General features: G+C 42.2%; 3 protein-coding genes and 1 long non-coding RNA gene across 10 annotated transcripts in view; 2 read left to right on the top strand and 2 right to left on the bottom strand.

Moving 5' to 3' along the window:
- Window positions 1-35,151, top strand: part of TMEM209 (transmembrane protein 209) — a 47,382-nt gene extending 12,231 nt beyond the window's left edge. For 4 of the 7 annotated variants that reach the window (XM_058426684.1, XM_032761734.2, XM_058426691.1 and 1 more), the window contains 10 exons: window positions 2,921-3,122; window positions 10,333-10,508; window positions 11,440-11,511; window positions 13,963-14,059; window positions 18,856-18,981; window positions 21,754-21,851; window positions 23,433-23,547; window positions 23,643-23,740; window positions 26,015-26,088; window positions 29,989-33,306. In XM_058426684.1, the coding sequence (XP_058282667.1) occupies window positions 2,921-3,122; window positions 10,333-10,508; window positions 11,440-11,511; window positions 13,963-14,059; window positions 18,856-18,981; window positions 21,754-21,851; window positions 23,433-23,547; window positions 23,643-23,740; window positions 26,015-26,088; window positions 29,989-30,043 (1,113 nt within the window). In that variant the 3' untranslated portion in view covers window positions 30,044-33,306. Of the gene's footprint in view, window positions 1-2,920; window positions 3,123-10,332; window positions 10,509-11,439; window positions 11,512-13,962; window positions 14,060-18,855; window positions 18,982-21,753; window positions 21,852-23,432; window positions 23,548-23,642; window positions 23,742-26,014; window positions 26,089-29,988 lie in introns of those variants that run through there. The other 3 variants (XM_058426695.1, XM_058426692.1, XM_058426703.1) reach the window with 3 other exon arrangements.
- A 17,699-nt stretch (window positions 35,152-52,850) lies between these two features.
- Window positions 52,851-53,953, bottom strand: LOC116811474 (uncharacterized). The gene is made up of 2 exons (XM_032756542.1): window positions 53,698-53,953; window positions 52,851-53,314 (listed from the first exon to the last, which is right to left on the bottom strand). Exons 1-2 carry the CDS (start codon window positions 53,951-53,953, stop codon window positions 53,064-53,066), a joined length of 507 nt encoding a protein of 168 aa, XP_032612433.1. The 3' UTR covers window positions 52,851-53,063.
- Window positions 53,954-60,075: 6,122 nt separating this feature from the next.
- Window positions 60,076-125,681, bottom strand: KLHDC10 (kelch domain containing 10). Its single transcript, XM_032761732.2, has 10 exons — window positions 125,406-125,681; window positions 100,261-100,347; window positions 80,048-80,269; window positions 75,832-75,986; window positions 74,494-74,642; window positions 72,187-72,271; window positions 70,782-70,848; window positions 69,268-69,315; window positions 66,199-66,338; window positions 60,076-65,246 (listed from the first exon to the last, which is right to left on the bottom strand). The coding sequence occupies exons 1-10, from the start codon at window positions 125,569-125,571 to the stop codon at window positions 65,037-65,039; spliced, it is 1,329 nt and encodes a 442-aa protein (XP_032617623.1). The 5' UTR covers window positions 125,572-125,681; the 3' UTR covers window positions 60,076-65,036.
- Window positions 92,468-103,627, top strand: LOC131380996 (uncharacterized). Its single transcript, XR_009209383.1, has 4 exons — window positions 92,468-93,145; window positions 94,975-95,034; window positions 97,901-98,113; window positions 103,394-103,627. It is a non-coding gene; the product is annotated as an uncharacterized LOC131380996 (long non-coding RNA).
- Window positions 125,682-144,179: the final 18,498 nt, after the last annotated feature.

Raw genomic sequence — 144,179 nt, 5'->3', positions numbered from 1 at the left:
ACTGAAAAAACTTAAAAACAAATAGGACAATGTGAAAGCTGTAAATTAAATAATGGTTCGAATTCACAGAAATTAAGAACTTTTTTTTTTTTTCAAAATAACTTTTAAAGAATAATTGATGACCAGGTAAAATTTATCCTAGCAATGCAAGAAATCTATTAATACATTATATTTAAGAGTTCGTTTAAAATCTAAAGTTTGAAAAGCTGTTTCCTAAAAACATCCATTTTAATATTAAAAACTTTGGTTAAGTGGCTGGATACATGGTAAATATCCAAAATCAATAGCTCACAGTCATATATATGCCAGCATTATTCAATTAGATCCAATAGGGGTTTCAAAATTCCTTTCATAATTGATTTAAAAACATAAGATTCCAAGATTGAGCTTTAGAAGTAAAGTGGGGCCAAAATATTGCCAAGAAATAATAAGAGATGCTAGATGAAGAGGGATGAAATGTTCTTGGATAAAAAGATATTGTTGTAAAGATTTTCTCCCTACATGCTAATATATAAGATGTATGCAATTCTAATCAGTCCCAGTCTACCATTTTTAAAAAATAGATTTATGCAAGTTACTCATTGATTTTAAAGTTAATAAAGAAAAACAAATGAGCCAAGAAAATTTTGAGTAACAGGATACTTCCCCATAGACATTAAAACTTAATAAGTAAAATATTATGGCCCGTAAGCAAAAATAGGCCAATTAATGCAATAATAGCCCAGATACAGTGTATATAATGATGTAATATGTTAATTTTAAAAATAAAAGAGAAGTCTGTGTGGAAGAGGATTAACCTTTTTATTTTCAAACAGAATTTAACAATTACAAGACTGGTTAATCTTTAACTTATTGCAAACTAATATGAAGTGATAATAAGACCCCAATAGAAAAATATTATAAATGTATTTGAGTAAACATTTAAATAAAATAAGTAATCCAAGTGACCAGTAATTGTATTTTTTAAGTGTTCAATGTCATAAATATAGGGAAATGCAAATTAAATGTCCAGTTTTTAAAATTCTTGTATATCAAGTAAATGTTAATATGCTTTCACTAAATAATTTCAGTTTTAGGAATCTGTTAAAGAAGCCATCAGAAATTCAATCAAAGATTTATGTACAGCTATCTTCATCGTAACATTGACAAAGCTATGTATATTTTAGAGATTTTAAAATACATAAAATATGAAAAAGGATTATATTATCTCTGGGTGGCAAAGTTACAGATGTTTATACTTTCTATTTTTAAAAATATGCATGTGTTTTTTTTTAGGAGATAGGGTCTTGCTCTATCACACAGGCTGGAATGCAGTGGCACGGTCATGGCTCACTGTAGCCTCTAACTCCTGGGCTCCATGAGTTACTTTTTTTTTTTTTTTTTTGGATGGACTTTATTTTTTAGAGCAGTTTTAGGTTCACAGCAAAATCAAGAGATCTCATGTACATCCCCTGTCCTAACATGCATAGCCTCCCCCACAATCAGTATACCCCCTCACAGTGGTATATTTCTTTTCTTTTCTTTTTTTTTTTTTTTTTTTGAGACGGAGTCTCTCTCTGTCACCCAGGCTGGAGTGCGGTGGCGCGATCTCAGCTGACTGCAAGCTCTGCCTCCCGGATTCACACCATTCTCCTGCTTCAGCCTCCCGAGTAGCTGGGACTACAGGTGCCCGCCACCACACCCGGCTAATTTTTTTGTATTTTTAGTAGAGACGGGGTTTCACCATGTTAGCCAGGATGGTCTCGATCTCCTGACCTCGTGATTTGCCCACCTTGACCTCCCAAAGTGCTGGGACTACAGGCGTAAGCCACCGCGCCTGGCCTCACAGTGGTATATTTCTTACAGCTGATGAACCTGCATTGACACGTCATTATCACCCAAAATGCATAGTTTACATTAGGGTTCACTCTTTGTGTTGTACATTCTATGGGTTTGGACAAATGTGTAATGACGTGTTAACAATTATAGTATCATACAGAATAAAAAATCTGCACCATTTATTCATTCTTCTTTTCCTCCAAATTCCTGTTAACCACTTTTTTTTTTTAATTGCCGCCATAGTTTTGCCTTTTCTAGAATGTCATGTACTTAGAATCATACCTGTGTAGCTTTTCGGATTGGCTTCTTTCACTTAACAATATGCATTTAAGATTGCTTTGTGTCTTTTCGTAGCTTGATAGCTCACTTTTTTTTTTTTTTTTTTTTCCTTTTGAGACGGAGTTTTGCTCTTGTTGTCCAGGCTGGAGTGCAATCGCGCGGTCTTGGCTCACCACAACCTCCGCCTCCCGGATTTAAGCGATTCTCCTGCCTCAGCCTCCCGAGTAGCTGGGATTATAGGCATGCGCCACCACGCCCAGCTAATTTTGTATTTTCAGTAGACACAGGGTTTCTCCATGTTGGTCAGGCTGGTCACCGACCTCAGGTGATCCACCCACGTCAGCCTCCAAAAGTGCTGGGATTACAGGTGTGAGCCACCGTGCCCAGCGATAGCTCACTTCTTTTTAGTGCTAATACTCCATTACCTAATTTTGCCAGTTTATTTACTCATTCACCTAGTGAAGGGCATCTTGATTGCTTCCAAGTTTTGGCCATTAGGAATAAAGCTGCCATAAACATACAGGTTTATGTGTGGATGTTAGTTTTCAACTCCTTGGGTAATACTAAGCACAATTACTAGTTCGTATGGTAAGATAATATTTACTTTTGTGAGAAACTGCCAGACTGTGTTTCAAAGTGGCTGTATCATTTTGCATTCCCACCAGCAAAGAATGAAAGATTCTGTTGTTTCTCAACTTCATCAGCATTTGATGTTGTCAGCATTGTGGATTTTTGCCATTCTACTAGGTGTTTTACTTAAATCAAAAACCAAAATGAATTTCAATTAAAGAAAAATAAAGTAAAGATCTTTTATTTTGTATAGTTGGCGAGTTTTAGCCCCTCTCCTCCTTCTCCATACCCTACCACTGTTGGACCAGTGGAGAGCAGTGGATTGAGATCTCGCTACCGTTCTTCACCTACCGTCTACAACTCACCTACTGACAAAGAAGACTACATGACCGACCTACGAACTTTGGATACTTTTCTTAGAAGTGAAGAGGAGAAACAGCATAGGGTTAAGCTGGGTACATATATATCTTCTTTATATCTACTATACATATTTTTGGTGTCAATCCTTAACCTACTATTTTCATTATTTTAATATCCATACTAACATACTTTATTAGCTTAGCACGTTTTGTTTTACTTTATATGTAACATTATTTTATGCAGTTAGAATTAAGTTCACTAAATTTAAAAGTGAAATATAGCTAAACTAAGAAATCTTGAACCTACAATAAGATTGAAAGCTTTTTCATATAATGTAAGTTACAATTTCTATTTTAAGTTGAGGCTACAAAATAATGTTTTGAAGCAGTGCGTAGTGAACTTACTCAAATTATAGCTGTCTTTTTTCAAGTAGTGTTTTGGAAGGTTGGGGTGGCAGAGCAGGCTGAAAGAGCATGTATTTACTCGAGAAGCGCTGCTGTTTTTCAGGACATTTTAAAACTTGCGTTTTAGTATTTCCTGAAAGCCTATAGTTTACCTTGGGAAAGAGTGTTAGCAAATCTTAATCTGTTTGGGGTGGATTTGATTATCACAGAGTCAATTATTTGAAACCAAATTAGGTTATTGAACTGAGTAATGATTTTTCCCTGTCAGGAACTTTCACGGAAAGCATATTAGGTGCTAATACTCAGCTGTGGCGAGGAAGCCGGTTATTGGACCATGGCTCTTTGTGTCGCTTGAAGTCTCACCAGTGATTTTTAATTTCATTTTGCCTGAAAGTGCCACAGATGTTACAGAAACCAGTCAATATTGTCTTCTTATTTTTGATACATGCTTTTTAAAAAAATTTTGAAATATTCTGAGTCTACTGAAACTTTAATACCGAGTATAATACAAAGAACCTATGTATCCTTGGCACATCTTTGTAATACCCAGATATTTTCTGACTTCACTTGTATTCTTTAGCCCAGTAGGAGCTATTTAGAAGTAATATTATTATTTGGAAGTGTTATTGGTGTTGCTTTAATTTTCAAGCCTGAAAAGGCTTAGTTACCTTTTTTTCTCCTAAGTTAATTTTACTGTGGTTAGAGAATCTGATCTGTACCTATCAATTTTGTGTTTGCTTGAGACTTGCTTTTAGGTCTACTATGTGATCACTTTTCTGTAAATGGCTTTGGTATATTGAACAGAATGCAGAGTCTCTAAATTTGGGGCTCTATGTTTGTTCACTGTCACACTTCTTGATGGTATTCTTAAATACTTTATCTTACCAATTTTTATCTGCTTTATCTATTAGTTATTAAGAAAGTGTGCCAAAAGCTCCCATTGATTGTCTTCCATTAAATGTTTTCTCGCAGTTCTGTCAGATTTGCTAAGTATACATACGAGATTATGTTAGATGCATGTAAATTCAGAATTGTGAATATCATTCTGGTGAATTATGCCACTTTATCTCTTAGGCTTTTTGCCTTAAAGTCTATTTTGTCTGACATTGACACATCTATATTAATTTCTTTTTGGTTAGTATTTGGCTGGTATATCTATCTCTATCCCTATACTTTTAGCCCTTCTGTACCCATGGGTTTTCGAAAATTAAGCATTTTGTGCAAATTAATAAATGATTAATAAGTATTTTATGGGAAGCTACTTATCTAAAACTATGTAGATACTTGGTCCCCATCAAACTTTTTTTTTTTTTTTTTTTGACAGTAGGTCTCACTCTGTTGCAGTGGTGCAATCTTGGCTCACTGCAGCCTTGAATTCAGGGCTCAGGTGCCTCTCTCACCTCAGCCTCCTGAGTAGCTGGGACTACAGATGCATGCCACCGTGCCATGCTAATTTTTGTGTTTTTAGTAGAGACAGGGTTTTGCTGTGTTGCCCAGGCTGGTCTCGAACTCCTGAGCTCACACAATCCACCCACTTTGGCCTCCAAAAGTGCTGGGATTATAGGCGTAAGCCACTGTGCCTGACCCCATCAAACTTTGACTTACTAGTTCTAATATCCTTTTAAGATTATTCTTCAAATTATTACTATGTTGGTTGTCATGGAGCTTTCCAATTTCATCATTTCTTCTATGTTTATTCCTTTAACATTTTTCCTTTTTTTTTTTTACTGTAATACAGTATACATAAAATTTACAACATTAGCCTTTTTTTTTCTTTTTTTGAGATGGAGTCTTGCTCTGTTGCCCAGGCTGGAGTGCAGTGGTGTGATCTCGACTCACTGCAACCTCTGCCTCCCAGGTTCAAGCGATTCTCCTGCCTCAGCTTCCCAGGTAGCTGGGATTACAGGCATCTGCCACCATGCCTGGCTAATTTTTGTATTTTTAGTAGAGACGGGGTTTCACCATGTTGGCCAGGCTGGTCTCAAACTCCTGACCTCGGGTGATCTGCCCACCTCGACCTCCAAAGTGCTGGGAATTACAGCCATGAGCCACCACGCCTGGCCCAATATTAGCCATTTTAAGTGTTTAATTAAGTGGTGGTAAGTACATTTACATTATTGTGCAGCTACCTTTTACATTTATTTGTTGAATATTCTGTAAGATAAAGGTCACTTATGTTGGCGATTTGATTGTCTCAGATTGGGCTAGTGGGATCCTCTGTAAGCTGACTTCTCTGTTCTTTTGACATGACACTATCATTCTTTGAGCTAATCCCCCTGCCCCCACCACCTTTCTAGCACCACAGAATATGTCAGGCTCATTTTGTGTTTTCCCTGGCTAGCTCCAGAGTCAGTCTGTTTCTCTAAGAGCCCTGATTCCTTTTAATGGAGAATGATACTTAGAAATTAATATCTGGGCACTGGGCACACTGTTGTTATTGAGGTATCATTACTCCAGGTCCTCTAGGAAATATTTGTATAGACACATACACAGATATATGTACACACACACATCTATATGTGTTATTCTATGTTTTTAAAAAACCATGAGTTTATAATGTTACTTCCAATTCCAGTCCAGCTATACAGTTTATTCTGTCCTCCTCACTTTCATATTTGTAACTTTCTCCAGTAGTGAAAAACCAGGCCCTCATATTCTGTCTCTCATGCATACTTTTTTGCTGAATCATTTGAAAGGAAGTTGCAGCCATCATGCCACTTCATTCCTGAATATTTCACATGCATCTCCTAAGAACAAGACATTTTCCTTTATAACCACAATATGGGCTGGGGGCAGTGGCTCACGCTTGTAATCCCAGCACTTTGGGAGGCCGAGGCGGGTGGATCACGAGGTCAGGATTTCGAGACCAGCCTGACCAACATGGTGAAACCCCGCCTCTACTAAAAAATTAGCCGGGCCTGGTGACGCGAGCCTATAATCCCAGCCACTCTGGAGGCTGGGGCAGGAGAATCACTTGAACCCAGGAAGCGGAGGTTGCAGTGAACCGAGATCACACCACTGCACTCCAGCCTGGGTGACAGAGCAAGACTCCATCTCAAAGAAAAAATAAATAATAAATAACTACAGTATGATTGTCATGCTTAAGATACTACGAGTGTTCATATTCACATTTCCCCAGTTGACCCAATACTGACCCTTGTCGTGCTTTTTTTTTTCTTTTATTGATGCAAGATCCAATCAGTATCACATATTGCATTTACTTGTGCTTCTGTTGTCTCCTTAAATCTAAACCATTTGAATAGTTTGGGTTTTGTGGGGTTTTTTTGTTTTGTTTTATGACATTTACATTTTGAAGAGATGAGGCTATTGTTTTGAAAATTCAGATCTGTTTGATCATTTTGTTACTATTAGATTCCGTTTAAATATTATTTTCTGGCAAGAATACAACATAGGTGGTGGCATTTTCAGTGTATCACATCAGGAGATGCATGATGCTGCTTTGTCTCTTTGTCGGTAATGTATAATAAAATTGGATCACTTGGTTAAGGTGATAGCAACTGGATTTCTTCATGATTTTCCCTTTATGTCCTGTTTCCCTAACAGCCTTTTACCCAGTGATTTTAGCATCTATTGATGATCCTTGCCCTTGATAAAGTGGTGATTATAAAGTGGAGATTTTCTTTCTTTTTTTTTTTGAGACGGAGTCTCGCTCTGTCACCCCTGCTGGAGTGCAATGGCGCTATCTTGGCTCACTGCCAGCTCCGCCTCCCGGGTTCACACCATTCTCCTGCCTCAGCCTCCTGAGTAGCTGGGACTACAAGCGCCTGCCACCACGCCTGGCTAATTTTTTGTATTTTTAGTAGAGACGGGGTTTCACCATGTTAGCCAGGATGGTCTCAATCTTCTGACCTCGTGATCCACCTGCCTTGGCTTCCCAAAGTGCTGGGATTACAAGTGTGAGTCACTGCGCCCAGCCAAAGTGGAGATTTTCTAATTATTTATTTCTACATTTCATAGTTTGGCATTCTTCTCTAAGAAGAGCATTCTGTTTTACCCCCACCCCAGCTTTTTTGGTTTAGTCACTGTGGACTCATCAGCTCTTTCTTTAGTAATATCTAAACTGTTATTTAACTAATTCATTGAGTTTTTTAATTTCAGCCACTTGTTCTCATTTTATAGTTTTATTTGGTCCTTTTCAAATATGCCAGGTTTTTGTAGAATATTTTTTATTCTTATGTTTTCAGTTCCTTTTTCTATCTCAGTTGCTTAAACACACTTTTTAATGTTATTTGTCCAATAGTTCAATTATCTAAAGTTCTTGGAGGTTAAATACTGACCATTTTTGTCTTGTTGGTTGTTATGACTGGAGTCTTGTTTCCTTGTGATTGATGTAATTTCTGTTTGTTTCTGGTAAGCTTATCTTGGCTGGATGGAAGCCTTGTCTCTTCCTAGCTGTTTTATATTTGCCTCTGTCAGGTAGGTGCCTTAGGAGTATTATTGACTTTGAGCTAACTTAAGTAATTTCTAAGCTTGGAGATTCCTGGACCTCACAGGTAATATAAATGGGCACTCTAAACCCATGTGAAATTGTGTCTATAATTTTTAAATTTCGGGGTGTTGGTTTTCTTTTTTTTTTTTTTTTAAGTCTCCCAACAACTTATGGCAGACAAGCTTTCATTATCTCCTGGTCCCATTGAACAGATTTTCTTCTTACCTACTCAGAACGTGGCCCTTTGAGATTCCTGGTCCTCTACCAGGAGCAGGGACTAGGGGTAGGAGAAAGGTGTCAGCTCAACTCTCTACCTCTTATGGGCCCAAATCCTTATCTCCGTTTCCCACTTGGGCAATGAATTCCAAGCTGATAGATTTCTCAAGGCCTACAAAATTCTCTAGAGCACCCACAGCAGCCTCTTACAGGCTATTTTTATTTTTAATTCTCTTTTCATTTTTAACCACTGGCTATTCATAGCCTTTTTTGCAAGCTCCATTATTCATCTTAATAATGTTTTGTTTGTTTTGTTTTTGAGACCGAGTTTTTTTTTTTGTTTTTGAGATGGAGTCTAGCTCTGTTGCTCAGGCTGGAGTGCAGTTGGGTGATCTCGGCTCACTGAAACCTCTGCCTCCCGGGTTCAAGCAATTCTCCTGCCTTAGCCTCCTGAGTAGCTGGGATTACAGGCATGAGCCACCACACCTGGCTAATCTTTATATTTTTAGTAGAGACAGGGTTTCACCATGTTGGCCAGGCTTGTCTCGAACTCCTGACCTCAAGTGATCTGCCCACCTCGGCCTCCCAAAGTGCTGGGATTACAGGCGTGAACCACCGCGCACTGGCCTAAAGAATGTATTTTATTTAATAAGTGTTTTTAGATATTTATGTTGGGAGATGTTTTAGGTTGTCTGGTTTCCTGTGTTGCCAGATTTCCAAATCTCCATGTGCTTTGACTCTTAGGTCTTTGAGGTTCTCCAGCTATAGATTGTGTGCTGTTGTGGTGGTGGTGGTGTTCATCATGGAAAGGCCCTATTTTGTCATTACTTGCTATGTACATTTTTTCTTTGCTTTGACTAATGCCCAGAGGTACTAGAATTTCCTATTTCTATTCATTGTCTAAAGCCAGTCCTCAATGAAATTTTTCTCAAATACAAGTTTTTTCATAGAAAACTTAGGTTTCTTAAAGTTAATAATCGCAATGATTAATCAAAATAGGATAACTTTATGCTCTGTTATGACCATGTTTTTACTTTCCATTTCTGTTCTCTATTAAATCATTTGTGTTGGTTGACAACTGCTTTTCTTGACATTAATTCATCACTAAAGTCAGTTTTGCAAGAATCTCATACAAAGTGTGATGTTTCTTTACTGTATATAACTTTTTATGCCAGCATGAAACGTTCACCAACGCTCCTAACAAGACTAGCTAACCTTCAAAATTTTGATGAATTGAAATATTGCTACATATCTGTTTGATAATTTCTAATTCTTTGTACCCATAAACATAAGGAAAATGAGTTTTACTATTTTCTAGTCATTCCTTTTAGAATTCTGCTAAGATTAAAAAAAAATTGTTTCTATTTATAAGTTTTTTTCATAAAAAACTTATAGTTTGTTTGAGGGTATAAAGTACCAATTGATATTTTTTATATCAGTTAAACTCTGAAAATATAAGCCCTTCATAAATACCATATAGTTGTTGTCGAAAACTTGCTTATTTATTTAGGCACTATGCTAGATGCTAGGAAAAAAAAAAAAATGCTCCTTGCTTTCAAGGAGCTCAAATTCTATTTGGGAACACAGACAAAAACTATAACCCTGAAGTGGGATGAGTATCCTGGTTCAGAGGCCTCTGTAGGAGTACATTCCTAAATAGAACTTTTTTTTACATTTCTTAAAAGTAAATTTATAAATTTAGAAGGATAACCATCAGATAGTCTTTTAGTACAACTCAGGAATTACCACAGGCTGTTAAATAAAACACAGTAAAGTACAGGGACAAATAAGTTTAGCCTGTTACCAAGAGAGTAATCTTTTAGTAGGAGGCTATAGTTATCCCATTCAGAAAGAGCTTCTAGAAATTTCAAATAAAGAACTTGCTTAGCCTATTTATTTCCTAAAGAAATGTCTTTTGTTTGTTTCTTACTAAATGATTTAAAAGTCTTAGAGAATGAAACGAGCTTAACTTTTCAACAAAACTAGACAGATGCCTTTGGCTGCTTATTGTTCTTATGACTCTTAAATTAATATGACTCAGAAAATACTATTTTAAATTTTTAATCACAAGCAGACTGTGTTCTTTAAAGAGAAAATTATGTTGGGGAGAAGAGAATCTCCTTGAGGGTTGGTCTTCTGATTCCTGGATTGCCATTGCCTAGATACAAGTGTTAACTTTAGATGTCAGAATTGCTACAACACACTGATACTGTTTATCTTAACAATTAATTGTAGGGAGCCCAGATTCTACCTCTCCTTCTAGCAGTCCTACTTTCTGGAACTACAGTCGTTCTATGGGGGATTATGCACAAACTTTAAAGAAGTTTCAGTATCAGCTTGCCTGTAGGTCTCAGGCCCCATGTGCTAACAAAGATGAAGCCGATCTCAGCTCTAAACAAGCCGCAGAAGAGGTAAGTGGAAAATAAAAGTGATTTAATATTTATGATTTATGCATTGCTAGAGAGTCTTCTACTTTTGGAACATTTTTTCTGTAATCTTCCATTCTGTTGGACAGAAATATAAATCTGGCACACATTAGGCAGTGGGAAAGCTCCTGTCTTACTTTGTGTACCCAAAACTAAAAACTAAATTATATCATACATTTTACTCTAACACACAGTTCACCTTAGTGCCCTGCCTGAAACATATTTTTACATTGATTATAAAAAGGCTCTCAGGTATATAATTGTACTTATCACATACAGAAGTCTTGCTTTTAACGTATATTTGGATTAGAAGATTTGTCAGTAATTTCGTCACTTTAATGCCAAATATGGAATGTTTATTTTGTTCTTAAAAGCAAGAAAAATGGGCTGGGCACAGTGGCTCACGCCTGTAATCCCAGCACTTTGGGAGGCAGAGGCGGGTGGATCACGAGGTCAGGAGATTGAGACCATCTGGCCAACATGGTGAAACCCTGTCTCTACTAAAAATACAAAAATTAGCCTGGCATGGTGGCATGCGCCTGTGGTCCCAGGTCCTCAGGAGGCTGAGGCAGGAGGATTGCTTGAACCTGGGAGGCAGAGGTTGCAGTGAGCTGAGATTGCGTCACTGTGTTCCAGCCTAGACAACAGATCGAGACTCCATCTCAAAAAAAAAAAAAGCAAGAAAAATGTTCTTTACACATACCAATGTAAGGAACTTTTAAAGATAAATCTGTGTGTGAACAGCATTTATAAGTGAGTAATAAGAAAATTACTGAATATTAATTAGATGAATATTGATGTTTGAGAAATTTTTTTTCAAAGTTCATTAAATATTTTTTAGGATGGGAGAAAGAATGATGATTTCTAGCAAGATTTTTCCTCACTGATTGTTCATTTTAAACATGAATTTTTATAGGTTTGGGCAAGAGTGGCTATGAATAGACAACTTCTTGATCATATGGATTCATGGACAGCTAAATTTAGAAATGTAAGTTCTGACATTACTCTTTGGACAATATTAGTGCCTCTTAATATGCAAAGCATGTTATTAGAATATCATTTAGAGTTCATTATAAATTAGAATATTAGTTATAAAGGTACAGTATGAATGATACATATATAAGGATAAACATGACTGTTACTATATGGTATTTATTTTCATGAGATTTTTTTCTTCCTCCATATTAAGTGAATTGATATGTTTTGAGAAGATAAAGGAATAATATGTTTAGTTATTGAGATCCTCCCTTTTCCAGTTGTCAATTTTATTTTCCAAAGAGCTTTTCTATTGGAGCCTTTTATGTACCTAGAATTGTGAGGGGAAACAAAAATGAGGTCCTTGCCCTCAGAAAACTTAAAGAGTTAGAGAGATAAGACAACATATGCTTGAAGCTATTTCAAAGTAGATTATGATTTCTGTTTTTCTAGAGAAGAACCTTCTAATCTTGGGCCAACTTTTCCATATACAGAGTGAGTTAGTTCCCTATTTCCAACCCCACGTCTTCCTCCCACCTTCTCTAGTACCTGTGTGTTCTGGGTTCTGTTAGGCATATGGACTTCCCCTTCCACTATACGGAGCTCCACTTAGCTCTGAAGGGGCTACTACTTCTGTTGTTTCATCCTTCAACACTCATCCATCCACTCTGCATCTTCTAGAACTATTTTGAAATCACTTGTGCTCATTTTTTATCCTTTTACTGTTATTTAAATAGGGCATCAAAATAGAGGGGAAAAAATGGTAGCCTACTTTCTTGAACCAGAAACCTGGATGGCATTTTACAGATAATTCCTGAATGCAATCCTAGGCTTACTCAATTAGAATTTGTAAGGGTGGGGCCTAGACCTCTCTCTGGGACACGTTAGATGATTTTGTTACAGCCAAAGAGTACAGCTGTACTCTTTTGTACCATTTGTCACAGCTGGCAAATTAAGATGCATGTAGTAAATGTTGGAAGGATGAATGAGTCAAATCATCTCCTGAAACTGGAGTTTGTTGTAGTTTCTGTTATAGGCTAGTCTAAAAATGCCAACATGTTTAAAATATGAAGTCTTAGTCAGATGGAGTATTAGCTACTTAGAAGAAATACAAATACATTTCCTCATCTGAAGTCCCTAGGTGACCATGTGCTATAAAATTTAGTTTTTGGATTTTTTTTTAAGCAATACATGTATACCTGTACCGTATAATTTATAACACCAGAGTCTAGTTAACACCCAGTAATCAACCACATTAATACTTCTGCAGAAAAACATGTGAATAGTCACACTCAGTGGGATAAAGCCTATAAATAGCTTCATGTGAATTCAGTTCAAGTCTTGCCAGTATATCAAAATTTGCTTCCTTACATGGATTATAAGAAATCTTTTAAGTTCCCAGAAGGTTTTTGTTTCAGTTGTTTATAATATTGTATTTCATTGGAAGCATTTGTTCATCCTTTTATTTTATGGATAAACAAAAGCATGGAAACAGTAGTGGTAATTGAAGTTGATACAAACACATACACAAAATAACACACAAACCAGATGGGATGTATCCTTAGACAGTCTTTTCACGTCCCAGCATTAGTTTTATATTAGCCATGGAAAAGGCATTTGAAAGTCCCAGTCCTAAAGTAATATTGTAATATTCAAAAGCCAGTTTCAAATGTAATAAGTCTCTGTTTTTCCACATGGTTAGGGAATTGGGTGAGCCTGCTGAGAGTTAAGCAGTTATATTAGTTTGAAAAACTATCTTACTGATTGCAAACCAATATAAACACTACATTAATAAATGTGTGAATAGCTACCCTACAGATGTAAACTGAAGATTATCCTTTTAGCTAAACATAATAATCAGAAAATTTTAAGAAAGATTTAACATATAGCTAAAAGTTTTATATTTTTTTCAGGAAAAAAAAACATTTAAGAATGTAATTTAGTTGCCAGGCGCAGTGGCTCATGCCTGTAATCCCAACACTTTGGGAGGCTGAGGCGGGCGGATCACCTGAGGTCAGGAGTTCAAGAGCAGCCTGGCCAACATGGTGAAACCCCGTCTCTACTAAAAATACAAAAAATTAACTGGATGTGGTGGCAGGTGCCTGTAATCCCAGCTACTCAGGAGGCTGAGGCAGGAGAATCCCTTGAACCCGGGAAGTGGAGGTTGCAGTGAGCTGAGATCGCGCCATTGCGCTCCAGCCTGGGCAACAAGAGTGAAACTCCGTCTCGAAAAAAAAGGAATGTAAGTTAGTTAATTTACACTCCAGTGGCATACTTACTTAGCCATCTCTTGATTTCAGGTAGCTATTACTTTCATTCTCTTTCACTATACTTTATGATTCTTTTAATATTCAACTGTAAGATAGTAAAAAAAAATTCTTAGAGTTGCTTGTAAAAAAGAAAGGAATTATTTGACAGCTACTTGGGAATTATTTATCCAAAACCTGTACCTTATTTCTTCTAGTGGATCAATGAGACAATATTAGTGCCACTTGTTCAAGAGATTGAGTCTGTCAGCACACAGATGAGACGAATGGGTTGTCCGGAGCTGCAGATAGGAGGTATGTGGAAACAGAGCCCAGTGTTGGATTTCTATTAGTAAATCTACCAAGTGGAAAACTTCTTCTTGTAATGGACGGCTTAACTTATTTTGTTACCTTGGGGTGAAAAACCCCAAATGTCTGCAATCTAGTTTGTTTTTTTAACATGACAGCTTTATCAAGATGTAATTTAGCTACCATATAATTTACCCATTTAAAATGTACAGTCCAAAGTCTTGGGTTATGCAGCCATCACCATAGTCAGTTTTAAAACATTTCATCACCTGAAAAAGAAACCCTCCACCTTTTATCAGTCACCCCCCATTCTATACATTTCTCCCAGCCCTTTGCAGGTGCCAGTCTATTTTCTGTCTCTATAGATAGGCCTGTTGTGGATATTTCATATGAATGGAATCACAGCATATGAACATGACTTTGTGACTGGCTTCTTTCACTGAGCATAATGCTTTCAAGGTTTGTCCATGTTGTAGAATTTATCATTACATCATTTTCTTTATTGCTGAATAATATTCAAAATAGATCTACATTTTGCTTTTTCATTCATCAGTTGATTGACATTTAGGTGGTTTTCACTTTTTGGCTATTATGAATAATGCTGTGAACAGTCACGTACAAGTGTTTATATTGGACCTATGTTTTCATTTCTCCTGGGTATATACCTAGGGGTGGAATTGCTGAGCTGTATGGTAACTCTGACTAACCTTTTGAGGCACTGCCAGACTCTTCTAAAGCAGCTAGCTGCACCATTTCACATTCCCACCAGCATGTATGGGGTTCTGCTTTCTCCACATCCTTGCAACACTTGTCATATGTTTTATAGTCATCCTGTAGTAGGCGTGAAATGGTGTCTCATTTTGGTTTCGATTTGCATTTCCATGATGACTACTGATGTTGAACATCTCATGTGTTTATCAGTCATTTGTATATCTTCTTAGAAATGTCTTTTTTGGCCGGCCGCGGTGGCTCAACGCCTATAATCCCAGCACTTTGGGAGGCGAAGGTGGGCGGATCACCTGAGGTCAGGAGTTCGAGACCAGCCTGGCCAACATGGTGAAACCCCATCTCTACTAAAAATACAAAATTAAGTGGGCATGATGGCAGGTGCCTGTAATCCCAGCTACTCGGGAGGCTGAGGCAGGAGAATCGCTTGAACCCTGGAGGCGGAGGTTGCAGTGAGCTGAGATCGCGCCATTGCACTGCAGCCTGGGGGACAAGAGTGAGACTTCAAGTTTGAGACCTTGTCTCAAAAAAAAAAAAAGAGGAATGTCTTTTTGGTTCCTTTACCCGTTTTTAAATTCGGTTATTTGTCTTTTTGTTGAGTGGTAGATGTTTTCTTTATATATTCTAGATATAAGACCAAGACTCTTAGCAGATATTAATCACAAAGTTGTATAAAGCGTAAAGACTATGTAATAATAGTAATTTTCTATCACTTATTTTCAACTCTCTTATCTGCTAAAGGTAAAATTTTAGGGTGCCATATAAATTACCTAAAATATATATACTATAACTTTGTTATTAAGTAATTACCTTTACCAGTAATGCTACAGTGCATATCCTCTTACCTAAATCTTTGTATACATTTGTAATTATTTCTTTAGGATAATTTCTTAGAAGTAGAGTTGTGTGTCAATAGGTATGAATATTTTAAGATTTTTGTTGTTGTTGTTGTTTTCTAGATAGAGTCTCGCTCTTTTGCCCAAGAGGGAATACAGTGGTGCTATTATGGCTCACTACAGCCTCAGCCTCCTGGGCTCAAGAGATCTTCCCACCTCAGCCACATCCGAGTAGCTGGGACTACAGGCATACACCACCACACCTGGCTGATTTTTGTATTTTTATAGAGACGGGGTGTCCAGGCTGGTCTTGTACTCCTGAGCTCAAGTAGTCCCTCCACTTTGGCCTCTCAAAGAGCTAGGATTACAGACATGAGCCAATGCATCTGGATATATTTTAAGACTTAGAAGATACACATCTCTCCAAAAAACTTTTACCAGTTTGTACTCTAGCAACCATGACACATATGAGAATGCTTTTCCTAACATTGGATATTGCTAGTAAGGTTGGATATTTTGAAATTTTTAATTGCTTTTTACATTTCTCTGCATAGTTATCTTGCAGGATATGATGAGACTCCATCTCAAACAAACAAACAAAATGAATTAAAGACTTAATCTAAGACACCAGACTATGAAACTTTTACAAGAAAACACTAGGGAACATCTCTAGGACACTGGTCTGGACAAAAATTCCTGAGTAGTATCCCACAAGCATAGGCAACCAACGCAAAAATAGACAAGAGGGATCACATCAAGTTAAAAAGCTTCTGCACTGCCGGGCGCGGTGGCTCACGCTTGTAATCCCAGCACTTTGGGAGGCCGAGGCGGGCGGATCACGAGGTCAGGAGATCGAGACCACGGTGAAACCCCGTCTCTACTAAAAATACAAAAAAAATTAGCCGGGCGTAGTGGCGGGCGCCTGTAGTCCCAGCTACTCGGAAAGGCTGAGGCAGGAGAATGGCGTGAACCCGGGAGGCGGAGCTTGCAGTGAGCCGAGAGCGCGCCACTGCACTCCAGCCTGGGCGACAGAGCGAGACTCCGTCTCAAAAAAAAAAAAAAAAAAAGCTTCTGCACAACAAAAGAAACAATCAACATAGTGAAACGACAAGTCACATAATGGGGGACAATATTTGCAAACTGCCTATCTGACAAGGGATTGATAACCAGAATATATAAAAAGATCAAACAAATTCATAGGACAAAATATAATAATCTGATCAAAAAATGGGCAAACCATCTGAATAGATATTTCTCAAAAGAAGACAGAGAGATGGCAAACAGGCATGTGAAAATTTGCTCAACATCAAAGATCATCATAGAAATGCAAATCACAGCTACAATGAGATATCATCTCACCCCAGTTAGAAGGGCTTATATCCAAAAGACAGGCCATGACAAATGCTGGTAAAGATGTGGAGAAAAGGGAACCATTGTACACTGTTGGTGAGAATGTAAATTACTACAACCACTATGGAGAAGCATTTGGAGGTTCCTCCAAAAACTAAAAGTAGAGCTACCATATGATCCAGCAACCCCACTGCTGGGTATATACCCAAAAGAAAGGAAATCAGCATATTGAAGAGATATCTGCACTCCCGTGTTTGTTGTGGCACTGTTTACAATAGCCAAGATTTAGAAGCAACCTAAGTGTCCAGCTACAGAATGAATAAAGAAACTATGGTACATATACAAATGGAGTAATATTCAGCCATAAAAAGAATGAGATCCTGTAATTTGCAACAACATGAATGGAACTGGAGATCATTGTGTTAAGTAAAATAAGCCAGGTACAGAAAGAAAAACATTGCATGTTCTCACTTATTTGTGGGATCTGAAAATCAAAACAATTGAACTCATGGACACAGAGAGTAGAGGGATGGTTACCAGAGGCTAGGAAGGGTATTGGGGTGTGGGGTGGGAGATAGGTGGGAGTGGATAATGGGTGGAAAAAAAATAGAAGGAATGAATAAGACCTACCATTTGATAGCACAACAGTGACTATAGTTAATAATAACTTAATTGTATATTTTAAAATCACTAAAAGAGTATAATTGGATAGTTTGTAACACAAAGGATAAACGCTTGAGGGGATATGCCGTTCTCCATGATGTAATTATTATGGATTGCATGCCTGTATCACAACATTTCATGTATCCCATACATATATACACCTTGTGTGTGTGTGTGTGTGTGTGTGTGTGTGTATATCTACTGTGTAGCCACAAAAATTAAAAACTAACAACAACAACAAAAAAAAGTCACTACCATAAAAAGCTTCTGCTTGTCCTGGCATAATGAGCAATTTCTAATTCAACTTATTTTGAAAACAATTGTGTGTCTTTTTATACATGTCTTACACAAATTTTCTGTATATTAGTTGTTTACAGATTTGCCAAAATCGATTTGGCTGCTTCTCTGGGGAAGGGGAGGAGGGGGTGTTGCATGTGTAAATCTGGCTATCTTGCTGAGAATGGTTCTAGGTAATGTAGATCGTGCAAATTAAGATGCTTTCTTTCATTTATTCCTTCGACATTGAGTGCCTAGTCTGTTCCAGGTGTTAATACTATTCTAGGCATTGGGGGATACGGCAGTGAGCAAAATGGCCAAAGTCCCTGCCTTCATTAAGCTTTCATTCTAGTAGATGAGATAGACAATAAAAAAGATAAAGTACTTTGGGCCAGGCACGATGGCTCACACCTGTGATCTCAACACTTGGGGAGTCTAGCGTTGGTGGATTGCTTGATCCCAGGAGTTTGAGACCAGCCTAGGCAATATAGTGAGACCTTGTCTCTACTAAATAGAAAAAAAGTCAACCAGGTGTGATGGCATGTGCCTGGAGTCCCAGCTGCTTAGGAGGCTGAGGTGAGGCTAAGGTGGGAGGAGGATTGCTTGAGCCCAGTAGATTGAGGCTGCAGTGAGTGGTGACTGTGCCACTATACTCCAGCCTGGGTGACAGAGCAAGACACTGTCTCAAAAAACAAAAAGAGAAAAAGAAAAAAAGTACATTGGACAGTGGTTAGTGCTAAGGAGAAAAAAAGCACAGGAGGGTAGTGTTACTAATGTTTAGAGAGCAGGGGTGAAATTTGAGGTATGGTGGTCAAGGGAGACGTCATTGACTTGTATGAAGACCTGAAGGCAGTGAGGAACCAGCTATATGAACACATGAGAAGAGCATTTAAGTTCTTTTGGAAACTCACTTTTAGAATAATCAGTGTTCTCTGTGTTTTATTTTAACAGAGGCTAGTATTACTAGCTTGAAACAAGCCGCCCTGGTTAAAGCGCCTCTCATTCCGACTTTGAACACAATCGTTCAGTACCTAGACCTTACTCCAAATCAGGAATACTTGTTTGAAAGGATCAAAGGTAATTATTGATTTGAAGAGGAAAAAATGAGAGCTTTTTTACTCTGCTGGAATTGTATCAGTAAAGATTAACAAGGAAAAACTGTTTTAATTAAAAGTATAACCTATGTCTTATAAATACCTATTAATTATAGCTTAATAATTTTATTTTGTGTAGGAAACTTAAATATGAGCTAAGTGGGCTCCAGTGACTATTTCACTCATTTCCTACTTTTAGACTCATAAGAATGGGTGCCACTATGACATTTTTTATAGTTCCAGTGTGCTGAGCCTTATTTCTCTTAATTTTTATAATTCCTATTTAATAAGTTGCTTCCTTATATTTCTGTTATAGTCTTCTTATTTGGTGGAAGATGTGCTCTTCTGAGGAGACTGACTTGAGAATCAGGAAATGTAGGCTCCCTGACACCCCCATACACCCTCTATGCCTCTCTAGTTACAGAGCAATTCATAAAGTTAGAATTTTTTAAAATTTGGATAAACTGTTTAAAAGGTTCTCATCACTAAGACAAGTTTTAGAAATAGTATTCAAATTTATCATAAATCTTAATTTGAAAATATTATAGTGTTCTCCCTTTCCCGTAAGATTAGAGCAGGGTTCAGGAATAAACATTTTTCATGACTTTTTAAAACATTTTATATAAGGTGAATTTCAAACATACACAAAACTAGAAAAAATAGTATACACACTCCTCTTGTACACATCACCCAGCCTCAACAATCACTAGTCCCTGGCCAGCCCCTGCCCTTTCCATACCCCATCCACTTTCTTCCTGTGTTATTTGAAGCAAGCCCTCATGGCATTATCAGTTCATCTGTAAATATTTCTTTGTATATCACTAAAAGATAAGCCTCCTGCAACCCCCTGCTTTTGAGACAGGGTCTTGCTATGTTGCCTAGGCTGGTCTCCAACTCCTAGGCTCAAGCAGTCCTCCCACCTCAGCCTCCCCAAGTGCCGGGATTATAGACATGAGCCACCGTGCCCAGCTAAGCCTTTAGAAAACTAATACAACCATACATAACCAGAATACAATTATCATTCTTTTTTTTTTTTTTTTTTTGAGACAGTCTCTCTGTCGCCAGGCTGGAGTGCAGTGGCGCAATCTTGGCTCACTGCAACCTCCACCTCCCGGGTTCAAGCGATTCTCCTGCCTCAGCCTCCTGAGTAGCTGGGATTACAGGCACACACCACCACGCCCAGCTAATTTTTGTATTTTTAGTAGAGATGGGGTTTCACCATGTTGGTCAGGCTGGTCTCGAACTCCTGACCTGGTGATCCACCCACCTCAGCCTCCCAAAGTGCTGGGATTACAGGCGTGAGTCACCGCGCCTGGCCACAATTATCATTCTTAATATTATTATTTTTTGTCTTTTTTTTTTTTTTTGAGACAGGGTTCGCTCCGTCACCCAGGCTGGAGTGCAGTAATGGCACTAGTGCAGGAGTGTATAGCTCCTTGCAGCCTTGAACTCCTGGCTATGGCAATCTTCCCTCCTCAGCCTCCCAAAGTGCTGGGATTACAGGATTGAGCCACCATGCTGCCTGGCCCTAATATTTCCTGTGTTACAAGATATTAAGTCTGTGTTCAAATTTCCAGCTATCTGAAAAAAATACATAATTTTTTGGCAATGTTTGTTTGAATTGGGATTCAAATATCGTAATACATTGAAATTGGTTATTTCAGTTTATTTTAAGCTATATGCTTCCCATCCACCTTTTTTTTTCCTTTGCAATTTCTTTGTCAGAAGAACTGGATTGTTTGTCTTTAGAGGTTCCCATAGTGTGGGTTTTGCTGAATGCATCCCTATGGTGTAGTTTTACATAACCCCTTCTCTTTCCCATAAATTCATGTTTGAGTTTTTTGGCAAGATTGCCTTGTAGTTAGCAGGGTATTTGTACATCCAAAAAAAGAAAAGTGTCTGTGTATGTACACATGTATACAAAGTATATAAAGGTTTTATATCAAATATACAAAAAAGCTTAAAAGAATACAGTGGGCCAGGCACGGTGGATCACGAGGTCAGGAGATTGAGACCATCCTGGCTAACATGGTGAAACCCCATCTCTACTAAAAATACAAAAAAAAAAAAAAAAAAAAATTAGCCGGGCGTGGTGGTGGTCACCTGTAGTCCCAGCTACTTGGGAGGCTGAGGCAGGAGAATGGCAGGAACCCGGGAGGTGGAGCTTGCAGTGAGCTGAGATCACACTACTGCACTCCAACCTGAGTGACAGAGCAAGACTCTGTCTCAAAAAAAAAAAAAAAAAAAAAAATACAGTGAACACTGTCCTGTTCTAGATTGGATAGTTAGAAACCTTTTGACATATTTGATTCTTTCTTTCTACATATATATACACACACACTTCTTTTTTCTTGCTGTGCCATTTGAAAGTACATTGCAGACGTCATTACTTTTTAGCATGCATTCTCCTAAAAGTAAGAACATTCTCCTACCTAACCATAATACAATTATACCTTTAAAAAATAATAATTTTCTGATATTTAATATATTGTCCATATTCAAATTTTCCCTACCCATCGACTTTTTTTTTAAGAAGCCAGAATAGTAGTCAGATAAATCTAAAATCCCACATTTTGGATTTATCTGATGTCTTCAGGGACGTGTTTAACTTTTATCTTTTATATCTTGGATTTCTTTAGGTTTGGGTGTTTTGATCAAGTTAAAATGATTTGCTTCCCTTATTATATTCCCTTAGCCTTTTTTTTTTCTTTTTTGCATACTCTTAGCTTTTAAAAATTTCACCTTGTTGCCACAGAACTCTCTCAAGGAGGTTGTATGAGCTCATTTCGATGGAACAGAGGTGGCGACTTCAAAGGACGAAAGTGGGATACAGACCTGCCCACTGATTCTGCTGTAAGCCCCTAGATTCATTCATTCATTCATTTATTTATTTACTGTTGATTGACTGACTGACACAGGGTCTCACTCTGTCACCCAGGCTGTAGTGCAGTGGCACAGTCCTGTCTCACTGCAGCTTTGATCTCCCAGGGCTCAAGTGCTCGTCCCAGCTCAGCCTCCCAAGTAGCTGGAACTAGGCCCGAGCCGCCACACCCAGCTAGTTTTTTTTATTTTTTGTAGAGATAGGGTCTCACTTTTTTGCCCAGGCTGGTCTCGAAGTCCTGGGTTCCAGTGATCCCCTTGCCTCAGCTTCCCAAAGTGCTGGGTTTACAGACATGAGCTACTGTGCCTGACCCTTAGATTTATTTTGTTTTTTCAGTTCAATGTTTCCATTACTGGATTTGTGTGTTTTGGTTTGCCTATCATAAGAATAAGTATTAAAAATAATTTAGAAAATAAGGTATTTATAATAGTATCAGCATGATCACCCAACCACTGTTAATATTTTCGTGTATGTTTCCCTTTACTTGGTTGCTACTATTTTTTAATGTTTTTGTCATATTTGTAATTCTCCTGTATGTAAAATTATGTATTCTGCTTTTTTTCCACTTCTGTAATATTTAGGGCTTTTTTTACTTCAGCCTCCTCCTACCTAGATATTTTTTCATTATTACACACTGTCATTTAACTATTCTCCTATAGTGGACCTAAAAGTTTGAGACACTTGTGGTAGAGAAGGATTTTTACTTGTTTTTTGATCTTAAGTAATGCAGCATGCAAATAGTGTGATGCGCATTGCTTGCTTTCTTGGGATTGTCACTTTAAGAGAGACTCCTAGAATTATATTTAGGAGATCAAAGAACATAAATGTTTTTGTGTGCTTACGAGTTTTTCAAAATTATGTTCTCTTTTTTTTTTATAGTGACTGTTATGGGTGAAAATTAAGTTTTATGTTGAGATTCAGATTGAGAATTGAATGTATTTTATCTTGGTTTTGCTATTAACTGTGTTGGTATGAATGATCCACTTAGCAAAAAACTAAGAATGCCCTGCTTTTCTAGGGTTGCTATGGAAAACTAAAAATGAAGATCAAATATGTAGGGAATGGGAGTCTGGTGTTTAAGCCCCACCCTCCACCCCTACCCTCAACAGATAATGGTAACTTTGTAGGCTGGAGTATTTAAACTTTTTCAATTTGAAAAGGAAACCTTCCCATCAAAATATAGACTGATTTGATGACAAATATCTTTTTCTATTTTAAATTTTGAGTAGATTATTTGAATTAAGCCTAGCTTCATGTCTTAAACACACTGAATTCCTTTATGATTTAAGAGGAATTATTGAATTCCTTATCTTTATAGGAAATAATACTTTCAATTAAAAGAATAGGTTTGCTACCTGAACTATGTGTTTTTATCTTTTTATTCTACAGATTTTATCTTGTAAATCTAACAATTTGACAGCATTTTTCTAATTCACTCTTTAGAGAAAAATTTTTTAATTGGAATCATTATAAATACAGATGTTTCTAAAGGGCTGTACATCCATGCTAGATTTTCATGCTGACTTAAAAAAAAAAAATTTCTTCATCCTTAGATCATCATGCATGTATTTTGCACCTACCTTGATTCCAGATTACCTCCACATCCGAAGTATCCCGATGGAAAAACTTTTACTTCTCAGCACTTTGTTCAGACACCAAATAAACCAGGTATAAACCTCTCCTAAAAGAATGTGTTGAGATTTTCACACAAAATATCTCTGGGAGTTTGGTTTTTTAATGCAGCATATTGCCTTCCTTTACAGATGTTACAAATGAGAATGTTTTTTGCATTTATCAGAGTGCCATCAACCCTCCCCATTATGAGCTCATCTACCAGCGTCATGTATACAACCTGCCAAAGGTATTTCTATATAGAGAAGATGCTGTTACAGAATGTCTTGGGTGATTTGCTTGGATAATGTTTTTAAAATTATAATCTCATGTTGATAGAAGAAATAAATTTTTTAAATTAGGGGAAATGTGTTTCATACATATATATTTCTGACTATAAAAGTAATACGTGCTTAATTTGGGAAAGTATAAAGAAAAAGAAGGAAAATCACTCATTCCATCACCTGAGACAGCCATTGTTGATTTTTTGATTGGTATATTGCCTTTTGGTAAATTTCATTTTGGTCTTATGTCTCTTTTTAGAGGCAGAGTCTAGCTCTGTCACCCAGGCTGGAGTGCAGTCGCATGAACATAGCTCATTATAGCCTCGAACTCATGGGCTCAAGAAGTCCTTCCACCTCAGCCTCTCAAGTAGCTAGGACTACAAGCACGTACTAGTATACCTGGCCAATTTATTTTTTGTAGAGACAGAGTTTCTCCATGTTACTCAGGCTGGTCCTGTACCCCTGGCCTTAAGCAGTCCTCCCACATCAGCCTCTCAAAGTGCTGGAATTACAGGCATGAGCCACTGCACCTGGCCCTTTCTTTATATTTTTTATGGGCTAAAATTATTTATGTAGTTTTATATCTGTTTTAAAATATTAGCTTTATAACATAATTTTCCATACTATTAAAAATCTTCATTAAAATTCTTTTTTTTTTTTTTTTTTTTTTTTTTGAGATAGAGTCTCACTGTTACCCAGGCTGGAGTGCAATGGCGCAATCTCGGCTCACTGCAACCTCTGCCTCCCAGGTTCAAGGGATTCTCCTGCCTCAGCCTCCTGAGTAGCTGGGACTACAGGCGTGTGCCACCACGCTTGGCTAATTGTTTTTGTATTTTTAGTAAGAGACGGGGATTTTACCGTGTTAGCCAGGATGGTCTTGATCTGACCTCGTGATCCACCTGCCTTGCCCTCCCAAAGTGCTGGGATGATAACAGATGTGAGCCACCACACCCGGCCTGGTTTTTTATTCTTAATTGCAAGCGTCAGTTCTGTTGATAACCTTTGCAATTATTTTTGTTACCAGCATCTTTACTAAGAAATTTTACATTGGCTATAATAATAAATTGTGCTCTCTCAGATTCTCAGGAAGAGTTTTTAATTTCATTTCTTTCAAGTTTAATATTTTAGCTTTGTATGTAAATACTTTGGGCCATTGAAGTTCTTGTGAATATCCATGCCAATCTTTGTTTTTTAACAACTGTCTGTTTTTTTTTCCTTTTTCTCACAGTGTAAACATTATCTTTTAAAAATCATACATTCTCTCAGATTCTTGAGTTAAAAACACATTAAGTCAGAGTAAGTGGGGAAAAGTTAATCTGTAAATTGAAAATCTAAATTAGGAGCTGTTTTTACAGACCAAAAATTACATACAATAGTTTGATTTTAGAGCTAGCAATATGCTGCCTAGTATTCCCTTGCAGATAAAATAAATTTATATTTAATGTTATTTATATGCTAAAGTATATTCTGATATATTTTAAAGTACGACTAAAAGCTTTTTTTTATCCCAACATTTGTTTATGCCATTATAGAGCATTTTTGTGTGTGTAGTGCACAGGGGCACCAACCTCAGGATAGCTCTCCAGGCTCTTCCAGGCCTTAGTTAAGTGTTTCTCCCCATGTGTGAAACACAGTCCCCAGCCGCCCGCCCCCCCCGCCCAGTATGTTACCTTTCTTTAAGCTCATCTTTCAGGTTGCAGCTTAAAATACAAAAAAAAAAAAATTACCCGGGTGTGGCGGTGGGTGCCTGTGGTCCCAGCTACTTGGGATGCTGAGGCAGGAGAATGACGTGAACCCAGGAGATGGAGGTTGCGGTGAGCTGAGATCACACCACTGCACTCCAGCCTGGGTCTCAAAACAAAACAAAACAAAACAAAAAAAATCTTTCCCTCAGGGAGACATTCTGTTGCTAACCAGTCTAAATCAGACACTGCATCTTCATATGTTCCTATGGCACCTCCTCTCATAGCATTCCTCAGGCTTTGTTGTGATTCTTAGTTTACTGTCTGCCTTTCCCACTGGCCCTTATGTCCTTGACATGTATCCTTTCTGTCTTACTCACTGCAGTATTCCCACTTCCTAGCACAAAGCGTAGGTACTTTGTTTAATGAATAAATGAAAGTCTGAATTATATGGAATTCTGAGTTTAGTAGGATATGAATTGATAAGATATATATTTACCTACCAGATTGAATCTTCTTGGTTTGGTTTAAATCTTGTCTTTTTTGTCCTTGTTCCAGGGCAGAAATAATATGTTTCATACATTGTTGATGTTTCTCTACATCATAAAGACCAAAGAGTCAGGAATGCTTGGGTAGGTACTTATGCTTTAAAAACATAAGTAGTTATTTACTGATTTTCTTCCTACGTTAAGATTCTGCAGAAGGCAGCAGCATGTAACTGAAGGTTTATGGATTGAACAATAGATAATGGCTTCAGCCCTGTCACAAACTACTTCTGCTATTTTGGGCAATCCATTAGCTGACTCCTCAGAACGCATTGGTAAAAGGCAAGTAGACTACATCATTAGCATTATAGTCGTGTTCCCTGGAGGAATAATTCATAGATAGGTAAAAATTAGACTCTTGCCGTTTAAAAACATTTTTTTAAATCTGGAGTCTGTTTTTTTCCCAGCCATTTCATTTCAGACACAAAGTATTCTGCAAAGTGTTTACACTTCCAGAGAGACTGAGTCGGTACCTATTCCATAATATCATTAACTGGAATGGAAAAGTAGTCAGTTGAAATTGTTTACATACTTGGTAACAAAGCTCACATACTGCAAGAAATTCAAAATTTTAGTAGTCATTTTGATGATTAGAAATTTTAGTGTATCAAATGACATATGAAATAAGTAGACCCCAGCTAAAGCTAGGGATATTTGTAGTGCCTGATCTGGGAGTCGGAAAACCTGGGTTGTGGGTCCAGCTCTGCCATACTAAGTAACCTAAGGCTAGCAAAAAAAAAAAAAAAAAAAGGGTGAGGGAGATGGGCTTGGAGCAGAAGGGATTGTGGTCATTTCCACTTTGGATATGCATGCGTCTTGAAGTTTTAGATAGCAGCCTATTTGTAATTTAGAGTTTATACGTGTCCTAGAACTGTGCTGTCCAGCACAGTAGCCAGCAGCCCCATGTGGCACTGAACACTTGAAGCAGGACTAGACCAAACTGAGGTGCGCTAAAGTGTAAAATGTGTAACAGATTTCAAAGACATAGCCCCCAAAAAGTAAGATAACTCCTTAAAAATTGTATATATTTGTTACATATTGAAATACTAGCTTGGATAGATTTAGTTAAGTGGAATATGTTCTTAAAATTAATTTCACCTGTTTATTAGGTAGCTACTAGAAAATTTAAAATTATGTGGCTTACATTTGCAGTTCATATCGTATTGTATTTTTATTGGACAGCACTGCTCTAGAGAAAGCAAGGCTCCTGTCTTTAAATATATTAGATGTAAAGATTAAAACAGACATGAACAAAAATTTGTAAACAAATATGAACATTTATTAACTTTTTTTTTTTTTTGAGGTGGAGTCTTGCTCTGTCGCCCAGGCCGGAGTACAGTGGCGCCATCTCAGCTCACTGCAACCTCTGCCTCCCAAGTGGCTGGAACTATAGATGCCCACCACCATGCCGGCTATTTTTTATATTGTTGGTAGAGACGGGGTTTCTCCATGTTGGCCAGGCTGGTCTCAAACTCCTGACCTCAGGTGATCCGCCTGCCTGGCCTCCCAAAGTGCTGTAATTACAGGCGTGAGCCACCACGCCCAGCTATTAGCTTCTTTTATCATATATTTTTTAATGTAAGAAAGATTAGGAAACTCACTTTTGTGAGGCATCTAAACTAACAGGGTTTTTTATTTTTAAATTATGAAAATAATGCATACTCAGTAGACAAGTATTTAAATAACACAGGAGTGTATAAACTAGAACGAATTTCTAATTATGTGTAGAGACAGTATCTCACTATATTGCCCAGGCTGTGATCCACCTGCCTTGGCCTTCTAACGTGCTGGGATTACAAGCATAAGCCACTCCACCTGGCTTTATTTTTCTTTCTTTTGCTTAAAAATGTATTGTATCCAAACATAGTACTTCATGATCTAATTTTTAGTCTTATGGTATATCTTGGACATTCTCCCATGTCAAATTTCCCCTAAAACGTCTAGGAATGTTTGGTTATAAATATACTTACATATATATATTAGACGGAATATGGAATTTGATATAAATATGTTGTTAATACAGGTCAAGTATTCTTTATCTGAAATGCTTGGAACCAGGAGTGTTTCGGATTTGATTTTCTCCGATTTTGGAATATTTGCAGTAATTACTGAGCATCCCTAATCTAAAAATCCCCAGAATGCTACAGTGAGCATTTCCTTTGAGCATCGTGATGTCACTCAAAAAGTTTTGGGTTTTGGAGCATTTCGGATTTTCAGATTGTAGGTGCTTAACCTGTATAATATAAATAAGCAATTAATTTTTGGTTTTAATTGAAAATGTATCTTTTCCTCTGTGGATCCAAATTGATATTTTGATGCATTAATGGTTTGTCATGATAGCATGAGGTTTGAGTGCCATATACGGTCTGTCATATGCATTAAAATGAAAAAGTGCTTAGTGGAGCAGCACTTTTTCATTTACTGAAATGTAATGAAATTTTCTGAAAGGCCAAAAGAAATTGATACAATTTTTAAAGCACTATCTTCTCTTAATGAGCAACTTATATATGGAAAATTAAGCATTTTAGACTAAAACTAGTGTTTTTAAACTCGGGGAAAAGCTTGGAAATTATTAACCTTTCGAACATGAATAATTTTTTAAATACATCCTAAAACAAATAGTTAAAAACTTTCCTATAACTTAAAAGAAATAAGTGAGTAGCTCAAATATAGTCCATATGGATTTATGACCATAAACCCACAGATTGATCCAAATACATTATCAATTTAATGCCAGGTATTTGTGCAGTAACAGGAATCAGATGAATGTTCTACTTGCAAAAGGAAAAAAAAAAAATCTAGACAGAATTGACTGCACAGTGACTTAAATGTTCTGTTCAGGAAAAGGCACTATAAAGTTTAAAGTTAAATGACAAACTGAAGCAAAGCATTATTCTGCTATAATATGAGCAGTAGTAATTGGGTTTGCAAATATAGCAAATCCAAGCTTATATTTGTTATATATAAAGAACATATATGATTTTATTAGAAAAATGGACAAAGGTATGAAAGATTTCTTCATAAAGTGTGCAAACAGCTCCTAAACACAAAAAGATACTTAGACTCATGTACAAACAAGTCAAAATTAACTTTTCTTTCTGTCAGATTTGATATTTATCATTTGTAGTGTCGGTGCGGGTATGAAGAAATGGAAAATACAGTTGATAAAAATTACCTGTTTTGAAAGGCATTTTTGGCAGCTTTTTACCAGTTAATACATTCTTATAATTTTAAAAGTCATAGAGGGCTAAAAGTTCATGACAGAAACGAGCAATTCCCTGTATTCCCCAAGTCTGCTTCCCAAAGTAGACTGTATTCCCCAAGTGGCTTTTTCTTCTGTTATTACTCTCATAGTTCCAAATAATAGAGGTATACAGCTCTCTTGATTCTTCAGTTTCAGATATTATCTGTTGATTTATTTTGTTAGGTGAGTAATTTCTTTCTCTTATAGCCCTCTTATTCCCTCAGACTTTGAATACAGTCATTACTCTCTGGAAGAGAAGTATATGTATTTTTTTGTTGTTGTTATATGCAGTAGGATTTAATGTATTAATAATACACATATGCAAACTCAGTAAAGTATCCCCAGTAGTTAGTAAATTCCTAATTCAAATCAAGTAATACAGTTCTCTGAGAGGCTAGCATCTCCATATCTTCCATCTTTTAAATATAATTGATACTTTTACTTTAATCTTGCTTGTTAAAATTATTCTGTTAGCTATTACCTGGTGTAATAGTTCTTGTTTACTGAAAAACTAACTCTCAACACTCCATAAATCTATTTATTATAAATTTGGGTTTAAGCATAGTTAAGAAAGTAATTACTGTTACTGGAATTCACCTGATAAACCATGTATAACATAATTCATTGCAGAATCACATTAAATATCAATTAAACATGTATTAATCATAAAGATTTTTGTTATTAGAAAAAGACCTTAAATGCTTGGCAACCAATTCTAATAAAAATTTTTTTTCTCTTTATAGGAGAGTTAATCTTGGTCTATCTGGTGTGAATATATTGTGGATCTTTGGCAAGTAGCAAGTCATATATTTAATTCCGGCATTTGGACTATTTCACTGAACCGGAAGTCGAAACTAAACATTTCTGAGCCACTGACTCTTCAGAAATAAAATACACATGGGTGTATGTTACAGACTCTTTAGATTTAACAAAAAATGTAGCTGTTATGAAATGTAATTGTAAAAATATGTCCTGTATCTTCTATATCGAGACATTGCTTTTAATTTTATATCACTTTTCAGAAATTTCAGTTGACTACAAAACTGCAACCCTTCAGATTTTTATTGACTCAAAATAGTGCCATTCCCCTTAATGAAATAGATTTTGAGTCTTTTTTTCATTATAACCCCCAAATGAGAATCATCTACCTGATTCTTGTACTACAAAAACATTTTTTTCAGTCTTTTTTTTTTTTTTTTTTTTTTTTTGAGAGAGAGGGTCTCTGTCACACAGACTGGAGTGCAGTGGCACGATCTTGGCTCACTGCAACTTCGGCCTCCCAGGCTCAAGCAGTTCTCCTGCCTCAGCCTCCTGAGTAGCTGGGATTACAGGCACGCACCACCACGCCCAGCTAATTTTTGTATTTTTAGTAGAGATGGGGTTTCACCATGTTGGCCAGGCTGGTCCCGAACTCCTGACCTCAGGTGATCCACCCACCTCGGCCTCCCAAAGTGCTGGGATTAGAGGCATGAGCCACTGCGCCCAGCCTCAGTTACTTTAATAGTATACTTAGAAAGTAAGAAAATTGCTGATTTAGTTCTTTTTCTTAATGTTTCCCCAGCATTCTGCAAGTTAGGCCAAAGCCCACATTCAAAGAAATGAGATTAACTCTTAAGTAATGTATTATGTTTATGTATATTTTAAAATATTATTAAAGGAGGTTTGGAAGTATTGACATTTAAAAAGTCAATACTTGGATTAAATTTAGCTGGTAGTTTTAATTTGGGTTTTAGTTAAGAGTGTGAGAGCCGGGCGCGGTGGCTCAAGCCTGTAATCCCAGCACTTTGGGAGGCCGAGGCGGGTGGATCACGAGGTCAGGAGATCGAGACCATCCTGGCTAACACGGTGAAACCCCGTCTCTACTAAAAATACAAAAAATTAGCCGGGCGTGTTGGCGGGCGCCTGTAGTCCCAGCTACTCAGGAGTTTGAGGCAGGAGAATGGCGTGAACCCGGGAGGCAGAGCTTGCAGTGAGCCGAGATTGCGCCACTGCACTCCAGCCTGGGGGACAGAGCAAGACTCCGTCTCAAAAAAAAAAAAAAAACAAAACAAAACAAAAAAGAGTGTGAGGACATCAAGAAAACTGTTTACCACTTTGGTTTTAGCAACTCAGTTTTACTATTCCATAATGTGTTATTTTTAAAGTTCTCTTTTTAAGATCACAGTGGTATCCTATCTGTTTAAATTTTTTAAATATGTTCAAAATATCTGGAGGGTGAGAAGTTACCAAGTTTGTATGTTTTGTTTGACTCACCATCTTTATTTTCTGTATATATATATAGTAGCTGGCAATTGCATATATTTTCTTGATTAACATATTAGAGACTGCTTCCATCATCTTCTGTAAACCTGGAAACAGCTGAAACTAGTCTTTTCTGAAGAACTGTGTATCAGTATTAGATGTGCATCCCATTTTGTCATTCCCTCAGACTTTGAATACAGTCATTACTCTCTGGAAGAGAAGTGTAAGTATCTTTTTTTTGTTATCTGCAGTATGGTTTAAGATGTATTAATAATACACATATGCAGACTCACTAAAGTATCCCTGGTAATTAGTAAATTCCAAATTTAAGTCAGTACAGTTCTGTCTTTGTAAATTCTGTCTTTTAAAAAGTTGTACGTGTTTTTAAAAGTTGATGTCCAAAGGAAAGGAGCTTCTTACCTTTTAAGTACTTTTGGTGTGTGTTAAATATTTATTTGCTATGATATTCTAGAAGAAAATATCAAACATGTTAAATATAAGAACATGTTAAAATTTAAATTCGCTATTTCAAAAGTTACTGAAGATGTCTTGGAATAACAATTGTTATGCTGTTAAACTATATAGTTGCATATACTTTATTAAAAGCACTGTGGAGAAAAATTTTAACAATACATAAGACAAAATGTCTTTTTTTCTTTATAGGACTTAGATAGCTTTTAGTCTAAAAATTCAAAGCTCTAATATTTTTAAAGTGACTATCAAAAAACTACAGTCTACAGTAAATATATACATAGGGATACACACTTAAAAAGATGTTTTGTTTGCATGCTATTAATAAGTCTAGTGTGGATTACTGTACTCTGGGTAGCTTTCCTATATTAGCTTTTCTTCCCAAATATTTGAGCCAGTTTGTACTTAAATATAGCTTTTATTAAAAATACTTTGGTAGATTCATTTGAATTCACCCCTCAGGAAGACAGTGCACTGCAAATAAGGCAATTTTTTTAGTCCTTGTGTTAAAATGAATAAATGTCTACTAATATCTCTGATCAAATGTTATTTACAGGATATATGTCACAAGTTTTTCTTTGATTGCTTGACTTCTTGTGGGATCAGATCCACTAATCTTCTAGATTACATTCACTTCATCATTTATCCTTTTCTTTGTCTATAAATATCATCCTTAAGCCAGATTTCTTTTAGAGGCATATTAGGTGTTTATAATTTAGTTTCTACTGAGACATACAAATGTTATGTTGTGTGGCTTTCTCAAACTAAAATATTCTTGACACTGATATTTTGTATTTTAACAGTAAAGACATGCAGCATGTGGGGTGGCACTTGCTTTTTTTTTTTTTTTTTTTTTTTTTTGAGATGGGGTTTCACTCTTATTGCCCAGGCTGGAGTGCAGTGGCGCGATCTCAGCTCACTACACTCAGCTCACTGCAACCTCTGCCTTCTGGTTTCAAGCAATTCTCCTGCTTCAGCCTCCCGAGTAGCTGGGATTCAGGCACCTGCCACCACGCCCGGCAAATTTTTGTATTTTTAGTAGAGACGGGGTTTCACCATGTTGGCCAGGCTGGTCTTGAACTCCTGACCTCATGATCCGCCCATCTTGGCCTCCCAAAGCGCTGGGATTACAGGCATGAGCCACTGCGCCCAGCCCTTTCTAGACAGCTTTGTAATAGAAATGCGCACATTGAAATGCACACATTCCTCAAAGGTCAGTCTTCGGTCCTCTGATTGACTGTATATGCTTTTCCTTAGAGATCTCATTCATTCCACTTCATTTATCACCTCTCTGCCTTTGACTCCCAAATTCATCATCAAGCATAATGTCTCTCCTGAGGTGTAGTGTTGATTTCCATCCACCTGTCAGACATTTCCCCTTGGATATTCTGTGAACTCCGTGTCTGGAACTGAGTTCACATCTGCTCAAATCAGCTTCCTCTACTTACATCCCTTTTTCTGTTCATTGTACTACCAGTTACCCATGCTCAAAATTCTGGTGTTATCTTTTGATTCCTGGAGCTCCCTGGGTCCCCAATCCAATCAGGCAGCAAACCTCATCCATTCTTTCTTAACAATGTCTCTTGCAGCTGTACTTTTTCCATTTCTGCCACCACTATGCTCATTTACACCCTTATCAACCCACACAGGACTACTGCAACAGCCTAATTAATCTCACAGCCTTCGAATTGTTGCCATGCTTCCAGATTTTCCAATTCATCCTGCACATTCTCTTCAAATTCATCTTCCTAGAACACCTGTTTGATCATTTCATCCCCCTGATAAATTCCTTAGCCTGACATTTAAAGCTCCACACAATCTGGCCCCAACCTGGCCTCATACACCTAAACCCTTGGCTCCAGCCAGTGCAGGCTGCTCACTGCTTGCTGGGTTCTCTCTATGCTACCTTCTCCTCATCCTGATCACTCTCTGGGGATGCCCCCTCCCAATCTACTGTCTTCCCCTGCATTGAGACTTCACTCTAATTAAACCTGCTATTTGGAGCTAGTCCTGACCACTCCAGATGGCAGTCATTTCTCCCCTTGAGTGATTAGATCTGTGCCCCTCCTTTGGCACTCAACAGCTACATGAATGGATTTAGTCGAACAGTAGGTCCTCATGTCTTGTCTTATCCTTGCACAAGAACTGAGTTTCTTACTAGTCTGAGCTGTGCTGCTGTTCAAGTATACTTGTCAATGGCTAAAACTGCCTTTTGGGAAAGCCTCACGTTCTCCTCCAAAGGACACCTTTTGATCCTTCCAAGCACACTGGCTTTCCTTTTGTGGCTAGACCTAAGAAGGAGGAAGCACTCCTGGGCCTGGACAGCTGCAGCAGGGGGACTGCTTGAAAAGTAAAGGTGTTAGGAAAATGATGAAACTCATTCCAGTGCTTCTGGGGGTCTTCCTTAGTAAGCTGAGGGTGAGGGCACTGCACTTATGTGCAGCAGCACAACATTGTCCCAAATGCTGCAAGGACCAGTGGTGGGGACCGGCAGGGGCTGGCTGGCCTACCTGTCCTTCTGGGTGGCTTTAGTCACAGCTGTCCCTGGACCGTGGATGAGGTCAAAAGTCTTCAAGGATAAGCAGCACACAGCTGGGCTCTCTGGCAGGAAGGCTTCAGGGAAGGACCCATGTGAGGCTTTGTCTGCCCAGTTAGAATGAGAGGGCTTTGTACAATCAGCACCTATGCCTCTTGGACCCCAGTGACACTGCCGTATCTCACTGGGTATGCCAGTAGCTTTCTGCTGGGTGTGCAGGATTGTTAGGTGTTAGCTCTGAGCCACATTATAATTTGATCCCTGGATGTTCATCAATAATAATGTTTTCACACTGAACTGCATTGACCTGGGATGGGACAGGTTATGGATTCTACAGAGGCGGCACCTCAGTGGGAGTTAGGAAGGAGAGTCTAACAGCAGGATGGGTGTGGAGAACAGCACCACAGCCCTGCCGCCCCACAGGGGACAGCAGCGACCCTGAGGATATTTCTTAGCAAACTTGCATGCAAGCAGTCCCAGGCACTACTGTGGATGAGATTTGTATGTAAATCCTTTTGTGCCCCAAACCAAAATGAGTATTTCAAAATCAATCTGGCTAGAACAGCCACTGGCCTCAGTGCACTGAGCATTCAGTGGGAGGACTAAGCTCTGTCATTAATTGGGGCGGAACAACTAGTCTCTCACACTGATTTTTTTTTTTTTTTTTTTTTGAGACGGAGTCTCGCTCTGTCACCCAGGCTGGAGTGCAGTGGTGTGATCTCATCTCACTGCAACCTCTGCCTCCCAGGTTCAAGCAATTCTCATGCCTCGGCCTCCCAAGTAGCTGGGATTACAGATGCCTGCCACCACATCCATCTAATTTTGTATTTTTTAATAGAGATGGGGTTTCACCATGTTGGCCAGGCTGGTCTCGAACTCCTAACCTCAAGCGATCCACGTGCTGGGATTATAAGCATGGGCCACCACACCCAGCCCTACACTGATTTCTGAAAAAATAAGATGGGCTGGATGCTGTGGTTCACGCCTGTAATCCCAGCACTTTGGGAGGCCAAGGCAGGAGGATCACTTAAGATCAGGTGTTGGAGACCAGCCTGGGCAACATAGTGAGACCCTGTCTCTTAAAAAAAATAGTAAGTGATAAGATACCCTTCATACCTAGAGGTAATTGAGAAGCTCAAAGTGAAAATAATGAATGGACTGCTTTTAGGTGAAGGAAAAAAGCAAATTAGTATAAAAGTAGGAAGTGGCCCCTTTGGCACTGTAAAGCAACTGTCTCTTCCTTGGATCACACTGAGCTACAGATCTTCATGGCCTTGACACCCACCCACCCCAACTGTGCTAGCCCAGCTTTGTCCCTCCTGCTCCCTCTGTCCTTCCCTTCCTGAGACCTGGCCATTCATTCCCCAGTCATAGACAGTAGCACCCTTGTAGCCTGAAGACTGGGCTTTCTGGTATACCAAGAAAACACAGTCTCTTTCCTTTCCCATTTCTAAACTTGAAGGAAAAAATAACAATCCCGAATCAGACTCTGCTTTCATGCACTGCATCCCATAGGAGGAAAGTTAGAAGGTGGTGATCAGCTCCATTGGGGGCAAAACTTGTTTTCTCAGGAGCAGCAGCCAGGCATGATTCTTTCTCAAACACATGGTGTGGAGACTGGAATCAGGCAGCTCTGTGATAGTTTTGGCCCAGAATACAGGCACCAGCTTAATGAGCTCCACCTCCAAAGAAAGGCCCCTTGTGTTCCTAGTGGGGAGGAGTGTCATCCACGGTACAGCCTGAGGAGTCCCCTGACTCGGGAAAGACTTGGCAGACGGAAATCTGAACCTAAGCTGCCAGGCCCCAAACCTGGCGGTTTGAGAAGGTGTGTTACGTGGCTTCCATCTCAAAATTAAATTCAGTATGACACTCTGCTTCCAGTTGAATGGTCTGCGTGAATTCTTTAAACAAAGCACCCCAAAACCACAATAACCATTTAGTACCTCTCTCCGTGGGCCAGAAATTCAGACAGGACCCAGTGGGGACAGCTCCTGTCTGCTCCACAATGTCTGCAGGTTCACATGTCTGGCAGTTGATGCAAGCTACTGACTGGGAGCCTAACTGGAGATATTGGTGGAACACCCACACTTGGCCTCCACACAGGGCCTGGGCTTCCTCATAACATGGTGGCTGAGTTCTTAGGGCCAGTGTCCTGAGAAAGTGAGAGAGAGAGAGGCAGAAGCATATTGCCTTTTATTTGTAACTTAGCTTTGGAAGTACCATGTTTCTTCACTGCATTCTGTTGGTCAAGGCAGCTACAAAGAACTGCTCAATGTCAAGGGGAAAGAACACAGACCCCTACCACTCAGTGGAGGAGTGTGCCACATCACAGCACGTCAGATGGAATATTTATTGGTGTGACCATTTTTGGAAAATACAATCTGCCATAATGTACAGTGTCAAAAAAAAATTAATGCTCTTTGTCTCATTGATCTCAGGAAAATTTACCTTAGGAAAATATTCAACAGAAAAAAATAGTTATGCCTAAAGGTGTCTGTCGTGAGTGCTTATTCATTTATTTACCCATACATCCAATGTTTTTTTCTTTTTGAGACAGAGTCTTGCTCCGTTGCCCAGACTGGAGTGCAGTGGCACAGTCTCTGCTCACTGCAACCTCCGCCTCCTCGGTTCAAGCGATTCTCCTGTCTCAGCCTCCTGAATAGCTGGGATTACAGATGTCCACCACCACGCCCAGTCAATCCAATAAATACTGATTGAAGTATTTTGCCAGATGCTAGGAATACAAGGAAAACGTAAGATCTATCCTTTCTTTCAAATAGCTTCCAGTCTATGATAGCTAAAAATAAAACCCATCCAAATGTCCAGTAATAAGAGGGTTTAATAAATTCTATGTAGGCCAGGCGGGGTGGCTCAAACCTGTAATCCCAGCACTTTCGGAGGCCGAGGCAGGTGGATCACCTGAGGTCAGGAGTTCGAGACCAGCCTGGCTAATATGGTGAAACCCCATCTCTACTAAAAATACAAAAATTAGCTGGGTGTGGTGGTGCACGCCTGTAATCCCAGCTACTCGGGAAGCTGAGGCAGGAGAATCGCTTGAACCCAGGAGGCAAACGTTGCAGTGAGCCAAGATCACACCATTGCACTCCAGCCTGGACAACAAGAGTGAAACTCCATCTCAAAAAAATAATAATAAATTATATGTAAACTCTAGGAGATACGATCTTGAGATGTTATAATCACTTAAGGATTTTTATTTTGACCTCTTTTTAAAACTCTCTGCAGCTCTGAAAAGACTATGTGGAAAGATGGGGAAATGTTGGATAGAAGTGAAAACAAATCAAAGTTGTATGTCTACTGTGATTACAATTATGTAAAAATATGCATGCATATCACCAAGGACTAGGAGAGAATATCCAAATGTGAACTCACTTGTTGAAGTGGGAATATGCATGATTGTCCTTACGTTTTCTTTTCTTTTCTTTTTGAAGTACTTTTCAATGTTATATATCTTTTATAATTGAAAAGCTCCAGAAAAAATATTGTGGTGCAAATTATAGGTCAAAGGGAGAGAAGGTGCTGCTGGGTGGGAAGCTGACAGGAGAGACTTCATTAAAAAGGTGACATTTGGGCCAGGTGCAGTGGTGACAAACACCTGTAATCCCAGCACTTTGGGAGGCCTGAAGTTAGGAGTTTGAGACCAGCCTGGCCAGCCAATATGGTGAAATCCTGTCTCTACTAAAAAGACAAAAAAATTAGCTGGGCATGGTGGCTCACATCTGTAGTCACAACTACTCAGGAGGCTGGGGCAGGAGAATCTATTGAACTCAGGAGGCGGAGGCTGCAGTGAGCTGAGATCATGCCACTGCACTCCAGCCTGGGTGACAGAGTGAGACTCCATCTCAAAAATAAAAAGGTGATATTTGGATTTCAGTAGGAGGAAGAAGCAGGCTCAAGACAGGAAAGGAAGAGATGTCTTTAGAAAACTGCAAAGAATCCAAACTGAGATGGGTTTAGAGGAGCATAGGCAGATAGCACTGGAAGGAAGAGGGGGCCTCAGGTGCTGGACTCAGGATTTCTGACTTTACTCCAAGAGACTCTGGAGCTTTTTGAGCACAGCATTAACTGAAAGAGTGCTGAAGGGAGATGACCGACTGCAGTCCTGAAGAAGAGCAGAGCTGGAGCAGTTGGGGAGTTGGAGGCAGAGCTGGAGCAGCTGGGGAGACCCATGAGGAGGCCCCTGCAGTCATCCAGGGCCTGGACTGCAGAGGTGGCAAAAAAAAAAAAGACTGGAGAGCATTTGTGGAAGACAAATGGTCACAACTTGGGAGCTCAGTGCATGTATCTAGGTGACTAGGAAGAGGGTGGCACAAATACCAGCAATAGAGCAATGAGGAAGAGGAACCGGTTTGCAGCAGAAGAGAAATTTTAAATGGGTTGCATTTGAGCGGCTTTGGAACATCCACGTGGAGATAACAGAGAGTTGGAAATGTGAGTCTGAACCTTAAGGAGGAAAGCTTTACTTTTGGCAGAAGAACTGGAACGTATCCCCTCTTCCTGGAGTGCCTTTCCCTCAGCTGTCTCCTCTCCGGTCCTCAGTAAGGTCTCTGCTCAAGTACCTCTTTATGCCCTTTCCTGCCACCCTACAGTGGTGCCCCTGTCACACACACACACACACACCACCACCACCCTCGCTCTGCTCAGTTCTTCCTCTCTGCACCTACCTGAGATTTTGCTTATTACCTGCTCCCCTCCTCGAGCATCACCTTTAGAGTTGGGACACTAGTCTCAACTTCCCGTTTGAAAAACTGAACATTAAAAGGCAACCATGTCAAGAATATTCAGAATGAAGGCCGGGCACGGTGGCTCAGGCCTGTAATCCCAACACTTGGAGGTGGAGGCAGGCAGATCATTTGCACCTAGGAATTCGAAACCAGCCTGGGCAACATGGCAAGAAGACCCTGTTGGGGAGGTGCATGCCTGTAGTCCCAGCTACCAGGGAGGCTGAGGTGGGAGGATCACTTGAGCCTGGGAGGTCAAGGCTGCAGTGAGCTGTGATGGTGCCACTGCACTCCAGCCTGGGTGACAGAGCAAGACTCTGTCCCAAAAAGAAAAAGAAAAGAAAAGAATATTCAGGATTAAAAAACAAAAAAGTAAAAAGCAACCAGTTCACTCAACGAAAATTTCTACTGTGAATTGATACAACAAATAACATGTTTTTCTGACTCCTTTAGTCTTAAGGGTTTAAAACTTTCCTGCTAAGTTATAGATCAAAAATACAACTCAGAAGGAAGGATGTAAACCAGCTCTTTGTTTAAAAAAACAAAAATTTGGCCAGGCGCAGTGGTTCACACCTGTAATCCCAATACTTTGGGAGGCCGATGCAAGCAGATTGCCCGAAGTCAGGAGTTCAAGACCAGCCTGGCCAACATGGTGAAACCCCGTCACTACTAAAAATACAAAAATTAGCCGGGCATGGTGGTGGGCACCTGTAATCCCAGCTACTCGGGAGGGTGAGGCATGAGAATTGCTTGAACCCGAGAGGTGGAGGTTGCAGTGAGCCAAGATCGCACCACTGCACTCCTCCTGGGCAACAAGAGCGAAATTCCATCTCAAAAAAAAAATTAATTAAATTTAAATTTTATATTTTGTTTTTTGAGACAAGGTCTCATTCTGTCACCCAGGCTGGAGTGCAGTGGCACAATCACGGCTGACTGCAAACCTCGACCTCCTGAGCTCAGGTGATGCTCCTGCCTCAGCCTCTGGAGTAGATGGGACCACAGGCACATGCCACCATGTCCGGCTAATTTTTGTATTTTTTGTAAAGATGGGGTTCTTGCTTTATTGCCCAGGCTGGTCTTGAACTCCCAGGCTCAAATAATCCTCCTGCCTCAGCCTCCCAAAGTGTTTGGATTACAGGTGTGAGCCACTGCACCAGGCCCACACCAGCTGTTTCTGAAGGAAGGTTCCTGAGTGGTGGCAGATGCTTCCACGTACATCCCGTGTGGCCAGCACTTGATCACGTGAACACTTGTAGCTGCAAGGGAACCTGGGCAAAGTAATTTTGGTTCTCTGTGGCCGTGTCCAGCTAAGAATCTAACACAAAGGAAGAAGAGGATGGCTATGAATCAAAAGCAGCAGTCCAACCCTGCAGGAGATGTCTAAATAAGCCCACAGAGCCTTGGCTACACCTGACTCTGGGGATGGTCACTGCTGCAGATGGAGGACTCATCAATTCCCTTGAAACTTCTTACTGTCACCAAGCACTTCCTTAAGTGGTTCATCTTTTTTTTTTTTTTTTTTTTTAGACAGAGTCTCGCTGTTTCCCAGGCTGGACTGCAGTAGAGCGATCTCGGCTCACTACAACCTCTGCCTCCCAGGTTCAAGCGATTCTCCTGCCTCAGCCTCCCGAGTAGCTGGGACTACAGGCACACGCCACCATGCCCAACTAATTTTTGTATTTTTAGTAGAGACGAGGTTTCACTATGTTGGTCAGGCTGGTCTCAAACTCCTGACCTCATGATCTGCCCACCTCGACCTCCCAAAGTGCTGGGATTACAGGCGTGAGCCACCGCGCCCAGCCAATTGATTCATCTTCTGTCCCTTCCCCAGGCACTGGAAATGAAATGTTCAATAAATCCTGCAGAGCAAAAACATTGTAGACGTGTCCACAGTGCTTCTGGAGGAAGATTCCAAGTATTTTTAGCCAGCGCCAACTACATCATTTGCGAGAGAACCAGAGCAAAATGAAAATGTGGGGCCCTCTGTTCAAGAATTTCAAGGCAGCCACAGCAGGGCATTACACCCAGCACAGGGCCCTCCTGAGGGCCCATGAGAGTGCAGTCTGCAGGCCTGTGAAGCCAGCTCTGTGGCCCGCCCCACACACAGGTGTGGTTTATAATATGAAGCACCCCATGCCAGTAGCGTTGGCTTTTCCAGCTCCTTCAGGTTTTCGGTGAGATTTTGTCTGTGTCACAGCTCAGAAAAACTTAGAAGTGGTCTTGGAGATCAAACAATTGGACTGTCTTGTTTTACAGATGGCCCAGAAGCCCAGAGTGGGCCTGTGAGTGCCCGGGCCCTGCTGGTGCTGGCGTCCAAGGCCTTTCTAGAAGTGTGGCCTCAGGACACTGCTGCAACAGGAGGCCCCCTGGCAGCGCTGCTGGGGGGCTTGTTTCCTCCTGGCTTCCCCCTCAGGCTGGCTCCTCTAACCCTCCCTGCACCTCCTGTTCCCTGCTTGAGTCAGACTCTTCTTCCAGCCTCTGGTCAAAGTGGAGACAAGAGTTCACACCATTGGGAGGGTCACAGGAAGGCCTGATGGTGGCCTGACAAGGGAGAGCTGGGCCCCTGCACTCTGATAATCCCCTCCACGGCCACCTCCATGCTGAGGGCTGTGCTCCTTGGCACCGAGATGCATGGAGAGCTTACAGGAGGACTTCCTGGCTGGGCACAGCCTGCCAGCCAGGTACCAAGGACACCCTGATGGGTGCACAGTATAGTCCTAGCGGAGGCTGGAGCAGGAGGCAACGGGCTGGGGCGTGGGGGTTGCACGGAGCAGAGGCAGCAGCGAGGCCAGATGGCCTGGTCCCGGGGAATGGGCAGGCGCTGAGGTGTCAGATGGGCACGCTTGTCCCTGAGGACAGGCAGGTGGCGCGAAGCCAGGCGGAGGAGAGAGGCAGGATGAGCACGTGGCCAGCCAGTCACGCATGTGGTCCCCAGGCAGCTGCAGGTGCTGCGGGCCCTCCTGGGCCCAGACTCCGGGCTGGGCTGCACAGCTGGCACTGGGAAATGTGCCAGGGCTCCTGCGGGGCCCTTTTGAGGAGGGGCAGGGAGCCTGGCTCCTCATGGCCACCTGCTCCTGGCTGGAGCCCACAGCCAGCTGGTGTCAGCCTCGGGCCTGGCTCGCCTCCTGGCTTCTGACCAGGCCTGGCCCTCCCCGCCACCCCCCACACCCCTGCCCGCCACCCCCCCCCACGCCGTCCCCACCACACACTAAGGGGTTCTGGCTCCTGAGGTGCTGAGAGCTGTGAGCAAAGCAGAAGCAGTCGGGCCCCGTGTCCCCTTCACACCCTGGCAGCACTGGCCCAGCCTGGGACAGCCCCCAGGTGGAGCACACAGCCCAGGCCAAACCCACTCCCGTGGAGAACCTGGAAGCCCAGGCGTGAGAAGGCACCTTTTTCTGTCTCACCTTGAAGCTCTGTGGCCCTGCTAGGGTCGCCCCAAAGGCTCCAGGGCCACACTAACACAGCTGTCCCTTCCTCACCGAGGACATGGAGGCGGATGACCACTAGTTTCCTGTAACATGGGGAGTTGTGGGTAAAAAAAATGCAACTGTTTCTCACCTGCTCCCGTGGGCTCGAGAGCTGTGAGGTGTTTGCCAAGCGGCCAGAGACCCTCAGCCCACGGTGCCTGGGTGCCCACAGACCTTGACCGGCGGACTCTGTGGCCCCTTTCTAGAAGATGCTTTGCAGAATTGACTGCCCCTCTCCTTCCTCCCCCACGGCATCTCCCTGAGCTCTGGAGACAGGACCTGACAGGGCTCAGGTGGAGGGAGGCAGGGTGGCCGTGGGCAGAGAGAGGGCCTGGGACCGGCGAGAAGATGGCAGGCCGAGGCCGGCGCCTCCCTGGAGCTGAGGGAGACCCGCGGGCCTGCAAGGCTTGTGATATGTGTGGCTTGTGGTATGTGTGGCTTGTGGTGTGTGTGATGTGTGTGTGGCTTGTGTGTGGTTTGTGGTCTGCGGTGTGTGTATGTGGTGTGTGTGAGATGTGTGTGTGGCTTGTGGTGTGTGTGTGTGATGTGTGTGTGATATGTGTGTATGGCTTGTGTGATGTGTGTGTGGGGCTTGTGTGTGTGGCTTGTGTGTGTGATGTGTGAGTGTGGTTGTGATTTGGTGGGGTGTTGGTTGTGGTGTGATGTGTTTTGTGTGATGGTGCGGGCTGTGGGTTGTGTGTTGTGTGTGTGGCCTGTGGTGTGTGTGGCCTGTGGCGTGTGTGATGTGGTTTGTGTGGCCTGTGGCGTGTTTGTGTGATATGATGCAATGCAGCTTGTGCCTCTACTGCCCTGGAGCGGAGTTCCCCAAGAGAAACCTGATGTGCAGTACTTCCTGGGGCTGCTGCAGGGAAGGGCCGTGGTGCCTTCCTAAGAACAACTAAGAGCAAGTTTCTTAGAAGTGTGGTTTCGAGGCCGGGCGTGGTGACTCTCGCCTGTAATCCTACCAATTTGGGATGCCGAGGTGGGCAGATCACCTGAGGTCAGGAGTTCGAGACCAGCCTGGCCAACATGGTGAAACCTCATCTCTACTAAAAATACAAAAATTAGGCTGGGCGCAGTGGCTCACACTTGTTTTCCCAGCACTTTGGGAGGCCGAGGCGGGCGGATCATGAGGTCAGGAGATCGAGATCACGGTGAAACCCCGTCTCTACTAAAAATATTTTTAAAAATTAGCAGGGCGTGGTGGCGGGCACCTGCAGTCCCAGCTACTCGGAGAGGCTGAGGCAGGAGAATGGCTGAACCCGGGAGGCGGAGCTTGCAGTGAGCTAAGATCGCGCCACTGCACTCCAGCCTGGGCGACAGAGCGAGATTCCGTCTCAAAAAAAAATACAAAAATTAGCCCGGTGTGGTGGCATGCGCCTATAATCCCAGCTACTAGGGAGGCTGAGAGAGGAGACTCACTTCAACCCAGAGGTTGCAGTGAGCAGAGGTTGCATTGAGCCAAGATCGTGCCATTACACTCCAGCCTGGGTGACGAGAGTGAAACTGTCTCAACAAAAAAAAAAAAAAAAAAAGAAAGAAAGAAAAGAAGAAGAAGTATGGTTTCGGCTGAGCACGGTGGCTCACGCCTGTAATCCTAGCCCTGTGGGAGGCCGAGGCAGGTAGATCACTTGAGGCCAGGAGTTCGAGACCAGCCAGGCAAACATGGTGAAACCTCATCTCTACTAAAAATACAAAATTAGCCGCATGGTGGTGGGCACCTGTTATCCCAGCTACTTGGCAGACTGAGGCACGAGAATCACTTGAAACCGGGAAGCAGAGGCTGCAGTGAGCCGAGATCACGCCACTGCACTCCAGCCTGGGCGACAGAGCGAGACTCAAAACAAAAAAGCGTGGTTTCAGCCCCTCCTACAGCACAGCCACCTGTGGCCCTTCCTTAAAATGCAGGTCTGGGCCCACGCTGATTTACTGAATCAGAACCTGTAGGCCTGGGGCCTCCTAACCTGCCCTTTTTAACAAGCTTTCCTGGTAACTGCAGCTGGTGAGTTCACACAGCGCGACCTCAGGGAGCTGTGGCCTGGTCTTCCTTAGTACCTGCTGATGCGCATTTCCGGGGTGGTGGGGCCCCGCAGTATACTTGGTAGCAAATGTCTCCCTGGGTCACAGTTGTTCTTGCATGCTAGTGTTCTTGAACATTTAATGTCTCCTCTGATTAGCCCCCTCAGCCCCACTGCACTGTGCCCATTCGAAGCCTTCTGGTTTAAGTAGCGTGAATATCACGGCCACTGGGTGTGTTTTGTTCTCAGGCCATTTCGTGGGTAGATTTGTGTTTTCTCACCATTTTATTTATTTTATTTATTTATTTATTTTTTTGAGATGGAGTCTCGCTCTGTCTCCCAGGCTGGAGTGCAGTGGCACGATCTCGGCTCACAGCAAGCTCCACCTCCCGGGTTCATGCCATTCTCCTGCCTCAACCTCCCAAGTAGCTGGGACTACAGGCGCCTGCCACCACACCTGTCTAATTTTTTTAAAAAATATTTTTAGTAGAGATGAGGTTTCACTGTGTTAGCCAGGATGGTCTCGATCTACTGACCTCATGATCTGCCTGCCTCGGCCTCCCAAAGTGCTGGGATTACAGGCGTGAGCCACCACGCCCGGCCTCTCACCATTTTAATAATATCCTTGAGAGCAGACACATTTCTTGTTTTTGTTTCCTTTTTGCTCCCCAGGGTCTAATGTGTGTTCCGTACACAGCCCATGCCCAACTGCAGGCGGAAGTGAAATGGCGACAACCTGGAGAGACTCTTAACAGCCCGTGGGAGTTCCTGGAGTCAGGGCAGGGCCCCTCGCTGCAATGGCCTCACACCTGCGGCTGCTTCTTCTGCACCCACACCTGCTTGGGTTGACCGCCTACCCCCGCCTCACTAGATGAACATGAGGATGAGGGCTGAGCTCCTGCTGGCAGACCCAGAGCAGAAACGGGCACAGCCGAGGCCACAGGGCAGGTGGCTGCAGTGGGCAGAGCACCCACCTCTCCATCTGCTTGGCTGACAGTGAGGTGGGACAGGTGCCAGCCTGAGCCCAGTCACCTCCCTCAGTCACCTTGCCAGGTCCCTCTCTGTGCCCAGCCCTTTGCAGCCCACCACCCCCCGTGGCTTCCTCCTCCAACCCAGCAAGACTGAGAGTGCCCTTCTGCAGGAAGAGGGCCTCACTGCTGGTCCCCAGGCAGCAGGATCTGGAAAGAGGACAGCACATCTTCAATGCTGCTCTCCACATTCGTGTGCCCAGCCGCCCCTGGGGGAACAGGAGACTTTGAGGACTTGCAGGATCAAACGTCTTCACAAGGCTTTAGTCTCTCCACCCACAAGCTGAGTCCAATTTTAATTGAAGCCTATGAAGTGCACGGTCCTACAGAAACCATTACAAGAATCTTCTGGAAAAACAGAGGCAATACTCCCTGTAGGAAGGAGGATGAAAGTACTCACGGCTTGCCAAGCCCTCTGGGCAATAGGTCCCAGGGTACCCAGCAGACAGCTTCACCATCTCAGGTCTCTCCAAGGTATCTCCCAAACCTGGTCTCATTAAAAGAAAACCAAAAGGGCCATATTATTTGGCTCCCATCTGGCCTCTCGAAATTTCAAAACTTTAATCAATAGAACGTTAAAAAAAAATATTAGGCCAGGCTCAGTGGCTCACGCCTGTAATCCCAACACTTTGGGAGGCCAAGGCAGGTGGATCACCTGAGGTCAGGAGTTCAAGACCAGCCTGGCCAACATGGTGAAACCCCTTCTCTACTAAAAATACAAAAATTAGCCAGGCACACTGGTACGTGCCTGTAATCTCAGCTACTTGGGAGGCTGAGGCAGGAGAATTGCTTAAACCCAGGAGACGGAGGTTGCAGTGAGCTAAGATCATGCCACTGCACTGCAGCCTGGCGACAGAGCGAAGCTCCTTTTCAAAAAAAAAAATAAATTAATTAAATAACCTTTATAATAACAAGGAAGCCACCAGCTGGCCCTTCCTATGATCTTGCCAGACTGGATGGGAAATGGATGACACCATCTGGACCTGACTTTCCTCCCAGGGAAGAGTGAGCAATTCCACCATTCGAGGACCCAAGTTTAAAAAAAAAAAAAAAAAAAAAGACTTTCCAAATGAGGAAGAGTTATGCCCCTAAGCAGCTTAGGTTTAAAATACCGTTTGCTTCCTGCATCCCACTGCCGCCGCCCCAAGCCAGCCCTCTGTTCCCTATTCTAGGCCAAACGTTACGACGCAGCATCTTCAGGAAGGGCTGGCAGGTCAAGGTACCCCAGGAGGCCCCCTGTGCAGAAATGTGCAGAAGTGTGGGAGCAGGAAATAAATTGTGCTAGTGGAAAAGACAAAAAAAAAAAAAAAAAGTTCTAATTCTTCCTACAAGCCCAAGTCTATGATTTACACTTCTTCTTCTGGAGCCACCTTGCTCTCACCAGGGACAGCCTGAACCTAAGTCTATGGTGGAAAGGCGGGGAAGAGGCACACTGCCCACAGTGACATTCAAGCAGAGGAGAGAGCTTTGGGGGCTCGTGCTGGCTGTCCCTTTTTCAAGGAGCCACTGCAAGGGAGCCTGGGCTTCTGGAGCCGGGAGGGCAGTGCCTCCGTGGAAGCTTCCCAGACGTTCTCCTCTGGCAATGGTGGAGTGGCCCCTGCCCCATTTGGTGTGGCCCTGTGAAAAAGAGGCCAAGGCAGGCGGGAAGACTGGACGGGGCGGCAGAGTGGAAACCACAGCTGGGGCTTGGGCTCCACTCTTGGATGCACAGCGAGGGAGCAGCTGGGCTCTTCTTCCCCAAGAGGGCTGTTGAGGAGGAGGCTGTTGGAGGTAGATCTCCCCACTGAAGGGCTTGCTAGCAGCCTTGAGCCAACTAGGCTGGCTCCCCTTACGCCCCGCTGCCCGCCTCAGACTCCTATGGAAGCTCCTCAGCCGTGGAAGCTTCACCCTGGGTACGGGTTGGGTGTCACACGCAGACCCCAGGGGTCATCAGCCTCTTGGGCACCAGTGCCCTTCCTGAAGGGACTCACCGTCATCCTCCCAGGGAGCACTCCAGACTACAAAGACAGGGGAGGGCAAACTGGTGGGAAGAGGTGGCGTTGAGGAGACAGCCTGCTCCCCGAAGGGTGAGAAGAGCACCCTGGGAAAAGCCTCCTGTAACGGCAGCGAGGGCTGGAGGCACCCGGGTGGGTGGTGCCGCTCAGGAAGCTGGCACCACGGCTCCTTTCAGGCTGTTAAATGTAGCATCGGTGGCTCCTGGGGTATCTAATCAAACACCTACCATTGGTCTGGCACTCTCCTGGTTACCCTGACTTTATCCTTGTGCTTGATTAGCACAACCTTTTGAGTGTGGATTTTCTCTTTGGCAAGGAGGTAGGCAAAGACCAAAATATATATATTTTTTTTTCTTTTTTTTTGAGACAGGGTTTCACTCTGCTGCCCATGCTGAAGTGCAGTGGTGCCATCTCGGCTCACCGCAGCCTCTGCCTCCCAGGGTGAAGCAATCCTCCTGCCTCAGCCCCCTAGCAGCTGGGAGTACAGGAGCGTACCACTGCACCCAGCTAATTTTTATATATTTTTTTTTTGTAGAGATGGGTTTTTGCCATGTTGCCCAGGCTGCTCTTGAACTCCTGGGCTCAAGTGATCCGCCTGCCTCAGCCTCCCAAAGTGCTGGGATTATAGGAGTGAGTCACCGCACCAGGCCAGAATATGATATTCTAAGCAGAATTGCTGAGACCCAAAACCATGTACTGTTTAAAGCCAAGGAGGCTTTTCTGCAGAGCTTGTGCAGCTAAAACACCTGGCCAAGTGTGTGGATCCAGGTACGCATGTGTCGCCAGAATCCACTCTGCCTTGCTGGCTTGTTCTCTTTAGGGCAGGCTGTCCCCGGGCAGAGGTCACAGGGCTCCTGTCAGCTCCAGGCTCAGAGCCTTAGGTCAGCAACCCCAGGAGAAAGAATCTGAGTCTTTTTTCTTTAGGTCTCGCTCATGTCACCCAGGCTGGAGTGCAGTGGAGTGATCTTGGCTCACTGCAGCCTTGACCTCTCAGGCTCCAGTGATTCTCCCACCTCAGCCTCCCAAGCCCAGCAAACTCTTTTGTATTTTTTTTATGGAGATGGGGTATCGCCATTTTACCCAGGCTGGCTTCGAACTCCTGGGCTCAAGTGATCCACCAGCATGTCTCCCTAAGTGCTGAGTGTGAGCCACCGCACCCTCTTTTAGTTCTTTAGGAAAAAGTATAGTGGGCAGGGTGCAGTGGCTCATGTCTGTAATCCCTGCACTTTGGGAGGCCGATTTGGGCAGATTACCAGAGATCAGGAGTTCAAGATCAGCTTGGGCAACATGGTGAAATCCCGTCTCTACTAAAAATACAAAAAAAAAAAAAAAAAAAATTTAGCCAGCATGGTGGCAGACACCTGTAATCCCAGCTACTCAGGAGGCTGAGGCAGGAGAATCGCTTGAACCCAGGAAGGGGAGGTTGCAGTGAGCCGAGACTGCACCACAGCACTCCATCCTGGGTGACAGAGCAAGACTCTGTCTCAATAAAAACAAAAAAAAAAGAAAAAGAAAAAAGAAAAGAAAAGAAAGAAAAAGAAATAGTGATTAACGTAGAGAATACGCTTGCACCTACTGAGATGTATCATATCTTCACATTCTGCCCCAAGCCTGTGTATAAAAAAAGTTTAGAGAAACATAGGAACGTTAAGAACAAAGACGCTCAAGTCGACCCTTTCCATGAGGCCCCACTGTGTGAGTTCCCTAGGGCTACAAAAACAAAGTATCGCACCCTGAGTGGCTCAACCAAGAGAGATGTATTGTTTCACAGTTCTGGGGCCTGGCCGTTGAGGTAAAGGTGCCAGCAGAGTCAGCTTCCTCTGAGGGCTGTGAGGGAGAATCTGCCATGCTTCTCTCCTGGCTCTGGTGGTCTAGTGGCAAGCCTTGGTATTTCTCGGCTTATAGACAGACCTGTCAGCCAGATCTTGCCTTCATCTTCACATGGTATTCTGCGTGTGTCTTGGTTCAAATTTCCCCTTGTCATACCAGTCGTATTAGATACCAGTCGTATTAGATTACCCCATTCTAATAACCTCATTTTGTTTTTGTTTTTTTGAGACAGAGCCTTGCTCTGTTGCCCAGGCTGGAGTGCAGTGGCACAATCTCAGCTCACTGCAACCTCTGCCTCCTGGGTTCAAGCGATTCTCCTGCCTCAGCCTCCCAAGTGGCAGGGATTACAGGCGCACACCACCAGGCCCAGCTAATTTTTGTATTTTCAGTAGAAACGGGTTTTTGCCATGTTGGCCAGGTTGGTCTCGAACTCCTGACCTCAGGTGATCCGCCCACCTTGGTCTCCCAAAGTGCGGGGATTATAGGCAGAACCTCATTTTAATTTACCTCTGCAGAGACCCTATTTCCAAATAAGGCTACATTCTGAAGTTCTGTAGGCTAGGATTCCAACATATATATTTTTTGGGGGGATGAGGGGGACACAATTCAATCCATAGCATCCACTAAGGACACAGCCCTGCCCTGCCATGTGGCAGCTGTTAGGAGTGGTGCTGCTATGAAACAGGGAGGGCTGTGTTTATAACTAGCCCAGGCATTGATTGTATTCCACCTTGGAGCACCCATGGGTAATTTCACAAGCGGGCTGCAATTCACACCTGGATCCCCCATTAGAGCAACCTGTCAGTGGCTTGCTTGGTTAGACACATTTTCCAGGTGACACAGGACAATTCAACACGTGGCAGGTCAGCTTTCGCTCTGTGGGTACAGACAAGCCCCCAGCAGTCACGTCCCAAGGCTCTCCAGGAGACCTGGGCGTACCAAGAGCTTTTCACTTTCTGGTTTTTGTCTCTGTGCCAATGAGCCCACGTCTGACATTCCACCGGTGTAATTCCAAGAAGAATTCTCTCAAGATCGATTGCCCAAAACATACTTACTGTCTGACACAGCCATTTGTATTCCTTTTAGAGGCCTTTCTTGCATTGCTGACTTCAAGAAAGCAAATTAATTATTTGAGACACCGCTATTAAATTGACATAGTGATTAATCTGATAATCCTTTTTATGAAATTACCTCTGAAATGCTAACTTTTCATCTTTTGAAACTCACTGTGTAAATTACTCTGAAGATTACATTGTACCAGCTTTCGGCTCTGTAAATCTTAATGGCAGTTTTTCGCCAAAAGCAATAAAAGCTGTCCTGAATTTATCAGGTCAATCAGGAAAGAGGCAGGTGGGCAGGAAATTGAAGGTGACTTCCTCTGCAAGTGGGGGTTTCGACGGATGGACTGTGAAACCTGTTGTTGCTGGTTACACACAGCGAGGAACAGGAAGCAGAAAGGCGCATGGAGCCCCCAGTGCAGGTGTCAGGGCTGCATGTCTGAGAGAAGGGCTAGTGTGGTTCTAAGAGGGTCTTCTCCCTTCTTTCCTCTCCCCCAACCCCTCCCAATGCGCTGCCAGGCTGAGCCCATCAATAGTGGTGGAGGCCTCCAGCACATCCCGCTTGGGCTGAACCCACAGAGAGCTGCCTCATTGCCACTGCCCCTGCACAATCCCCAAAAGTCCTTGGTGTGGGGTAGGGGCAGGGAGCACACCTGGGCTATTGCCCTCCACCCTGCTTTTCCCAGCAAGCAGAGTCTTGGCCTCAGGATGAATTTAATTTCTCCAATTGTGCTAGCAGCAGTTGTCATGTAGAAGGACTCTTTTTTTTTTTTTTTTCTATTTGAGACAGAGTCTCGCTCTGTCACCCAGTCTGAAGTGCAGTGGCCCGATCTCGGCTCACTGCAACCTCCACCTCCCTCCCGGGTTCAAGCAATTCTCCTGCCTCAGCCTCCCAAGTATCTGGAATTACAGGCACGTGCCACCACGCCTGGCTAATTTTTTTTTGTAGTTTTGGTAGAGATAGGGTTTTTTCATGTTGGCCAGGCTGGTCTTGAACCCCTGACCTCAAGTAATCTGCCCACCTCGGCCTCCCAAAGTGCTGGGATTACAGGCCTGAGCCACCTCACCTGGTAGACGTAGAAGGACTCTTAAAGCCTGGCTGGGGCTACTGGGCCTGGTAGAAGTAACAGCATCTGCCTTCATTATTTTTTTTAAGGCCAGTCTGTTTTTCTTTTTAGTTGTAACCTCTGTGCCTCACATTGTGTGCTTCACCAGGAGTGTGTTACGCCACTCTGCCAGCCTCTTCTAAGGCCGCAGCACACTTTCCACTTGTTGGAAGGGGAACTGGGGAAGGACACAGCCTACTGACCCCATGGCCCCATTTATCCCTCCATCCACCCCTCCACCTGACAGTGTACACTGAGCACCTACTATGTGCTAGGCTCTGAAGAATACAGACAGAACAAGAACAAGGCAGAGACGATTCCAGTCCTCATGGCACTTCCATTCTAATGGAGAAAGTCCGGCAATAAACAAGGTATGTACTAAACAAGATGGTGCTCCATTCTTTGGGAAGAGGACAGGGAGTGGAGAGTCCTGAGCGGAGGGGAGAGTATACAGTTTTAACCAGAGAGGGCAGGAAAGCCCTTGCTGCCTCACTCGCCTCACCCTAGCCCTGGCTCTGCCTCAGTGAGAAGACCACATTAAAAAACTGAAGGAGGCCAGGCCTAGAGCCATGTGGATACTGGAGGAGGAGACCTCCAGAAAGAGGCAGCATGCCTGACCGCTCAAGGAGCAGCAAGGAAGCCGCCGTGGCTGCTCGAGAGTGAGCAAAGGCACAGTGGTAGGAGTTGAGGCCAGAGAAGTTTGGACTGTGCGGGCCCTGGAGAGAGCTGGGTAAATGGGACATTCGGGGTGTTCCGCAGGTGAAAGCAGGCCCTCCCACCCTCAGTTCTGTTCTGTCTCCGGGCAGTCCACAAGCACCTGAGGGCCCACGTGAGGAGAAGAGGCCTGGGTTTTCTGGGCCTGGAAGCTCCACTGCCAGAAGCATTCGCCCCCTGGCCCAGAGAAACCAAGGTCAGAGGGCACCTCCACCCAGGTTCCCACAGGCGTCCCTGCTGCTGCTTCACTGGGCTAAAACTACCCACGTTCACTCAGCTTTGCCAGGGCGGGACGCTTACTCCCTACAACCTCCCCCTGCCGTTTTTCTCCTATCCCTGGGCACGCAGGTGAAAGCTAAATGAGGAAAGACCCGCCCCACGCCTGAGTGGCCAGGCTGACTCCTGTGGTGGAACGAGTTTTTAATGAAACCAGAAGAGCTTCCCAATTCCACGCCTCACTGCAGTCTCTTCAGGTTGCTCCAGAGGAAAGATCCGGAGTATGGCAGGGCTGTGGTAAGCGAGGGCTTTGGTCAGCAGCTGGAGAGTGCCGTAGTGACACGGTGACAGTCCTTGGCCCCCAGGAGGGGCGGAGGCCACCCCTCTGGGACCCCCAGCCCTAGAATCCCATGCAGGAGTGACTCTGCTGTCCCATCACACTCACAGCTGCAGCAAGGAGGCCTTTCCAGCAGTCACACTGCCAGGCAGGGGTCAGCCTTCCTCCCAGGGGGAGCAGGGTGGAGCAGGAGCTGGTCCTCCCAGCATACTGCAGCCGGACAACAGTGGCCTGTTTCAGGCGACACTTGTCTTTGGGCCCAGGTCCCACTTCTGTGGTTGTCCCCAGGCTGAGCTGCCCCCAGGAAGGGTTTTCTGGAAAGGACCAGGGAGGTGTGGATTTCTGAAGCTCTGAGCGCTCTGGCACCTCTGTTTTCTGCTCCCTGGGTTGAGTGGCCAGAAGAGCTTGTGTGCTTGCATTTTCGGTGTGACCCCTGGCCCTTATGCGTCTCTGTGTCCCCAGGCCCCTGCTCAATTCTCCACTTCACCGAGGGTGCCTGACCCCTCTCCTTTTCCCTCCATCCCCCACTTCTGAACGCACCCCACCGTGTGCATGGGAGGGTCCTTCCTCCCTGTGGCTTTTCCAGGGAGCCTTTTCTTCTCTCCGAAGTCACCCCCGCATATCCCGGACAGCCACAGCGCCTATCCTCTGGGTTGCCATGGAAACAGAGCCTTCTTTCCTCTTCCCTCCTGTTTACCTTGGTCAGGGACTGCGGCAAAAACCAGCCCGTCGCTGAAGGAGAGGGAGAGCAGTGGGCGGGGGAGCAGGGAGGGAGCCAACCCGCTCCAAACCAGATCATTCCGGTTCAGAGCGGCTTCCCCTCCGGTCCTAGGAGCCTCTCCGGCAAGGCGCGCTAGGCTGCGCAGGGAGGCCCTGGGCCGAGCTGGCTTTAGTGGGGAGGGCCTGAGACCGCCCTGGCCAGCGCCCCCTCCCCAGTTCCGTCCGGCCTCCATGCGTCCCTCCTGCCAGTGCTGGCGCTAGCGGGGCCTGGGGCGCTGTCCCTGATTGCTGGCTGTTCCCCGCACAGGGGCGCCCTGCTGGGGCGGGGGTGATGGGAGCAGAAGAAATGTCCCGGCCCCAAAGGTGCTTTCGCCCTCCTGGGACCCCCGGGCACTCTCCTGCGGCAGCTACAGGGATGCTCTGTGTGGCTCTGGCTTAAAGCTTCCCGCTGCGTTTAGAGAAGCCAAACCCTTCGTCCCAGCCCCCGGATAGGTGCGGGGCCGCCTCTTCGCGGGGATTCCCCTGGCTCCCACCGCAAGGCTTCTTCCCCTTGCAGAAGACACCAGAAGCTAGGTTTTGTCCCTGCTCCGAACACTCTGGTCACACTTTCTAGCTCTCCGTGCACACCGGGCGGGAAGCTTTCCTTGTTTCTACGCCACACAGCTCCTATTCCCCCTCCATGGGCCACTGTGGTCGACTTGCTCGTTTGCTGTGGTCTGATCGATCGCCTCCTCCCCTATGGAAGCTTCCCGAAGGCAGGGCCCGCTCACGCAGCACCCCAGCACCAACGGCACGTGCCAGATGTTCCGTGAGCGACGGTGGTCTCGAGGGTGGGACGCGCGGCGGCGCCGGGCTGCGGGGGCCACCTCCCGGCCGAGTCCCCTCCCCGCTAGCGGGCGGCAGCTTCTTAGTCGTCTGGGCGTACAGACTGAAATCCACGGCTCTTCCTCCCCAGCCATGTGCGCTGCAGGCGGCAAGTCCATGGCCAGCGGGCGGGTAGCCCAGCGCACCCGGCCTTGGGAAGCCGCCCGCAGCACGGACCGCCCTGGCCCCTGGCTTCACCGCCCCTGCGCGGCTGCTCCCAACCCCGAATCCTGGGAAGCCAGGGATAACTTCACGTCCCCGAAAGCCCTTCTGAAAGAATTTTCTCAGTAACTACCCAAGCCCATGTGCCTGCCGCCGGGTCCCAGGAGGATGAAAGTTCTCATGAACGCGACCTTGCAAGCTTGCAGACTTGGACTCCCTTCTTTAGCCCTTGGCAAACCACTGAATTTGTCTTGGCCTGCCAATCTGTGAAACGGGGATAAAACTTCTAGGCCTGCGATTCAATACAGGCTTGCCGAGGAGAAAATGAACTGAAAATGCTTAGCTGACATGGCAGGGGCGGCAGAGGCTGGGCTCTGGGGTAGTGTGTGTGTTTGGGGTCTGGGGTTAGATCCGGTGTAAAGCTGGAGTTCTCGTCCTGGATGCCCTAGTATGCAAGTAGCTCTGAGACACCCTCGTGCCTATTGTTCTTATAAACTGCGTCTTTGTGGGCAGCAAGCCTGTGCAGTGCAGGGTGAGCCCAGGCGGAGGCCGACATCCCGAACCATGACTTGATCTTAGCTGTTTCAAGGTGAGGTTTGGGTAGTAAATAACCCAGGTGCAGGAGATGCCTGGATGGCCTGGATGTATTTTTCTGGGGCTGGGAGAGTAACAAAGTTTGCTTCCTGAGAGTGGGGTGGGGATTTTGAACACATCCTTAGCAGTCATGATGAGAGCCTCCTCCACTCCCAGAGCTTCCCGGTTTTAGGTGGCAGGTTCAAGGAGGATAAACTGACCAGTCTGACCCCTCTAAGGTGACACAGGCCCTGCATGGCAGCTGCTTTCTCTTTTCATGGATGTCATTTGCAATACTCTAAAGCTCCTGGCCTGCTGTGGGGCCCCCAAATAGTAAGTGGCCTGAGCTCCCGGCTATCTCTGCCCTCTCTTCCCAAGTCCTGGAGCTGGGCTGTGGTGGCTCCTGACCTCCCTGAGTGGTGTGTGGCACCTACCTTCCTGCATGGCCTGCTGAGCTCCCCTGCTGAGCTGTCTGCTGGAAAATCTGAGAAGCCTCTTGCTTTTGCATTTGAGGCTGCAAGGCCAGTGTAGGGTGAGCAGATTGGCTGGGTTGGCTTTGTATGTCACTCAAAACTACCTCCTCTCACCTGGCTGTGGATGAAAGAAAAAACCTCTGCTCTACAATAATGTCCTTGCTTGATTTTATGAATGGACAGGATGGTAAGGAATAGGCTTTGGGCAACAGGATAAAATCACAGCTAAGCCAGGTGTGGTGGTACATGCCTGTGGTCCAAGCTACTTGAGAGGCTGAGGTAAGAGGATCACTTGAGCCCGGGAACTGTGATCGAGCCACTGCACTTCAGCCTGGGCAGCACAGCGAGACCCTGTCTCAAATAAAACAAAACAAAAACAAACAAAAACCCCACACCTAAAACTTGACAGAATGTGTATTTTTTAAAAACCTCCTCCCTCTCTTCCATTTTTTCCTTCCACTAGCCTCTAGGATTGGCTTTTAAATCAGAGATTCCCAAGTACCAGTGAGGCTGCAGCTGAATCAGGGAGGAACTTGAAAATATGAATACTCCAGCTGCACGCTTTGAATCACCCCGTCTTATGTGGTCAGAAGAGACTCAGACTCGCCATATTCTGAAGAAGAGCTAGACTGAAAGAGCTACAGAAGGTTCTGCTTTAGGAAGATGGAAAAAGTAAAAAAACAAAAAATCAGGATCACACTCAAAAACCGGCAGTCACTGCCACAGCCCCTCTGCGTTGTCACCTGTCTTACTACCATAAGCTCTTGCAGCTGTTTTTTTTTTTTTGGATACCCCCCCTTTTTTTTTTTTTTGAGATGGAGTCTTGCTCTGTCACCCAGGCTGGAGTGCAATGACACTATCTCAGCTCACTGCAATCTTTACCTCCCAGGTTCAAGCAATTCTCCTGCCTCAACCTCCTGAGTAGCTGGGATTACAGGCACCCACCACCATGCCCAGCTAATTTTTGTATTTTTAGTAGAGACGGGGTTTCGCCATGTTGGCCAAGCTGGTCTCAAACTCCTGACCTCAGGTGATCTGCCCATCTCAGCCTCTCAAAGTGCTGGGATCACAGGCATGAGCCACCGTGCCCGGCCTGATACCCACCATTACATCTCTAATTTACAGGTGTACCTGGCTGTTACTTCAATCTGAGACATTCTGTTTATCCCCTTCCTGCTATGGAGAGCAGGACTCAGCTCACTTGCATCACCACCTTCCCTACCTCGTCCTACATATAGTTTCTTCTTTATTGGTTAACTTTGTAATTTTTAATAAATACTTTATTTTTTGAGATGGAGTTTTGCTCTTGTTGCCCAGGCTGGAGTGTGATGGTGTGATCTTGGCTCACTGCAACCTCCGCCTCCGGGGTTCAAACTATTCTCCTGCCTCAGCCTCCCAAGTAGCTGGGATTACAGGTGTGCACCACCACACCCACCTAATTTTGTATTTTTAGTAGAGACGGGATTTCTCCATCTTGGTCAGGCTGGTCTCGAACTCCTGACCTCAGGTGGTCGGCCTACCTCGGCTTCCCAAAGTGCTGGGATTACAGGCGTGAGCTACCGTGCCCGGCCTTCACTTTTATTTCTTATTCCATCAACTAGAGAGCGATCACAGTATCTCCATAACGCTTACTATATGCCAGGCGTCATTTGAAGCACCCTACCCATATCTACTTATTTCAGCCACACAGTAGTATGGAGAGAGGTTACTATTATTAGCCCCATTTCAGAGGAAAGGAAACTAGGGCCATTTTATTATTATTTTAGTGGTTCTCCAAGAAGGAGCAGAGAATACTTGTGTACTCGGTCTGCCACTGAATTCTAATGGGGCAAGGATTGGGAAACGTTCATTCTGGCCTTTGCAGTGAAGTCCCCTGCTGGACAATGAAATATGACAGTAAAAAGTAAGGTAGCAAAATCTCTCATCTTGGCCGGCACTGGCCAGTTAGCTCAGCTGTGGGACAGGGGTTCCCAAATGTCTTAAACCAGCTGAATTGGAATCAATGAAAGAGTTTATTAAAATTGCACACCTATTAAAATCTAATCCTTAGGGTTTGGGCCCAGGAATCTGTATTGTTAACAAGTATGGATCATGGTTTTGAAACCAGTGGGTTACAGGTGGCCTGGCAGTGGCCATGTTCTAGTCCCTACTCCATTTTCAATACTTTTTCTTGGAGCCTGCACTATGCAAGTGGAAATCCTGACTGTGCCACTCACTAAGGAACCACCTGGAGCGGGCAGCAGACCTCCCACCACTGTGGGATCAGTGATCTTAAGATCAGGATCAAGTTTAAGAGGTAACTCTAGTCCTAGCACTGCACACCTATGGTACTCACCATTATGCTGCAGGCTTTTGGCCAAACATCCTAAATAAAGAATGTTAGATCGTGGGGATTATCTAGCCAACCTCCTCACATTTGACAGATAAGTAAACCAAGACCCAAAGAAAAGCAAGTTCCATACAGAACAGGGCTATTATGGACTGAGCCAAGAGCCGAGCCCTTGTCTCCTAACCCCCAGGTCATCTCTTTCTAGAATTGCACTAAGAGGTAGCCACTAGCCATGTGTGGTTGTTTCCCTATAAATACATGAAAATTAAATCAAATTAAAAATTCAGTTCTTCAGCCATACTAGCCACATTTGAAGTACTCAAAAGCCCCATGTGGCTTGTGGCTACCACCACATTGGATGGCACAGATACAGAACATTTCCACCATTGCAGAAAGCTCTATTGCTCTAGCACTGGGCTAGAACCTGGCCTTTCATTTGAAGGCAGTAGGGAAACTGGATGGTTTTACCAATGTTTTCTTCCCTCAAGCAATTACTACAGAAGATTAACTACAAGAGAATGTGTTGTTGTTAAAGTAGCTTAACAACATCATTTTAGCAAACTAGAACTATATACACATAAACTGGAAGAACAAAACCATGCAAACCAACTAGGCCACTGAAACTCCTCCCACTAGGCCAAGATGGGTCTTAGATGCCTTATCTAAGAACCAAATCAGATGCACATAAGAGTCCATTTCAAAGCTCTGGCTGGTCTAAAGACTGAAAGGTATAGGGTGCATTTCTTATATCTGGTAGGTTGGAGAGGAGTATAGTTAGGAGAAATAAACCCAAGGAAAGAAGACTGCTCTGCATAATAAAGTATTAACTGTAAGGTGGATGAATGGGTAGAAATTGTTTCTCTTCTTCCTTGTAGATGTATATTGTAATATCTGAGATTATTTGTCCATGGAAGGTGTGTTCGATCCAATAGTTAACCAATGGAAACACTGAAAAATAAGAGCATCTGTGCAATTCTAGAAGGGAGACCTTAAAAGTGACCAGACTTGGGAGTATCCTTCCCTACCTACTCTGGACTAAACAGACATGGAGAAAAGTACTGCATGGAGAAGGATTAGAGGATTAGAGATCGCAGCATCATAAAACAGAGGTTTGTTTTGGTGAGGGAAGCATCTGGAAAACCAAGGGCAGAGCTAGGAAGCGTAGTTTTACCCCCAGAGGACCCCTGCACAGGGCTCAGCAGCTCCTGGGGCTCTTCCCTCAGATCATAAAGACAGTCATATGACTATATACACAGGTTCACGTTTTCCCTTCGAATTCTCTGTAGTTCTTCCAACCTTCAGAAAAGTCTTTTTTTTTTTTTTTTTTTTTTGAGACGGAGTCTCGCTCTGTCACCCAGGCTGGAGTGCAGTGGCACGATCTCAGCTCACTGCAAGCTCCGCCTCCCGGATTCATGCCATTCTCCTGCCTCAGCCTCTCCGAGTAGCTGGGACTACAGGCGCCCGCCACCACGCCCGGCTAATTTTTTGTATTTTTAGTAGAGACGGGGTTTTACCGTGGTCTCGATCTCCTGACCTCGTGATCCACCCGCCTCGGCCTCCCAAAGTGCTGGGGTTACAAGTGTGAGCCACCGCGCCCGGCCTGGAAAAGTCTTGATACAGCTATACAAACTTGTCTAGGAGTGGTTTGGGGAACATGTGGTGGGGCGGTGAGAGGGAGTGTGAGCTGCCCGACAGTTGCTCCCTTGCTGATGTCTTTGTGGAGGGAGCAGTGTGCTGATGAGGGAACTCTTGTGTGTCCAGGAGTTCCAGATAGTGAGCAGATAAAGAACCCACAGCGGAGTGGGGGTGGAAGGCAGATGACTCACAGATATTACGGAGAAAAGCTGAGCCTCGTGGGGGTGGTGGAGGTGGGTAGGACTGACGCTCCTGTCACATAGGTGCGCTCACGTACACACAAATTATCATCAGACAATCAAGGTGGCCTTGAACCAAATTGATTTCGATAAGATTTATTGATCAGATTGTTTTAGAAAACCAACAGCAAAACACTGACAAGGTACATAAATACAGATTGGACATTTTAGGGTAAATTCACTATATTTCCTACTTGCTTGTAGGAAACTGAGTAAAGTGGAAAAGCTGTCCTGATCATATGGCATGCACACCAGACTGCAAAAGGACGACCACACTATTTAACAGGACTGTGGCAAAATAGCTTTAAAGTAAGGCGAGCATTGTGTATGGCCCAAGCATACCCTGTAGGAAGAGCAAAGCTAGGCTCACCTCTCAGAGACCGCGTCTCAGAGGCTTCCTTTCTTGCCTAGGTTCTTCCAGGAAATTCGTCATTGGCAGGTGCTTTTCCAGGGAGATGCCTGTGCTCTCCCTGTGTAGACTCTGTGCACAAGGAAGTGGCTTTAGAGAGTGTGTTTTCTGATGCCTCCTTTATATTCTAAACGTATCACTAGTAAAACAACAATTACTACCGCTTGGTGAAATTGTTTTTGTTTTTGTTTTTGTTTTTTCTGAAAACTGCCTCTGACTCCACCCTGTACACTGACTAAGCAGGGCCCTTAAAAAACTTACAAAAAGTTTTTTTTTTTTTCAAATTAAAAACATGAAAATTACACCAAAAAGATGGAACTACTTTTGTAGCACAACTCAGAACTTCTGTTCGTAACACCAGACTAGGGAAGAGGTCGCCTTTGGCTGAATCTAATGACCTTAGAAGGGAAAGGCAGGAGGCTTGGGCAGGATCTGGTGGCAACGCACACGGAGGTCCTAGAACTCTATGAAGCCTACCTCAGGCCCTGCGGGTACGTCTGGAGTTCCAAGGCATTTGGGGAACCAAAGCAATTTCAGCTAACAGTGACCAGTTTTTAGAATGGAGCTTATGATCAGAGGACCATAAGCCCTCATCCACCCTAGAGCTCAATGCCAGAAAAATAAAAAATAATACAAAAAATAAGGGAAAATAGCTTTTTGTGCTACATCAGAATGCTGGCAGGTAGATAATTCAGTAACCTGTGCCACTTTCTAAACATCTGTAAGACCACAAAAAAAAAAAAAAAAGAGTTTTACAGAATACAAAGACCAACACAGTCTTAGAGGATCATTCAACCTTTCCTACATGCCAAGCTGTGTGATTGGAAATAGAAGAGCCATAGCTCTTGCAAGATTAGAGGAAAAGCAAGTATTTGTCAAGAGCCAAAGAAATGTGTTCAAATAATGGAATTTCCTCTGTGTCGCACACAGCTTTTCCTTCCTGTAGGTACTAAGAGTTCTTTGGTGGTTAGAGGAGAGATGGCCTGGAGCTCAGGGCAGGAGATGACGCTGAAGAGTTACATCTACTCAGGATTACCACCTGTGGTTCCTAATTTCAGCATTCAACTCTAATTGTTCAGACTGACTAATTACAGGCAATCAGCTGCTTATATGGTCACTGGTTGTCAGCTCTTACTGATTGTTCCTTTTCCTTTTCTACCTACTCATTAGCCCCATTCCATGGAAAAACAGGTGCTTACAGGAAAGGATAGGGAGGAAAAAGAAGCGTAAATGAATCTATTGTTTGGTAGAAAAGTTGATTCACTGATTATCTATGGATTTCGATGATCTGTGCTTTACTCTTGTTACTGTGGATAACCAAAGGTCACTGTTAACATATCTTTTGCTTAAAAATGTTAATATGCTTATTATGCTTTAAAATCTAGCTATATAAGGGCATGAATGGTTTAAAGCAAATTTTTACATCATGTCATTATGGCCCTGAAAAAAGGAGATTCTGCCAATGGAAAGGGTTTTGTTTAGCCCCTGAAGGACAGTTAAGATTTCCATCTATTCTGTGTCAGTTTATAGTTTTTCCAGGATGTGGAAAACATTAAATGAAGAAAGCATCATTTTCTTCATTTAATAAAGTATTACATTCCCAGATAAATTAGTATATACATAGGAGAGTGGATAGTGTTAAATACTAGGTTTTAATTCTCCGTTTAGGAAACTCCTTACAGATGGACTTCCTTGTTCTCGGGCAACAAAATGTAAGACATGCAAACATGAGAGAGTACAAAGATGACAGGGAGAAAAAAAATCTCAACTCTAACAAACCTAAGGAACAATGAGTTTCTAAGAGTTGGAGTAAGAAAACATGGACTTGAAAATCCAGCTTTACCATGAGTTGGCTTAAGCCAGCTGATCACATCTAAAATTCTTGGCATAATTTGACTCTAAAGTAATGAGCTCGCTTCCCCAAGATGCAAAAAAGTAGTCTACCTGCTTTATAGTTACACCCTATATATAATCTGTATATATCCATATGTTTCTATATATTGCACTTAAATTTACAGGACTATAGTAAGATGGCTGGGAGTACCTCAAAGAGGCAGAGAAGCAGCAGGCATAAACTTTCCTAAATCAAGTAAACAGTGTCAGGAATTCCGAGTGCTGGTTATAGGTATACCGAAATGCCTGATGACCCCTATCTAATTTCTAGTTATCTACACTTAGTCATTCACGCACAGTCTCATTTGGCATCCAGAACATGTACACATGTGTGGTTCTATAGCACTCAGTGCTGGTTATACCACGTCATTTTTACTAGTGTTATATTAAAAGAAGACACTTTAGACCAAGGATATATACTTTTATGAAAATAAAACACACAGGTCTTCGATGTCAGGCCTCCAAGGTCTACCTCAAAGAAGACTGCCCTCAGAAGGCTTAACAAGGGATGCCGGCAAGTGTGGATGGAACCAGACCACATCTCTCTTCAGCTCTCTGGTGTAGCAGGGCTAGAGACTCGCTTCTATCCTAAGGATCATGAAAGTCTAAGCACAGAGGCTAAGCATTCAGTCTTTGGTCCCTGTATAAATCCAGGCCAAAAATCCTCTTGCCACCCTAGACAGCCTGGCTTGTTCAATTTGGGATATATTTCCACCAAATATCCAGAGGCCAGGCTGGAGTCATGCAGCAAAGCTCTGTTTTGGACTAATGGAGCTGCTCAGACTGACTTGCTCTGGTAGAGCACGGAGGAGCAAGCCTGGCAGTGGTGGCGGGAGGTTAAGTGCTACACAGACTGGTAATGGCAAGACGTGGGAGGACGGGCCCCTAGAGGAGCTGCTCCTTTTCCTGCCTCTCTCCCACATTCTTCACTCCCCAGAAAGGACCCAAGTTCACAGGTGCGTGGTTATTATAAGACTTTCCAGAATACAGGCTCCATGAACTCAACCCATCACAGAGGGGATGGTATGGTAAGGCCTAGAAATCAGGAGCATGTCTGGAGGCTGCGGTTTTCTCTTCCCCAGAACTGAACACCAGATGGTAGCTTTTTAACCGTAGCTCAAAGGTCATTTTAAATCCACACATAAGCTAAAGAGATCGCTTCTGAGATGAAGGAAAAAGAATAACTTTAAAAGCTAGGTGAAAAAAGAGGCACTTAAAGGAAAGATGTGTTCCAACTCTCCCATGCGAGTCTCTTGCTGTGAGGTGGCCCCGGGAGGACCAGCGCTGCCCCTTGCACGCCTTCAGCACCTTGAGTACACCTGCGGCTTACACATGCGCATGGTGAGCCTCTTGCTCAGCTCCCCTAGCAGCCAGATGGCAAAGCGAGTGAAAATTTATGTCATTCTTTTTAGAATTAAAAAAAAACAAATCAAACAAACCAGAACTAAAATTTCACACACAAAAAATGAATGCTACTCAGTTTCATTCCTTCCTCATGCTAGTTTTTAAATGATACTTGGTTCTTCAGGAAGGATGACCTGTGGCTTTACCCCCAAGACCTTGCATCCAATTACTAGACAATTATTCACAGCACCATGCACATTAAAGCAGACAGAAAAGAAGGCAACAAGCTAAGGGAAAAATCAAGGACCAACTGCCTGAGAAAATGGCAGGTACCTGGCCCAGAGATTAGAAAAGAAACAAGTTCTCAAAAGGAAATGGCCAAGATGATAGCCAAAGACCACAGCCCGAGCAGAAGCCAAGTTAACAAGCCCAGAGGATGCAGGTTTTCTCTGCCTGGCTCTTCTCTGGCCTCCCTCGGGAGCTTGTGTTCATGTTACACAGCATTTACACCACATATTTAGGGTCTACAATTCCCCATGAAGAAGTCAGAGATATTTAAAACCATTAATAAGCATAAGAGAGTTTCAAAACTGCCAGAATGAAGAACTTTGGCCACAAGTTTTTCCATTTGAAACATTCTTGGTGCCATAATTTCTAAGAGCAACAACAAAGAGCACAACCACGACACACACGTAAGTCTTTTGACAAGCCAACTCTAACCACTGCTGGCACCATGAGGATGAGAAAGAAATCACTAACCAAGAGTTGCTGGGCTGCTTAACCTTCCTTCAAAGCCAAAGGGTATGTTTGAGTTATCTGTGCAACAAGATGGCCAACCACTGCTGCCATCAGACCCAGCTACTACTCAATTAGACACATCTTGAAAACACTAAGTTAAACATCTAGGTTTAAGTATAACCTGCGAGATTCCCAAGGTTAGCCTTCTCAGCTTCCCCTAAACTTGTGGTTGTTGCTGTTGCTAGATGTAAAAATTTTTTAATTTCATTTTTCTTTATGTTGATGATGTTTTAATTTCTAGTACATTGTATGACATGGAACTGTTCAGAATTCCTTTAAAAACAAATCTGTCTTGATTAATAACATTATTAAGGTACTTTCAAGCTTTCCCTTAACTCCATCGAGAAGGAAGAGGGAGTATGTGAGTACATGTGCATGTAATGGGTCAGGAGGAACAGAAGCAAAGAAGGAAGCACGTGGGAAAGTGAGATGTCCATAAACTGAAAAACCAATTTACAGAAAGGCATCTGATGTATTTTCTAAATAAGGCCTTGATCAGGGTAACCAATCCTCTTTGTAGCACATTCTACACTGCCCATAAATAAAGGAGTCTCTTTAAATTAACATTTCCAGTATCAATGAACAGTCCAGAAATCCTCATTTCAAGCGTTCGATGAGTGCCTGTGTGAGTCCAAGGTGCAGAAGTTGTGTTCGGGAGAGGTTTGCAAGGTTAGGGAAGGCCGCAAGCAGCTTCTCCCATGCCAGTTCCAGCAGGCTAGGTACCACCAGCCAGATCTTAAACAATGACCCAGTCCGTTTGTTTTCATGGATGTTCACCACTCCTCCATGAATGTACATGCAACCAGCCTATGAGTAGTCAAAAAGAGGACAAATTCAAATGGGAGAGAAACATACAAGGCTGAAGACTCAGTGAGGAAAGAACACAGTAGATGGAATCAAAATGAAATGAAACAAGAATTCCTCACTGATCCCAATATCGTGTGGAGATCAAGAGGGTTTAAATAATTAACGAATTACTAAGGGAAAAACTATATATATATGAATTTTTTTTTTTTTTTTCAGACAGTCTTGCTCTGTCACCCAGGCTGGAGTGCAGTGGCACAATTTCAGCTCACTGCAAGCTCTCCGCCTCCCAGGTTCACGCCATTCTCCTGCATCAGCCTCCCGAGTAGCTGGGAATACAGGCACCCGCCACCACGTCCAGCTAATTTTTTTTTGTATTTTTAGTAGAGACAGGGTTTCACCCGTGTTAGCCAGGATGGTCTCGATCTCCTGACCTCGTGATCCGCCCACCTTGGTCTCCCAAAGTGCTGGGATTACAGGCGTGAGCCACCGTGCCCGGCCTATATATATGAATTTTTTTTTACTTCAACAACAATTTCACTATTAACTAACATTAAACTAAACCTATATTAAGTATCCAAGATGCCAAATACTGGGAACACAAAGATGAAAATAAAGGCCTTTGCCTTCAAGAAATGAGCAGGATCTTCAATAATATGGTATCAACGGGGTAAAACTATTCCACCCTCCCAGGAAACACCTTTGACATCACAGTCAGGGCCAGAATGCCACAGGTAGCATTTCTCTTACATTTATGTTATTCTCTCAAATTTGGGTGTGATGATTTTTCTCCTCTTTTCTCAGAGGAGGGCCTAGCTTTGGAAGGAAGTTTTAAAAATATGTTATTAATCATCTAAGGTTTGCCCATATCTGGGTTTTTTTCTTGCTAATATCTCTAAAAAGATTTCCTTATCATCTGGAACTACATAAGGAAGATATGAAAATAAAAACTTACTGGTGTAACAGCTGCACAGTGAAAATAAACTGGCTCTGGCATGGTAGCTGGGAGCTTCACCCATTGGAAAGTCTGCAGATTCAACTTCCAGATATCTCCCAGGATCACCTCTCCATTATAGCCTCCACAAATAAATACATCTATGAAGAAAAGAGAAAGCCAAGATCACACAAAGGAAAAGAGCCAAAGCTATGGAGTGTTTTAGAGTAGGTCCACACAGCCAGCTGACATGCGGCCAGTGAAGTGGACACACAAAAGACAGGAAGGTTATCCAGACCCATGACACAGACGACTTCTGCTGTGCAGCCTCTCATGCTGTTGTCTTGTCCCTCAACAGAACTGAGATGCTATGTCAGGGTCTTCACTGGGACTAAGGATGCAAGCCTCTAAGGAGCCTTCATGTCAAAGTTTCCAAATTCAAACACATACCTACAGATTCCAGGCACAGAAAGTGAATGAGCAAGGGGGTCTAGGGAAGATAAACAAACAGAAGTCTCAGGAAAACAGACAGGAATGCTCATGCTCTAAAAGAGGTGACAGCTATGTAGCCCCAGCTGTTTGGTACTATAACAGACTTAAGGTTGGCAATTGCCAGATCATCCATTTTTTCCAAGGCAAGTTGGAAATCTGGTTATGTTTTTAAAAATGAAACATTTTGATTTTTAAGTTTTGGCTACTTTTTTTTTTTTTTTTTTTAAGAGACAAGGTCTCACTATATTGCCCAGGCTGGTCTTGAACTCCTGGGCTCAAGTGACCCTCCCGCCTCAGCCTCCCAAAGTGCTAGGATTACAGGCATGAGCCACCACGCTTTGCCTCAAAAAAAATTTTAATACATATATGAGCCAAACAAAACACATTTGCAGGCCACCAGTTTGCAAACTCTTCTTTAAATAGTGTCCTGGAAAGAATATACATTTATCTGCTCATAGAGACTAAAGTCTCTATGTAGACATTTAACCTGAGGAGGAATGTTCACTGCAATGTTCAGTTTAGGAACACAAAAGCGGCTCTTCCAAGCTTTCTTCAGCGAGAAGAGGACAAACTGAAGCTCTGTTTGATCTGTACAGTTATTAGGAATAATTTTCCCAAAATGAAAGGTGTGGGTTTTCTGGTAAAATCAGTTAGTTATAACTAATTAGACCACTTGTAACAAAGGCTATGTGAACCTTCAAATGAAATGCCTAGAACTAAGGTTGAATTCTGTTTGTATGGTGCTTGGCCTCAAAGAATTAAATGAATAAATTTCTTAACTCAGGTCTAGACCAAGTTTAAGCCAATACTTAAGCTATAAAATGCACTGGAAACTTTTTTGGCTAGGATTCAAGGAAAACTTAAAGTACAGTTCCATTCTCAGAGAGAGATATGTGAGCAATGTCATTATCTATAAATCTTATCCAGAAAGCAGGAGCACAATAAAAAATCCCTCTGAACTAGAGATGGCAGAATAATCCTAGTTGTATCTGCACTAAGTTGCTAAAAGCATACAGGCTAACTCATTTATACATGCTTTCCTCCCAGAAAAAATTTAAGAGCTATATCAAACGATGAAATAAGTTGTAAATTAAAAGACAGGAAGGTTATCCAGAGAGGAGTCGCTTATCACATTTAGTTAAAGTAGCTGCAGCTGCTTTCTGAAGCCATACAATGCCTTTGTTGTAATATGGCCAAAGAATGAGTGAAGAGTTCCATTTGGCATAAGAGAGAACAGAATCAACTTTATGAAATAACACTCTGAAGGAGTTATTACAATTTTAATACAATGTTTGCTGAGGTCTCTACAGTATAAACAGTCAAGATTATTAGTATTAGCCACCATAACCACAGACATCTGTTGAGGTGTGGGATGCTGAAAGATCAAGTGCTACAATAAAACTTATTTATCACCATTTTTTGAGTTCTCTAATTGTGGGGAAAAGAAAGAGAGATCAGATTGTTACTGTGTCTGTGTAGAAAGAAGTAGACATAGGAGACTCCATTTTGTTCTGTACTAAGAAAAATTCTTCTGCCTTGAGATGCTGCTAATCTATAACCTTACCCCCCACCCGGTGCTCTCTGAAACATGTGCTGTGTCAAATTCAGGGTTAAATGGATTAAGGGCTGTGCAAGACGTGCTTTGTTAAACAGATGCTTGAAGGCAGCATGCTCACCACTCCCTAATCTCAAGTACCCAGGACACAAAAACTGCGGAAGGCCGCAGGGACCTCTGCCTAGGAAAGCCAGGTATTGTCCAAGGTTTCTCCCCATGTGATAGTCTGAAATATGGCCTCGTGGGAAGGGAAAGACCTGACCGTCCCCCAGCCCGACACCCGTAAAGGGTCTGTGCTGAGGAGGATTAGTATAACTGGAAGGAATGCCTCTTTGCAGTTGAGACAAGAGGAAGGCATCTGTCTCCTGCCCGTCCCTGGGCAATGGAATGTCTTGGTATAAAACCCGATTGTATGTTCCATCTACTGAGATAGGGGAAAACCGCCTTAGGGCTGGAGGTGGGACATGCGGGCACCAATACTGCTCTGTAAGGCATTGAGATGTTTATGTGTATGCATATCTAAAGCACAGCACTTGATTCTTTACCTTGTCTATGATGCAGAGACCTTTGTTCACGTATTTATCTGCTGACCTTCTCTCCACTATTATCCTATGACCCTGACACATCCCCCTCTCTGAGAAACACCCAAGAATGATCAATAAATACTAAGGGAACTCAGAGGCCGGCAGGATCCTCCATATGCTGAACGCTGGTCCCCTGGGCCCCCTTATTTCTTTCTCTATACTTTGTCTCTGTGTCTTTTTCTTTTCCAAGTCTCTCGTTCCACCTAACGAGAAACACCCACAGGTGTGGAGGGGCAACCCACCCCTTCATCTAATAACTGAAGGAACCCAAACACCATACTAGTTTACATTATGAAAATGGCTGAGAGAGGCATAACTATGAATTTCCCTTTAAGTTTACAAGAAATAGACTTTTCTCAAAGTTATGAGCCTCTTTTGAGGGGGCTATCTTAGGAAATAAGACATTTTCAGAAGATACAATTACAGAAATGGAAGCAAAATGTTATTTAGAATCCTTACCATTTTTTATTTGAACACAACTGTGACACCTTCGGGCTGCAGGAAAGCCTGCCAAACACACAAACACAGAAGTTCCATTACTTACAGAAGGACTGGGAACCACACTGATATAACACAGTGAAAGACACACTATGTGTAACTCAAAACAATCCCTTTGTTACATGTTAAGCAAACATTGACTAGTCCTTCCACTCCCTCCTTATTTCAAAAGCCATCAGGAGTCTCATCATAACAGTACAATGCTAAGGTGCCAGAAACAAAGAGGGAAAGGACAGGAGTTGCTAGTGGCTTTCCCAAGCCGTTTTACCCACAAGGAGATAGGTAGATCTTTATTATTTATTTAATTTAGAGACAGGGTCTCACTCTGTTGCCCAGGCTGGAATGTAGCAGTGCAATCTTGGCTCGCTGCAGCCTCCGCCTCCTGGGATCAAGTGATCCTCCGACTTCAGCCTCCTCAGTAACTGGGACTACAGGTGCACACCACCACACCCAGCTATTTTTTGTATTTTTAGTGGAGACAGAGTTTTACCATGTTGCCCAGGCTGGTCTCGAACTCCTGGGCTCAGCCTCCCAAAGTGCTGGGATTATAGGCATGAGCCACCATACCCAGCTGGTAGATCTTTATTTAGGCTCCAATTTCTTATATCACCCATATTTCCCAACTTCTGCCAAAGAATTCAACAAAGAGAATTAAAAGTCCCTTTGCTCAATCGCTAAGGAGAATTACTGTGTTTTTTTGTTTGTTTGTTTTTGTTTTTTGTTTTCTGTTTTTTTGACAGTCTTGCTCTGTCTCCCAGGCTGGAGTGCCGTGGTGTGATCTTGGCTCACTGCAATCTCTGCCTCCCAGGTTCAAACAATTCTCCTGCCTCAGCCTCCCAAGTAGCTGGGATGACAGGTGCATGCCACCATGCCCAGCTAATTTTTACATTTTTAGTAGAGATGAGGTTTCACCATGCTGGCCAGGCTCGTCTCCAACTCCTGACCTCAAATGATCCACCCACCTCGGCCTCCCAAAGTGCTGGGATTATAGGCATGAGCCACCACGCCCAGCCCTAAGGAATAATTATAATTGGGCTAAGGAATACAAGTATTTTCTAATACCAGTTCAACAGATTTTTCTTTTTTTTTGAGATAGGGTCTCACTTTGATGCCCAGGCTGGAGTGTAGTGGCTCAATCACGGCTAACTACGGCCTCTATTTCCCAAGCTCGGGTGATTCTCCCACCTCAGCCTCCGGAGTAGCTGGGACTATAGGTGTACACCACCAGGCCCAGCAAATTTTTTTGTATTTTTTGTAGAGACAGTGTCTCACCATGTTGCTCTGGCTGGTCTCAAACTCCTGGGCTCAAGTCTTGGCCTCCCAAAGTGCTGAGATTATAGGCGTGAGCCACTGCACCCGGCCCAACAGATATTTAACTTGCCATATAACTCAGTAAAATTACTTTTTCCTTCCAAAATGAGTAAAAGTATAATACATGTTTGTTAAAGATAAATTAATCAATACTTTAAATTTACCTATTTTTTCATGGGGTTTTGTTGCAATTTCCTCCCATGCATTCGTTTCAAGGTTGTAGGCATGGATCTTGGAGGAAAAAAAGAACATATACACATACATAAATAATTGTAATTTTAGCTAGCCTGAAAAAGGATTTTTAAAAAAATAGACTTTGTTTTTTAAAGCAGTTTTAGGTTCACAGCAAAACTGAGCAGAAGGTACAGTGATTTTCCATATAGAAAACTGGACTTTTAACAGCAGCAGCCTGCGTAAACATATATTCTTAGTTGAAAAGTCTTTCTTCTTTTCTTTTGCTTTTTTTCTGATCTTTCCAAATACAAGGGAAAACATTAAATGAGGCAATTGAAAATTAAACACATATATGATTTCACTTTTTATTTTATTTTTTGTTTTTTTTTGAGATGGAGTCTTACTCTGTCACCCAGGCTGGAGTGTAGTGACGCGATCTTGGCTCACTGCAGCCTCTACCTCCCAGGTTCAAGCAATTCTCCTGCCTCAGCCTCCCGAGTAGTTGAGACTACAGGTGCCCGCCACCACGCCCAGCTAATTTTTTGTGTTTTTAATAGAGATGGGGTTTCACCATGTTGGCCAGGCTGGTCTCGAACTCCCAACCTCAGGTGATCCGCCTGCCTCGGCCTCCCAAAGGGCTGGGATTACAGGCATGAGCCACCGCACCCAGCCCACTTTTTAAAATCCACAGAAAAAATGAAAAAAAAGGTTGGAATGAGAAGCTGCAGTGCATGTGATGCTTGATTTTCTTCTATATGTTGTTCTGCAACTTCCACGTTTTCTACAAGGGGCATGTATCATTTTTATAACAGAAAAAAACAAGTGTTTGTAAGGGAATGTGGGAATTCAGTTTTGACAAAACTTGAAAAAGACCATTAAGGTTCCAAGCAGTCCAGGAGCTCTACAGCCTAATCTAGGATCCCCTGGGATGTGTGACTATGACATTTTAGAAATGCCACAGGGATGGATGAATAACAGCCCTTCAGAGCTCAGCTTTCTCAAGTTCGTGACGTGCAACCCTAAACAAGCCTGTTCTTTTTAGATATACAGCAGTGATGATGATGCGGATGTGACATTCTGATAATGCTGGTTCCAATTCTAATTAGTTGCTCCATTCAAGCTACTATGCCTTCCTTTTAGTCACTTTCCTTTTCCAGCATAAGGAGATAATTTTTATAAAGTATTTTCAGTGTGTGATAAATAACACCTGTCAACTGAAAGCATTTTGGGGCACAGGGTTCGACCTTATAAAGTGCATCCAACACAAAATAGGTGTTAATGAGGAATGTGCTCAAAAATTAAAATATCTAAAGTAACAGAATTATCTTGCTTAGTTGACGCAAGCCTCTTTCTATCCTTCTCCCTCTCCCTTTTTTTCTTTTTTAAAAAATATACCTTGTTTAAGGAATATGCTGTCCAGGAAGTACCACCTCCCAAGATGTAAATCCTCTGCCCGTCATGTGCGATTTCATGTCGGTATCTGAAAATTTACAATAAAATTCATTTATAATTAAGTGAAAAATGAACTAAGATTTAGCTATAAGGTTTTTTATTACATCATTATTTATAATAATAAATTATTGCAAATAACCTAAGTGTTTAACAATAGTGAATTGGTTATATGACTTACAGAATATACATAAAATGGATTAGTATGCAACCAATAACAGAGCAGGCACCAGATGGCGGTCAATGTATTGAGAACTTTTTTGTGTCATTATTTTTTTAATCAATTATATTAAAAATTTATAGATACATAAATATGTACAGAAAATGGCTATTAGGATATAATCCAAAACATTAAACCTGGTTATCTTTGAGTTTAGACTTGAATTTTTATTTTCTTCATTTTGCTAATTTGTATTTTGTAGCTTTTTCTATAATCTTTTGTGATAACTTTGTATAAAGGGGAAATTATTACATAGTTTTAAAAAGTGATCTGCCTACATTTAGAGACCTTAGACTATGAGTTTGCAAATTAAGATACTTATTTAGCAGAAAATTATGCTACACAGAACTGTGGATATAACATGAAACACCTCAGAACTTTCATCCAGGCAGTCTAGCTAAAAGCTTAAATAATTTATGATATGTCCATAAAATGACTTAAAGAAAGCAACCATGTGAAAATGCTGTGAAAACTTAATCTATTTCCTTCTTTACCTGAAGGCCTTGTTGCTGATAAAATAAACTACATCAAAATCATTCCAGTAAGAGGCCAACTCCCAAGTCCGCTTATGGTAGTTTTACAATGATCAGTCCACTAACAGTCTACAATTAAGATAAATTCTTCCTTAGCACCTATATGCTATTTTGTTTAAAGAGGCAACAAAGAGACACTGGATTCATCTAAATAGAGTTAGTAAAAAATGGTTTACTGTCTTTGCTTTCAAACTGGAGGGGAAAAAAAATCTCTTCAAGTGTTTCAGTGAGTTTAATTCTTTTTTCTTTTTTTTTTTTTTTCGAGACGGAGTCTTGCTCTGTCGCCCAGGCTGGAGTGCAGCGGCACGATCTCAGCTCACTACAACCTCTGCCTCCCGGGTTCAGGCAATTCTCCTGCCTCAGCCTCCCGAGCAGCTGGGATTACAGGTGACCACCAACACACCCAGCTAACTTTTTTTGTATTTTTAGTAGAGACAGGGCTTCACCAGGTTGGCCAGGCTGGTCTTGAACTCCTGACTTCGTGATCCGCCCACCTCAGCCTCCCAAAGTGCTGGGATTACAGGCTGCGCCCAGCCACAGTGAGTTTAATTCTATGAAGAGGCAACTGCTATTAGGAAAGAAAAGTGAAAGATACAGATCTGCTACTAGAAGGCAACTAGAGAGAACCATGTGATGTTTGAGTGTTTAACACAGCACTTAAAATGAATGATCTTTCCATCCATCCATCCATCCATCCATCATTCATCACCCATCCATCCATGCAAGCTTCCTTCCATCTATCCAATCAACATTCACTGGGCATCACTGTGGGGATGGCCCTGTGCCCTGTACTGAGGATATGTCTGTGAGAGAATGAGCCAAAGAATTCTAATATGCAAGTTAAGAAGGGAAATCAGGCTCAGCATGGTGGCTCACACCTGTAATCCCAACACTCTGGGAAGCCAAGGGCAGGCAGATCGCTTGAGCCTAGGAGTTTGAGAAGCAGCCTGGGAAACATGGTGCGACCTCATCTGTACAAAAAATTAGCCAGACGTGGTGGCACATGCCTGTATTCCCAGCTACTTGGGCGGAGGGCTGAGATGGGAGAATGCCTTGAGCCCAAGAGGCCAAGGTTGCAGTGAGCCATGATTATGTCACTGTACTCCAGCATAGGTGACAGAGTGAGACCCTTTCTCAAAAAAAAGGGAAATCAAAAAGTAACTGGACAGTAACTGTTTTGCCTGTAATACGAAATTTGGTTACAGTTGCTACCACTGGTTTCTTCTTCAAAGTGTTACTATCTTCCTAATGCAGAAAGACTAAAGTGTAAGAGGAAATGACATGGAAAAAATTCTATAGTTTAGAAGGAAATATTATTTCCTCACCAGAAGAACTTTTTTTACTATGGACCTTTCTTTACTACTTACCTGAGATCTAACATCCAACAGCCAGTTAGTTATTCTAACTGGGGCCAAAGGGTTTTCTTCATATTGCCAACACTCTGAAAGAGGTCAAATGTTAGCATGAAAGAATAAATATGCTTGAATCCTAGAACCTCACCTCTCTTCTGGTAGATCACAGGATAGGTTGTTTGGTTTCAGTTGTGTCCACTCTCTGGTATTGAGATCTAACTTGTGCAGGTCTGTGCTGTAAATATAGCCGGTTGTACCTCCAAAGACATAAAGGGAGCCATTGATGATGGCCATAGCCTGGATAACAAGGAAAGGTGAATAAGACCGACTTGTTAACACTTGATTAAAGAATGTAACATTTACAATCTTTACACTTGATTAAAGAATGTAAATTAAAGACTAAACTTACCAGATACCTCCAAATCAGGTTTTATGAAATTTTCTTGTATTTTAATCTTTTAATGTATCAGACTCTTAAAAGAATAAAGATTTTAGAGAACCCAGAGATTATTTTAAGAACCTGGAAAACACCTTTAGAAAGGTGAAGCTTTACTCAACTGGAAAGCAAGTCCTACCTGCCAAGATGATTCTTAAGGGTCCTGGCCGATCGAATAATTTCTAGCTCATGGGCATAAGCATTTCCATTGAAAGCTGCTTCTCTCTATAAGCAGTCTGAAGAAAAATGCTCTCAAGAAGCAGCAGATATGAAAATAAGCCACCACAATCTGCTAAGTAGAAACCCTAATTAGCAGTTCAAGGAATCTGATGTTTTCCACTGGACTCTTTTCAATGAAAGTTTCAGCTATTGTTATGGCCACTTCTTAAGTTTAAATGCCTCCTGTGGAAGCAACAAAGTTATCCAGTATGTGCTCCTTTGAAGTTAAGCTCAGAAGCTGTTTATCAGTACTAATGCCAGCGAGTCAAGAAAGAAGTCAAAGCTTGGTTGTTTTAAGCTTAGACTCTCAAAGAGTCTCTGATGTATGGTGGGTTGCTCCCTATCTTTCTGGATATAACTTTTCAGATCTAAGGTTTGAAGCGCTGGAACCTAAACTAATCTCTACATAATGTATGTTTTAGCTCAGATCCATGTAAAAGTTTCTTCACCAAGTGCTTTCTCATCTATGCAAGAATCACTCTAAAAATGACCAGGACCCAGACCATAGTGAAGCCCAATCTCTCACGGGGGGTGAGGGTGGAGGTGGAGGTGGGGTTCTAACATTTAAAGGAACTTCCATACAGGTCTATATCCTGACCTACATTGAATTAGAAACAGAAAGTGAAAAAAAAAAAGAAAAGAAAAGAAAAGAACATGGCACATAACCAGATTTGCAAATTATAATTTTATATCAGAACTAAAAAATCAAGTACTAACCACAAAGAACTCTTCTCCATTAAAATAAAATGGTAACAATTACAAATATTCTAACACCATCCCCAGACTAGAAAAATATGAACAAATACACCATGACTGGCCACAGATTGGTACCTGTCCATATATACGACTGGGTTTCTTCCCCCGACAGCTGAGCAAAGCCCATCTCTTATACTTCACATTACACACATGGACGTCATTGCCGTTGCTCTCTCCAAATGGGATGCCCGTACCTCCAAACACTAACAGGTTGTTTCCATGCAGCACAACTGAGGAAGGAGAAGCACAAGTTCCATTCACAAATGGCTACCTGCAATTTGTTCCCACATAAACCCAGAGTATCTGAGAAGCTACACATACCTGCTTTAATGATCTCATAAGATAGCTCAAACCACTGACATCTAACTAGTAGCTGAGCGTACCAAATCTGAAAATCTGAAATCTAATTCAAAATCCGAAACTTTTTGCGCACCAACAATGATGCTTAAAGGAAATGCTCACTGGAATATGTTGGATTTCAAAGTTTTGGATTTGGTATGCTAAGTACAATGCAAATATTAAAAAAAAAAAATTTGAAATGTGAAACACTTCTGGTCCCAAGCATTTCAGATAAGAGATACATAGCCTATACTACAAAGTTCTGCAGAAAAAGATCTAATTCCACTATATGGGCTCTATCACATAGTTCATTGCTAGGCATATATGACGTATTCAATACAGATTTATGGAATTCACTAAATACTGTGTATAACAATATTGAGTTCTATGAACTACAGTCTACCCAGTATACCACTGCTGCTGAAGACAGTTCAAGCATGCAGCAAAGCAGAGAAAAATGAAGCATCATCTTTGCCTCAGCAAAGACCCAAGGGGACTCAGAATAAAGGGACTAAAGGGACATTCTGTTTTTGCCAGGAGAATGATTTCTAAATTTACAATTATGGTTTCTGTCATTTTAATCCTCTACCAGATAAAACAAAACACACCAATATCCTGCAGGTAACTTTGGTGTTCTTCCTCCTGTAGCTCTTTTGTTCCTGCCACCACACACACAAACATACACATGCACACTGTACACACATATTCTCTTCACTCATACATATCCTCTTTCTCTCTCTCAAAATAGTGTTCCTATGTTATTTCAGTGGCTTTTTTTTTTCTTTTTTTAAGACGGAGTCTTGCTCTGTCTCCCAGGCTGGAGTGTAGTGGCATGATCTCAGCTCACTGCAACCTCCACCTCCTGGGTTCAAGTGATTCTCCTGCCTCAGCCTCCCTCGTAGCTGGGATTACAGGTGCCCACCACCACGCCCAGCTAATTTTTGTATTTTTAGTAGAGATGGGGTTTCACCACGTTGGGCAGGCTGGTCTCGAACCCCTGACCTCAGGTGATCCACCTGCCTTGGCCTCCTAAAGTGCTGGGATTACAGGCGTGAGCCACCACGCCTGGCTGGTTTTTTTTTTTTTTTTTTTAACTCTTTTTTTGTTTGTTTGAGAGGCAGGGTCTTGCTCTGTCACCAAGCTGGAGTTCAGTGACACGATCACAGCTTACTGTAACCTTGACCTCCAGAACTCAAGTGATCCTCCTGCCTCAATTTCCCAAGTAGCTGGGACTACAGGTGTGTGCCACCATGTCTGGCTAACTTTTGTATTTTTTTGTAGAGACAGGATTTTGCTATGTTGGCCAGGCTAGTCTTGAACTCCTGGGCTCAAGCAATCCACTCATGTCAGCCTCCCAAAGTGCTGGGATTATAGGGGTGAGGCACCACACCTAGCCTTTATTAATTATTTTTTTGAATCGGAGTCTTGCTGTGTTGCCTAGCTGGAGTGCAGTGGCATGAACATGGCTCACTGCAGCCTTGAACTCCTGGGCTTAAGTGATCCTCCCACCTCAGATGTCCAGGTAGCTGGGACTATATGTACAGGCCACTATGCCCAGCTAATTTTTTTTTTTAAGAGACAGGGTCTCGCTACATTGCCCAGGCTGGTCTTGAACTCCTAGCCTCAAGTGATCCTTCCACCTTGGCCTCCTAAATTGCTGGGATTACAGGCCTAAGCCACCACGCCAGCACTGATCAGTGATCTTTGATGTTACTATTGTTAACTGTTTTGAACCACGCCCATATAAGACAGTGAACTTAATCAATAAATGCTGTGAGAGTTTTGACTGCACCAATCAGCCATTCCCTCATCTTTTTCCCTCTCCTCAGGCCTCCCTATTCCCTGAGACACAACAAGATTGAAATTAGGCCAGTGAATAACCTTACAATGGCCTCTGAGTATTCAAGTGAAAGGAAGAGTCTACCATATCTAACTTTAAATCAAAAGCTAGAATTGACTAAGCTTAGTGAGGAAGGCATGTGGAAAGCAAAGGCAGGCGAAAGCTAGGCCTCTTGCACCCAACAGTTAGCGAAATTGTGAATGCAAAGGAAAAGTTCTTGATGGAAATTAAAAGTACTAGTCCAGTGAACACACGAATGATAAGGAAGCAAACCAGCCTTATTGCTGATATGCAGAAAGTTTAAGTGGTCTGGACAGAAGATCAACTACAACATTCCCTTTAGGCCAAAGCCTAATTCAGAGCAAGGCCCTGACTCTCTTCGATTCTATGAAGGTGGGGAGAGGTAAGGAAGCTGCAGAAGAAATGTTGGAAGCTAGCAGAGGTTGGTTCAAGAGGTTTAAGGAAAGAAGCCATCTCCATAACATAAAAGTACAAAGGGAAGCAGCAAGTGCTGATGCAGACGCTACAGCAAGTTATCCAGAAGATCTAGCTAAGTGGCTACACTAAACAACAGATTTTTAATTTTTTTATTTTTATTTTTTTGAAACAGAGTCTCACTCTTATTGCCCAGGCTGGAGTGCAGTGGGGCGATCTTGGCTTATTGCAACCCCCGCCTTCCCAGGTTCAAGCGATTCTCCTGCCTCAGCCTCCCAAGTAGCTGGGATTACTGGCGCCTGCCACCATGCCCAGCTAATTTTTTTTTTTTTGTATTTTTTGTAGAGATAGGGTTTCACCATGTTGGCCAGGCTGGGTCTCAAACTCCTGACCTCGTGATCCACTCGCCTCAGCCTCCCAAAGTGCTGGGATTACAGGTGTGAGCCACCATGCCCGGCCTCTTTTTCTTTTTTTTGAGACAAGATCTTACTCTGTCACCCAGGCTGGAACGCAGTGGCATGATCACAGCTTCTGTAGCCTCAACCTCCTAGGCTCCAGCCATTCTCCCACCTCAGCCTCCCAAGTAGCTGGGAATACAGTCGTGCAACACCATGCCTGGTTAATTTTTGTATGTTTTGTAGAGAAAAGGTCTCACTATGTTGCCCAAGCTGGTCTTCAACTCCTGGGCTCCAGTGATCCTCCTGCCTCGGCCTCCCAAAGTGCTGGGATTACAGGCATGAGTCACTGTGCTCAGTGAAAGTGGTTTCTTGAGATAGAATCTACTCCTAGTGAAGATGCTGTGAACACTGTTGAAATGACAAGAAAGGATTTAGAATATCACTTAAACTTAGTTGATTAAGCAGTGGCAGAGTTTGAGAGGATTTGACTCCAATTTGGAAAGAAGTTCTACTCTGGGTTAAATGCTATCAAACAGCATTAAATGCTACAGAGAAATCTTTTGTGAAAGGAAGAGCCAATTGATGCAGCAAACTTCAATGTCGTCTTAAGAAATTGCCACAATCACCCCAACCTTCAGCAACCACCACCCTGATAAGTCAGCTGCCACCAACGTCGAGACAAAACCCTTCACCAGCAAAAAGATTACAACTCGCTGAAGGCTCAGATGGTTGTTAGCACTTTTTAGCAATAAAGTATTTTTAATTAAGGTATGTACTTTTTTAGAGATAATGCTATTGCACACTAAAGAGACTAGTGCATAGTGTAAACATAACTTTATATGCACTAGGAAACCAAAAATGTTGCGTGACTCGCTTTATTTTGGTGGTTTGGAACTAAACCCAGGACATCTCTGAGGTATGCCTGTACTTTGCTCAATAGCTATTAATTGTCATCGTCATAAGCCCCATTTGTTGACCTTCTACTACATTTTGCCTAGCATATATGTGATACTTTATATTGAACCCTCTAAGATATTATTAATCCCATTTTACAAGTTAGGAAATTAAAGCTAAAACTCACCTGACAAGCTGAATTCAAACTCAGGACCCAAATAATTTGGAATCACCATGCTATGTTATTACCCTAGTAAAAAGCCTATCCACCCACAGGGCGAAAGCACATTATAGTGTTATAAATTATTAACGAGGAATATGGGACATTGAACCTGGCTTCTCAGACATTTCATAAAGTCAGGAGTTATGAACTGCTTGCACTCACGTGACATAGATGCCAATTCCCGGGGCATGTAGCCATCTGTGCCCATCTGGTGCCATACTCCTGTAGCAAAATGATACCTCCAGAGTTCCCTGAAGAGAGGATAGTCTTCATTATCAGGCCCTCCCGATTCATCATAATCTGGGTTATAACCTCCAAACACATATAGGTTGGTATTATCTGCCACGCAACGATGTCCACTTCGTGCTGGTGGAGGTCTGTGGCCTAGGAGAGAAGAGGACAGTTTTCCACAGGTGTCCTACCAGTTTAAAAGCACAAACAAAATTAGGTAACAACCATTTTAGCCTTAAAAGGGGATCAGGAAAGATTTATAACATGGACATACTTATTTGTTTAGATTTATAACATGGATATACTTCCTAATAATACTTCTTATTCACATATACTACTTAAGATTTTAAGGAGCAAGTCTCTACTTCTATTTTTTATGACTACCTTCAGATTTTGATAACTGTAAAAAGCATGATAAATGCAAGAAAATGGCTGACAACTTGAAATTTTCAAGAAAAGAAGGAGGAAAGGTTTAATAATCCAAAAGCTAACAGGACAAGTTTTCTTATTTCCTTAGAGGAGAAAAAAAACACAGGCCAACTAAATTAAACTGTGAATATTAGAGAACTAAATAAATATAATCACGAATATGAATGAGTCATGTATAAATAAAAATACACACACATAAAATCTATGATTTTTCCACAAGATATAATTATACACTTAAAATGAAAACTGGCTGTTAAGGAGTTACAGTAAAATTTTGACTTTAAATAACATCCCGGATATTAAGGTGGTTAACAAAGAATCTCCTTATATTTATCTCAGAGAGCATCTTTCATCCTATTAAGAGCTTTTCTACAATTTAAATTTGAAAGTGTCCTGAAGTCTAAATTATATCAACTTTTTTTTTTTGAGACTGAGTCTCACTCTGTCACCCAGGCTGGAGTGCAGTGGCGCAAGCTCAGCTCACTGCAACCTTTACCTCCCAGGTTCAAGTGATTGTCCTGCCTCAGCCTCCCAAGTAGCTGGGATTATAGGTGCCCGCCACCATGCCCGGCTAATTTTGTGTTTTTAGTAGAGACAGGGTTTCTCCATGTTGGTCAGGCTGGTCTTGAACTCCTGACCTCAGGTGATCCGCCTGCCTTGGCCTCCCAACGTCCTGGGATTACAGGCATGAGCTACTGCGCCCAGCCTCAACTAGTTTCCTAAAAATTACTTCGAGGTTATTTTAGAGTTAAAAAAAAAAAAACAACTTTATTGTAATTTCTGTTATCCTTAAAATGTTTATACCAATCTATACAAACCCTTGCCTAACTTCAGACTCAAAGGTGCTTAAATACATATTGGATGGAATGAGCAGCTACTATAGTTGTGACCCTAAAGATGAACGTACTTTTTTATGTTGGTAATAGAAACTAGTATAAAGTTAATATTTAGGACAACACTAGACACCGAATAAACATGTTGTACATTTATTACCAACCTAATACAGGCCTTCTATATTTAATTTTTAAAATCAAAATCCCACTTTCTAAGGTTATATTTTTAAACAAGAGCTGAAATTGTGCACAGATTGAGAGCAACAAAGAACAGTGAATCACTGAGTCACTCACGTCCAACCTGTTAGTCGTGTTTGAAAGTTTTTGATGGTTCCTCACCACTCAAGTACCAAGTCCCCTGCCCAACATGTTAGAGCTTTTCTCCTACTAACCTTGTCCTACTGTCAATTTCTCACACTTCTCTCTGCTTGGAAAGCCCAGAGTTCCTCCCTTACACCTTGGCCTAGTCTACCTACCTACCTACCCATCAATCCCTACCTGTGGAAATACCTAAGTCTAGTGCACACCACCCTTTTCATCAAATGAACCCTTCCAGTTCAGTACCATACTACTCATATATTAGTGTATACATGTACAATTAATAAGATCACACCTTAACTATGTAAATACCTGAATATCAGGCAAACTATAATCAGCTGGCAAATTTACTAAGCTATGATTTACTTTAAATGAAGAACTCAATTTCTCTTTTCAGGACTCTTGAAACAGAAAGTGTGGTATGGAGGAAAAAATAAGAGCTCCTATAAATGCCTAAGTTTGAATTCAAGTTCTTTCTAATTGCTACTTTGAGCAAGTCACTGACCCTCACTTAGTCTCAGCTTCCTCATTTGCATATTGGGATATTATTACTGCACTTCAAAGATTTGTTAGATTTGTCATGTTGAAATGTTTATTGGCTTATACATGTAACTTTCTAGGAGGCTGTGAGCTATTTGAGTGAAAAGGAATACATTTGTATTTACCTTTCTATAACCAAGCCTTGGGCACACAGCAAACACTAAACAAACGGGGAATCAACTTATTTGGCATTTAATTTTCTCTACGCATTTTGTCAGTTTGTTTTTCTCTTCCAAATAGATTACAAGCTCCTCAAGGGCAAAGGTCATGTATAATAATTATCCCGTATCACCCACAACACCTAAAACAGTTGGAGATCCATAACAGGTACTAAAAGTTTGGTTGACTTTAACGTTAGGCCAAAGTAAACAGTGACAGGGAAGATTAAAACAGTGTCTAACTCTCAGTGGACTTTGGTATTATTACGCCTAACAGATACATGGTTTAGGGAACGGGTGTTGGATTATGCAATGTTCTTCTCAAGACACAAATGCTTCTTTCTAAGAATTAGCAAGACAAATTTAAAGAAGAAATCTAACAGAGTTGCTATGGTCAGCAGACAGGAACTCTAAAAATCTCTGTCATTTGCTGTATTACCTGAAGCCAACAGATAATTTTTAAAGCTGCTTTTGGGCAAATATGAAAAGAAATGCAGTCTATTCTACATTTTCTCTAAATGGCTGTACAGCAGGGAAGGTGATGTTATAAGTTTATTGCCAACTATCTCTGTGACAAATACAATTCACATGGATTACACAGTTGAGGGGTCTGTGAAAAGATGGTTTTGTATTTCTCTACTCACTCATTCAGGTCAAAAATATTGGGCCAGGCATGGTGGCTCACACCTGTAATCCAAGCACTTTGGGAGGCCAAGGCAGGTGGATGACCTGAGGTCAGGATTTTGAGACCAGCCTGGTCAACATGGTGAAACCCTGTCTCTACTAAAAATACGAAAACTAGCCAGATGTGGTGGCAGGCAGGTGTAATCCCAGCTACTCAGAAGGCTGAGGCAGGAGAATTGCTTGAACCTGGGAGGCGGAGGTTGCAGTGAGCTGAGATTGTGCCACTGCACTCCAGCCTGGGTAACAAGAGCGAAACTCCGTCTCAAAAAAAAAAAAAAAAAAAAGTTATTATTGGATGCTGGCTATGTACTAAGTACCATGTGCTGTGCTAGGTGCTGGGGATACAGTGATAAGGCAATGACTACCTCTGTCCTTGGGAGCTTACAGTCGCTTACAGTCCAGCCTGCACAGCCCACGTCAGTAGCCATGAGCCCTAACACATGGCTCCTGAGCACTTGAAATGTGGGTGGTCCAAACTGAGCTGTGCTTTACGTGTAAAATACTCACTGGATTTCAAAGACTTAGTACCCAAAAATGAATGTAAAATTATTAGTTTTCATACTGATTGTATGTTGAAATGATATTTTTAATATACTGGGTTAAATAAAAATATTAAAATTAATGTTACCTGTCTGTTTTACTTTTTTAAATGTGGGTACTGGAAAAATTTTAATTTTGTGGTTCACCTATTTCTGACACAGTGCTGATCCAGCCCAACTGTTGGCTTCTGTTAATAATTTCACGATCTCTGCAAATCACACTTTTGGGTAAAGAGTATCTAATCAATATTTGATAAATATTAAACATCCTGTCAAGGAATCTCATAGCTGAGAGTAAAAAGGCAACTCCTCTTTCTCTCTCACCAGTAACTACAGATTTCTTTCTCATATTTATAACCCAAGAGTGACTAACGTATTAAAAAGCCATTCCGGCCGGGCGCGGTGGCTCACGCTTGTAATCCCAGCACTTTGGGAGGCCGAGGTGGGCGGATCACGAGGTCAGGAGATCGAGACCACGGTGAAACCCCGTCTCTACTAAAAATACAAAAAAAAAAAAAAAAATTAGCCGGGCGTGGTGGCAAGCGCCTGTAGTCCCAGCTACTCGGAGAGGCTGAGGCAGGAGAATGGCGTGAACCCAGGAGGCGGAGCTTGCAGTGAGCCTGCGCCACTGCACTCTAGCCTGGGCGACAGAGCGAGACTCCGTCTCAAAAAAAAAAAAAAAAAAAAAAAAAAAAGCCATTCCATTTTGGATAAACCATGGGAATTTGTCTGTCTGGGTTAATGCCACGGAGACTAAGCATCAATTTTTATTAGGTGAAATATAGCATAGGCTCCTCAACCTTGACAAAACTGAAATTGTGTTTCAGGGTCTAAAGTAGCTCTCTAAATCCTCCCCCAAATTCTCCATGTGCAAATCCCATTTTCCTAAAAATTACTTGCTGCTAATAAAATCTACCATAGAATTGGTTTATCTGACTCAGGAACTCCCAGTGGAAAATGTAAAAGCAAAAAATTAAAACAGAACCTGTATTCACAGGTGAACACTTAATATCCAGAAGGGAACATGAAGCTAAAGGATTATGTCCCTGTGATGTCTGACCCATCCTCTCTTCCATGTCACAAGGACTTGCTCTTTACCCAGGGAGCAAGCAGGAACTTATGGTAACCAGAGAAACGGGTTTTAGTTTCTAGCCCAAAGGCAGAAAGAAGCTAGCTGTCTGAGATGTGACAGAAGGTTAAGTTGTTTCCAATGTTTTCACTATTACAAATAATATTGTAACAAAGCTTCCTCTACATATATTTGTATGCAAACGTATGAGAATTTCTGGAGGTAGAATTTCTAAGTCAAAGGAATATGCATTTAAAATTTTTATAGAAAAAATACAAAATACAAAACAAAAATTTTTTAATAGACACGATACTGTTATAGGGCCATACTGCTCTCCAAATAGAATGGACCAATTTCTACTCCCAGCAATGTTATGCGAGTGCCTACTTCTTCATGCTTTCTTTAACCTTCTCAAATTTGTGCCAATCTGATGGGTACAAATTGGTGTCAGGTTAATTTGCGTTTCCCTTATTTTACTAGTTCACATGTTTATTGGCCCATTTGTATTTCTTCTTTTTGGAACTGCCGGATCATCTCCTTTGCCTGCTTTGTAGATCTATTAGGTTTTCTCACCATTGTGTAATTTTTTTTTCTTTTTCCTTTGAGACAGGGTCTTACTCTGTCGCTCAGGCTGAGTGAGACCCTGTAGTAGCATAATCACAGTGCACTGCAGCTTCAACCTCTCTTCCTGAAGTGATCCTCCCACCTCAGCATCTAAAGTAGCTGGGACTATAGGCATGAGCCACCACACCTAGCTACTTTTTTATTTTTATTTTTGTAGAGATGAGGTGTCATTATGTTGCCCAGGCTGGTCTTGAACTTCTAATCTAAGTTCAAATGATCCTCCTACTCCAGCCATCCAAAGTGCTGGGATCACAGGCATAAGCCACCTTGCCCAGCCCCAAATTCTTTATTTATATGTATTTCTTCCAGCCTGCTCCTTGTCTTTTGTTTATGGCATCTATTAACATACAGAGATTTTGAGTCTCTCAATTTTGTCTTTTACAGCTCCCTTGTTCTATATTTCATTGACCTCTGCATCATTATAAAATGATTAAGATATTCTCATTTATTTCAAATAATTTCATGTTTTGATTTTTTATATTCAGAATTTGAATACATCTGAATTTATATTTTTGTGTGTTGTATAAGGTAGGGCTCTAATTTTTCCTCCCAAAATAAACAGGCTACTGTCCCCAAACCACTTAAAGAAAGCCACCCCTCCTATACTTATTTGAAATGCCACCTTTATCATATACTAAATCAACATGTTCTAGAGTAGAATTAGGAAAATCCCAATATTCAGGTCTAATCCCCTTGGACACAAAATTTATTCTCTTTAAGAATATATGAATATAAATATATATAAACAATATGTAAATATATAAAAGAACATCACAGAAGCTTAAATGCAAAAGCTTGTAAATAAAGTAGTACATAACATTTACTGCTTAATAAGTATATTACTTACAAGATGTAGCCACCTCCAGATGTGCTAATGAACATTTGTGGTAAGGCCATTTAAAAAAAAAAACTTATTGTTAAAAGTATTCATTAGTTATAAATATCAAACAGCCTAAATGATTAATCTATTTAACTGGTTACTTCTTTCCAAATATAAAGGCCAGAATTACCTCTACCACAAAAGACACGTCCTCTGTTGGACCTAGAAGCCTCAAGGAAAGCCAAGGAAGTTTGATCCAGTTAGCTCTCCCATATCCCCCAAACAGCAGGTAGAACTTTTTACTACTCCCAGAGCCCAAGTTGCTCAGATCAAAGCAATCCATTCACACCAGCTCACAATATTACTTCTTGGTTATATAAGCATATCCTACCACAGGGCCTCCCAAAGTGCTGGGATTACAGGTGTGAGTCACCATGCCTGGCCCTTATTACCACCTTGTTTTAATTATTGTAGCTTTGAACTATCTTTCAATATTTAGAACAAATTCCCTTTTGTATTACTTTTTCCCAAAAACTTCTAGCTATTTTTCTCCATTTACTTTTGCAATGAATTTTAGAATGAGTTTGTTAAGTCTATAAAAAGTCCCATGGACAGACAGCATCTTATCCAGGTGATCAAAACTAACATCACCAGTAACGGGACAAATCAATCAACATCATGTGCAATGAGATGATCACAATATTATTTCAGTGGTAGTCCTGCCAAAAACATATAAGCTGAATGTAACTATGAGAAAATGGGGAGAAACCCAAACAAAGGGACATTTTACAATATACCTAATCTGCAACTGTTCAAAAATATCAATGTCAAAAAGACAAAGGCTGAGAAACTGTTCAACACTGAAGGAGGCTAAAGATACATGACAACAGAATGCAACACACAATCTCAGATTTTCTACTGCTATTAAAGAAGGTTATTGGCCCAGCACAGTGGCTCATGCCTGTAATCCCAGCACTTTGGGAGGCCAAGGCGGGCAAGTCGCCTGAGGTCAGGAGTTCGAGCCCAGCCTGACTAACATAGTGAAACCCTATCTCTACTAAAAATACAAAAATTAGCCAGGCGTGGTGGTGGGCGCCTGTGATCCCAGCTACTCAGGAGGCTGAGGCATGAGAATCGCTTGAAACTGAGAGGTGGAAGTTGCAATGAGTCGAGATTGCACCACTGCACTCCAGCCTGGGCGACAGAGCGAGACTCCGTCTCAAAACAAACAAACAAACAAACAAACAAAAAGAACATTATTAGGATAGTGGCAAAATAATAATGGCAAATCTGAAACAAGGTCTGTAACTTATATACTAGTATTAATTTTACCCATTATTTATAGGATTAATAATCAGTGTTGATGCCTAATTTTGATACAGGTTCTGCAGTTATGGAAGAGAATGTCTGTTTTTCAGGAGCAAACACTTTGGTACATAGACATAAAGAGATATGGCAAAATAGTGAAACACTATCTCTACCGACCCCGCCAAAAAAAATTATCCAGGCATGGTGGTGCATTCCTGTAGTCCCAGCTACATGGGTGGCTGAGGTGGGCTGGAGGATCACTTGAGTGCAGTAAGATATGATTGCACCCCTGCACTTCAGCCTGGGTGATAGAACAAAACTTCATCTGTAAAACAAATTTAATTAAAAAAAATTTTTTTTTAAAAGACATGCTGGGCTCAGTGGCTCACATCTGTAATCCCAGCACTGTGGGAGGCCAAGGCGGGTGGATCACTTGAGCTTAGGAGTTCGAGACTAGCCTGGTCAACATGGTGAAACCCTGACCCTATTAAAAAAATACAGGGCATGGTGGCGCACACCTGCAGTCCCAGCTACTTGGGAGGCTGAGGCGGAAGAATCACTTGGACCTGGGAGGTGGAGGCTGCAGTGAGCTGAGATTGCGCCGTTGCACTCCAGCCTGGGCGACAGGGTGAGACCCTGTCTCAAACAAAAAAGAGAGAGAGAGCAAGACATCATGTCTGCAATTTTCAAATGGTTGAAACAGAAAAATATGTACGTACGTATTGTGTATAAAGGGGGAAAGGGAGAGAAGAGAGGGAGCAGGATAAAGTAAAAGAGAAAATAACATTTAGGGAATCTGGGTAAAGGATACAGGAGAAATTTTTTTCCTTTTTCTTTTTTTTTTTTGAGATGGGGTCTTGCTCTGTCGCCCAGGCTGGAGTGCAATGGCGCAATCTCGGCTCAGTGCAACCCCCACCTCCCGAGCTCAAGCGATCCTTCCACCTCAGCATCCTGATGAGTGCTAGGACCCCAGGCGCACACCACCACGCCCAGTTATTTTTTCTGTATTTTTGGTAGAGACGACGTTTTGCCTCGTTGCCCAGGCTGGTCTTGAGGCTGCTAACTCCTGAGCTTAAGCCATCCACCCGCCTCGGCCTCCCAAAGTGCTGGGATTACAGGCATGAGCCACCGCGCCCGGCCAGGATACAGGAGAATTTCTACCATTTTTGCAATTTTTCTGTTAAACCGGAAGTTCTATGGGAATTAAAATTCAATTTTTAAAAAGTCCCTTGAGGATTTTATCTGGGATAGCCCATTAAGGGAAATAATCCCTAGCCATTTATTCTTGTCTTTTTTGATGTCCCTGAGTATAGTTTCTTTTTTCTTTTTTTTTGAGACGAGTCGCGCTCTGTCACCCAGGCTGGTGCACAGTGGCGTGATCTCGGCTCACTGCAACTTCCGCCTCCGGGTTCAGGCGATTCTGCCACCTCAGCGTCTGGAGTAGCTGGGACTACGGGCGCACACGACCTCAACCAGCTAGTTTTTTTTTTTTTTTTTTTTTTCCGGGGAGGGGGTTTTTTTGTTTTGTTTTGGAGACGGAGTCTTGCTCTGTCCCCCAGGCTAGGGTGCAGTGGCGCAATCTCACCTCACTACAACCTCCGCCTCCCCGGTTCTAGCCATTCTCCAGCCTCAGCCTCCAGAGTAGCTAGGACTACAGGTACGGGCCACTGTGTCTGGCTTTTTTTTTTTTTTTGAGACGGAGTCTTACTCTGTCGCCCAGGCTGCAGTGCAGTGTCGTGATCTTGGCTCACTGCAACCTCCGCCTCCTGGATTCGAGCAATTCTCCTGCCTCAGCCTCCCGAGTAGCTGGGATTACAGGCATGCGCCACGACGCCCAGCTAATGTTTGTATTTTTAGTAGAGACTGGGTTTCGTCATGTTGGCCAGGCTGGTCTTGAAGTCCTGACCCCAGGTGATCCGCCCACCTTGGCCTCCCAAAGCGCTGGGATTACAGGCATGAACCATGGCACCTGGTCGCCCAGCTAGTTTCGTATTTCATCAACAGTTTATTTTTTTTATTTCTAAGTACTTCATAAATTTCCATACAATTGTAACTAGATACCTCTTTTATTTTCTAATTGGTTGCTGTTAATATATAGGAAGGTGGTTTATTTTTGCAAGTTTAAATTTTGTCCAGCCAATTTTCTGAACTCTAGTATTAGTTATCATGAATTATCTTGAATTTTATAGGTAGACAATCAAATCATGTTATTAATGCCAACTTTAACTCTTCCTTCCCAATATGTGTACTTCTCTTTTTTCTTTTTTCTTGGTCTTCTATTGTATTGGCTGAAAACTCCAGAACAAGGTTGAATAGTGGAGACGGCAGTGGACATCTTTGTCTTGTTTTTTTACTTTAATGAGGATACTGGTAAGGTTTTGCCATTATGTATGTTTGCTATTGGTTTCTTATCAATAAATGATACATCATATGTGATATTTACTACTGGTTTCTTATAGTATTCTGTCATAAAATAAATCTTCTTTTATCCCTGGAAGCATAAGAATGTTTTCCCTTACCAGGAATGGATGTGGGGTTTATTTGTTTATGTATTTTTGAGACAGGGTCTTGCCCTATTGCCCAGGCTGGAATGTAGCAGTGTAATCACTGCTCACTGCAGTCTTGACCTCCCAGGTTCAAGCAATCCTCTCATCTCAGCCTCCCAAGTAGCTGGGACCACAGGTGTGTGCCACCATGCCCGGCTAATTTTTAATTTTTTTTTTTAGAGACAGAGTGTTGCCCAGGCTGGTCTCCAACTTTTGGGCTCAAGAGATCCTCCCACCTCAGCCTCCCAAAGTGCTGGGATTACAGGCATGAGCCACTGTGTGCCCAACACAAAGTTTGTATTCAAATGTAACATACAGAAAAGCACATATGTCATAAGGGTACTGGATGTATTGTAACAAAATGAACACATTAAATATCAAATTTTATTAAATGCTTTATTTAATACAGCAAAGTCACACTTTTTTCTTTAAGCCTATTAAAGTAGTAAACTAAATGCATTCCACAAATAAGGTCCATTTGATCTTGATTTCTTCTTAGATTTGTCCCTGCAATCTTATGTATTTTTTATTTACCACTTTTTCTTGCTTTATTTTCCCACTTTTCTGATTTTATTGAAATAAGCTTTCTTTTTTCCCCTACAAAGATCTGTATCTTATTACCCCTAATACTTTCTGAAAAATAAACTTTCATTTTTTTTTTTTTTGAGACGGAGTCTTGCTCTGTTGCCCAGGCTGGAGTGCAGTGGCGCAATCTCGGCTCACTCTAAGCTCCGCCTCCCGGGTTCACGCCATTCTCCTGCCTCAGCCTCTCCGAGTAGCTGGGACTACAGGCGCCCGCCAGCACGCCCGGCTAATTTTTTGTATTTTTAGTAGAGACGGGGTTTCACCGTGGTCTCGATCTCCTGACCTCGTGATTCGCCCACCTCGGCCTCCCAAAGTGCTGGGATTACAAGCGTGAGCCACCGCGCCCGGCCAACTTTCATTTTTTTAACACTCTTCAGAAAGAACCACATCTGGAAGGACTCGCCTGTTAATGGTGGTTGAGTGAAGATGTGAGGCAGGATCTTTGCTTTTTAAATTTAATTCCTTTTATTGTTAAATATGGCATGCCTTAGAATTTACATAAATATAAATGTACAAATTATTATTATTTAATTTATTTATTTATTTTGAGACGGAGTTTCGCCCTTTTTGCCCAGGCTGGAGTGCAATGGTGTGATCTTGGCTCACCGCCTCCGCCTCCCGGGTTCAAGCGATTCTCCTGCCTCAGCTTCTCAAGTAGCCGGGATTACAGGCATACGCCACCACACCCAGCTAATTCTGTATTTTTAGTAGAGGCAGGATTTCACCATGTTGGTCAGGCTAGTCTCAAACTCCTGAACTCAGGTGATCCACCCACCTCCGCTTCCCAAAGTGCTGGGATTACAGGCGTGAGCCACTGCGCCCGGCCTTAAATGTACAAATTATTAGAAAGAGAACACGTAACCACCATCCAGCTCAAGAAACACAATACTGCATAAAGAGCTTAACAAATTATTAAAATAGGAACATATAATCGTCATCCAGGTCAAGAAACAGAATACTGCCAGCACCCAGAAGCCCTCTGACTGCCTGTCTTGATCACACCCTCCAACCTCCCTTCACTTCTAGAGTATCCTACTTCCTGATTTTTAGGGCAATCATAAAAAAATCTGTTGTCTTTTTATAGCTTTATTATACCTAGGTATGCATCTCTAAACAATACTGTTTATTTTGGCCTAGTTTTAAAGTGTATTTGAATAGAATAATATAGTATGTAGAATAATATAGTATATTTTCTTTCCGGGCTCTTTTATTCACAATTAAGTTTTTGAGATTCATCCCTGTTCTAGGAGAACAGAGGTGATCTGTTCATTTCCCTTGCCAAATATTAATTACTTGTATGAATATATATCATAATTTATTTATCCAGTCTAAGTTGTGTGAAGAGGCATTTTGGGTTGTTTCAAATTTGTGGTTCTTAATGTTACTACAAACATTTTTGCACATGTTGCAAGTGCACAGGGGCTCACATTTCTGTTGGCTATAAATCTAAACATGGAATTTCTGAATCTTAATGTATGCAAATCTTCACCTTCATTTGGTAAAGCCAAAATGTTTTTCAAAATGGTTGTACCAATTTACATATCCAAGGGCAGCATGTGAGAATTCCTGTTGTTCCACATCCTTGCCAATATTTGGTATTGCCATTGTCAGTCTTTTTAATTTAGCAATTCCTGTGAGTTTGTAGAGCTCTCGTGGTTTTAATATTCATTTCTCTCATTACAATGAGGGTGAGCACCTTTTCATGTTTATTGGCCATTTGAATTTTTCTTTTGGGTAATGCCTGCTGATATGGTTTGGATCTGTGTCCCCGCCCAAATCTCATGTTCAATTGTAATCCCCAGTGTTGGAGATGGGGCATCGTGGGAGGTGACTGGATCATGGGGGTGAAGTTCTCGTGAATGGTTTAGCACCATACCTCCTTGGTACTGTATAGTGAGTGAGTTCTCACAAGATCTGGTTCTTTAGAAGTGTGTAGCACCTCCCCTCACCTCCTCTTGGTCCTGCTCCTGTCATGTAAGACACCTGCTCCCACTTTGCCTCTTGCCATGAGTAAAAGCTTTCTGAGGCTTCTCCAGAAGCAGTTGCTACCATGCTTCCTATACAGCCTGCAGAACCGTGAGTCAATTAAACCTCTTCTTTATAAAGTACCCAGTCTCAGGTATTTATTTATACCAGTGCAAGAACAGATTAAGAACACCTGCTTAAGCCTCTTACATACATTCTCTCACTGAACTGTCTTTTTTGAACTTGATTTGTAGAAATGTTATATATGCTTGCAATAAGGATCCTGACTTTTCACCCTATGTATTTATGTATTATTTGAATTTTTCTTTTAGTAAGTAGATAATATTACACCTGTAAATTTTAAAACAAAAAATTCTAGGACCTTTAGTACAACTCTCAATTTGTTTAATTTTAGTTACAGAATGTTATACAGCTGACCCTTGAACAAAATGAGTATGAACTGCACAAGTCTATTTATATGCAGATTTTCCTCTGCCTCTGCCACTCCTGAGACAGCAAGCCCAAGTCCTCCTTTTCCTCTTCCTCCTCAGCTTTCTCAGTGTAAAGAAGGATGAAGACCTTTGTGATGATTCACTTCCACTTAATGAATGGTAAGTGTATTTTGTTTTTCTTATAATTTTTTTTTTTTGAGATGGAGTCTTGCTCTGTTGCCCAGGCTGGAGTGCCGTGGTGCAACCTTGGCTCACTGCAACCTCCGCCTCCTGGGTTTAAGCGATTCTCCTGCCTCAGCCTCCTGAGTAGCTGGGATTACAGATGCCCACCACCATGCCTGGCTAATTTTTGTATTTTTAGTAGAGAGGGGGTTTCATCATGTTGGCCAGACTGGTCTCAAACTCCTGACCTCGTGATCCACCCGCCTCAGCCTCCCAAAGTACTGGGATTACAGGCGTAAGCTACCACTCCTGGCTTGGATTTTTCATTTCATCAGAGTACATCTTCAAGTAATTTTATCAAAATGGGGTATGTCACAAACTTTCAGAAATCTTATTTTGACCCCCCCCACTTAAACATTAGTGAGGCTGGGTACAGAATTCTGTCTTGAGAATAATTTCCCCTCAGAACACTGAAGGCATTTATCTTCTAGCAAACCATGCTGCAGGTGAGAAATCCATGCCAGTCTGATTTTCAGTTTTCAGTCTATGTAACTTGTTTTCTACCTCTGAAATAGTAAGTACTTTAGTAACGTATAGGGAGGTACTTTTTGTTGGTTTGTTTTTGCATTTTTTCTTGTTTGGTCCTTGGCGTGCCCTTTATACATGAAAACTCAGATTTTTTTTTTTTTTTTTTTTTTTTTGAGTCTTGCTCTGTCACCCAGGCTGGAGTGCAGTGACGTGATCTCGGCTCACTGCAACCTCTGCCTCCCGGGTTCAAGCAATTCTCTGCCTCAGCCTCCCGAGTAGCGAGGATTACAGGCACCTGCCACCACGCCTGGCTAATTTTTTCGTATTTTTAGCAGAGACAGGGTTTCACCATCTTGGCCAGGTTGGTCTTGAACTCCTGACCTCGTGATTCACCCGCCTCGGCCTCCCAAAGTGCTGGGATTACAGGTGTGAGCCACTGTGCCTGGCGAAAACTCAGATTTTTAAATTTTCTCCCTTCCATTGTCCGATCTTTCCTTCTGTAACTCCTGTGAAATGGGTACTTGATCACTCAGATCTATCCTCAAAGGATACATTTTCCTCATGTACCTTCTATCTGTAGGTCTTCTTTATAGTCTGCAAATTTCCTCTATTTTATTTTTATGAAAAGTAACTGGTCTTAAGTGTATGGTTTAACCCTCCAACTGAGTTTTAATTTCAGCAATCAATTCTTCAACATAAAACTAATTCATTAATCATTACTTTTTATCCATGGAAGCATTTTTTGTTTTGTTTTGTTTTGAGACACAGTCTCGCTCTGTTGTCCAGGCTGGAGTGCAATGGCGCAATCTCGTCTCACTGCAACCTTTGCCTCCCAGGTTCAAGTGATTCTCATGCCTCAGCCTCCTGAATAGCTAGGATTACAGGCGTGTGCCACCATGCCCAGCTAACTTTAGTATTTTTAGAAGAGATGGGGCTTCACCATATTGGTTGGCCAGGCTGGTCTTGAACTGGCCTCAAGTGATCCACCTATCTTGGCCTCCCAAAGTACTGGGATTACAGGCGTGAGCCACCACGCCTAGCCAGGAAGCTGTTTTTTTTAATTTATGGATCTAATTCACTCTTGGCTCTGTAAAGATACATTCTGTGATTAGGACTTCCTTAAGTTCCACCCTACTTCATTATCTCTGTTTCTACCATAGGCAGCTGTTTTGTTTATTTTAGTCTCTTCTAAGTCTAGTTTCCCTCAAATGTATGGTGAGCCTTTATCACCTACTCATATTAATAAATGAAGGACTACATTGGTTAGTTATTATATGAAATATGTGTTTCCTCCACAGTTGTATTAATCTGCCTCCAAAACCCAAATGGAAGGTCTGTCTGAGTGTGGGTCTCTGCAGGTAAGTGACACACTGACAGACAGGCTTCCCTTTACAAGTGGAGAAAAAGAAAGCATTATTGCCAAAATTGGCAGGCTATATTTTGACAGTATTGTCCTTTAATGCATATGGATCCTTGATAGAGCTCCTCTCCTTATTCTCCACTCATTCCACTCTCCTCATCCATCTACTACAGAAGTCCATTCGCTAAGGCTCTGATTTGTGCACTCTTCCTCCAGTCTTTTCTTCGTTTTTTTTTTTTGTTTGTTTGTTTGTTTTAAGAGGGAGTCTCGCTCTGTCACCCAGGCTGGAGTGCAGTGGCACGATCTCAGCTCACTGCAACCTCTGCCTCCTGGGTTCAAGCAATTCTCCCGCCTCAGCCTCCTGAGCAGCTGGAATTACAGGTGACCACCACCACACCCAGCTAACTTTTTTTTTATTTTTAGTAGAGACAGGGTTTCACCAGGTTGGCCAGGCTGGTCTTGATCTCCTGACCTCGTGATCCACCCACCTCAGCCTCCCAAAGTGCTGGGATTACAGGCATGAGCCACCGTGCCCGGCCTTCTTCCTCCAGTCTTAATCCATGCTCACAATGCCTGCCCGATCCTCCCCAAGGCAAATCTTCCACTTTCCTTGAAATGTTCTCATGACTTTATCCTGGAACTAATGCCATTGCTAGGGCACTTTATATGAAGGGAGAGAAGGAGTAGGGGAAGTAACTGTTTTCAAGGCAATTCTTTCATTACCTGCCCTGATATTCCACTTTCCCCCAAAACTGCTCCATCTTCCTATACTTGCCGCCTCTATGCTTAGAGTTTAAGAAAAGAGCCCTACTAAGACACTCTCTGACTTCCACCATGCAACAGGAGCATCTATTCTGGGCTGCATTTTATTCTGTGCTGGTTCCTCCATCAATATAATTCCAATTGTTTTCTAGTACCCTAAAATTTCTAAAAACTTCTGGCATTCTAATAATAACAATAATGATAGCTAACACTAATTCAACATTTGCTATATGTAAAGAAACTCTCCTAAGTGCTCTGTACATACTGTCTCTCTTGATCTTCATAGTAACTCTAGGAAGTAGATACTATTATCATCATTCTAATTTTACAGATGAGGCAACTGAGGCAAAAAAAGAATAAGCAACTTGCCCATGGTCATACAGTTGCTAAATGGCAGAGCCTGGATTCAGACACAAGTAATCTAGTTTCAAAGTCTCCCTTTTCTGTTTTTTTTTTTTAATTACAATGATTTATTCTTTGTCTTATGTCTGTTTTGTCATTTCCAATGACATCTGAGAAGTAGGGAAAGGTAAATGGGTATGTTAAGTCTGCCATTTTATAATAAAACCCATTGTTTTCATTACACCATTACTGTTTTCACTACACCACAATTTTAACTGGTAGAAATATGTTTTAGAGAAGATGTAGGACCTAGCGAAGGAATCTAGTGACAGAAAATGGGCCCTATGAAACTGTCTACAATCTGAACAAAGAGAGGTGATACAAAGAATTCCAAAATATGAGGCTTGAAAGTGGCTATTTCAAAAGTATAGATAAGTTAAAAACAAATGAACAAACAAGCAAAACCACACAACCTATTGAAGCATTAAACAATAGAATTTTCATGTTCTCAACAATTCATTAGTTCACTGTCACCAATACCAGAGAGAAGTTGAGAACATAATAAAATGTTAGTCCCATCCTATTTTCTGACAGTGGCCTTTACAATACTTTAATTCAAGGTCAAATACATATGATATACCTGCTACATGCACTATGCTACAAACTGGAGTAAAGATATGAAAGGCACTGTCCCACTGTCCCTGCCCTTACAGAGCTTACAGTCTAATGAGAGGCACAGACAAGTAAACAACTACAATTCAGTGCAATAAGTGCTATGATATAGGTAGGTACACGGAGGGTGCCATCAGAACAAAGAGGGGAGAGGCCTGCCAAGGAAGTTTCCCTGGAAATACTCTTGGACTGAGTGTTAAAAGATATGCTATTAATGCTATTATTGGTTGTTCTGGAGAGACTAAACTGAATTTATTATCCTTTGCCTAAAATCTACATCTAATTTCACTTCCACTTCCTTATATGTCAAATCAATTCTCTACTTTTTTTTTTTTTTTTAATGAGACAGGGCCTTGCTCTTTCACCCAGGCTGGAATGCAGTGGCATGATTATAGCTCACTGCAGCCTCGAACTCCTAGGTGCAAGCAATCCTCCTGCCTCAGCCTCCCGAGTAGCTGGGACTACAGGCATGCCCCCACCACACCTGGCTAATTGTACGTGCGTGCGTGTGTGTGTATGTAGAGAGACAGGGTTTCACTCTGCTAGGATTGAAGGTGTAGGCCACCATGCCCGGCCCCTACTCTCCATTCCTATTACAACTACCCTCATTTCAGTCTCCATCATTTTGCACACTGATAACTATAATAATCTCATAATTAGCCTTTAATTAAATTTCTTCACTAGCTAAAAAACCAAATCTGATCCTGAAAACTCCACTTGGGTGGTGCCCACTTGATCTGGGCCCTCTCCAGCCTCTTTTGTCCATCCCTTTCCCACTGTGCTGAACTTTCTCTAGATCTCTAAAAACACCATGTCCTGTTTTGCCTAAATGCCTTTACTCAAGCTGCCTGATCCCCATGGTTTGAGAGGATCCAACCCTCCGCTGCTGACACCTACTCAGCCTTTAAGCACATCCCTTCTGATGTCATCCTCATGGCCACTCCTCTGTCACCCTCCTTCAGCCAAGTTGAATCAGATACCTCTCCTGTGTGCTCCCATAGCATGCTACCTCATCAGAACACTTACTACAAATAATTATACTCAAATTATTCTGTAATTGTCTGTTTACCTAATTCTCTATTACTTAGATCATCAGGCTAGCACAGCACATAGGAAGCAATCAAGAAATACTGAAAGGATGAAAGAATGAACGAACGAACAAACGAAGAGACTTAAGCCTGTGAAAGTTGATGAGACAACTAAAGGAGATAATGGAGAGGACAGAATGCTGGAACAATACCCACTTTGAGAGGGCAGGAAGAAAGAAGCTAGTGAAGGAAATAGAATGAACAATCAAAGAGGTAGGAAGAAAACATCTAGAACTATACAGTAAAGAAACCCAAAAAAAGAAAAATTTAAGAAGGGCAAGTAGTCAACAGCCTCAAACACTACATAGAGGTTAAAGAAGGTGAGAACTAAAAGGCCACTAGTGGTGCTGATGTTGCTGATGCTGAGTTAACTCCCACCTCAATTCTAGCACTGCCAGGGGCCACCTTTCGCAACCACTGATTGAGGCTATTGAGGGCTTACAAATAACCAATGGTATAAAACTTACCTGTGCAATCTTTTTTCTCCACAATCAAAAAATTGAAAAACAAACACCATACAAAAGAAAATAAAATCCCCATCATACAGATACAACCTGTTATGTCACTATTTGTTTTTTATGTTTATGTTTTATATCATTGTTATTATGTTGAATTATACAGCCTAAAGAATTCCTTAATTATGCTTATATTTAGTATGTATAATTAATTATATTAATATAACTAAAATGAAGTTTAATTTATGCTTTATTCAGCCCAGGTTAGATTTCTCATTGGAAATTGGTAAATTAGTATTCTAATTTATAAATAGAAAAAAGAAAAAATGCTATAAAATTAGACATGCCTGCTTGGCCATGTGTGTAAAATGGCTTTCCTGTCATATAATACAAAAATCACCCAATTTTTTTCTTTTTTTTGAGAAAAGTCTCACTCTATCGCTCAGGCTGGAATGCAGTGGTGCAATCATGGCTCACTGCAACCTCCGCCTCCTGGGCTCAAGTGATCCTCCCACCTCAGCCTCCCACGTAGCTGGGACTATAAGTGTGCACCACCATGCCCAGCTAATTTTTGTATTTTTTACAGAGACAGGGTTTCAGCGTGTTGTCCAGGCTGCTCTTGAACTCCTGGGCTCAAGCAATCTGCCCACCTTGGCCTCCCAAAGAGCTGGGATTACAGGTATGAGCCACCCAGCCTGGCCCTTAATTTTTACTAACAAAATTTACTCATGCTAAAAGGTGGTACACCATCTTAAGGATCCTATCTTGACCCATTTTATGGTTGATTTTATGCATGCTCTGGAGCTCGGGTGCCAAAAATAGGTTAGGAACTAGATATAGAAACATCTATAGCAGTTGCAGGATTTTTTCCTAGGTTAAAAAAAAAAAAACAAACTCCAGTTAAAATTAGATACACTGGGTTGTAAATAATTTAATACAGTCTAAATTACAACATTAAGTACGCTTGTGTTATAATTTGTTGTATCTAGAAAAATAGTGTGAACGAGAGTTTTCAACCGTCTTTTGAGATTTTCTTTTTTCACTATGGAGTATGTATTAGTACAAAAAATAAAAAGTAGAAGGAATGCAACATTTCTAAAAGTAAAAACTGCTAGGTCAAAGGGTATGAATATTTCTAAGGTTTTTAATACATATTACCAAACTGGTTTCAGAAAAGCTGTATAAAATTTACATGTCCTTCAATAGATGAGCTTTATCTTCCCATACCCTTGCCAACATTGGGTATTCTTATTTTTAGTCTTTGCTCATCTAATAGGTAAAAACATCGTATTGTTTTAATTGTTGTGTTTATAATAATAGTAAAAATAAATACTTGTTCATAATTATTGGCACTTCTTTTTAACAAATTGATAATTCTATATCCTTTTACCTATTTTTCTAGTACGCATTTGTTTTTAACCTATTGGTTTATAAGAACTCTTTATATATTCATATTACCCCTTTGTTACAAATAATTCTCTTTTTTATCTTTTAATATATGACATTTGACATGAGACTTTTTATTTTATACCATTACATAATCTTTTATTTCTTCCTTAGAATCATATTTAGAAAATTCTTTCCCACATCCATATTTTATAGATTATTCACTCAAAATTCTTTCTAATATGGCTACTGTGGAATACCATTTATATCAGTGAGATGATTTATCTCTACCATCTAATAATACACTAAGTGATTCTAACTCCCTGAAACTTACAATTGCAATCCCAATAGTGGCCAACAAGAAACAGGTTTAAAATTAAGTTCTAGATTTTTCTTATTCCAATTGTTTCATTAGCTGTTTAGATGATTTTTAAAAACCAGAGTTTTGAGTTTAGAAAATTCATTCAAAGTTCCCTTTAACCCATACGAAGCACAGATCTCTTGCTAGTTATCACCCACCTCTCAAAAACCTGTTAGGGATCCTTATGATGGGACAGGACTGAATGAAGCGCCTCCTAACTGGGTCCCATCGTATTTTCTTCTTACCTGTTACCACAATTATCAGCAATAAGTCAGACACATACAACACATGGCAAATAATACATAGTTACTGTAGTTATAAAGACAGAAAAACAGGAAACAAAACAATACTTGAATACAGAAAGAAAGTGATGTAAAGTAGCATTTAACCCTGTTTTGGAAGTCAAAATTAAATTAACATATAAGCAGTGATGAAGGTTTTCAACTCTTACCCCCAAAAGAATACAATTTTGTGCACCGTTTTTGGGAATTCTGGTTCAATAGTATGTGCACTCAATAATCACCAATGCCATCTTGTGGCAAAAATTCACCAGGAGCTTTATGAACTGATTAGAAACGATGACATTTTTAAGTCAGTTAATTTCAAAATGGAGCTCTGAAACTAATTGGACATAACAGAGGCTCCTGTTCTCTTCAAGGTTATATTAATTGTATGGTTAAGAAGATAAAGCAACGGGCACCATTCTTTAAATATGAAATAAGCTGACTCTACTATAATTAAATTTTAAAACAGCAACCAAATTAAACAAACATTTAATATCTTGGCACTTCCATGGGAGAAGGGAGGGAAGGGACTCATCTGCCTTCCCAGGAAGCAAATTACCTCCATGTTAACCCCAATTAAAATATGTTTTCTTATAAAATAGAATAAAAACCTAATTAAATTAATGGAATTATTATGGGGTAATTATCTCTTTTCCCAAAGTTTTGATAGCTCCCAAAGATAGCTCTTATTGACAGTAAAAACAATTAACACTTGCATAATGTTTAGGGTTTACAAAGAGCTTTCACATATATTACCTCATATAATTCTCACAACAATCCTGTATTGATTCAACAATCATTTTATTAAGCATCTGCTATGCCTGGAGCCCTATGCTAGGACCTGAGATTGCAAAACAAGGACACGACTCCTGCTCTTCGGAGCCCATGGTCTCATGAGGAAGACAGATGTGTAAACAAATAATTACATTACAGTGAAGGAACTGCTGTAACAGGAGCTACCAAAACACTTTGAAGAAGATAGTGTCATCATAATTTTTCAAGCAAGGAAGCTAAAGGAAAATTAAATGACTTAATGCCAGAGCCAGGATTCAAGCGAGGCCTTCTGACTCTAAAAACTTGCCTCTTTCCACTACACCATATTTTATCCTGTCTTAAATTCCCTAGAAAAAGAACAGTTTTTATTTTTGGCAACTGGAAATATATATTCAGATGTCCATCAGCAGGGTCTAGTTTGCTTACTACAGAACTTGTACATAGAGATATACAGATTCTGTATAATGAAATGGCATCACCTGCACATTTGCACTTAATGTTGTAGAGAATACAGACTTATGGAAAAGGAGAATAATTATTTATTTTGCCAAATGATTTATCTTTTAATATTCCAAGTCTTTTAAATCAGTGATTCTCAAATGCTGGTCTACAGACCACTGCTAGGCTAAGGTGAAGATTCACCAGTCCAACACAAAATGAGAAAATATGGACAAGGCAATAAGTTTTTCAAAAAGCTAAAATGTTCCATTTAAAGGCCTGCTCTTTTTTCAGAGATTAGAACCTTTTTGTTGTTAAATATTCTTTACTTTATGAAATGATGCTGATAAGAAAATTGTAGTTGGTTTTCTTTTTAATATTCTTTTGTGGAAAAATTGAAAATTTGCAAGCCCATATCTACTCTAAATATACATATATGGATAAATATAAGTATATATATATATTTTTAATGTACAGGTTTATGACATTCAACAGTCTAGAGAACCATTGTTTTAAATCAATACAGTATGTGTTGAGATGACTCCAGAGTCCAAAACTGTAAACCACACTGTCAAAGGATACATTAAATATATAAGAAACTTCCCTTGCCCTTAAGTTTACATTCTAATTAGGGAGACAAGACAGACACATAAAACAATTAGCAATACAAGACAGAATATAACAAGTGATTAGCTTAAAATTCGACATTTTTATGTATCAAAAGCGTTAAAATGTACATACCCTTTGACCCAGCTATTCCACTTCTAGGAATCTATTCCTAAAGAAACAATCATAGATGCATGGAAAGATGTATGGACAAAGATATTAACTACGGTATTATTTATAATGGTAAAAAATTAGAAACACTTTCAATGTCCAATGATAGGGGATGGTTAAGTATGCTAAATAAACATACTTAAATATGCTCATATTCTACACACCACTGAAGAGTATATACAAAACTATTTATTAACATGACAAAACATTCACAATATATTGCAAATGAAAAATACAATGTACAAAATAGTATTAAAGTATGATATTTTAGTAAAGAAAAAAGTATTTTTATATATTCAGAAAAAATACAGGAAAGATTACATCAAATTAATGTATTTGACTATAGTTATCTTTGGATGGTTCTAATGAATTATTTTTGTTTTTTCCCCGTTATGATGGTCTTTATTTTCCAAGCTCTCTGAGTAGGCATTACTTTCAGACTGGAAGAAAAACAATACTGTATTATTTTAATTTTTTTAAAAAGTGATTAGAAAAGAATACTGGAAAGAAACATACCAAAGTCTTAACACTGGTTATGATTGGGCTTGAGGTTATTACCCCTTTTATGTTATCCATAAATTCTACGATATATGATTTTATAATGGAAAAATATAAAAAACTACTTTGGAGTAACACTGAGGGAATAACATTAAAAATTACCAAACCAGGCCTGGCGTGGTGGCTCATGCCTGAAATCCCAGTGCTTTACGAGGCCAAGGCGGGCAGATCACTTGAGGCCAGGAGTTTGAGACCAGCCTGGCCAACATGCCAAAACCCCATCTCTACTAAAAATATATAAAAATTAGTCAGGCGTGGTGGCAGGTGCCTGTAAACCCAGCTACTCAGGAGGCTGAGACAGGAGAATCGCTGGAACCCAAGAGGCAGAGGTTGCAGTGAGCTGATACCGTGCCACTGAACTCCACCCTGGGTGACAGAGCGAGACTCTGTCTCAAAAACAAAAACAAACAAAAATAATTAACAAACCAAAACTGTAATAACCCTTTTTATGTCTTCTCAGGGCTTCTATCAAATATCTTTGGCATGTCTCTCTCTCAGCAACCAGCATAAGTCTGTATGCATAGACTCCTGTTGACTCTGTGGAGGTTATTCAATCAAGACAGGCACTGACTTCAAAACCCGTTTTATTCTTTCACCCAAAGAGCAGAAAAAAGAGAAACCAGCAACAGTGTGACGCCAACACAAATGTATTTCTTAAATTTTTAAATAAATGTATGCCTCTCCAGTTTCATATAAATATATTACTGGTCTGAACTTTTATTCATTGAAGTTTTAATTTTTATATATTCAAAGTGCCAACCTTCCTAAGTGATAGCTTCAACTCTTCAAACAAAAATATAAGCTGGGTGTGGTGGCTCACGCCTGTACTCCCAGCACTTTGGGAGGCTGAAATGCGCAGATCACCTGAGGCCAGGAGTTCGAGACCAGCCTGGCCAACATGGTGAAACCCCGTCTCTACTAAAATACAAAAAAATTAGCTGGGCATGGTGTCATGCGCCTGTAGTCCTGGCTACTCGGGAGGCTGAGGCAGGAGCACTGCTTGAGCCCAGGAGGTGGAGGTTGCAGTAAGCCAAGATCACGCCACTGCACTCCAGCCTGGGCGACAGAGTAAGACTCTGTCTCCAGAAAAATAATAATACTAACAATTTCTTCAATAATTTCATCAATATTTTATTTTTTGCTAGTTTTTAATTTTTTTCTCTTTTTTACTATGTTTACTTCACTATAAATGTAACAGTCATTGGCTGAATTAAGATGGTAGCCTGAGCAGTGTGAGCAAGCTCACCTTCCCCTAAAATCTCCCAAATAACAAAAAAAAGTCATTTAAAAAAAAAAAGACATAATTAAAAGAAAACAAGAAATGCCCTTAGTGGACTAATACTATGAGGAATCACTGGAAGATGAAAAGCAGATAGAACCGGACTAAAGAAGACACCACAGTCCTACACACCAAGAGCAGAGGACCAGGGCAAGTGGAGGGACCAACTCTCGGGGTCAACTAAGCCCCAAGGTAAAAGACAGCAGGAAGAAGTGAAACCATTTTAAACATTTACAGCCTAAGTGATTGGAGTGTAGCACAGAAGTTACATAGCAGATTAACCCCTCCCAGCCATTTACCTCTTTGAGTCAAGCATTATAGAATAGAGGTATTTGCTCCCAGATGGGAACAGTGGCAAAAACAACAAAGGTGTCACTCTCCAGCTAGAACAATGAGTGTGAACACTGGGATCAGAGAGAGAAGGTAGAACCCTGTGGGGATACTAACACCCAGGCAGAAGAGGGGACAGTCACACTGAAGGAGCCTGGCAATTAGTACACTTCATCTCATTGCTTATTCCATCCCTATCCACAATCTGTGGAGGCCTGCTGCAATAAACAGATGTAACACTCACAGCAAGGCTAACTAGGACTCACAGATAAAGATGACTGAGCATAAAACTAAGGCCCAAGCATGAAGAAGTATTATAGAAAAGTATATTAAAAAGTTAAGACACAAAAGAGAATCGAACAATATTAAAATTTCAACTACCTTTTTGTTTGTTTTGCCAAAATGAACAAGCTAATCCTATACTTCAGATGGAAAAAAGCAAAGAAACCCAGAATATCAAAACAATCTTGAAAAAGAAGTGAAAGAAGACTCATACTTCCTCATTTCAAAACTTTCTGCAAAGATACAGTATTCAAAAACTGTGGTACTGGCATATGGATGGACATACAGATTAAATGAATGAAATTGAGAGTCCAAAAGTAAACCCTAACATCCATAGTCAATTGATTTTTTTGACAAGGGTGACAAGACTATTCAGTGGGGAATAGTCTTTTCAACAAATTGTCCTGGGACACTTGGATATAGTTTCACATTTAGAATTCTATACCTACTCCAACTGTTGCTTAAGAAGGAGAGTGAAATAAAGAAATTTTTTTATATGCAAGGACCCAAAAAGTTTGCTTCCTTCAGACTTCTGATGAAATACTCAAAGATATATAACTGGATTTTTTTTTAATTAATGCAAGAATAACAAACAAGGCCCAAGAAAAGAGTAAGCAGAGAAACCAGTAAAACCTTTAAATATGCACTGAGTGGGGAAAAAAAATTACTAACATTCAAAACTATAATCTCAGATGCTATCAACAGGAATATTTATAAGGGTAGGAAGGGAGGCTGAGAGAAGAAAAACTAGAAGAACATTAAAGTATCTGTCTTATTCAGATGAAGGATATAGAAAATGACTAATATAGATATTGATGAAAAAATATAAATTGAAGTATTGTGTAAAAGATTTAAGAATACTAGCTGGCTTCACTGGTGAATTCCTCCAAACATTTAAGAGCCAACTGCCAAGTCAAACTGATATAAGTAACCAAATGTCTCATTCTAGAGAACCTGAAGACACATGTAAGAAGTCAGTTCTGATTTTCTAAAAATGAGACAGACTAGTTAACAGTAGTTGCCAAAGTGTTTTATCAAAACTGATCATGGTGGCAAGCATGCAGAGGAACTGGATGAGTTATACTTTGCTGGAAGGAATGTAAAATGATACACACATACTGAGAGACAGTATGGCAGTTTCCTACAAAACTAAACATATGCTTACCATACAACTCAACAATTACATTCTTGGCCATTTACCCTAGAGAAATGAAAACTTATGTCCACAGAAAAACCTGTACACAAACGTTCCTAACAGCTTTATTCACACTAGCCAAAACATGGAAACAATCCCAGTGTCCTTCAGTGAAATGAATGGTTAAACCTGTGGTACAACCATGAACTATTGATTCATGCAACCAATAGGAAAAACAAAGTAGTATCAAAAGGTTACATACTGTATGATTTTACTCACATAACATTCTTGAAATGACAAAATTTTAGAGAACAGATTAGTGGTCACCAGGGGTTTGCCAGGGAAGGTGGCTGTGGCCGTATCAGGGTACCACCAGGGAGCCTTGTGATAGAACTGTTCTGTATCTTGACTGTGGTGGCCACACGAATCTAACATGAAATAAAATTGTACAGAATATGATACACACACACACACACACACACAAACACACACACACACACACGAGTACATGTAAAACTGATGAAATCTGAGTAAGGTCACTGGATTGTATCAATGTCAATTTCCTAGTTGTGTTATTGTACAATAGTAACAGGATGTTATCATTCCAAGAAATTGCCTGGGGAAGGGTATATGGATCTCTCAATATTATTTCCTTCCCTTCTTTTTTTTTTTTTCTTTAAGAGAGTCTTGCTCTGTCACCCAGGCTAGAGTGCAGTGGCATGATCTTGGCTCAGTGTAACCTCCACCTCCTGGGTTCAAGTGATCCTCCTACCTCAGCCTCTCAAGTAGCTGGGACTACAGGTATGTGCCACCACACCTGGCTAATTTTTGTATTTTTTGTAGAGATAGGGTCTCACCATGTTGCCCAGGCTGGTCTCAAACTCCTGGGCTCCAATGATTCACCCACCTCAGTCTCCCAAGTGCTGGGATCACAGGTGTGAGCCACTGCACCCAGCCAATATTATTTCTTAAAACTGTAAATGAATCTACAATTCTCAAAGTAAAAGGTATAAAAATTAAACAAAAACCAAAAGGAAGAAAAAAAGATGGTGCCAATATGGAATAGCTTACATTCAAAAATGATATATCTAAAACAATTATGAATATTTAACAATTAGAACTATTAGGCCGAGGCGGACAGATCACCTGAGGTCAGGTGTTCGAGACCAGCCTTAACATGGAGAAACTCCATCTCTACTAAAAAAAATACAAAATTAGCTGGGCGTGGTGGTGCATGCCTGTAATCCCAGCTACTCAGGAGGCTGAGGCAGGAGAATTGCTTGAACCTAGGAGGCAGAGGTTGCGGTGAGCCAATATCGCGCCACTGCACTCCAGCCTGGGCAACAAGAGCGAAACTCCACCTCAAAAAAAAAAAAATTAGAACTATTGAATCAGGGAAAATGATCCAAGAATTCTGACTTAGGTGGCTACAACATGTGGTACAGTCCTACTCCTATATAAATTCAGGATCTATAAAGAATTTCAAAAGAGAAGCAAATTAATACTGTATTTGGAATCGCTGCACAGTTGTACAGATTGCTTACTGCACAAGAGCTCCAGGCAAAGTGTCTAAGGGAGGCTAAATCCAGCCTTCACTCTATTGTCCAATGTACTCATGGGACTATGTCTACCTGGAAGAGGAATCCTTTTGAAATTTCACAATGGCATACTTTGAGCTAACAGTGACCTACTTGTTAAGTAAATGACTTTCTTTTAAATTTAAGATAATCAGCATTTATTATCTACTCTAGGCCAAACACCTTTATATACTGAGTATCTACTCTATGCTTAGCACTTATAAATACTCTTTTTTTTGGCGGGGCGTGGGAGAAGTAGACACAGGGTCTAGCTATGTTGCCCAGGCTGGTCTTGAACTCCTGGACTCAAGAATCTTATCCTCCTGCTTCTGTCTCCCAATAGGGAGACAACAGGCATGTGCCATCACACCTGGCTCATTTTTGTTTATTTTGTAGAGATGGAGCCAGGGTTTCACCATGTTACCCAGGCTAGTCTCAAACTCCTGAGATTACAGACATGAGCCACCACGCCCAGCAGTCTTTTCAATTTTAACATTTTATGATTCTAAGAAGTTACAGACGGCCGGGCGCGGTGGCTCACGCTTGTAATCCCAGCACTTTGGGAGGCCGAGGCGGGCAGATCACGAGGTCAGGAGATCGAGACCACAGTGAAACCCTGTCTCTACTAAAAATACAAAAAAATTAGCCGGGCGTGGTGGCGGGCGCCTGTACTCCCAGCTACTCGGAGAGGCTGAGGCAGGAGAATGGCATGAACCCGGGAGGCGGAGCTTGCAGCGAGCCGAGATCGCGCCACTGCACTCCAGCCTGGGTGAGAGAGCAAGACTCCGTCTCAAAAAAAAAAAAAAAAAAAAAAGAAGTTACAGACAAGGAGAAAAATTTAAAAGATAAAAGTTCATTTTAAAATCTTATTTTTTTTTTTTTTTACTGTACATGGGTTTTTTTTCTGTAAGATTTACCAAAAATCTTGCCTGCATTTGTACTTTACATGTATTGATGTGAATGTGCCTATCTTGAAATATTAACTATAGCCAGAGATTGTTTTTCTTAATTGAGTATCACCTCCTTCCTTTTTATCTCCAGCAAAACTTCACTTAGAAAAATAAATTGAGGCCAGAGGCAGTGGCTCAGGCTTGTAATGCCAGCATTTTGGGAGGCCAAGGAAGGTGGATCACTTGAGGTCAGGAGTTCAAGACCAGCCTGGCCAACATGGTGAAATCCTGTCTTTACTAAAATAGCTGGGTGTGGTGGCGGGTCCCTGTAATCCCAGCTACTCGGGAGGCTGAGGCAGGAGAATCACTTGAACCTGGGAGGCAGAGGTTGCAGTGAGCCGAGATTGTGCCACTGCACTCCAGTTTGGGTCACAGAGTGAGACTCTGTCTCAAAAAAAAAAAAAAAGAAAGAAAGAAAAAGAAAAACAAAAAACCAAACTAGAGAAGTGATCAATTTTGAAAGTGAAAACACGGCCGGGACTGGTGGCTCAAGTCCGTAATCCCAGCACTTCGGGAAGCTGGGGAAGGTGGGTCACTTGAGGTCAGGAGTTCGAGACCAGTCTGGCCGACATGGTAAAACCCCCGTCTCTACTAAAAATACAAAAATTAGCCATGTGTGGTAGTGCACGCCTGTAATCCCAGCTACTCAGGAGGCTGAGGCAGAAGAATTGCTTGAACCCAGGAGGCAGAGGTTGCAGTGAGCCAAGATTGCACCACTGCACCCCAGCCTGGGGACAGAGCCAGACTAAGTCTCAAAAAAAAAATGTGAAGACACAACTTTTCTTTATGAACTCACTTTCCCTTCTCTCAGGTCATTTTCTGTTGGCAAATGCAATGCCTTCCAAGAAATACCTAGATCTGACTGAAGGATATAAAAGCTTATATTGGACTAAATCCAGCAAAAAGCAAATAATAGTCAGTAATTAGCAAATTTTTAATATCTAATATCTGATATTTTTTAAGTTGCTTTAAAAAGTATAATATGGCCAGGCGCAGTGGCTCACACCTGTAATCCCAGCACTTTGTGAGGCCGAGGTGGGTGGATCACTTGAGGTCTGGAGTTCAAGACCAGGCCTGGCCAACATGGTGATACCCTGTCACTACTAAAAATACAAAAATTAGCCAGGCGTGGTGGTGAGCACCTGTAATCCCAGCTACTCGGGAGGCTGAGGCAGGAGAATCGCTTGAACCCAGGAGGTGGAGGTTGCAGTGAGCCGAGACTGTGCCATTGCACTCTAGCCTGGGCGACAAGAGCGAGACTCCATCTCAAAAAAAAAAAAAAGAAATTCCGTATTTCTGTTTTAGGTTTGTGCGTATGTGTGTGTTTTAAGGAATTTGTTTTATGTGACACCAAAATATTTGTGGTTAGCATTTGATCAATTACACATCTGACTGAAATTAATTGAGTTGACAGTTTGTTGATGAAACCATATGGCAGGAGCTACTATGGGTAAAAAGGGAAAAAACTCAAAAGAAAAAACACCATTCAACTCCAAAGATCACTTATCTCATTTTTTTGCGAGTCATAATACTTCTAATTTCCCTTCACTATCTAGTCTTATTATGTCTTATGACGCTTTAATGCTCACATCCTAAAGCTTGGAACAAATTCAGGGACATATAGCAAATATAAAAGGGAAGAGCATGAGATTGGGCTGGATTCTAAATGCAGCAGGAAGCTACTGAAGGATTCTGATCTGGCAAGCAACATAACCATAGCTGTGCATTAGGAAGATTAATCTTGTTTAAATATAGAGAATGGGTTAGGAAAGTAAGACTAGGAATAGCAAAAAAACATTTTTAGTGTAGTCCAGTTTACAGCAGTGAGGACCTCAATTACAGTACTAGTAACAAAAAGAACTGGGAAGGACAGGAAGCAGAGGGCAGTGCAGCATGGTGCATGGACTTTAGAACCACATTGCCTGGGTCTAAATCCTAGCTCTGTCCCTTGCTAGCTGTATGTCCTTGGACAAGGTTTTGTCCTGGATACCCCAGCTTCCTTAACTATAAAAAAGGGGACAGCAACAGTATCTGTTCCCTTACTGGGTTATTAGTAAATGTTTATATAAATCCCTAGCTAATATTATTATAGGGATAAAACATAAGGATGTAAAAGACTAGCTGAATGGGAAAGTGGAGTAAAATAAGGGGATAAGTGTGAGTTTTTAAGTTCTACAACTTGAGGAAAACTTTAAAAACACAGATATTAAAAGGCAAATTAGCAATATTTATCATTATGCATTGCAGTGATGTTCTTAAATAACAGAAACCAGAAACAAGCTAAATATCCATCAACTGGGTGGCTGGTAAATTACAGCACATTCACACAACACAATACTTTCAGCCATGAAGAAGCATGAGATAAGTCTAAATGTGCTAACACAGAACAATCCCCAAAATATTTTTTTAAGTTAAAAAAAAGACAGATGCAGAAAGAATACTTTGTTGTTGCACTCTGTTGTAATATAAAGATAACATACACCTATATGCACATATATGCAAATTCTATTTCTGGAAAGACACACCAGAAACTCTAGGGAGATGATACTGCTAGGGAGATAGACTGCAAAATGAGGGATCTCAAGTGGAAGGGACACTTTCTCCTCTTGCATACTGTTTGATTTTACCAAGTTTATGTAATGCTTTTCCATTTAAAAAATTAATGAAAAAGACTTTTAGGAGGAAAGCTGCATGCATTCAATCATAGGAAATCATACTTAACATATTTTAAGTAAGCGTAACCTTTATGTGTTCTACAAGCTTGCCCAATACTGATACTGGTAAAAGTCTAATGATACGGAGTGTTCAAAACCACTTAAAAATTGGGCAGAAGACTATAGAACTCTTGAAAGTGAGAAGGAAAGAAGCAAAGAAGGTCAATAAAGTAGGAGGAAGACAAGGACTGCTTACTTTAAAAAGTAAGGAATGGCCTTAAAAATAATTTGGGGAAAATAAAGCCTTAAAAAATATGCAGGCTAATAAAAATTAGGCTGCACCTCAAAATTCTAAGTAATTACGTCAATTTGTCATTTGAAATCCTTAATATATTTTCCAATGTTATAAATAGTTAATAGGTCAGTCCCCACTTAGCCCACAAAGGCCTACTATACCCTATAAGATTACTTATAGTACTGTACTAATGGTAGTACAAAGTCCACCATTTTATTTTATTGTTGTTGTTGTTAATTTTTTTTTTTTTTTTTTTTTTTTGAGAAAGAGTCTCACTCTGTCACCCAGGCTGGAGAGCAGTGGTGCAATGTTGGCTCACTGCAACCTCCACCTCCTGGGTTCAAGCAATTCTCATGTCTCAGCCTCCCAAGTAGCTGGGACTACAGGCCCAAGCCACCACGCCCGGCTGTTTTTTGTATTTTTAGTGGCGATGAGGTTTTGCCATGTTGACCAGGCTGGTCTCGAACTCTTGACCTCAGGTGATCCACCCACCACAGCCTCCCAAAGTGCTGGGATTACAGGCAGGAGCCACTGCACCTGGCTGAGTCTACCATTTTAAAAACGTATCCTACTCAAGCTCTCAGGTACATCTGACAAGGTAACCTCTCCCTCCTTGAAACATGTTTTTCTCTTGACTCTTGTAAAACCAAGCAGTCTTGGTCTTCCTCCTACCTCACTGACCTTTGCTTGCTTCTCCTTTCCTTCTCACTTTCAAGAGTTATATAGTCTTCTGCCCAATTTTTAAAAATATTCTTCTTTTTTTTTTTCCCTGAGATGGAGTCTTGCTCTGTCCTCCAAGCTGGAGTGCAGTGGCATGATCTCGGCTCACTGCAACTTCCACCTCCTGGGTTCATGCCACTCTCCTGCCTCAGCCTCCCTAGTAGCTGGAATTACAGGCACCCACCACCACACCCGGCTAATTTTTGTATTTTTAGTAGAGACGGGGTTTCACCATGTTGGCCAGGCTGGTCTCAAACTCCCAACCTCGTCTTGGCCTCCCAAAGTGCTGGGATTACAGGCATGAGCCACTGCACCTGGCTAAAAATATTCTTTGGTGAACTCATCCAGTCCAATGGCTTGCTAATAATTCCAAAAAACATTGTGAGCCTCACCATTTCCCTTGAGTTTGATTTTTTTAATGTAAAGATTACTTACTCTATATCCTTACTTGGAGATCAAATAGGCATCTCAAGCTTAACACTGCCAAAACAACACTCTTGATTTGCCCCCTACAATCCTGCTGCTTCAGATCCGTTCCATCACATTTGATGAGACTGTCATCTATCCAATTGCTCAAGACAAAAACTTAGGAGTCTTTTTTTTTTTTTTCAGAGTCTTGCTCTGTCACCTAGACTGGAGTGCTGTGGTGCAATCACGACTCACTGCAACCTCCACCTCCTGGGTCCAAGCAATTCTTGTGCCTCAGCCTCCCGAGTAGCTGGGACTAAAGACACGTGCCACCATGCCCAGCTGATTTTTTATTTTTAGTAGAGATGGGGTTTCGCCATGTTGGCCAGGCTGGCCTCAAACTCCTGATCTCAAGTGATCCACCCACCTTGGCCTCCCAAAGTGCTGGGACTACAGGCGTCAACCACCACATCTAGCCTTGTTAGCAATCATCTTGATTCTTCTCTCTCCTTCACACCTCACAGCAAATCCTATTAATGCTACTTTCAAAATACATCTCATATTCAACCACTTCCAACCACTGATATACCACCATACCCTAGTCCAAGCCACTATAATCTTTTTAGGAAAGTACTTCTATAGTCTTCTAAATGACCTCCCTGCATCCGTGTTACCATGTCCCATTGGCCATTCTCCAACCAGCAGCTAGAGGGAGCTTTAGAAAATAATAAATCATATCACATCATTCCTGTGCTTAAAATTACCCAATAATTACCCTTCAATTTTATAATAAAGATCACAAATTCAGTTTTAGGCTTGCTGAGCTTCAGAAATACAAAGCATGTAATTGTAGATATGGAGAAAGCAAGGAAATGGCCCTCAAAAGAGATCTGGGCTGAAATTACAAAGTGGCATAACTTATTGGCATATGGATAGATATTGAAAATCACAGATTTGGAAGAGAACACCTCAAGTAAGTTGGAAAGAGAAGGGTGGGGACACAGAACCAAGAATTGAGAACTCTCATACACAAAGTCCTGGTAGAAGGGAAAGAGTTGACAAAGGTGACTAAGGATGAGGCCAGACACATAAACGGAAAACAAGACCTGACACCCAGGAAGCCAAAAGGGAAAAGGATGTTTAAAAATGAAGGGAGATCAGGGCAGATGGAGATTTTAAAATGTCCCTTTGACTTGACACACATAAGTCATTTGTGGGTTTGTTTGTTTTTGAGATGGAGTCTCACTGTCGCCCAGGCTGGAGTGCAGTAACGCAATCTCAGCTCACTACACCTCCATCTCCCGGGTTCAAGCGATTCTCCGGCCTCGGCCTCCCAAAGTGCTGGGATTAAAAGGGAGAATAGGAAAAAATGCTATATAGATTAAAATATATATGGCTGGGTCTAAAAAGATGACTAGGAGAATGGCACTTTAGAAAGAAGAAATGGTATGTACAGAATCAAGAAACAGTGTAGCACAGGAAATTCCAAGTTTTTAAAAAATCTCTCAACCTACCTTGTTCCAAGAATTTAAGGCAACTAACTGATAATACTTCTGTATAGCTGAAATAGAAAATGAAAGACATAAATGGGGAAGGTAAAGAGGTAAAAAGGGACAAATAGAGTGAGGGTAAGGAAGAAGAATCAACAACACAATTCCTTATCGAATTGTGACCAATTCGATAAGAAATGAGTAAAAGGAAGGAATCTAATGTGATTCCCACATTTCTGGCTTGACTCACTAAATTGATGATATAGCCATTAAATTAGTCAGGATAAGGAGCACAGGATGAAGTAACAGGTTTGCCAGGAAAAAATGATGAAATTGTTTTTTGAAAATGTTGTATTTGAGGTACTCATCAGTCAGTTGGTAGAAACATCTAGAGGCTGTTGGCAAACAGGCCAGAGAGAGAGATGTGGGTTAGACATAGATGTAGGTTTGGTCAGGACATTAATGATCTCTTACTAAGAGTAAGAAGGGGAAACAAAAGATATACTCTTGGATACCAATATTAAGTGGCAAATAAAGGAAAACTAATAGGAAGTCCAACAGATAAAAGAGTAACTAAGAGCTCTGCAGGAAAAGGAACTTTAGTTAATTATGTATTCCTAGGGTCTAGCATAGGAGACAGTTAAAACCAAATTCTAGAGAAGCTGGGTAGGATGAAAACTAAGAGCTATCTACTGGAGTTAGCAATTAGGACCTTATTACCTTAGTAAGAGCACTTGAGTAGAACGATGGAGGCAGAAGTGAGGCTGCAAAAGACTGAAGAGAAGAAAAAAAAAGAAATTAAAATATAAACAACAGAGTCTATTCTTTCTGAAAGCCTGGCTGTAACAGAGAGAAGTAAAATAGGCCACCAGCTAGGAAAAAACCTAAAATGTTATTCATATGGTAAACCGAGGAGAAAGAGATTCCACCTAATAAAATAACAGAAAACATAAGCAAGGCTTGTGAGTAAAACATTTAAATATAGGACAGTTTTAAGAGAATCCCAAATTCCTACAGGTGATAAGTAACTATTTACACAGTATTAAATGAAACACTTGATAAAGAACTAAAAGGAAAGTAAAATATCAAAATGTTGATATAGCTGTCTTTAAGTGATTTTCTCCTTGTCTCAATTTTTCTACGTTTTCCAATTTTGGGGGTTTTTTTAAGGCAGGGTCTCACTCTGTTGCCCAGGCTAGAGTGCAGTGGCATGATCTCGGCTCACTACAGCCCCAACCTTTTGGGCTCAGACAATCCTCCTGCCTCAGCATCCCAAGTAGCTGGGATTAGCTGGGATTACAGGCATGTGCCCCCACAGCTGGCTAATATTGTTTATTTTTTGTAAAGACAAGGTCTCACTATGTTACCCATGCTGGTCTCAAACTCCTGGACTTAAGCCATTTGCCTGCCTTGGCCTTCCAAAGTGCTGGGATTATAGGTGTGAGCCACCACACCCAGCCCATTATCCAAATTTTAATTAATGAGTTTGTATTCCTTTTATATAGTGGCTGTGGTAGGGGGTGGGAGACAACAGCTTTTACAAAAACTAATGTCTCAAGTCCAGAAAAGAAAAGAGATTCTAGCTCTAGAAAGGCAGACAATAGAAAGAAATATAAACAGAGAACAGAAAAGAAATGGAAGGGAAAAATAAAACCAACACAGAAATGAAATCTTCATTGAAAGTAGCACAAAGGAGTACCAGACACTACTGAAAACACAGTAAGGGACATATTAATAGATGACAGAATTGAGAAAGGCAGGCAAAACATAAATGACCTGTGAAAACCCAAAACATTGTTGACATAAATTCAAGATCTAAATAAATGGAAATACAACATGTTCACAGACCTAGAAGACTTAACATTATCAAAATGCCGGGGGCAGTGGCTCACACCTGTAATCCCAGCACTCTGGGAGGCCGAGGTAGGTGGATTGCCTGAGCTCAGGAGTTCAAGACCAGCCTGGGCAACACGGTGAAACCCTGTCTCTACTAAAATACAAAAAATTAGCGGGGTGTGGCAGCGTGCGCCTGTAATCCCAGCTACTGGGGAGGCTGAGACAGGAGAATCGCTTGAATCCAGGAGGCAGAGGTTGCAGTGAGCCAAGATCACGCCACTGCACTCCAGCCTTGGTGACAAGAGAGAGACTCCGTTTCAAAAATAAAAAACAACAAAAAAAATTTAAAACAGGCCAGGCGCGGTGGCTCATGCCTATAATCCCAGCACTTTGGGAGGCCGAGGCGGGTGGATCACGAGGTCAGGAGATGGAGACCATCCTGGCTAACACGGTGAAACCCCGTCTCTACTAAAAATACGAAAAATTAGCCGGGGGTAGTGGCGGGCGCCTATATTCCCAGCTACTCAGGAGGCTGAGGCAGGAGAATGGCGTGAACCCAGGGGGCAGAGTTTGCAGTGAGCCGAGATCACACCACTGCACTCCAGGCCTGGGTGACAGAGCGAGACTCCGTCTCGAAAAAAAAAAAAAAGAAAACTGAAAGAAAAAAATTAATAAAAAAAAGAAAATAGTGGAACTAAGTTTTAAAAATCCAAGAGCCGGTTATGAACAAGAAAGGGCAAAGCCTCACATAATACAAAATAAGAAATGATAATGAGTAGTTGCAAACCCAGGAAATAATTGTTTAATCATAAAAGAATACCTTGGTCAATTCACACAAATAATTTTTAAAATCTGGATGAACTGGGTGATTTTCTAGGATAACATAAATTATCAAAGCTACCCCCAAAAGATATAAATTGTAAGCAGCCAACTATCAAAGAATGATATAATTGGTCTGCACACGGTAGGTCACACCTATAATCCCAGCACTTTGGGAGGCCGAGGCGGGAGGATTGCTTGAGCTTGGGAATTCAAGACCAGCCTGGGCAACATTGAGACCCCACTGCTACAAAAAAAATTTTTTTTTAATTAGCCAGGTGTGGTGGTGTACACCTGTAGTCCCAGCTACTCAGGTGGCTGAGGAAAGAGGATCCCTTGAGCCCAGGAGGTTGAGGCTGCAGTGACCTATGATTGTGCCACTGCATTCGAGCCTGGGCAACAGTGTGAGACCCTGTCTCAAAAAAACTAAGAAGTATGATATAATTGGACAATATAATTGTCTAAGAGCTTCTTCTACCCCCTAAAAAAGAGGAGGTCCAAATGACTTCATGGGGAATTCAACAAAACCTTTAACTTCAATGCCATTTAACCACAGAGGGGAAAAAAAATGCATAGAAAATCTTAATAGGAAAGCATTAAAAATATCCGATTAAAGTAAGGAATAGGACAAAGCTCCACTACTTATTGTTTAGTATTTTTGGAAAGTACTAGCCAAATCAATTGAACAAAATAAAGAAATACGTATCAAAAGTGAAAGGAGGGGCCAGGCACGGTGGCTCATGCCTGTAATCCCAGCACTTTGGGAGGCTGAGGAGGGTGGATCACGAGGTCAGGAGATCAAGACCATCCTGGCTAACATGGTGAAACCCCGTGTCTACTAACAATACAAAAAATTAGCCGGGTGTAGTGGCACGCGCCTGTGGTCTCAGCTACTCAGGAGGCTGAGGCAGGAGAATGGCCTGAACCCGGGAGGCAGAGGTTGCAGTGAGCCAAGACTGTGGCATTGCACTCCAGCCTGGACAACAGAGTGAGACTCTGTTTCAAAAAAAAAAAAAAAAAAAAAAGTGAAAAGGAGGGCAAAGCGCGGAGGCTTATACCTGTAATCCCGGGAGGCCAAGACAGAATGATCACTTGAGCCCAGGAATTTGAGATCAGCCTGGGCAACATAGCAAGACTCCATCTCTATTTTATTTTATTTATTTATTTATTTATTTATTTATTTTATTTTTGGAGACGGAGTCTTGCTCTGTCACCCAGGCTGAAGTGCAATAGCGCAATCTTTGCTCACTGCAACCTCCGCCTCCAGGGTTCAAGCGATTCTCCTGCCTCAGCCTCCTGAGCAGCTGGGACTACAGGCATGCACTACCACATCCGGCTAATTTTTGTGTGTGTGTTTTCAGTAGAGATGGGGTTTCACCATATTGGCCAAGCTGGTCTCAAACCCCTGACCTCAAGTGATCCACCCGCCTCAGCCTCCCAAAGTGCTGGGATTACAGGCATGAGCCAACACGCCGGGCCTATTTTAAAAAAAAGAAAAAAAAATGAAAGGGAGAAGATAAAATTATCATTATTCAGTAATGATATGATAATTTAGCTATACCTGTTATTCTCTAGAAAAACAACTGGAAAACTGTTATAGATAATATTAGAATTCTTAACGTGGCTAGGTACAAAATTAATACTCGAAATTTAATAGCATTCTCATATTCAAACAACCACATAAAAGTTATAAAAGAAAGTAGAAACCCCGGCCGGGCGCGGTGGCTCACGTCTGTAATCTCAGCACTTTGGGAGGCCGAGGCGGGTGGATCACGAGGTCAGGAGATCGAGACCATCCTGGCTAACATGGTGAAACCCCATCTCTACTAAAACTACAAAAAATTAGCTGGGCGTGGTGGCAGGTGCCTGCAGTCCCAGCTACTTGGGAGGCTGAGGCAGGAGAATGGCGTGAACCCGGGAGGCGGAGCTTGCAGTGAGCCAAGATGGCACCACTGCACTCCAGCCTGGGTGACAAAGCGAGACTCCGTCTCAAAAAAAGAAAAAGAAAAAAGAAAGTAGTAGAAACCCCATTTACAATAGCAACAAACAAGATAAACACCAAGGAATAAACAGAATAAGAAATGTGAGACGCCTATATGAAAAAAAAACAACTTTTTAATGTTGATAGATGCAAAACAATACTTGAATGACAATAAATACACATACTGTTCTTTTTTTTTTTTTTTTTTTTTTTTGAGATAGAGTCTTGTTCAGTCGCCCAGGCTGGAGTGCAGTGGCACAATCTTGGCTCACTGCAACCTCTGCCTCCCAGGTTCAAGCAATTCTCCTGCCTCAGCCTCCCCAGTAGCTGGGATTACAGGCACCTGCCACAAAGAACAGCAGAGTTTTATATTTTTAGCAGAGATGGGGTTTCCCCATGTTGGTCAGACTGGTCTCAAACTCCTGGCCTCAAGTGATCCGCCTGCCTCAGCATCCCAAAGTGTTGAGATTAAAGGCGTGAGCCACCGTGCCTGGCCACATATACTGTTCCTGAACATAAAGAAATGCATATAGACCCTGTTTTTGAACCTCAAAACGATGTCAATTATCTCTAAATCTATAAATATAATACAATACCAATAAAAATACCAACAGGACAGAGGAGCAGGACTTGGTTAGCTAATTCTAAGTCATGTAGAAAAATAAACAAAGAAAACTTCCCAGGAAAACTCTGGGAAGTAGAATGAGGGAAGATGATAACCAAGGAATGGAGTCATTAGGTATAAATAGGTAATCTCATCAATGAAACAGAATAAAAGTCCAGTAATAACCTCAAATTGTAGGAACTAAGTACACCTATAGACAACATTTCAATCAGCAGGGCAAAGCTGAACTAAATGAAGGACACTGCCATAACTGGGCAGCCATCTGGAAGAAAAGTAAAGTTGGATTCCCACCTCGACACTTTATTTAACTTACATTTTGTGTGGGTAAGTGCATTTAACTTAAAAATAAAATTACAGAAGTACCTGGAGAAAACACAAGAATATTTAATCCGAATTAGAAATAATAATAAAATAGGAAAGGCCTTTCTTATGACACAAAACCTAGACTCTGAAAAGACTGATAAATTTAACATTTATTTAATTTCTGATGAAAAAATAGACCATAAACAAAGTCAAACGCAAATGAAAAACTGAAAAGTATCTGCAACATGTGTCAAAGGCTAAGAACTGATTTCATTAAAATACAGAGTTCCTATAAACCAGGGGTCCGCAACCCCCAGGCCATGGACCCCGCTACCGGTCCATGGCCTGTTAGGAACCTGGCCACACAGCAGGAGGTGAGCGGTGGGCAAGTGAGCATTCCCGCCAGAGCTCGGCCTCCTGTCAGATCAAGCATTAGATTCTCATAGGAGTGCTAACTCTACGGTGAACTGTGCATGCAAGGGATCTAGGCTGTGCGCTCCTTTTGAGTCTCTAGTGCCTGATGACCTGAGGTGCTACAGTTTCATCCCAAAACCATTCCCCCCCACCATCCCCGTCCATGGAAAAATTGTCTTCCACGAAACTGGTCCCTGGTGCCAAAATGATTGGGTACTGCCTTTATAAACAATATGAACCATCCCAATAGAAAAATGAACAAAAAATATAAACAGATCTATAGATAAAGGAAACAAATAAATGGCTCTTATATCTACCTATTGAAAAGACACTTAAGAAAAATATTCCTATTAAACTGACAATTTAAATAACGTTTGATAACCCACTCCGTTACCAAGAGAACAAGTAAGACAGCACTCGAACACCAACAGGGAAACATAAACTTGACATTTGACAGTATCTATCAAAGTTTAAGCAGTAAACATATATCCTTTGACCCAGAAACTGTACTTCTACAAATTTATCCTAAAGAGAGACTCTCTCATGTGCAAAAATTATATATGTATAGGGATATTCATTGTATCACTATTTGTATTAGCAAGATTGTAAACATCTTAAACACCCATCCAAACAAAGGAATGCTACCATCTCCACAAAGTCCCTCCCGTCTCCCCTGCACCTGGAAAAAATATACAGGAAATGTATCATTGGTTGCTTCTAGGGAAAGCAGTCAATTAGCTGGGGTCAAAGGAAGAAGAAAAACTTGTCTTTTACCATATACTTTTTTGTACCATTTGGATTTTATACACATTACTTAAAATTTTTAAGTTAAGACTACAGTATTATTTTTACCCAGCTTTACCAACTGTTACATTTTTCCTTCTTTTTCTTTGTCAGTTTTCCAGTTCCCATGTTAGCAACAATGTTTAACTGTTTTCCCAGCTAATCATGGTATTTAATCAAACTCAACACAGTTAAATCACAACAGCTACCTGAATTCCATTGCCCCATGATCCCCGCACTCCTGAGCTCTCTCTGCATACTTATTCTACAAAAAGCACAATTCCCTGTTCGTTACTGGGTGTACAGAAATTATGAGTTAGTAAAAATCCAGGAGTAAAAAGCTATTAATTTCTTGGCCTATGAGGCAAACACATAATCACTACCGAACTTTAGAAAACAGCAGAAAGGCAAGTGCTTAAAAAAAGGTTTCACAAACTATCGTTTGTGCTGTTGCAATGGATGCAGAGTCTAATCCACTACTTTACATTAAAGAACCTCATTTTGGCCAGGCACAGTGGCTCACGCCTGTAATCCCAACACTTTGGGAGGCCAAGGCGGGTGAATCACAAGATCAGGAGTTTGAGACCAGCCTGGCCAACATGATGAAACCCCGTCTATACTAAAAATACAAAAAGTGGCACAGTGGTGCGTGCCTATAATCCCAACTACTCAGGAGGCTGAGGCAGGAGAACTGCTTGAACCCGGGAGGCAGAGGCTGCAGTGACATTGCGCCACTGCACTCTAGCCTGGGCGACAGAGCAAGACTCCATCTCAGGAAAAAAAAAAAAAAAGAGAGAGAGAACCTGATTTTAACCATCTATCCAGAGTCAGTGTGGCTAGAGGATTGAACCACACTAATCAAACTCACTAGACACTAACGTGTTATATATAATGCCAAGGCATTTAGAATTTTAAAAATATATGTATATGTATATAGCATATATATACGTATATGTGTGTATATGTATACACACATACATCTCAAGAGTATCAAATCATGCATATCAAGGAATCACACACAAATGGTAAAGTATGCCCAAAGACAGCCACATGATGCTATGAGTGTTATAGAGAGAAGAGGCCAAGTCAGAAAGGTCACGGAAGGCTTCCGTGTAAAAAACATTTTGATCAAACTGAGATCTAATGGAAGAGAAGTTAAAACAAGAGAATGGAATGAGGAGTAAGAAGGTTCTTGGATGATGGAAAAGCTTGTGCAATGGACCTGGGGCAGGAGGAAGCATGATACATCCAAGGGGGCAGAAAAAGATCAACGACCAAGAGAACGTAACACAGGATTAACTGTAGAGTTAGAGAGGAGTCAGACGACACAGTGCCTTTGAGGCCATGTTAAAGATTTTTGCCTTATCCTAAGAGCAATAAAAAGGCTGTGAGCAGGGATGAGAATGTATTTGGGCTTGCAAAAAGACTGGTGTGCTATATGAATTGAAGGGCAGGAGTAGAGGCAGGAATACTGCTTAAAAAGCTCCTGCAGGAGACCTAAGTGAGGGATGGTGGCACCGTGGATTGGAGTTATGGCAGGAGTAAAAGAAACAGGACTTGGTAAATGATTACACCTGAAGTGCAAGGGAGAAGAAAATATTGAGGAGGATGCCCAAGTTTCAAGTTTGCATAACTGGATGGATAAAGAAGCTATCACTGAAAGAGAATGAGAACACTCCAGAAAGACCAGGTTGTTTTGTTTGGTTTCATTGTGGGCTGGATGGAGGGTTGAGATGTAAAAAGTAAGAAAAAGTTCTAAGTATCAGTAACTGGAAGTCTTGGTAGAGAAAGATGAAAAATGGAACATGGGGCTGGCTGGGTGCTGTGACTCACACCTGTAATCCCAGCACTTTGGGAGGCTGAGGCAGAAGGATCACTTGAGACCAGGAGTTCGAGCCCAGCCTGGCCAACATGGCAAAACCCCATCTCTACCAAAAATAAAAAAAATTAGCCAGATATAGTGGCCCGCACCTCTAATCCCAGCTACTTGGCAGACTGAGACAGGAGAATTGCTAGAGTTCAGGAGGCAAAGGTTGCAGTAAGCCAAGACCATGCCACTGCACTCCAGCCTGGGCCACAGAGTGAGGCTCTGTCTCAAAAAAAAAAAAAAGACAAATGGGATTTAGAGGTCAAAAGAGAGAGACAGTGAGCTATAGTATAGTTTTTTTTCTTGGTTTTTTTTTTTTTAATTTTTAACTTGAGATGTGGTCTTGCTTTGTTGCCCAGGCTGGCCTTGAACTCCTAGGCTCAAGTGATCCTCCCACCTTGGACTTTCAAAGTGCTGGGTTACAGATGTGAGCCACTGTGACCAGCCGCTACAGTACACTCAAAAAAAAAAAAAAAAAAAATTGGCTGGGCACGGTGGCTCACGCCTGTAATCCCAGCACTTTGGGAGGCTGAGACAGGCAAATCACCTGAGGTCAGGAGTTCAAGACCAGCCTGGCCAACATGATAAAATCCCGTCACTACTAAAAATACAAAAACTAGCCAGGCATGGTGGTGGGCGCCTGTAATTTCAGCTACTCAGGAGGCTGAGGCAGGAGAATTGCTTGAGCCCGGGAAGTGGAGTTGCAGCGAGCCGAGATCGCAACACTGCACTCCAGCCTGGAGGACAGAGCGAGACTCCATCTCAATAAATAAATAAATAAATTTAAAATAAAAGGTTTTATCTCCAAGGCCCGTCAACCAAGCCTACACATCCTATTCCTCCTCATCACCTAAAATCTTTTAAAATCTATCAAAATGCAAGAAAAAGGAGAGGCTTAAAATGCAATACCTAGGAGAATAAAGAATTGGTATGAAAGAATTTCAAACTACATAATACATTGAGGTATCAGATGTGTCCCAATGTTGAGAATGAGTAAAGGAGCAACGAAGTGTCAGTCAAGAGAAAAGGAAAGCAGTAAAAAGAGACTGATGACCCCGATTTACAAATTTTCACAGTTTAGACACGTTTATCTTTACCTCGGGATAAATGGCTGTTCTTGGTCTTGTGTGCTAAGGGAATGCAGAAATAGCTCCACACGGAAGCCCTTTGGCAGAAATCATGGCTTCCACTGCCATCACGTGGTTGCAGTGAGGAAGTGCACCAAGCAGGTTCTAGGAACCTAGGAATGCCTACTTGAAGTCCATAGTATAATTAACTCCTGATCAAAGACCTAAAGATTGCAGTAGCAGAGGGCAAACTGGTGACAGCGTTTGCTAAGAGATTCATCTTCTAAGCTGCCAATACACAAAAATCTAAGTTTTTATTATTAATTGGGAGTAAGAAAAAAGATTGCTCCTTTTTTCTTTTTCATGTTAAAGATCATATATTTAGCAATTCTAGGATGCCCAGTCTGATGTTAACGTCTCAAACCCAACTTCTGGTATATTACATGACTACTTACAAATGCCTCGATTTAATTTTAATAGCGTATATAAATGGGGTAATGCACATTTCTAGCACACATCAATAACCTCATCACAAACATAAGCAATTGTCTCATTAAATGTGCTAAATTCCCTTTATCTTCAATTTAATCAAATAATAATTTTTGACTATTTAGAAGTATAAGGCACAGTCTTAAGCACAATTCAAAAAAATTCATCATGTTATCAAAACCCATCAGCTAAACAAATATATGACTAATATAATCAATATTATTCACAAAAAACACGACGAATAATTAACACATCATTCCTGATAGTTCTTTTCATAGTAAAAATAAGCTTGCCCAGTGGGATATTTGACGTTCTCTGCACTATTTAATTCCCTACCTCCCTTCTACTAGATTGAATATTCAATTACAAACGTACCTCTTTATAACTGTCTACACATACATATCCACTTGATTTTATTTTGTTTTCAAAAGCATCTGAACTCAAGGCTAGGGCACTGTAGACCAAAATGTCAAATAATTGTACTGGGTACATTTTTCCAATTCTCAGTTGTTTTTATATTGTAAACACAGCATAATTTTGTCACTAAGTATATTTTTGATCTTCACTTTCTCCCCTTAAAACCTAGACACCATTATCCTTTCTGTCTCTGAACATTCCAACTAGTTTTCCCTAATCCTCTAGGTTCTCTTTCCCATACACTTCCCAGCCAACACTCCCCCACCCCTTTCTTCCGTTTCAGAATGCCTCTTACACACACACCCCGTGTAGTTTTTACAAAACCACTCCTTGGAATGCGCTTCCCTCTTCCCTCCTTAACTTGGCACCCTTTTTGAAATAATTTCCCACAGCTAGGCGCCAATGTCTTTCATTTACAAGATCAAACTGCGGAAGGGGAAGAGATTGGGAATGGAGTAACCGAAACATTTGGAAATGTCAATGAGACAGTGGCCTCTCCTTTGAAAAGAAAACACAACTCTCAGCACAGAGCTTTCAACAGAGCACAGATACTTTTCTTCGCTGTGCTCCTGTTCCCTCCCTGACCTCAAAGACACCTTCCCTTTTCTCTGATCCCCAGTCCCTCTGCCATGCGTGGGGCCTGCCTTTCCCCCTCCCAAGGAAAAGAAAGCCAGGGAGAAAAAGAAAAGGTAGCAGTCACCTTCCCGCCCGCCGCGCCCGCAAGCGGTCAGGACCCTGTCCCACGACTCACCTGGCAGGTGCGGCCGCCCGGAGAGTTGCACGAAGCGGTTGAGCTGGCCAGTCCCCCGACCCCCGCTGCCCCCACTGCCCCCGCCGGCCCCGCTACCTCCGCCACCAGCGCCGGCGGCGCCTCCTCCCCTCCGGCGGTTCCTGTCCCAGCCCTGGGCGGCCGACATGACCCGCTAACGATTGCCGCAGCCCGGTCCCGTCAGCGCCTGACCCGGCGGCACCAGCGGAGCCTCCTTCCTGTGCTCCACCAGAAACCCAGGAGACAGGGGAAGGGGGCAGCGCCCGGTCCCACCAGAGACCAATGACTTACCGCCTTGGTGAAAGACAGCCAACGGTCAGTCGTTTTCTTGGTAGGTGGAGGGAGGCGGAGAGAAACGTGGTAACCATAGCTATGGCTAAAAAAAAAAAAAGTGGGGGGAGAGGAAGGCAGAAGCAGCCACTCCTAGCTCTCATCGTCCGCGCTGGGCTGGCCGGCATCAACCAGACTCCTGCGGGGCCAGGCGGGCCAATCGAAGGCCGAGTGTCAGAGGCCGCGCCTGCGGAAAGACTCCCGGGGACGGCCAGTGCCTCAGGCTTCGTTAGGATTCAGGAACTCTTTCCCATAAACACTGCAATCAGACACTGGATATACGCATAATACACATATTTGGGGGCAAGACGGTATTCTGCCAGCTTTTCAGACTGAGATCCCGTTCCCTGACGGTTGACACACACAAAGGGCTTGCTTGGGGTCCGGGTAGGTGAGGGGACCCACGGGCGGAGTCAAAGCTAAAATATAAGAACCAGATATTCCTGGGTTTCATTTGTCTTTCAGTCGGATTAGCTGCACTCGTCCCTGTATAAGCCACGTCCCAATCAAACAGTTTTAAACCTCGTTAACAAATATGGGAAAATGTTCACCCTCACCTGTAATCTTACAAATACAAAATAAAACCCCAATGAGAAACCATTTCTGGTTTATTACATCAGTAAAGACTTTTGAAATAACACCTGACAGTGTGTGGAATGCCAAGAAAAAGGTATTCTCATAGATGGCTGATGGCTCTGTAAATATTTTTGTTCGCTCAAACTCCTTTTGGCTAGTAGAAAATTTTAATCAGCTTGGAAGATACATAATAAAAGGAAATGTAAAATTAAATAAAAGGCAGCAACGGGTATGGAAGATCAAGATCAAAGAAAATTTTAGATGTGCCGATCAGGAGTTTCTATTGTTCCAAAATTAAACAGAAATTTTGGCTTGAAACTTACTGGGCGCAATGCAAACTGGGAAAACAGACTATACACTGATGTTTCTGAATGATAAGGAAAAAGCATATCAAATTCTTCAAGGGAAACAAAACTTTTCAAGGTCCTTAGATGTGATAGATTTTTTTTTCTTTTGCATTAGAAGAACCTTACATGGTTGCAGAGAAAAAAAGAGAGAAACTCTGCTGGAGCTGAGGACAAATACCCTTTGTACCTGGTGTGCAAATTTCTGGTCGCCACTGGCACTGCCTCCTTGTTTTCCTACTTCCAGTCCCTGTAGGCAGAGATGTTTTAGCCACTAGCACCATAGTACACTGCTTATGAAAATGATTGAGACTTGGAAAAAAAAAAGCCTATGGTTCTAAAATATAAAAACCAAAATTAATATATGTTGACTTTTTTTTTTTTGGAGACAGAGTCTTACTCTGTCGCCGAGACTGGAGTGCAAAGGCATGATCTCGGTTCACTGCAACCTCTGCCTCCCAGGTTCAAACAATTATCCTGCCTCAGCCTCCCAAGTAGCTGGGATTACAGGCATGTGCCACCACACTCTGCTAATTTTTTTTTTTTTGAGACAGAGTCTCGCTCTGTTGCCCAGGCTGGAGTGCAGTGGCACGATCTCTGCTCACTGCAAGTTCCGCCTCCCGGGTTCACGCCATTCTCCTGCCTCAGCCTCCCAAGTAACTGAGACTACAGGCGCCCGCCACCACGCCCAGCTAATTTTTTGTATTTTTAGTAGAGACGGGGTTTCACCGTGTTAGCCAGGATGGTCTCGATCTCCTGACCTCGTGATCCTCCCGCCTCGGCCTCCCAAAGTGCTGGGATTACAGGCCACCACGCCCGGCCCACACTCTGCTAATTTTTATATTTTTAGTAGAGATGGGTTTTCACCATGTTGGCCAGGCTGGTCTCCAACTCCCGATCTCAGGTAATCCACCTGCCTCGGCCTCCCAAAGTGATGGGATTACAGGCGTGAGCCGCTGCATCTGGCCAGTTTTTTATGTATATAGGCAAAATGCAGTCTTACACATTTTACATGTTTAACCTGTCTAATCCTCACAGAAATCCTATGAAATGCTGTTTTCCCAATTTGCAAAGCGAATTTGTAGAGATAGGGCAGTGTGTGGGGATGAGGGGGTGGTTTTACCTTGTTGCTCCGGCTAGTCTAAAACTCCTGGCCTCAAGCCATCCTCCTGCCTTGGCCTTCTAAAGCATTGGGTTATAGGCATGAGCTACCACGCCTAGCCAAAGTAGATTCTTAAGTAACACTTTTTAATTAATCAACTGGGAGAGATGAAATAAGAAAATAACATAAAGTTTTGGCCGGGCGCGATGGCTCATGCCTGTAATCCTAACACTTTCTGTAATCCCAACCCTTTGGGAGGCCGAGGTGGGTGGATCACCTGAGGTCAGGAGTTCAAGACCGCCTGGCCAACATGGTGAAACCCCGTCTCTACAAAAAATTCAAAAAAATTAGCCAGGCATGGTGGCAGGGTGCCTGTAATCCCAGCTACTCGGGAGGCTGAGGCACGAGAATTGCTTGAACCCGGGAGGCAGAGGTTGCAGTGAGCCGAGATCGTGCCATTTTCACTCCAGCCTGGGCGACAGAGCAAGACTCTGTCTCAAAAATAAATACATATATACATACATACATACATACATACATACATACATACATACATAAAAGGGCCAGGTGCGGGGGCTTTCCCAGCACTTTGGGAGGCCAAGGGGGGCAGATCACGAGGTCAGGAGAGGGAGATCATCCTGGCTAACACGGTGAAACTCCGTCTCTACTAAAAATATTTAAAAAAAAAAAAAAAAAAAAGTCCGGCGTGGTGGCACGCGCCTGCAGTCCCAGCTATTCTGGAGGCAGGGGAATCGCTTGAACCTGGGAGGCCGAGGCTGCAGTGAGCCAAGATAGCGCCGCGGCACTCCGGCCTGGGCGACAGAGCGAGACTCGTCTCAAAAAAAATAAATAAATAAAATAAAATAACATAAAAAGTTTTAGTAGTCCCAGGTTTGGCTCAATAGCTATATGGGTAACTGCTATGATTCGAATGTGTCCCCCACAGTTCATGTGTTGGAAACTTAATCCCCAATGCAACAATCTGGAGAAGTGGAACCTTTAAGAGTGATTAGAACCTGAGGGTTCTGCCCTCATGAATGGATTAATGCTGTTATGCCAGGAATGGGTTAGTTATCTCAGGAGTGGGTTCTCAATAAAAGGATAACTTTGGTGCTTCTCTCTCTCTCTCTCTCTCTCCCTTTCTCTCTCTCTCTCTTCCTCCTTCTCTCTGCCTTTCCCTTTCACTCTCTCTCACCCAATGTGATGCTTTCTACCATGTTAAGAAGCAGCAAGAAGGCCCTTTCCAGATATGGCTCCAGGATCTTGGACTTCTAAGCCTCTAGAACCATGAGCCTAATAAATTTCTGTTCACTGTAAATTATTCAGTCTGTGGTATTCTCTTACAGCAGCATAAAATGGACAAAGACTGTAACTCCACTGTCTTTAAAGTTAATCCTAGTGTTAAAAATAATGGCCAGGCACAGTGGCTCACACCTGTAATCCCAGCACTTTGGGAGGCCGAGGCAGGTAGATCACCTGAGGTCAGGAGTTCGAGACCAGACTGACCAATATGGAGAAACCCCGTCTCTACTAAAAATACAAAATTAGCCGGGCATGGTGGCGCTCGCCTGTAATCCCAGCTACTCAGGAGGCTGAGGCAGGAGAATCGCTTGAACCCAGGAAGCAGAGATTGCAGTAAGCCAAGTTACCTCCATTGCACTCCAGCCTGGGCAACAAGAGTGAAACTCTGTCTCAAAAAAAAAAAAAAAAAAAAAAAGTACATCCTTACTGTATAATCTTAAATAAACAGAGGAATATAGAAAAAAGGTGAAACTTTCCACTTCACCCTTCCCCTAGTCTTATTCTCCTCTTGGAAAGACTGTTAGCAGTTTGATGGCTAGGCTTAGTGGCTCATGCCAGTAATCCTAGCACTTTGGGAGGCTGAGGCAGACAGATCGCTTGAGGTCAGGAGTTCCAGACCAGCCTGGGAAACATAGTGAAATCCCGCCTCTACAAAAATTAGCCAGGCACGGTGGTACGTGCCTGTGGTCCCAGCTACTCAGGAGGCAGAGGTAGGAGGATTGCTTGAGCCCAGGAAGTCAAGGCTGCAGTGAGCCGAGATCACACCACTGCACTCCAGCCTGGGTGTCAGAAAGAGATCCTGTCTCAAAAAAAAAAAAAAAAAAAAGACTGTTAACAATTTGACATAGGCCAGGCACAGTGGCTCACGCCTGTAATCCCAGCACTTTGGGAGGCTGAGGTGGGTGGATCACCTGCGGTCAGGAGTTTGAGACCAGCCTGGCCAACATGATGAAACCGCATCTCTACTAAAAGTACAAAAATTAGCTGGGCATGGTGGCAGACACCTGTAATCCCAGCCACTCGGGAGGCTGAGGCAGGAGAGTCACTTGAACCCATGAGGCAGAGGTTGCAGTGAGCTGAGATCGTGCCATTGCACTCCAGCCTGGGCGACAAGAGTGAAACTCCATCTCAAAAAAAAAAAAAAAGAAAATAGAAAAAAAACGCAGTTTGATACAGTTTTAGTTCTCTTTCTATGTAAACACGTACACATTTGTAGACCTATGCAGTACTCATGTTTTTGCTTATTACATAAATGGGATTGGGGATTGTACAGAATGTATTCCGCAGATAGGTTTGTGTTATTTTATACAATATGTCTTAGAGAGCTCTATACATTATTTTTTGTGGGTTTTATTTTCGTTTGGTTTTTATTTGTTTTTTGAGACAATGTTTCATCTGTCACCCAGGCTGGAGTGTGTGATGCAATCTTGGCTCACTGCAGCCTTGACCTCCTGGGCTCAAGCCATCCTCCCACCTCAACTTCCCAAGTAGCTGGACGCAGGCATGCATGACCACGCCCAGCCAGTTTTGTTTATTTTTAATAGAGATGGAGTTTCACTGTGTTTCTTTTTTATTTCTTACTTTCTTTCTTTTTTTTTTTTTTTTTTGGCTCTGCATTGCCCAGGCTGGAGTGCAGTGGCACGATCTTGGCTCACTGCAACCTCCACCTCCCAGGTTTAAGTAATTCTTCTGCCTCAGCTTCCCAAGTACCTGGGATTACAGGCGTGTACCACCACACTCGGCTAACCTTTTTTGTACTTTTAGTAGAGACAAGGTTTCACCATGTTGGCCAGGCTGGTCTCAAACTTCTGACCTCAAGTGATCCGCCCACCTCAGCATCCCAAAGTGCTGGGAGTAAAGAGGTGAGCCACCACATCTGGCGTACATCGTTATTCCTTTTTTTTTTTGAAGACTACAACCAGGGCCAGGCTCAGTGGCTCATGCCTGTCATCCTAGCGCTTTGGGAGGACAAGACAGGTGGATCACCTGAGGCCAGGAGTTTGAGAGCAGCCTGGCCAACATGGTGAGACCCTGTCTGTACTAAAAGTAAAAAAAGAAGTTAGCTGGGTATGGTGGTACACGCCTGTAATCCCAAATCCCAGCTACTAGGGAGGCTGAGGCAGGAGAATCACTTGAACCCAGGAGGCAGAGGTTGCAGTGAGCCGAGATTGTGCCATTGCACTCCAGCCTGGGTGACAGAGCAAGACTCTATCTCAAATAAATAAATAAATAAATAAATACATTTTTAAAGTAAATAAATAAAACCTGCAATCATTCTTTTTTCACCATTGGTGAAAACAATTAGCAAAGATCTCTCCAAAAAAAAGAAAAAATGAGGCCAGGCACAGTGGCTCACACCTGTAATCCCAACACTTTGGGAGGCCGAGGTGGGTTGATCATGAGGTCAGGAGTTCAAGACTAGCCTGACCAACATGGAGAAACCCCGTCTCTACTAAAAATAGAAAAATTAGCCGGGTGCAGTGGCTGACACCTGTAATTCTAGCTACTCGGGAGGCTGAGGCAGGAGAATCACTTGAACCGGGGGGGCAGAGGTTGCAGCGAGCTGAGATCGTGCCACTGCACTCCAGCCTGGGCAACACAGTGAGACTCCGTGTCAAAAAAAAAAAAAAAGACTGCTAAGCCCCAAATCAGCACACTGGAAGTTTAAAATGTAAGTTTAAGGCCAGGTGCAGTGGTTCGTGTCTATAATTCCAGTCCTTTGGGAGGCTGAGGTAGGAGGATCACTTGAGCCCAGTTCAAGACCAGCCTGGGCAATATAGTGAGACCCCTGTTTCTTTCTTTCTTTTTTTTTTTTTCTGAGACAGAGTTTCACTCTGTCCAGGCTGGAGTGCATGGTGCAATCTCAGCTCACTGCAACCTCTGCCCTCAGAGACGGGGTTTCACCATCTTGGCCAGGCTGGTTTTGAACTCCTGACCTCGTGATCCACCCGCCTCGGCCTCCCAAAGTGCTGGGATTACAGGCATGAGCCACTGTGCCCGGCCGTGAGACCCCCGTTTCTACCAAAAAAAATGCAAATTAGCCAGGCATGGTAGCCCATGCCTATAGTCCCAGCTACTTGGGAGGAGGAGGTAGGAGGATCCCTGAGCCCAAGAGCTCCAGGCTGCAGTGAGCTATGATCTCATGGCTGCACTCCAGCATGGGTGACAGAGCAAGACCTTGTCTCAAAAATCAATAAAGTTTTTTAAAAACAGAAAAAATCTGGGAGGCCGAGGCGGGCGGATCACGAGGTCAGGAGATCGAGACCATCCTGGCTAACACGGTGAAACCCCGGCTCTACTAAAAATACAAAAAATTAGCCGGGCGAGGTGGCGGGCGCCTGTAGTCCCAGCTACTGGGGAGGCTGAGGCAGGAGAATGGCGTGAACACCGGGGGGCGGAGCCTGCAGTGAGCCGAGATCGCGCCACTGCACTCCAGCCTGGGTGAAAGAGCGAGACTCCTTCTCAAAAAAAAAAAAACAAAACAGAAAAAATCAAACAAAAGATGTTAAAATCATTTGCAAAGTCCAAGTAAATAAAAGCAAAGTTGAAGTTGTCTTCAGCATATGAACGATCTTTCCTTTCAAAAAAATTAAGGGTAGGCTTGGGATTTCTCTAAACAGGAAAGATAATTCGTCAAGATCTGAGTGAATCTGAGGATATCCTTGTACAGTAGGTTCAGGAAATTTGACAGGGCGAGGCAGCCCATGCCTGCAATCCCAGCACTTTAGGAGGCAAAGGTGGGCGAGTTGTTTGAAGCCAGGAGTTTGAGACCAGCCTACACGACAGGTGAAACCCTATCACTGCAAAAAAAATACAAAAATTGGCCGGGCGTGGTTGTGCCCGCCTGTGGTCCCAGACGCTGCCCTGGAGGCTGAGATAGAAGGATCACCTAAGCTGGAGCAGTTGAGGCTGTAGTGAGCTATGTTCATGCCACTGCACTCCAGGCTTGGCGACAGAGTGCAGTATCTCAAAAAAAAAAAAAAAAAAAAAAGAAGAAGAAGAAGAAGAAAAGGGACCGGGCATGGTGGCTCACACCTGTAATCTCAGCACTTTGGGAGGCCGAGGCGGGGGGATCATTTGAAGTCAGGAGTTCGAGACTAGCCTGGCCAACATGGTGAAACCCTGTCTCTGCTAAAAATAAAAAAAAATAGCCGGGCATGGTGGTGGGCACCTGTAATCCCAGCTACTCAGGAGACTGAGGCACGAGAATCGCTTGAACTTGGGAGGTGGAGGTTGCAGTGAGCTGAGATAATGCCACTGTCGACAGAGCAAGACTCCATCTCAAAAAAAAAAAAAAAAAAGAAAGAAAGAAAAAGTTCCACTGACTTTCATCTCCCCTGAGGGAATTTGTTCATAGGACACTGTTCTGGTTTCTCCATGCAGATATTGCTCCTTAAATCAGGAGTTCTTGGCTCGGTGAAGTGGCTCACACCTGTAATCCCAGCACTTTGGCAGGCTGAGGCACGAGGATTGCTTGAGGCCAAGAGTTCAAGACCTGCCTTTACCAAGACCCCGTCTCCACTAAAAATTTAAAAAATTTGCAGAGTGTAGTGGCGCCCCCTTGTGGTCCCAGCTACTCAGGGGACTGAGGTGGAAGGATCACTGGAGCCTAGGAGGTCTTTCCAGCCTGAGAGAGTAAAACCTTGTCTCAAAAAAAAAAAATCAGGGTTTTTTAACCTCTATCAACCTGGTGGAGCCTATGGACACTTTTTCAGAATAACGTTTTTAACGCATAAAATAAGATGTGTAGGATTACAAAGGAAACCAATTATATTGAAATATAGATATAAAAATATTAAACTAATTAAATTTGTAAAATAGTAAATTTTTCTTGAGATCGCGCCACTGCACTCCAGCCTGGGCGACAGAGCGAGACTCTGTCTTAAAAAAAAAAAATCAGCCAGGCATGGTGGACTGTGCCCGTAGTTCTAACCACTTGGGAGGCTGAGGTGGGAGGATCCCTTGAGCGCAGGAGTTTGAGGTTGCAGTGAGCCAAGATCAGCCCACTGCACTCCAGCCTGGGTGACAGAGTGAGGCTGTGTCTCAAAAAAATAAAGAAAGAAAGAAAAGAATTCCTAAAACTCAACAACAGAAAGACAACCCATTTAAAAAATGAGCAAAAAAGCACAAATAGCTATTTCTTCAAAGAAGATATACAAATGACCAATAAGCACAGGAGAAGATGTTCAACATCACTGGTCATTAGGGAAATGCAAATTGAAACCACAGCAAGATACCACTTCACACTCACTAGAATAGCTAAAACATAAAAGACAATTATAAGTGTTGACAAGGATGTGGAGAAAGTGAATCCCTCATACATTGCTAGTGGGAGTGTAAAATGGTGGAGCCATTTTGAAAAACATTTTGACAGTTTCTCTAAATGTTAAATATATAATTACCATATGATCCAGAAATTTTGCTCCTTAATATATGCCCAACAGAATTGAAAACATATGCCCTTACAAAAACATCTGTATGAATATTCATGGTAGCATTTTTCATAATAGCCAAAAGTATAAACAACCCAAATGTTCATCAATGGATGAATTGAGAAACAACATATGATATGTCTATACAGTGAAATATTGTTCAACCATACAAAGGAAGTATAGTACTAATATATGCTACAACATGGATGAACCTTGAAAACATGCTAAGTGAAATAAGTCAGACACAAAAATCCACATATTGTATGACACCATTTACATTAAACGTCCAGAATAGGCAAATCCATAGTGACCGAAAGTAGATTAGTGGTTGCCAGGGAGGGAGAGGAGGGATGGCAGTCACTGCTAATGGGTACAAGCTTTCTCTTAGGGGGTGATAAAATGTTCTGGAATCAGTGGCAATAGTTGCACATATCTGCGAATATACTAAAAACCACTGACTTGTACACTTTAAAGGGTAAATCTTATGTTATGTGAGATCTATATCAATAAAAAGCAGCTCATAAGAAATGAAAATGTTTTGACTCAGCACAGTGGCTCATGCCTGTATTTCCAACACCTTGGGAAGGTGAGGCAGGTGGATCACTTAAGGTCAGGAGTTCAAGACCAGCCTGGCCAACATGGTGAAACTTCGTCTTTACTAAAAATACAAAAAAATTAGCCAGGCGTGATGGCACACACCTGTAGTCCCAGCTACTGGGGAGGCTGAGGCCTGAGAATTGCATGAACCCAGGAGGTGGAGGTTGTAGTGAGCTGAGATCATGCCACTGCACTCAAGCCTGGGTGACAGCAAGATTTCATCTCAAAAAAGAAAAAAAGAAATGAAAATGTTTGATAAATGTGTATTCACTTAAAAACCTGTGTCATGTTTTATATAAATTAAATTTTCACTAAAAATAAAAATTTTCCTTTTTTTCCTTTTTTTGAGACAGGGTCTCACTCTGACACTGTCTAGAAATCAGTGAGGCAGTCATGGCTCACTGCATTCTTGACCTCCAGGGCTCAAGCAATCCTTCTGTGTCAGCCTCCTGAGTAGCTGGGACTACAGGTGCACACCACCAAGTCTGGCTAATTTTTTAATTTTTTGTAGAGACAAGGTTTCACCATGTTGCCCAGTCTGGTCTCAAACTTCAGGCCTCAAGCTATCCACCCACCTAGGATTCCCAAAGTGCTGGGATTACAGATGTGAGCCACAGCTCCTGGCTAAATTTTGCTAGTTGACACATTTTTCTACTTCATGAAAAAATTATACTGGCAAATATAATATGTTTGATTTATTCCTAAGAGGAGAGGTCCTATGAAGTACTAAAACCTTATCAGCTTAAATTTTTGTGGTTTTTTTTTTTTTTTTTTTTTAGACAGTCTTGCTCTGTTGCTAGGCTGGAGTGCAGTGGTGAGATCTCAGCTCACTGCAACCTCTGCCTCCCAGTTTCAAGCAATTCTCATGTCTCAGCCTCTCAAGGAGCTAGGATTACAGGTGTGTGCCACCATGCCCAGCTAATTTTTGTATTTTTAGTAGAGGCAGGGTTTGACCATGTTGGCCAGGCTGATCTCAAACTCCTGACCTCAAGTGACCCACCCGCCTCGGCCTCCCAAAGTGCTGGGACTACGGGCATGGGCCACCACACCTGGCCGAATGTTTGTGTGTTCTCACATTAAAAACCATACATATGGCTGGCCGGGCATGGTGGCTCACGCCTGTAATCCCAACACTTTGGAAGGCTGAGGTGGGCGGATCATGAGGTCAGGAGATCAAGACCATCCTGGCTAACACGGTGAAACCCCTTCTCTACTAAAAAAAAAAAAATACAAAAAATTAGCCGGACATGGTGGTGGCTGCCTGTAGTCCTAGCTACTAGGGAGGCTGAGGTGGGAAAATGGGGTGAACCCGGGAGTCGGAGCTTGCAGTGAGCCGAGATCGTGCCACTGCACTCCAGCCTGGGCAACAGAGTGAGACTCCATCTCAAAAAAAACCATAAAAACAAAAAAACATACATACAGCTGGGCGCAGTGGCTCACACCTGTAATCCCAACACTTTGGGAGGCCGAGGCGGGCACATCACGAGGTCAGGGGAAGATACCATCCTGGCCAACATGGTGAAACCCCATCTCTACTAAAAATACAAAATTAGCTGGGCATGGTGGCGTGCACCTGTGGTCCCAGCTACTCGGGAGGCTGAGGCAGGAGAATTGCTTGAACCCAGGAGGCAGAGGTTGCAGTGAGCCGAGATGGCGCCACTGCACTCTAGCCTGGTGACAGAGTGAGACTCCGCCTCAAAACAAAACAAAACAAAAAACCATACATACAATAAAGACAGTCTGACAGCTGGAGCAATTGGCAGAACTGTCTACTTCCCCAGGATAAACAAAATGGATAATCAGCTCCTGAGAGGGAGATTAGCATGTAGGAGATTTTTGGGGAGGACTCTTGGGGTCAACACCATGGAAAGGATGGGAAGGAAGCTGGTCTGGGCAGGGGGAGGAGCTGGGCTACGATGCAGTCTCAAGGGAGACCCTCCAGGAAACCCTGAGGCTGGATGGCCCTTCAGCATTGTCCTGAGTTGGGACACGGAGCTGGGCCTTTTATAACTGTCTGGATTAGTTACTGGATGCCCTGAGGAAGGGAGTGGAGGTGACCTCAGGAGAAAGGGCTTCCTTCAATGAAGTAGCTATCAAAGGAGATGACAGCCAAGGACAGCAGGGCTTCCTGCTGCTGGTATGCCCAGTGGCTGGGGAGATTAGTTCTTCATTCCTGAAAGAAGGTGAGGTAATGCGTCACTAAAATGCTTAGGAAGAAAACTAGCACTTACCAAGAACCTGCTACGTACCAAACATTTTCATATACATTCTTTCATTTAATCTCATATCCAGAAGTTATTTGATCCCAAGGCCACATGGCTAGTGATGGAAGCAGAATAAGAGACCATTCTGTCTCCAAAACACTTTTCTTCACATCACACTGGCCAAGTGACTATCTGAAACTTGGAAATTTTCCAAGTGTTTATTGATTCCTGTCTTAAAATTGACATCTTTTGGCCGGGCACGGTGGCTCACACCTGTAATCCCAGCACTTTGGGAGGCCAAGGCGGGCAGACCATGAGGTCAAATGATCGAGACCATCCTGGCCAACATGGTGAAACCCTGTCTCTACTAAAAACACAAAAATTAGCTGGGCGTGGTGGCATGCACCTGTAGTCCCAGCTACTCGGGAGGCTGAGGCAGGAGAATCACTTGAACCTGGGAGGCAGAGGTTGCAGTGAGCCGAGATCTCACCACTGCACTCCGGCCTGGCAACAGAGCAAGGACTCCCTCTCAAAAAAAAAAAAAAATTGACATCTTCTGAACATCTACTATACAGCAGATGCTGGAGTATTAAGGGGAAAAAAACTGAAATATCACACACACACACACACACACACATACACACACACACTACATATATATATACACACATTATACATAATAGATATAAATAAATAAATATCTATTACATCAATATACATATAGTTGTCCCTGCATATCCTCAGGGGATTAGTTCAGGACTCCTCTTCAATACCAACATCCACAGATGCTCAAGTCCCTTATATAAAATGGTGTAGTATTTGCATATAACCTATACACATCCTTCCATATGTGTATCAGTTAAGTCATCTCTAGATTACTTATAATACCTAATACAATGTAAATGCTATATAAATAGTTGTTATACTGTATTGTTAAAAGAATAACAAGGAAAAAAAGCCTGTACGTGTTCAATACTGACGCAACCATCCAATATATATATATTTTCTAGGCTAGGCATGGTGGCTCATGCCTGTAATTCCAGCACTTTGGGAGGCCAAGGTGGGTGGACCACCTGAGGTCAGGAGCTCAAGACTAGTCTGGTCAACATGGCGAAACCCTGCCTCTACTGAAAAATACAAAAATTAGACAGGAGTGGTGGCAGGCACCTGTAATCCCAGCTACTTGGGAGGTTGAGGCAGGAGAATCACTTGAATCCAGAAGGTGGAGGTTGCAGTGAGCTGAGATCGTCCCATTGCACTCCAGCTAGGGCAACAAAGCAAGACTATCTCAAAAAAAAATTATATACTATATTATATATATAAGATATATATCATATTTCATTATATATTATATATATAATATATATATTATAAATATATAATATATATATTTTTTCTAAGCCAGATAAGGTGGCTCATGCCTATAATCCAAGAACTTTGGGAGGCTGAGGCAGGAGGATTGCTTGAGCCCAGGAGTTTGAGACCAGCCTGGGCAACGTTTCTACCGAAACTTATTTTTAAAAATTAGTTGGGAGTGGTGGCATGAGCCTGTGGTCCCAGCTACTCAGGAGGCTGAGGCAGGAGGATCGCTTGAGCCCAGGGATATGAGGCTGCAGTGAGCTCTGATCACGCCACTGCACTCCAGCCTGGGGGACAGAGTGAGGCCCTGTCTCAAAAAAAAAAAAAAAGAAAAGAAAAAGAAAAAGAAACATCTGTCCGTAGTTGGTTGAATCCATGGATGCAGGACCCATGAATATGGAGGTCTGACTGATGTATCTATCAATCAGTTGTTCAGGCCTGGAGTTCCCCTTAAAACCTACTCCTGGCCGGGTGCAGTGCCTCACGCCTGTAATCCCAGCACTTTGGGAGGCCAAGGCAGGCGGATCACGAGGTCAGAAGATTGAGACCATCCTGGCTAACATGGTGAAACCCCATCTCTACTAAAAATAAAAAAAAATTAGCCGGGCGTGGTGGCGGACACCTGTAGTCCCAGCTACTCGGGAGGCCGAGGCAGGAGAATGGCATGAACCCAGGAGGCAGAGCTTTCAGTCAGCCAAGATCGTGCCACTGCACTCCAGCCTGGGTGACGGGATGGAGCGAGACTCTGTCTCAAAAAAAAACAAAAACAAAAACAAAAACTACTCCTCACCTGTCATGTACAAGCCATCACCAAGTCCTGTTGTTTCTAATTCCAAACTACATCTTGCATCTGCTCACTTCCAGCTGTCTTCACCCCAGCCTTACCCACCACTGCCTCTGTTCTGCCAAGGCTTCATCGGCAACCTCCTAACAAGTCACTCCATATCCTCTTTTGGCTCCAATCCATTTTTCACATAGTCTTTATAGTGACTTTTCCCAAAATGCACAACTGTTCATGTTACCGTGCCACTTAAAGTCTTTCAATGGCTGCCGCTGGCTTTTAGGATAAAGTCCAAGTTCTTTGGAAATTTGTGTACATTAATTGAACAATTATTTATTGAGAGTCTACTATGTCCATGAGGTATTGTAAAGACTGGGGACACAGCAATGAATAAAAAGTATAAAAGCCCCTCTTTCTTCCTTCTTTCCTCTCTCTCTCTCTCTTTCTTTCATTTTTAAATGGAGTTTAACTCTTCTCGCCCAGGCTGGAGTGCAATGGTGCGATCTCAGCCTGCTGCAACCTCCGCCTTTTGGATTCAAGCAATTCTCCTGCCTCAGCCTCCCGAATAGCTGGGATTATAGGCGCCTGCAACCATACCCGGCTAATTTTTGTATTTTTTGGTAGAGACAGGGTTTCACCACGTTGGCCAGGCTGGTCTTGAACTCCTGACCTCAGATGATCCACCCGCCTCGGCCTCCCAAAATGCTGGGATTAAAGAGGTGAGCCACTGTGCCCAGCCCTAGGATAGATAATTTTTGAAGGAGGTTTGCCGTAAATAAAAGCAGAGAAGGTGTTTTCTTGTTTTCTGAAATAGAGTCTTGCTCTGTTGCCCAGGCTGGAGTGTGGAGTGCAGTGGCACCACCTCGTCTCACTGCAACCTCCACCTCCTGGATTCAAGCGATTCTCATGCCTCAGCCTCCCAAGTAGGTGGGACTACAGGTGCATGCCACCACGCCCAGCTAATTTTTGTATTTTTAGTAGAGACAGGGTTTTGCAATTTTGGCCAGGCTGGTCTTGAACTCCTGACCTCAGGTGATCCGCCTGCCTTGGCCTCCCAAAGTGCTGGAATTACAGGCATAAGCCATTGTGCCTGGCCTGTTTTGCATGTTTTTCAGATGAGAGAAGTAATGTCTTGCGGCTAATGGAAATGTGCAGAGGAGGGGAGAATTGGTGGACAATGTTCTTGAGTAGGCAAGGGGAATTAGGTCCAGTGTGTAAGTTTGGCCTTAGCTAGGCACATAGATTACAGCAGGGTTTCTCAACCTGTGCACATTTTGGGTGAGATAATTTTTTGTTGTGGCGAGGCTGTTCTGGATGTTGTAAAATGCTTAGCAACATTCCTGGCCTCTACCACCACTCCATCCAAAAATGTCTCCTGACATTGCCAAGTGTCCTGTGGCAGGCAATATCACACTCATTTGAGAACCACTGATCAATAGTAACAGGACAGAAGGTAAAGTACGGTTAGAGGATGATGAAAACACCATTCATTATGTGAAATAAAAACACAAAGCCGGCCGGGCGCGATGGCTCACGCCTGTAATCCCAACACTTTGGGAGGCTGAGGCGGGCGGATCACAAGGTCAGGAGATCGAGACCATCCTGGGTAACATGGTGAAACCCCGTCTCTACTAAAAAAAAATACAAAAAATTAGCCGTGCATGGTGGTGGGTGCCTGTAGTCCCAGCTACTTGGGAGGCTGAGGCAGGAGAATGGGGTGAACTCAGGAGGCGGAGCTTACAGTGAGCTGAGATGTGCCACTGCACTCCAGCCTGGGCGACAGAGCAAGGTTCCGTCTCAGAAAAAAAAAAAAAACCCACAAAGCCAAATTTCTTGCTTACTATAAACAGTAAGAGCCATGCAGTTGAGGCACAGTCTTCAAGCAGACCAGACTACTAATCTTCTATCAGACTTTGAGAAAGTGGGGAGTTCCGAGATTGGCAAACTTTCAAAGGTGTGTGTTGGCATCATTTGTAGAAGTGATAACTTGGGTGAAACTATTGTTGAGTGGTTGGCACTCAGAGGAGTGCTTATTGAAGTGAGTCTTTGTGATTGGCTGAATCAAGAAGTTGTCATTGATTGGGTTTACAAAAGCACGTTCAATGTGATGAGTAATCATGGGTCGATTGAACTTAAAACTGGCTCTGATTGCTGGTTGTTACCATGGCTAACTGTACAGTCAATATTCTCCTTCGAGTGTGTCATTAGCAGAAAGGGAGGATGGATAAGTGGAAGTATTGAAGGTGTTTGAGGAGAGAGGTATATAATAGTCATCTATGAAGGCGGGTGCAGTGGCTCACACCTGTAATCCTAACACTTTGGGAGGATGAGGTGGACAGATCACTTGAGGTCAGGAGTTCGAGACCAGCCTGGTGAATGTGGTGAAACCCTGTCTCTATTAAAAATATAAAAATTAGCCAGGTCCTGGGCACGGTGGCTCACGCCTGTAATCCCAGCACTTTGAGAGGCCAAGGTGGGTGGATCACCTGAGGTCAGGAGTTCGAGACCAGCCTGGTCAACATAGTGAAACCCCATCTCTACTAAAAGTATAGCAAATTAGCCAGGCATGGTGGCAGATGCCTGTAATCCCAGCTACTCAGGAGGCTGAGGAAGGAGAATTGCTTGAACCCAGGAGGCAGAGGTTGCAATGAGCCGAGATTGTGCCACTGCACTCCAGCCTGGGCAGCAGAGGGAGACTCCGTGTGCAAAAAAATTGAAATAAAAATAAAAAATAATTTAAAAAAATAAAAAATAAAAATAAGTCATCTATGAAAAGTGGGATGAGAAGTGGACTAGATAAAGGTAGTATAATTACTGGGCAGAATTAAGGTCCCACTTGAAGTCAAGAATATAAAGAGACAAGTTTGTCATTTCTCTTTAGCCACATTTAGTTGTATGGGTACAGAAGCAGTAATAGAGAACTTACTTCGACTGTGATTGAGGTTTTGTCAAGTAAGTACTATTAAGCAAGAGAGGCTCAAGGAAATCAAAGGGTATTCAAGAACATGTATTTTTTAGCTTATTTATTTTGCTTTTTATTATGATGTTGTCAAACATACTTAATAGCATAAAGAATAATATAATGAACCCCACAATTCTATCATCCAAGTCCAATAGTTTAAAATTTTGCAATCTTTTTTCATCTATTCCTCCATGTTTTCCTGGATAATTTCAAAGCAAATTCTAAACATCATATCAGTTCACCTATAAATACTTCAAGATGCATTTCTAATAAAGAAGGGCTTTTAAGAACCATAACTACAATGCCATTATTACATATAGTGAAATCAACAATGATTCCTTCATATTAACTAAGTCTCAATCCATGTTCAAATTTTGCAAAGGAATGATGATAACAATTAGTAATGAATTTAAGCAGGCTAAGAAAAGAAGAAACAAGGGTGGTGGTGGAGTTAGGAACAGCAGAAAGGTAATTGGATCAATAGGTTGCAGGTCCTGCTGCTGGGAACATTGATAGAGTCAGGACCCCACAGGTAGCGTGCTGGAAGGGTAGGAGGTGATCCCACTTTCCTCTTTGCCCATTGTTTAGTCACATCAGTCTTCCAACCTGGGGTGTTGGAAGATTCTGTACAGATTTCTTCCCTTCACTCTCATCCATCTCAGCTCCAGCACCTGATTTTTCTCAGGAGAATGCGCAAACTAAATTAGATTCTCCTATTATAATCTTGGTACATCCTTGGAGCACTTGTAATCATAATTTTAAAACTATAGGAAAATTTATTTGACATCTAACTCCACCAAGATCTACAGCTCCTTTGCTCACGACTGTCATTGCTAGTGCCTAGAGACTATCAACAGGATGCTTTCGGCCAGGTGCGGTGGCTCATGCCTGTAATCCCAGCACTTTGGGAGGCCGAGGCGGGCGGATCACCTGAGGTCAGGAGTTCAAGACTAGCCTGGCCAACATGGTGAAATCCCGTCCCTACTAAAAATACAAAAAAAAAATTTGCTGGGCGTGGTGGCGCATGCCTGTAATCCCAGCTACTCGGAGGCTGACGTCAGAGAATCACTTGAACCCGGGAGGCAGAGGTTGCTGTGAGCCGAGATCGTGCCATTGCACTGCAGCCTGAGCAACAAGAGCGAAACTCCGTCTCAAAAAAAAAAAAAAAAAATACATAGGACGTTTTCAATAAATATTTGTTGGACAAAGGAAAGAGTATCAATAGTGTCAAATGCCACAGACTTCGAAATCCATCCATAACACGGTTTCCAACAAGGATTCTAAATTATTTGCTTTCAAGTGAGGATCACCATTTCCTCACCTGTAAAAAGACGCAACTTAGGAGGGTCGTATGAGTTAATTTTTTTTTTTTTTTTTTTTTTGAGACGGAGTTTCGCTCTTGTCGCCCAGGCTGGAGTGCAGTGGCGCGATCTCGGCTCACTGCAACCTCCGCCTCCCGGGTTCAAGCGATTCTCCTACCTCAGCCTCCCTAGTAGCTGAGATTACAGGCACCCGCCAGCACGTCCAGCTAATTTTTGTATTTTTGGTAGAGATGGGGTTTCACCATGTTGGCCAGGCTGGTCTCGAACTGCTGACCTAGGCGATCCGCCCGCCTCGGCCTCCCAAACCGCTGGGATTACAGGCGTGAGCCACTGCGCCCGGCCGTGTGAGTGAATATTACTTGAAAATTAAGTTGAGCCCCTCATCCCTGCTGAATTTGGACTGACAGCGTTCTAAAAATCTCTTATCAACCTAAATATGCTAGTT

Source organism: Hylobates moloch, unplaced genomic scaffold, assembly GCF_009828535.3.
Source record: "Hylobates moloch isolate HMO894 unplaced genomic scaffold, HMol_V3 SCAFFOLD_1, whole genome shotgun sequence".
Taxonomy (NCBI): domain Eukaryota; kingdom Metazoa; phylum Chordata; class Mammalia; order Primates; family Hylobatidae; genus Hylobates; species Hylobates moloch.
Note: the sequence above shows the minus strand (reverse complement) of the source record. Positions and strands in the feature narration are given on the sequence as shown.

Bases quoted from the DNA above. Each gene is read 5' to 3' on its own strand.
- KLHDC10 (XM_032761732.2), bottom strand. From the start codon at position 125,571: ATGTCGGCCGCCCAGGGCTGGGACAGGAACCGCCGGAGGGGAGGAGGC. The intron at 70,849-72,186 runs GTATATTTTTTA...TTTTCCTCCAAG, and splicing joins CAGCATATTCCTTAAACAAG to ATCCATGCCTACAACCTTGA. The intron at 65,247-66,198 runs GTAAGTTTTTAT...GACTACTCATAG, and splicing joins ACTGTGCAGCTGTTACACCA to GCTGGTTGCATGTACATTCA.
- LOC116811474 (XM_032756542.1), bottom strand. From the start codon at position 53,953: ATGGAGGCCGGACGGAACTGGGGAGGGGGCGCTGGCCAGGGCGGTCTC. The intron at 53,315-53,697 runs GTAAACAGGAGG...GGTCCTTTCCAG, and splicing joins TGCCGCAGTCCCTGACCAAG to AAAACCCTTCCTGGGGGCAG.